Source organism: Coffea arabica, chromosome 6e (genome assembly GCF_036785885.1).
Source record: "Coffea arabica cultivar ET-39 chromosome 6e, Coffea Arabica ET-39 HiFi, whole genome shotgun sequence".
NCBI classification, from domain to species: Eukaryota; Viridiplantae; Streptophyta; class Magnoliopsida; order Gentianales; family Rubiaceae; genus Coffea; species Coffea arabica.
In genome coordinates, this window is record NC_092321.1 from 49,134,312 (window position 1) to 49,278,490 (window position 144,179).

General features: G+C 35.6%; 4 protein-coding genes and 4 long non-coding RNA genes across 19 annotated transcripts; 3 read left to right on the forward strand and 5 right to left on the reverse strand.

Moving 5' to 3' along the window:
* Window positions 1-7,677: 7,677 nt before the first annotated feature.
* LOC140009175 (uncharacterized) lies at window positions 7,678-13,130 on the forward strand. Its single transcript, XR_011816525.1, has 3 exons — window positions 7,678-7,901; window positions 12,016-12,072; window positions 12,927-13,130. It is a non-coding gene; the product is annotated as an uncharacterized lncRNA (long non-coding RNA).
* A 6,513-nt stretch (window positions 13,131-19,643) lies between these two features.
* Window positions 19,644-21,067, reverse strand: LOC113695522 (metacaspase-9-like). Its single transcript, XM_027214649.2, has 2 exons — window positions 20,566-21,067; window positions 19,644-20,464 (listed from the first exon to the last, which is right to left on the reverse strand). Exons 1-2 carry the CDS (start codon window positions 20,912-20,914, stop codon window positions 19,863-19,865), a joined length of 951 nt encoding a protein of 316 aa, XP_027070450.1. The 5' UTR covers window positions 20,915-21,067; the 3' UTR covers window positions 19,644-19,862.
* Window positions 21,068-23,929: 2,862 nt separating this feature from the next.
* Window positions 23,930-27,361, reverse strand: LOC113697506 (uncharacterized). The gene is made up of 3 exons (XM_072055777.1): window positions 26,870-27,361; window positions 26,628-26,752; window positions 23,930-24,397 (listed from the first exon to the last, which is right to left on the reverse strand). Exons 1-3 carry the CDS (start codon window positions 27,291-27,293, stop codon window positions 24,194-24,196), a joined length of 753 nt encoding a protein of 250 aa, XP_071911878.1. The 5' UTR covers window positions 27,294-27,361; the 3' UTR covers window positions 23,930-24,193.
* An 8,468-nt stretch (window positions 27,362-35,829) lies between these two features.
* LOC140009527 (uncharacterized) lies at window positions 35,830-38,538 on the reverse strand. The gene is made up of 2 exons (XR_011816961.1): window positions 38,333-38,538; window positions 35,830-35,995 (listed from the first exon to the last, which is right to left on the reverse strand). It is a non-coding gene; the product is annotated as an uncharacterized lncRNA (long non-coding RNA).
* A 24,866-nt stretch (window positions 38,539-63,404) lies between these two features.
* Window positions 63,405-69,731, forward strand: LOC140009653 (uncharacterized). 3 transcript variants are annotated; one of them, XR_011817126.1, is made up of 3 exons: window positions 63,405-63,949; window positions 68,500-68,555; window positions 69,178-69,731. It is a non-coding gene; the product is annotated as an uncharacterized lncRNA (long non-coding RNA). The 3 variants fall into 3 exon arrangements; XR_011817127.1 differs by lacking the exon at window positions 63,405-63,949 and adding an exon at window positions 65,158-65,789; XR_011817125.1 differs by having other exon boundaries at window positions 68,500-69,731.
* A 2,009-nt stretch (window positions 69,732-71,740) lies between these two features.
* Window positions 71,741-72,256, reverse strand: LOC113696824 (uncharacterized). Its single transcript, XM_027216206.1, has one exon. The coding sequence runs from the start codon at window positions 72,254-72,256 to the stop codon at window positions 71,741-71,743; it is 516 nt and encodes a 171-aa protein (XP_027072007.1).
* Window positions 72,257-78,178: 5,922 nt separating this feature from the next.
* Window positions 78,179-93,085, reverse strand: LOC113697552 (protein ZINC INDUCED FACILITATOR-LIKE 1). 6 transcript variants are annotated; one of them, XR_011817128.1, is made up of 18 exons: window positions 91,902-93,084; window positions 90,070-90,110; window positions 89,495-89,555; window positions 89,316-89,418; window positions 89,098-89,200; window positions 88,012-88,065; window positions 86,695-86,757; window positions 84,478-84,527; window positions 84,241-84,316; window positions 83,471-83,680; window positions 82,358-82,445; window positions 81,730-81,815; window positions 81,519-81,626; window positions 81,110-81,154; window positions 80,928-81,016; window positions 79,709-79,752; window positions 78,611-78,800; window positions 78,179-78,504 (listed from the first exon to the last, which is right to left on the reverse strand). XR_011817128.1 is itself a non-coding variant. In XM_072055779.1 (17 exons), the coding sequence occupies exons 1-17, from the start codon at window positions 92,059-92,061 to the stop codon at window positions 78,667-78,669; spliced, it is 1,515 nt and encodes a 504-aa protein (XP_071911880.1). In that variant the 5' UTR covers window positions 92,062-93,085; the 3' UTR covers window positions 78,607-78,666. The 6 variants fall into 6 exon arrangements, 2 of the variants coding, with proteins under 2 accessions (XP_071911880.1, XP_071911881.1); XR_011817129.1 differs by lacking the exon at window positions 88,012-88,065 and having other exon boundaries at window positions 91,902-93,085; XR_011817131.1 differs by lacking the exon at window positions 90,070-90,110 and having other exon boundaries at window positions 91,902-92,042.
* A 4,390-nt stretch (window positions 93,086-97,475) lies between these two features.
* On the forward strand, window positions 97,476-102,559 carry LOC113697265 (uncharacterized). 5 transcript variants are annotated; one of them, XR_003449823.2, is made up of 5 exons: window positions 97,476-98,505; window positions 98,636-99,333; window positions 99,687-99,868; window positions 102,061-102,173; window positions 102,273-102,559. It is a non-coding gene; the product is annotated as an uncharacterized lncRNA (long non-coding RNA). The 5 variants fall into 5 exon arrangements; XR_003449822.2 differs by having other exon boundaries at window positions 97,487-98,744; window positions 99,240-99,333; XR_003449824.2 differs by having other exon boundaries at window positions 97,489-98,505; window positions 98,636-98,744.
* The last annotated feature ends 41,620 nt before the right edge of the window (window positions 102,560-144,179 follow it).

A 144,179-nucleotide genomic window follows, 5' to 3' on the forward strand; every position in this document is an offset into this window, starting at 1 on the left:
ACATTAGTTCCCCGTCGGAGTACTTACTTCCAGATCATATGGCAAACTAACGGGGGTAATATCAATCCCACACATGAAATCAGGATTAACAAAGGAATGGGTGGCACCGGAGTCTATCAAAATCCTAGCTAAACGGTGGAAGACAGGGATCGTACCTTCCACCACCTCCGCCAAATCAGGGACAGGTCGCTGTTCAAGAGAGTATACCCGTGCAGGCACCTTCGGTTTCGTCCCTTCCATTTTTGACTGCCCAGAAGTAGCCTTCGAAGATTCTGTAGTCCCTCTCGCCTCTCGGGGTTGAACCGGACAACCGGCTATTTGGTGCTCCGCGCTCCCACAGCGTAAGTATTTCTTCTCCTTTCTCCAACAGTTATCCTCCGTGTGGTTTGGCTTCTCACAGAACCCACACGAGCCACGAGAAACAGTGGCTGAGCTCCTTTGTGAGGCACTCCTCTGTTGGCCTCGCCTCGTCTGGCCATCTCTTGGCGGAGTCCCTCTCGCCGTACCCGGAAGTCGTCCTCCCCCAGCTCCCCTTCCAAACTTAGGAGGGTTACCTCTATCCACCTGGGCAGAACTACTTCCCGAAAATCCACGTTTTCTCACTTGAAAATTTCGAACTTGAAGCCTTGCATTCTCAACTCGCAAAGCCTTATCCACTACGTCACTGAAAGTGTTAATCTGGGTCACGGCTAAATCTTTTTGGATTTCCACATTTAACCCCTGAATAAAACGTCGTACCCTTCTTTGTTCAGTCATAAAGAGTTCAGGGGCAAATTTAGCTAATCGGGTAAACTGGCTCTCATATTCGGCCATGGATTGGGTGCCTTGGCGAAGTCGGATGAACTCGTCTTCCTTCTTCTCCTGGACCAATGGCGGAAAATACTTAGCATTGAACTCCCTTACGAAGTTCACTCACGTTCTTGGTGTCTGTTCTCTCTCCCACTTAGTTTGAATAATGTTCCACCAAGAACAGGCAGCTCCTTCCAGTTGAAAGACCGCAAAAGTAACCTGCCTCTCTTCCGAGTAGTGTAGCGCAGCAAAAATGTCTATCATCTTCTCCAACCACTGTTCGACCACGTCTGGATCGGGCCCTCCAAGAAATTTTGGTGGGAAAAATTTTTGAAACCTTTCAAGAGCTCGATCCTCGCTCTCTACATGATTCCCAGGGTTTCCGGGATTCCCGACAGGTGGGTTAGGGTTGTGGCCCTGTTGTTGCACCACATGGGCCAGCAAGTCAGTCATTTGCTGCATAGCGGCAGCTATTTGGACATTGGGATCAACCCTAGGGTCAGGGTTTGGTCCGGACGAGGGTTCCCCAGTGGCCCTTTCAGACGTAGGTTATCTACTCGCATGTCCACACCTCGGCCTCTACGAGTGCCCTCCATGATTTTAAGTCAATCTAAGGTCAAAACATAAGTGGAGTATTAAAGGGCAAGCAACCCTTCACTTAATATAAACATGAACAAATAACCAAAACAAATACCACATAAGGGATTTAAACACATAGAGCACATATGCATATAACACATGATAGTATCAAACAATCGTACAGTAGTTTAGTCAAATATATACAAGGAAAAATCCCATGAAATAAAAGGAGTCCTCCAAAAGACAATATACAAAGTTAGGCCAAAACAGCTCACTAGGAGCTTTTCCTAACTATTCCCCTCGTGGGATCAAAAGTCAGTTCAAAAGATTCTAGCCTAGCTCCCCACTGAGCCCACAGACTCTCTCCCTTGGCTAGAACTAGGGGTACTCCCGCTTCCCCCTCCAGAAGTTCCATCCTCCGAAGCCTCCGCTTGCATATTGGCGCCAATCACTCCTTGGATTAGCGCCTCGCACTTGTTAATAATACCGCCTGAACGGTCCTCACTTCCCTGACCACGTTCGTGAGACGATTATTAACCTCTTGCAACTGCTCCCTAAGAGCATTCGTTCGCTCCTGCTCCAGGGCTACCTCTTCGCGAAGCTCTTCAATCCTATCCGCTTGCATCCTCGTGATGCCTCTTAGCCTAAGTATCTCAGTGTGATCCCTGGCGGCGGCTCGTCTAAGCCTTCTTCGTTCGGCTAGCACCGCCACGACCACATGGTCGACGTAAGAGTAGTTCCGGCAACGGTTACAACGACGAACCCGACTAGCGGTATACCAAAGCATGGTCGGACCTCCCGATCGTTCCTGATAATCAATCACACGAGGGTGTCTTTGAGGCGGTTCACCCCCGCCCTCTCCACTTGCTCCAGCCATAGCCTACAAAATTAGCAAAAGTGTTCATGTCTGAAACAATATAATCACACTTAACGGTGCCTTAACACAATGCTCACAGGTCCTAAGGAATACCAGTCAAACTTGCCTAAGGACATCCTATCCTAGGCTCTGATACCAATTGTGACAGCCCCACCTTCCCCTAAGGCGTACCAAAGGGGTTAGCGAACTGCCTGTCCAGCTCTCGCCAGGACTACTAGGACGGTTATACACAGCTCAACTCGTTCCGGGACACATTAGCGCGCTTAAACAAATCAACCATTATGAAACGGAAAATGACAATCGAAACGGAAAGTGAATAGTGCCTGCCACGTCACAATCCGACCGGGACCCAACCGAATACAAACAAATTCATATAATCCTTGAAAAGGGACATTTACAAACCAAAATAACACATGAATATGATTAAACATGTTTACATACCATATTCGTATATTTATAGATCAAAAGGGAAACATTTAAGTCAAGATATATTTAGGGTTTCCAACCGCTGAGGAACTAAACAAAAATTAGATTAACTCAGCTCATTTCCTTAAACACGGTTCCAAAATGATCCCTGTAAGAAAAACAAAATAACAAGGGGTGAGCTTACGCTCATGAGGTACCAACAAAACACACCAGTAAACACATATTATCACATAGTGATCCCAAAGCTCATAAACAAACAAGTCAATATAAAAGGATACAATTGGCTCTCAAGAGCCACTTTCAACTTGCCGCACTTGATCTCCAACCCGTTGACACTCCGTCAACCTTTGAAGAGAAGTACAACCTGTAGATCACCACTTTACCCCATATCCCTTCCACCAGTCACCCCCTTACCGGGCCCGAACACCTCACAGTAACAGAGAGGGTAATACTTGAGTATACCATAGGGTTGAGGAGTTAACACTCCACTCGACTACAGTGAACCCAAGATCCGTTATCGGTTCGCCCAAACCCTTGCCGGCTCGACCCAAACAACTACCAATGGGGTATGAGCTCAGATAACACAGTTAAATTGGCAGGCATAGCCCCAAGCCATGTCAAATCACACATATATATAATTTCACATTTGACAGTAACAGTAACACAGATAAGAGATCGAGAGCGACAAAGTACACTCTCGTCTCATTCAAGCCATTTAAGTTCACATAACAAGTATAAACAACCATTTAAGCATTTGACCACATAATGGTACACTCACCGAATCAAACAAGCAAGTTTACAAATTTGCTTCAGACATAGGCCCCGGATCACCGGCACGACCTATAATTAAACAAGGAAAAAAAAACACAATTGAGACTCGAGCATAAGTCAAACCATTACAATAAACTACTAGTATAATATATCAAAAAAAAAATAACATGGGGTGATAGTGGTTGTTAGATATGACTAACCCAAAACCCTTTCATTCCACTCAAAACACTCCTAAAGTAACTCATTTCCACTCAAAGCAACCATATACCAAGAGATCACATAGACTTAAAAGTTGGACAGCATATCCCCTACATTTCCTTACTTTTCCATTCCTACAAGCAACACCAATTCATCTCAAATCAACCACATATACATCATAGACTATAACATACACCTTTCGGCACAATAAGCACAACTGAAGCTACACTTATCTGATTGAAACGAATCTTAAGGCGTTTCGAAGCCAAAACATATACCTACATTTCTTATGAAGACCTCCAAAGCCAAATCATGCATTTTCATGGTCAAAAATGGAAATTCCCACGAAAACAGAAATCTGTCCGCAAAACAGGGTTCATGGACAGTCAAGGGTATTTCGGTCATTTCAAATGCTAAGTACTCGGATCGAGCTGAAATTTTACAGGCAACTAGTTAACACCATTTGCTACAACTTTCATGTTTTAACCTAAGCTTGATTCAGCCTCTAACATGCTCAAATAAAATCGGACAGAACAAGCTTGTTTGGAACCCTAAAACTGAAATTTCCGCACAAAACCGAAATTTTCCGCAAACAATCGTAACTAACCTATACAAACTCCATTTCACACCATAACAAACCATCAATCCATGACTAAACAATAATTTATATATTAAAACAGAAAAATCCTCAATAAATAGGAAAATTAGACAACTCAACCATAACTTATGAAATAATCCACAAAATGACATGCTTCACCACTAAAAACCCTTAATTGATCATTATTATCATGAAAGGGAAGATATCTTAACAACTCACCTTTGCAACTCCAAGAAACAAGATAGCTAGAGCTTGTTCTTCACAAATGGCTCCACTAAAGGCCTTAAACTAGCTTATCAACTTACTTTTGTGGAGGAATTTGGAATTTAAACGGTAGGTTTGCAAGATTCAAGCAAGAAAAAAAGGAAAATTGAAGAAGCTTTTCTCTCTTCTTGTCTCCAAGATGCACGGCCAAGAGGGAGGAAATAAAGATGATTTTTGGTCAAAAATTATTTTAGTAAAGGTGAAGAAGACTAGTCAAATTCCAACTTCCAATCACAATGCAACATGTGGCCTTTCAAGCTTATCTCACTTCTTTGTCTTGCAAGACTTAATTACCTAGCTAATCTCTAATTAGCTCATAATACCATGGAATATAATCCCTGTATGCAACTTCCCCCAATTAACCACATTGACCACACTTATCGCACTAGCGGGCCCCACATCCACTGTACACCACCATTAACACAGAAAATAACTTATATGGGAAAAATAATTTAAAAAAAAAATCATATGTTCTCATAAAAATTCCCAGAATATTCATATAAGAAAGAAAATATGGAAATTATGCGCAAAAGACTAAAATAAATGCCTAGAAAATAAGAAAATTTCGGGTTCTCACAAGTTCATTACTGTTCATGAGTGTATCGAGCCTTTTATATATGTATAAGATTTAGTTTGATATTGTAGATTGGTTATTCAAAAATTTATAAACCGGATCACCTTGTTGATCAAAATGGGAGATAATATCGTAAAGATGGTTTTTTTCTCCATCATAAGCTCTAAGTTGAACAAATAGTGATGAAGGATATTGGACGGGAATTTGTATCATGGAAATGGTAAGGAAAACTCTAGATGGATTAGGCTTTAAATGAGAATGATTGAATCTGATAGAGGCAAATCCATCAGGACTCTTAGACATTTCTGAATTTGTGGACTCAAGGGGAATATTGGCTACTTGATGAAGCTTTTTATAATCAGTAACCCAAGCTTCAGGTAATAGCTGGACCAACTCGGCCCTTGAAATCTATTTGGGTACATGAGTACAAGTGGCAGAATGCTTTTCATCCACTTAGATAAGCAAGGCTTCATCACCACTAGTCAATCAAACCTACCACCTATTAACAATGCAACAAAGAAAAACACACACACACACATGCAACTATTACAAACAAACCAAGCAACAAAACAACCAACTTAGACTACTTTATGCATAGCTTCAGGGCTAAAAAGCTAGTATGTACAAAATCCAACAATCCTTATAGACACTAGCTTTAACACATAACGATATCCATCTTTGCTATCTATTTATCTTTTTCCCTTAACTCGAACATAAATGCACCAGTACCTTTTACATCCAAAAAATTGGTGATAGCGATTTTTGAGATTTAATAGTAATATTTCATGTAAAATTCATAAAAATTAAAATAAAAAGAAGAATAAGGAGAAAAAATGCTCTTCAATAAGAAGAGATCCCTTATTTCATGTTGATGAACTGAGGAGTTGGTGGAGGTCATCAAGATAGATTTTTTTGCACCTTCTGTACATAGATTTCTTCGCATCAAACCTGAAGTTGAATGCTGTAGGAGACAAAGTTGCAGAGATGGTGTTGGTGTTTGTCTGTTTTCGGCAAAAAGATGAGACAAAGCTGCAGAGATGAGGTGAGGTGTAGCCACTTGAGTTGAAATCTGAACTTTGAATAATAAAATGAGTAGGGATTTGATTTTTATTTTTCCACTTTATTTCATTTTCTTTTTTCAGCTATTAATCAAAAGTGGGGTGTTGTGGATCCAAATTTCAAGCACAATTATTTATTATGCATGAAAGAATTGCTTTGTACTTTCTTTGATAACCAATTTTATTTTATGAGTGCTTCATGCTAACCAAAATTCTTTATTATTAGTTTATATGATTTTTGTTTTACTTGCTTATTTTTAACTAGTTTTCTTGTCCTATTTCAAAATTTGTTTCCTAAATTACCTTTGATAAAAAGTTCCTCACATACATTCTTATCCAAGTAAAGATTTTCTTAATCATTGTTTTTATTAATAACTTTATATTTGAATTATTTCTTAATTTTTTACTAGCACATTCAAATATTTAAATATCTCTTTTCCCGTATTTATCACTGGTATGAGCACTCTTAGACATAAGATTGATTTAGAGGCCCTCCAAAATTAATCTATATCCTTAGTGTAAAAATATTTAAACAAAAGCAGAAGAAACTTTGGATAAGTTTCAGATATTGCATTATAATGAATTAATACAATATAAAATTTGAAATATCATGATGAGACAAAATAATTTATTAATGATGAAAATGTTCATCAACTGAAATACTTACAGGATTGATGGACTTCGTATAATTGTTGAAGATTTGAATTCTCTGAACTGGAGATGATATGCTTATTGGGTATAATTCTAATATGGTACAATTCTAAAGAAATTGAAGGAAAAAACAATAGATGTTTTTCTATTCTAATAATCCAAAAGTAGTTTGAATTATTACCTAACAATTATTGTCTCGAGAGTCAAGACTTGAGAGATGCCTTGGAGTTTTGGACAGAGATTTTCTTCACTTCTCAAGACCTGTTTTTCTTCTTGACTCCAAGATCCTTTTATAGTAATTAGAATCTCCTACTGCTTATTGCTATTTGATAGCTATTTGATGCTAGCTAACTCATTTCTCCACTTTGACAAGGTATCCAATATTTGCTAGTACTGGCTGACTCATTTTGATAGGGTATCCAATGAATTTCTTACAACAGTCATTTATTATAGTGAATATTTTGATAGGGTATCTTATTATAATGAACATTTTATAGTGAAATAATCCAATAAATGTTCTATTTGTAATGTTCTATTGCAATAGTCTTTCTAAGTTTAGGAAATAATCCAATAAATTTTACTAGTAAAATTAGAATGATTTTATTAAGATTTGACCCAAGCAAAGAAAAAAAAATACAAATTTGATGCTTTCTATCATTTAAAATGCTTACAATAGAATATTTTAAATGACTATTGTAAGAAATTCATCGGATACCTTGTCAAAATGAATCAGTCAGCACTAGCAAATATTGAATACGTTGTCAAAGTGGAGTAATGAATCAGCTAGCATCAGATAGATATGAAATAGTAATAAGCTATAAGAGATTCTAATTACTATAAAATGATTTTAAAGCCAAGAAAAAAGAACACATCCTTAGAAGTGAAGAAAACTTCTGTCCAAGACTCCAAGACATCTCTCTAAGTCTCAACTCTCAAGGCGGCAATTCTTAGGCAATAATTCAAACTACTTTTGGATTATTAGAATAGAAAAACATCTCTTGTTTCTTCCTTCAGTTTCTTTAGAATTGTATCCTATTAGAACTATAGCAGATTAGCATATCATCTCCAGTCTAGAGACTTTAAGTCTTCAACAATAATACGAAGTTCATCAATCTTGTAAGTATCTCAATTGATGAAAATGTTCATCATTAATAATTTATTTTGCTTCATCATAATATCTCTGATTTTATGTTATATTAAATTGTTATAATCCAACATCTAAAACTTGTCCAAAGTTTTTTCTACTTTTATTTAAATCCATTTAGACTGAAGTTATAGATTAATTCTAGAAGGCCTCTGAGTTAATCTTATGTCTAAAAGTACCTGTACCAGTGATAAATAGTGAGAAAGAGACTTTTATGTCTAAGAGACTTAAAATTTTGAAAATGTTAGTAAAGAATCAAAAAAATAATTCAGATATAAACTTATTGATAAAAACAGTGACTGAAAAATTTTTGCTTAGTTAGAAATTACCCCTATTTTTTATTTGGATTGTGATATATGAACCAGCTAAAAACATGGTTGTAGGTAAGGGACTTTTTTTTCGAGCAAAGGTCAAATTTTATTGATAGAGTGTTGTAGCTTGCACAATACAGTAGAAGTTATCTATACATTAGTTATTCACTATTTATGTATAGTATACATTTGCTTTACACTCTCCTACCTACTGTCAAAACATTTCAGGGAAATTGCCCATTCAACAATCAATTTCCAATTTTCATACGTTTTCGGTACACCCCTTCATGAAGCTCCAATATGATGAATAGTGTCAATGGTATGCTATACAATAACCATAGGATATACACTGACATTCTGAAATAGCACCAAGTTTCTGGTTCTCCGCAAGTAGTATACTGAAGTAGCCAGGGCCAATTTATGAAATCTGCACATAAATGAAGATTCCTTCCAATGTTCACTTAACTAGGGTACCTCTTCTGACCATGGATGAGATCCCCTAAACACTGAGCACGTCTTCTGAATCTTGATCCAGACTGCAACTGATATTTTTCAAGTAAAGAATAAGGGTCAATCGCCACATAGCATACATTCACTACTCCCACTTAAGCAACCCCATTTGCTCATTATATCCTTTGTGTAAAGTCTTGGTTTGCACAATAACCACCGAATGAATGAGAACCTAGGAATTTATCCTTTGTACTAGATTATGCCCCAATATTTCAATAGAAGTAGAGACCTAATTGCTTTTAATGCTGACTTTATTGTGTAATTCCCTGTGTTACTTGGAAGCTATACTATAGCATGCCCCATATTTGGGTTAGGAACTAACTCACTAGAAGTAATCTTCTTATTTTAGCATTCAATTTCCTTCCACATGGCCATCTCCAATCCAGTCCCTGAGCACACTTAGCAACAGCATCAATTTTAGTTATGCCAAAGGCCAAAAGAAGCATCTTAGAGAAGTGATGATACAAAGGACTTATGGGGTGCCACTGATCAAACCAGAAATTTGTTGCCAATCCATTCCCTATCACCTACTTGATATAAGGTTGGGCTAGAGGTCTCAATTTGAGGATCATCCTCCAAGCCCAAGAATAGTCCAGTGGAGCCTTTACTCCTCAAATTGAATTATGTTTGAGGTGATATGTGTGTATCCATTTGAACCAAAGATTCTCCTTCTTTATGCAAATATTCCAAATCTGCTTGATCACAAGACAATGGTTCCAAAGTGCTAAACCATGTATACCCAAATCACCTTCCTTTGTTGGCTTACAAATATCCTTCCAGCTAACCTTGCGCCATAATGACTCCTTGTGACAAGTCCGATTTTCAAGATTTTATAATCTATGAGTTTGCCTACGTGGGATTACTTTCAAACTAATTTTGGGTAGGAAAAAAAATAGAGAGTTGAGAACTTTAGTGTTCTTAACTAGAATTAATTGCATGTTTGGACCAACTTGTGGGGTTAATCCATAAACTTAGATTTCTTTTTGAGCATTTCATCTATAGCTGCCTCAAAATTTAGGGACCAAAATTGAATATAAATAAGTAACAATAACGAAGCAAGAAGTGTTTCTTGAACCATCTACAGAGAAATCCAGCATTTGCTTTCTTTTTAAATAAAAAACTTGGGGAGCTCCTAAACTATCATCGTTGTCCATTTTTAGCCCCTGATCTATTTTTTTTATCTCCAACTGACTCCTGAACAATTAAAAGTGTATAATTTAAGGACTTTTGACCATTTTAAACATAAATTCTATCGGAATCCAAGGACATTTTTGTCCGACCATAATCAAAAGTATTGAAAACTTAATTGAAAAACATCAAGAGTAGGAATAGAAGTCTTGAAAAGAGAAAACCCTTCATTTTTCTAAAACTCTTCGTCAGATTTTCTCTACAAAACTTCTAAATTCATTGATTTCATACATAAGTGGTCAAAGTTTCATCGGATTTTTCATGTCCCTCTCAAGTATGAAATCAATGAATTTGGAAATTTTATGGAAAAATTTGATGAAAAGTTTAAGGAAAATTAACAGTTTTTTTTTTCAGAATTTCTACTTACTCTTGCCTTCGATGCTTTTGATTAAGTTCTTGATACTTTCGATTATTGTTAGACAAAAATGCCCATTCGGTTGCATCTGGATTTATGTCTAAAATGACTAGAAGTCCTTAAACTATACACTTTTTATTCTTCAGGAACTAGTTGGAGATAAAAAATAGATCAAATGCTAGTAGTGGACAATGATGGTAGCTCCCCACGTTTTTTACTCTTCTTCAAATGACACATTTTGCTCCTTCACTTCGTTCCACTTTTGCATTTCTTCCAAAATTTTCGGGGGCAAGAAAAGAAAGACACCCAAGAGACTAGAGTAAGGCAAGAGGAGAGCTAAGGAAAAGGAGGAAAGAAAGTAGGAACATGGCGGTATTCTTGACCTTCTTATTGCAGCTGTGACAAGAGGAAAGCTCAGAGATTTGCACCTAGAGTTACGAGAAAAGAATTTTTTCTCTTACTTGTCATGAATTGAGGTCTAAGGTGAGAAGCTTTTCTCTTACTTGTCATGTGAATGTAGTATCTTCTTTATTAGTGTTTATATGCACTTTGTGGTGAGAAACAGGGGATTATTGAGTGGAATAGAGCTGGGGAATTCGTGAAACACCTTTAGAATTGGAAACCCGTGACTGCAGAAGTTATAATCAGCCATATGCAGTTTAAGAAAATCATCTCTAACTTGACGTAGACAACTCAAATTTAATTACCATTTGATGTTTGTAAAACTAGGCACTATAAACCAGTATCAATATGTTGGTCTTGCTCCTCATATATTGAACCCAGTTTATATCCAAAATAACTAAAAATAGTCCTGGAATGGAGCGGCGGGTAGCTTCGGAACCATAAGGAGATGTTCCACATGAGGTGAGAAATTTTCACTAATTTGCCAAGTAATTGGTATACTACCTACATAGGTGTTTTTATACGAGTTTTTGATGGAAACTGTTGGAATTCTAAGTGAAATAGAACTATGAAATTCATGAACAAGACATAGCATTCAGAACCGTAGCCGCAGCGGTTTCAGTCAGCTTTGACCAGTTGTGGAAAATTGGTTATAACATGGTATAAAAAAGTCAGAATTAAGAACCGTCAATTGCATTTGAAAATAAACTGGAAGAGCTTTCCAAGGGTATAAAAATCTAGCTCTGGTTCACTGTCCATAAATGCTAGAAAATTCGAACAACTTAGCTGAAAATAAAACTCTGCACAGGTTATGATAGGAAACTGTATTGACATGTGACTGGATTTAGACCCACTTATGGTCTGAATCGTAGAACGATGTCTCTAGAGATTTGTAGTACCTTGAGTCTAGTTTCTAATGGCACTTATTTTATGGTTTTTTGACAACTATAGCGTGAGTTAGTTTATTTGAGTATTACAATAGCTGCAGCTTTTACAGTCATCCTCGAGCAGTCTTGGGAAATAGGTCATAACTTGGTGTAGAAAAGTTAGAGTTGACCACCATTTGTTGCTTTATAAACTAGATTTATAGAGCTTCTTGTTAGTGTAAATTTTTGGCACTAGTTCTATATATAAAGAATTTGGTGCAGCTCTAAAATCAGCTGAAAATCAACTCTACTTGTAGTTGAATTGCTCATGGTTTAATGGTACTTTGTTTTCAGTTATTTTCAAGTAGGTTTTGATCCTAATCAAGGAATCTAAGCTTGACTTGGGTTTTAGGACTTGTTTTTTGAAATTGAACTCTAATTCATGTTGTGGTAGGTTGTACCTGAGCAAACATAGAGGAATAACAGTAAAAAGAAAAGGAGCAACCGAAGTGTGAGTGTCCCAATACTCAGTTTTTCAAAAATAAAATATTATTATTATACTGCCAAATGCGTGTTTTTGGTGCTGAAATTTCTGTGCATCTGGAATATTGTTCACTTGTTACTAAATTGGTGTTTAAATTTGCTTTATACTCTGGTTGCGATGATTATTGTTTAACATGATACCATTAATGATTGTTACTGTTACTAGGGCCTATGTCAAGTTTAGTTAAAATGCTATGAGTCGGTAATGGACCTGGTCGATTGGTTTTGGCTATCTTAACAAAGCAACCCGTCACATAGGTACATTGGGGCTTCTATACGCTTGGGCCAAGACTGATGTGTGCATTTACTAAAAGTGATACAAACTAACATGCTTGGGCCCTGTTTGGATAGCCATTTTCGGCCAAAAAATTGCGTCATTTTTCGTAATCACATTTTCGTATTATTTTTTTTCCTCACATACATCAAATCGTTACAGTAATTTTTCTACAAAAAATTCAAGAAAATGCAATCCAAACAAGGCCTTAGGAGGTTGTGTTTGGGATCAAGAGTACATGTTGTGATAAGGAGGTTGTGGCTTGTTACTGTTACGTCTACTGGTGTTTAACACCATTATCATGCAAAATACTGAATTGTGTCACTTCTGGTAGATTAGTCTATTCATATATACTAAGTGAATTATGGGTGTTTATTTTTTGGAAAAACTTATTGTAATACTATGCATAGTAGTATTGAGAATACGTACAGATCTTTTTTTTTGGAATATTTATCTTCGAGTTTGAAAATTATTTATGAAACCATGCTCACACACATCATGGCTTACTGAACCTCTAGCTCACTGTCCTTTTAAAATGTTTTCTACAGATTTTGTGTCAGGTATACACCGGAAGTATAGGAGTTTACTTGGGAGTTGGAGCTGTGTAGATAATTTTTGGTGATTAAATGCTTCTGGAGCTGGTAATCCAAGGTATCTAACTGGTAGAGAACCTGTTGGAATTTGAATCAAGGAACAAAAATTTTACTACATGATTTCATCAACTCCAGCACAAAATACTTGACACTTCTGTAGATTGGGCTTTAATCCGGATAAATCTGAAATTCCTCCAAAGTATTTTTGATCAAGTGGAATGACGTTGCAGTGTCTGCTGTCAATATGACAAGATCATCAACAAAAGCCATATGATTAAGTGAGGGACTTTTTATCAAAGTGTAATCTAGGAAACAAATTTCGAAATAGGACAAAAAAACTAGTTAAAAATAAGCAAGAAAATCATATAAAATAATAATAAAGGACTTTTGTTAGCATAAAACACTCATAAAAATTGGTTATCAAAGGAAGTACAAAGCAATTCTCTCATGTGTAATAGATAATCGCACTCGAAACTCGATCAACACCCCTGGTCAAAAGTTCAAAATAAGTCAAAAAGGAAAAACATTTGACCAGAAAAAGAAAAATGAAAAAAATCAAATTTTGACTAGTTATACCAGTTTGAGGTCAACTACGGTCAAAACTCAATTTTGATCGAGGTATTAACATCCAAGTTATGATGAGACTCAGACCCGATGTTTGGCTAGTTTTTGATCCAACTGGTTCGACCTGTGGATCCGGTCCTAGCCTGATACGTTCCTCGGTCAACTTGTTCCGAGACCCGTAGCACGATTCGCCCAAGGATCTTGACGGATTATCAATCGTTTGTATTGGTAGAACCTGGAATCAAGAAGGATGACTCAACTAGATAAAAGGTAGTAGAACAGCGACTCTAATTGAGGTGGTTACTCAAGTAGATAGATTGGTTTGAACAATCAAGGACGATATGCGAGATTGATTAAGAAACCCTTGCCACGCAAGTAAGAGGATTGCTCTCGGTTTGAAGAGACAAACGAAATAGTTTTTATTCTAAAAAATACGTACCCTTAACTAGTACATGATATGCCTTTTTATAGGCTAGAATACTAAGAGCCAAATCCGTTTGGAACACGGATTGGTGGACTACTAAACCTACCTAATTTAGGACATGAGTTTGGGCCACACTTCCTCATAAGTGGGCTGGCTTATTTAACACAAATGACCAATAAAATAACTACTAAACCACGACTAATAATAACAAATAAGCGGCCAAGTCAACGAACGACGTTCGTTTGTAAGGCGTGGGCACGCTTTATAAGGACAAGTCGTCTGCCCACTAACAAATTCTTCTCAGCAAAGTCGTTTGTAAGGCGCGAGCACGCTTTATAAGCTCAAGTTTTTTGCCCACGCTAATTATCAGCTTGGATCAAAGTGTAGATAACTTGATTAACATCCTTCAAGCCTTCAATGTTTCTATAAACACCTTGTTGGTCTTGGACATTCGAACAAGGGTTTGAAGTGACTATTTGAATCTCTGTGCCCTTGCACGTGTAATAGGACCCAGTGGAACTCTCATTGGATCAACATTCCGGCTTGAGTCAAGGTCGCCATCCAGCCCATTATCCGTGCACACATCATAGCCTGAAAACTAGATTGTATCATGGCATCAATGTTTGATTGTACTACATGCTACATTTGCTTATAGATCTTCACACCTCTTCTACCAAGTTCCAATGGGCCCCAAGTTTTTTTTTTTGATATTTCTACTATCTATAGCTCAACAGTCACATTAACCAGTTAAGGGATTAGCTCAACGGTGAAGGAGAGAATCAAGGCTCATGTCAAAAGCAAACAGTTGATTTCTCTAATCCAATTGGGTGTAACCGAAGACATCAAATTGACAACACTAGTTGAAGACGTCAAGGCTCTTGCAAAGTTGTTTCTTATGTGCTTTTGTTGTTTAGATAATACCAACAATATAAATTTATGTACTAAGCTTAGTCTATATGCTTTAAGCATAGTTTGTGATGAGGAATGAATTTATCCTACTTCTTTGCTCCTAAATGCACAATTTGTCTAGAATCTTGTGCCATTGCCCAAATACTATAAAGTTATAGTTTATCAATAAAATCTCTATCATTCCAAAAAAAAAAAAGAAAAAATTGTCTAAAGTATGAGTTTTTTTTCTTTTTGCGCTTCTAGGCATAATTTAGATCGAAATCAGTAAATAATTTATCATTCTTATATAGTTTTATTTACATTTTCAACTATTTATACCTTGGAAAATTACTCTATTAGTCTATTTAGCTTTATTATGTTAAACCAAATAGGTACAAATAAGTTGTACTAAACAGTGGAAATTAAAATGATATATCTCGAGCCATTATTGTTGAATAGAGATTAAATCCTTGCAACTCCTTGTCTTCTTACCTTCTTATTCTCTATACTAACAAAGAAAGTATGTAAATGTGCAGAAAAAGAGATAAGTAGAAGGAGAATTTAGAGTAAGGATCTTTTAACCTATGCCTAATCAAAGTGTGTGTTGTTGATGGAATACCTAAGCTATTTATAGGTTAGAGGCACATACTAAAATCCCTGGGATTTCCTTCCATCAAGGAAATATTGCCATAATTCATAACTGCAAATAACATTTTCTGACTAATTCATTGATTTGATGGATTAATTGATTAAATAAGATATCAATTAACAGAAGATACCAATTGATCATTAACAAATAAGAGATACTAATTAATTATTGAAAAAATGTCTATTTAATCAAGATGTCAATCACTTTAGAATCAATCATATGGATCATAATTGTCTCTAAAAGAGGCAAGTGTACACATGTACCAAGATCAGTGAAGTCTAAAGTCTTTAGGACTCTATCATTCACTTATCTTTTGATTCTATCAATGGATATGTGTCCCAATCACCTATGCCAAAGTTTTAGAGAGTTCTCATTGATAACACTGCATTTAGTACTAGCACCATGCATAGTTCAAAGGCTATATTCATATGTGGGATCTAACTCAAGTTTAAATAACATTCCATCTAAATTGGCAAAACCAATAAATTTATTATTTTTCAAAAGATTCATAGTTAAAAGATGAGAATTGGAATCATATCCAACAATAGATAGTCTAGAAAGAGAGATTAAATTTCTAGAAAAAGATGAAACATAAAAGGTATTTTCAAGATCTAATAGGAAACCGGCCTTTAAAATGAGTCTATAGGTCCCCCACACCTTCAACAATTGAACACATCCAGTTTCCAGGATAGATGTTTTATTCACTTCCCAGCGGCTTCCTTAGATTTAGAAAGCCTTGAATGATTTTGGAAATGTGAATTGTAGAACCACAATCAATCCACCAAATATTATCAGAAATTTTAGTGAAATTAGATTCATAATACACAAAGGTGAGATTACCTTTTTTTTTGAGCCACTTCTTGTATTTGAAACAATCTTTCTTTCAGTGCCATTTCTTTTTACAAAAATTGCATTTGTCTTTATTGCCATCTTTCTTCATAGGAACACTCTTGCGTTTTCCTTTCTTTGCTTTTCCTTTATCATGAGTCACAAGATGAACGCTCTCTAGTGTCCACGTTTCAACCTCTCCTCCTCTTGAACACACATGGTCAAGCGTTCATTAATTGACCATTCTTCTTTATGTGTGTTTATACGAGATCTTAAATGGAGTATATTACTATGGTAGAGAGTTGAGAATGAAATGCACAAGGAATGACAGTAGCAGCAATATCCCTCATTTCCATAATGTGCTTGCGTTTACTCCTACTTTTATCAAGTGTCATGCTTGCAAATTTCTTCAAAAGGGTGCTAGCCAAAGCCTTGTCAAAACTTACACATTATTCATCTATTGCCTGCATGTAAATTTTGATTCAGTCACAATCAGGAATTGAATACCTAATGCTTTGACTGACATGCGACTTAATGAGCATCAAACTTAAGCGATTAGATCGCTCCCACCGCTTATAAGTAGCCTTTTCATTTGATGAACTAGGATCCGTGGGAATGGTGGTTCATTATCACAATCAAGATCCATGTATCCCAAAGTCAGAAGAATCTTGTCCTTCCATTCTGCGTAGTTTTCACTGAATAGCATTGGAATACGAGATGAATCCTAAAAAGAATTAGGGGTAGAAAAAACTGCAACTTTCAAGAATAAACATACATTATTGCTATAAAATTTAAGACATAAAGGTTGAATTAACCAATGTTAACTCAAATAATAAATTCAAACCTTCCTACGGGTAGAGACTACCAAACATGTATTGAATTTATTTTATTTATAATAAGACTGGTAAATTAAAAATTTAAAAATAGAAAATTTCCATACCTGTGGACCTAGGAAAATCTCTCAACACAATGTTAAATTTACCATCTTATTTCAACTAATCTTATTAAAACTACCACTTTCCTGTGGGCTAAGTGATAATTTTAACAAATTAATTGTTTACTTAATTAGTTGTTATTCGTATAATCACTTGACATTCATGTGAATAAATTCTAAGCATCAAGTATATAAGATATTGTGACCACTCTTAAATACAAGATGCAATGATCTTTATGATAACATCTAAATAATTTACAAGTGATAAATGAAAGGTTGAAAGATGTCACAATTTCTACTTTTAAATAACTAGGCGAAGGTGCAACAAATAAACAAACTGTTGATGCCAATTATTGATCACAATTTCAAAGTTGTTAAATAGAACTCATATAAACATAAAGTGCACCAAAGGCAAAGTTCAACCTTTATGCTATTTTAGTATAGATGATCCAAAGTCAAAAGGCATAAGTATACTAACCGTAATTCATGCAAGACATAAACAGTTATGTTGTCATATACAAGCATAACCAAACGAATGTTACATAATGTTTTTGTTGATCAAATGTCATACTAACTATATATGTATGCACTTAATCATATGAATCATACCAAATTGTCTTGATAAATACCCACTATAACCACAAGTGAGAAGTTAATAACTACATATGGATGGCCAAAGTCCAACTACATATATGTTTCTTAGATTGTTACAATACATTGATAACAACAATTAATCATGATGTGTGCCAATACATATTACACCCACAATAAAAAATGTGAGTCTAAGAAACATTTAAATTATTAGCAAGTCATATCGGATTAAACAAACCCGAACGAATTGCATGGCCAAATAAATCATCACAAGAATAATACATATACATGGGATTAGCTGTTGATTCTCAATCATTGAGATAATGGAAACATAAGTCCATGACAAATTGGATTTGATTCATTCTATGAATCTATGCAACTTTTATCAGATTGCTGACAAGCCATGAAGTTACATGTTAAACAACATGGATAGAGGGTGGTTCTGATACTACATATTCAACCAAATAGGTACAAGTTGTACTAAGTAGCGAAAATTTAAATGTTTTACCTCTCGCCATTGTTGTTGAATAGAGATTAAATCCTTACAGGTCCTTACCTTCTTGCCTTCTTCTTCTCTATACTAACAAAGAAAGTACGTAAATGTGTAGAAGAAGAGATAAGTAGAAGAAGAATTTAAAGTAAGGATCTTCTAGTCTACGCTTAACCAGAGTGTGTATTGTTGATGGAATACCATGGGCTATTTATAAGTTATGCTATGGACCCTTACTAGCAAAAACCAAAATTGCTAGTGTTTCTTTCCATCAAGGAATATTGTCATAATTCATAATTGAAAATAATATTTTCTGACTAATTGATTAATTTAATTGATTAATTGATTGAATAAGATATCAATTAGTAGCTACCAATCAATCACTAACAAATGGGAGATACTAATTAATTATTGAAAAAATGTCAATCAATTACTCATAATATCAATCACTTTAGAATCAATCATATGGGTCATAATTGCCTTTTTTCAGAGAGTCAATTCTTACATATTAATGATCCTATTTGGTCCTTGAACTTTCAGAAGTGTTTAATAGGTCTTTAAACAAATGATATGGAGTGCGAGCATTCATAAAATACATACACAACCTGTCGTCCTCGGGGTTTAAATCGTGTACTTAAGTGACCTTAGATGGATGGTTTGGATTCCCTTACTCAATTACGGCGCATATTAGTTTCTTTGGTTTTTCAGTTTGCTAAGTTTTTGCCTACATACATTGTTCAAATGTTTAGTTTGGGAACTAAACTAGCTTCCTTTTCCCACTTTTTCTTTGTGGTTTGAAAAATAAAATGTCCTACTGCACAACAATTCATCCTTCATCCATCATAAACATGTTGCTATGAAGTTGAGTTTGAGAGCATAAGCATCTTCAAATAAAGGTAGAGCCAAGATTTGGAAATGGGGGAGGCGAATTTGAAGATAAAAGAGTCCCACATAAGCTCTTTTACTGTATAAAATCGAAAAGTGAAAGTTAAAATCTTTGTTACTAAAAATGATGGTTGTAAACGTTGATGGAATAAAGGTTGGAGCATTTTTTCTAGGCACAGAGTGAAAGAAGTACAAAGATTACACCTACAGTACAATACTACACATGGAAGTATAAAAATTACACCCACGGTTCAATGTTATACTATATGATTGCAAGAAGAAATTAATATTCTATCAACAAAGTAATAACATGAGGAGCCATAAAAATCAATCAAAGATAAGTTTATCTAGGAGAAAGAATGATCAGATTTTTGAGATATCGTTAAGTTTATTACCACTATAAATTGAGCAAATTGGTATGAAAAAGATTGTCAGTTTCAACTATAATATTATCTAGTATAGTGGAATCGACTTTTTGTTACTGTAAGCCTCCTTTTAGTCAGAATTCTTTTATGGTCTTCCACTAGAAACTTGCAAAAGCACAAGTCAAATTGGTACAAGGATGAAGCAATTTATTTGTAATACATGTCTTCTTTCATTGTCCGGAGACAAGCTGAGAACAAAAAACAGACGGTCACTCAGTTACTTGAGCTTGCAGCAGTTGCAGATTGGGATAAGAAAGTAGCCGCTGCATTTTCATCACTGCAATAAAGACATGGATGTTGCTCAAACTGTTGGTTAGCTAAAACCTTTCTGGCCATGGAAACCACCTCTGTGTTGGTCAGAGGTCCTGAATGCTCCTTAAAAACTTGTTGAACTGCATTACTAAATGCTCCAAAGGCCTCCCCCTTCTCAGAAATTACGTCAGCTGAAGTTTCATCTGCTTGGCATCCACTAAGCAGAATTCCTTCATCCTGCTTCAGTGCCTTATAGAACTCTAGCTCGACATGAGGTAAGCGGAACCTAAGACTTGCATCTGCTCCAAAGACTTCCAACAAATGAGTTCCAATATCAGTGGTGTTTATGTTTGACAAAGATGAGAGATGTGTCAGTACAGATTCATAAGGTATGGCCTTAGGCTTGCTGCAGGAAATAGAAGAATCCCCGTGTAGATGATTATTGGAAGGTCCAATTTGTTCCTTTTCTTTGTCAATGAGGCCTCCACTGTGGCAAGAATCAGAAAGGACAGTGAAAGTTACTCCTTTTGGCAACTTATTCACCAGATGTCTAAAGTCCACATCTGCAGTTTTGGACAAAGTTGACGAATTATTGCATGTACGTATTAGTATTACCAAGCTTCAAGATACTGAAAAAACACAGACCAATAAGGGAACAACTTACTTGTGATCAGATTGAAGTCAATAGGAACAATTGCCTCTTCTTTGGAGAATGGAAGGAATGGCTTGTCAACAAGTGTTCCATGGCCACTATAGTGAAAATATAGGACATCACCAGATTGAGCCTGATCAACGATTCGATTAAGTGCCTTCATGATGTTGGCACCAGTGGGCAAGATGAAACTGCCTGGTTTATCGGTCAAAAGGTTAATGTTTTTTGGCTCAAATCCAAACTTCTTAACGAGCAAATCTCTCATCGCTTGAACATCATTAATGCATCCATGCAATGCATATTTTGTGTTTGGATAGTTGCAGCCTACTAAAACAGCCCACTTATTCTTTCCTTTGTCCATTTTTCTCAGCCAGCTTACTTTGTGTATGCAAAACCTGGGTACTTTTTGTTCTTAAAAATGAAGTGTTATACTTGTTGGATTTGGAAGGCAATATTTATAGACATGGTGCCATTTTGCAATGCAAGAAAGTTAAACAAATGATAATTATAGATCTATTTAGGTTTCTTGCTGAGCTCTAACTTAGCCTGCAAGTGTTTGTCTTTCTTATTCGAGCATCACTTAAATTATACAAGTTTCTTGTTGAATTGTAGCGTACCTTATCCTTGAAGTGATTTAATTTCTCATTTAAGCTCTACTTGGTTATATAGATAATCAAGGTTTTGCCATAACTCTCAATTAGTTTCGCATTAGAGTAGGGATAAAGTGGAAATTCATTATCTATTTCTATTAGCTATGTTGGGATTCCTTCAAGACTTAATAATTGATTAAAATAGGGATACAGAAAGCCAGAAGGTAAAATTCTACATTAGTTTGGGAAAAAAATGTGTGATACTAATACAATTGAAGTTTTGTTTGGATTGTTCACATTTTTGAAGTAACACACGAATTAAACAAAGAATTGAGAGTTAAGAAGTCAAATTCTGCTTCCAATCCGCAAAACCAATTGAAGCCTGTACGCAATGGCTGCACTTTGCGGATAAGCAACTTCTTAGTCATATGCTGTCAGCATATGTCACAGGATACATAAATTTTGTTTAGATTCTTGTAGTCCAATTTTGTGCATCCGGATGATTGGGCGGTTTAACATTGCATTTGTAAACCCCCTCTTCTAGGAGTTGGGGCAAGTGTCAATGTCTTTTCACCCAGTTCTATGCAGTTATCATACTTCTTACGTTACATGGTATACAATTATATTATGTTGTTCTATTCCTTTCTTTCCCACCAGAAGAACCTATTTGCATATTCAATGGGACTTTTTTTTTTTTTTGGTATAAACCACATGTATTCGTGTCTGTTTTACGGTCTCAGATTAATTTTGTTCAAGTCAGGCTGAATCCTTTGCATGGGATACTCTTCCAAAATTATCCTTTTCATTCTCATGAATTTTGAACCTAAAACGTCATGATTAAGGGATAGAAGTCCTTTCACTTGTACCAACATCCTTTGGTTACTCATGGGACATTTAACTACCACCCAAAAAGAAATTCACAAACAAGAGAATGGAGTGCCCATCTGCTGGTTACTAAACAAGAAAGACTTGCTTTACTTGAGGAATTCTTTTATTGGGAGTTGAGTACGCCAGGGGAATGTAACGACTCCGCAATACCTCTCTTCACCCCCACCTAGAAAACAACCAACAATGTTAAAACGGAAAAAAAAAAGGTTCAAATCCATAAACGGCCAGAGATGTCCAAACTTCGAAGTCATGCAACCTGAAGCGAAATATTGGGCGGGATGTTTCAAATGGAACTAATGGCGGGGCGTCTTGAGTTTGCCTGTGTGACTGAGAAAGGCTTCATAAGGAAAAGGTCAATATAGAAGACAATTTACTGGTAAAAAGAATATTGATGGATAGAATGACCATAGCCCATCCTAAGTTGGCAATTTCAGTGGCACCTTAGAGTATAATTATCTTTTTGCAGCTTAGTTTGGAAGTTTAGGAGAGAAAAGAAAGACGAGAGAAATTTTAGAGTCGTGACTTTTTGAGGGAGCAGAGGAGAGAAAGCTTATTAAGCTTGTTTGGGGGTCTAGGAGAGAATCAAAATGATTTGGGACATGCTACATGTACTGATGTACTGCCTAACTTTTTGAGGAGAAGAAGTGGCGGTTATGAGTACTTTAATTGCTCTGCTCACAACTTTCATTTACTTCTCCACAATTTCAACTCTTTCTCCTTTAGGTCACAACGCCATCCACACCCAAATCTTTCCATTCCCCTTCTTCTTTACTTTCCCATTGAAACTCCCAAAGCAACTTTCTTCCCATTCTCTTTCCTGGTTCCCATGTCCACAAACTTCAAACCATGGGACCTTGGTTCAATGGCTAGGGAGAGCCCTTTAAAGCTCTTGCCACCGAATGCATCACACAAGAGGCATAATGCTTCTTATATTTTTAAAAACTTAGAAAGTGCAGTACGATACTTGTTTAGTCTTGTGGTTTACACCTTAACCCTCATATAAGTCTCTTTAGGCTCCGCTCCCTTAGAGTAGGAGTAAGAATAGATTATATAGTTGCCATTATACAAACATCTTTAGACTCCCCCTTTAGAGTAAGAATAAAAGTAAGTTAGATAGTTCCTGTTGCAGAAATAAAAAGAAAAAAACATATATCCACAAACTTCAAAACTACATTAATAATAAAGTGCTCGTGGAACAAACACTAGCACTCATACGTTACAACTTCTTCTGGGACCTCAACCCTGGTGTCAGAGTGAATCCATTCAAATTAACCAAGAAAGACGATAACCTTTGCAAATATATGAGCAAATAATCACTCCCACTTGAGGAGGGGAGAAAAAAAAAGAAAAGCAAATTTTGCAACTATATGTGTAAACTGCAATAGATAACCTAACAACAACTGGTAAACCCTTAAAATGCTGTCAGAAGTTCATGTTCCCAAACCCTCGTATCCCTCGTGCATGCATATGCACAAATATCTAGTACTTGTGCATCAAATGTCACATGTTGAACTGCTGCTAACAAGTATAACTGAGTCTCGTCAAAGTCAGACTTGAGACATACCAAAATAAAACTTGCCTGAAGAAAAGGAAAATAAAAGCCAGAGTAACACCTTAGCAAGTTACATACTTTGTCACTTGAGCCAACAATCTACACCATAAAGAACAAAAAAAGACTACAAAACAGAAATTTTTAGCAGATAGAAAAGATGAATAGCAGGAATGAATCAAAGAAACGAAGGAAACATTCAAACAGGACCAAAGAAAATGCAAAACTTGTAATCCAAAGGTTGAAATTCCAATTCAACTGCAAGAGAACCCCTTAGATTCTAACACAGCAAGCCCCATTACAGATAGTTGCATCAGCTTTTGAATGCATGTACATATACACCCGGACAAACACAAACATTTTTCACATACATGTTACTTTTTGGCATTAAAGTATCCATATTTGTGATTAGCAGATTCACTTAAAAACAAAGTCTACTACAAAAAAGGGACTACAAGGTGAGACAAAAGGTTATCATAACTTTTTCTGCTACTTGTACAAGGCTCCCAGCTAAAAGAGAACTGGAGCAAAGATGAAAACCCTGAGATAGCTGACACTATATATTTAAAAAAAAAAAAACCAACCATGCTACGGAAATAACAAGATCAAAGAACTAAATATCTTTCCATACATTGAAGTCAGAAGTAGAGTCATTGTAATTGATAATATTATCCTGGCACCCCAAGAAGAATGTACTCCTCAGAGCATCCAGGTTTACCAAAGCATGTGCTTTTCCACTTGGACTAGCTGCAACAGCTACCTCATCTGCACCAACTATCACCTCAGCATAGCCTTTGTCAACCAAATTATTTTCCAACTGCAAAAATACATTTGTATGTTGAGATTTACTAATAGAGTGAAGGAAGAAGAAGTGAAGAACAAATGGATAGATGACAGCACCAATCAGATGGCATTACAGGTGTAAAAGAAAGAAATTCAGGATCCAGCAAATTAAGCTGATGAAAGTAACTTGAGCACGCAACCAACAAATTGCATGTTATGCTGCAAATAAGAGCTTGAGAGCAGTTCTCTAGTATGCAACGTTAAGCATGCATGTTATCAGTTTCTCTACCGCCTTGGTGCAAAATGTTAAAGCATATTGGTCAAATCTTAAGTTCCAGATTTGTTTGTGTTGATGTTTTGAAGTGTTTTTCGTTATATATCTATACAAGTCAACTCTAAAAGGGCTTATTTGACAATAAAAGTCAGATGCTATCAATCAGAAGAATAATAAACATATTAAGCGATCAGCCCAAAGACAAGCTCTTTTAGCTGCAGTTCATAGAAAATGTTAAGTGCATGCACTATAAAACTAGGATTTTCAGAAAAAAAGATGATCTCAGTGAACTGAATCTTAGAGTTGACTTGTTTAGTAAACCCAGTAGTCCCAGCTGGGGCATCAGCATGGTTTAGTCTAGTTTCAGATTCAAGCAAAACATAAAGTAAATGTGCGAACTTTAAATATGAATTCAACTAGTCAAGTGAAAATGACAACCCCCCTCAATCTTGGAAAATGTTTAATTTTTGAAGCCAAATCATGTATCCTCGAATGGCAAATGACAAAATCAGTACTCACAGCTTGATTTCAAGTGTGCACTGATTTGTCTTTATGTCTTTACCGCCCCACAGAAAACAATAGTCCTTACCAGTATCTTTATTTGACAAAAAAAAAATTAAAGAAACTCTTAACACCACAGTTGGAAATGACAGTTCTCTGTTGAACATATAATATACCACAGTTGGAATAATGTTACACACAAACATAAATACTGCAGCAAATGCTCGTTGGAGAAACTTGATTGGTGCTAAGGCACAAACAAACTACAGAATTTGTAGGATGTCTTGCTAGGGCACATATTAAACTTCATAAAAGTTAGGCTATCCACTTTGTTCAAAAAAAGTTGATCAGTTCCCCAAATAACTAAATAAAGATCAATAGAGGGAAAAGTAAGATTGGTTTTTAAGTGATTCTCTCCAGCATGCTCCTAATTTCATGTTAACTTGAGCTGCACCACAATGACTGATGCATCAAGACTCCTGTGTTTCCCCTTCTCTATATACTTAGAGCTAGAGGAAAAGCCCAAGTATTAACCTCTACTTTGTAAGTAATCCTTTAAAATACACGAATATAGAGAAAATTATGCCAAGCGGAGTCCGTGAATTTGTGGCTTGAGGAAGGAAGACTAAACAAGAAAAAGAAAAGAAGAAAAAGATTTTTTTTTTGACATATAGTATTCAATCTAATTATGAAGCAATAGAAATAGTTGACCTCCTTGAATCAGAATGCCCAAACTGTGTCATTGGCCCCAAATTACATTCAATTGTTTATGCAAACAGAAACTATTGCTGGCAATTCTATTATGACATATTACATGTCGTCAAAATCAAATGGCAAATTTTCTTCTCCCTTCTGTACTAGTTGAGGCAAGAACAAATTCCAGGGAAAAGACTTTGATCAAATACAAATTAACGGCACCAGAGAAACAATTAAAGCTGCTGCACCTCTTTAGTCATGCAGGCTTTTAGCAACCCATAACCATCTAAGACCCAAAAAATGCATATTATAAATGTTCTAGACATACTTCTGCAACTACCCTCCCATTCAGTCCCACTAGTCTAAGAAATACTACAAAAAGAAGAACAATCCTCTCCAGCATAAACTCTCTGTTAGTATACAAAGCTTTCTATAGTTTCTCTATGAGCATTGACCGCTTAAAATCAATAAGCAGCAAAATTCAAGCTCCAAAAGCTATTCTTTTTTTTTTTTTTTTGCTAAATGGCAGAATTATAGGATATCTACTCTTTTATAGAAAACTAATGACAAATCCCAGCTGATAAAACGCTAAAAAAAAAAGAAGTGAAAGAAACCAGCCTTTTTGGTTATAACTTGAGAGAATTTCCTAACTGATGAATTTCCACAAGCCAAATAATAACTTTCTTGAAATTATTATGCTCAAGGAAAATAGGACAGGTTTTACAATGAAACACACAGTAAGTGAAACACAGTGAATTAGACAAATGATATGAATTAGTAACTTAAAACTCACCCTAAATAAGGTTTTGGCTCCCCAAATAACAAATGTCTCATTGCAAGAATGGTGTCTATGATTCCCCCTTACTCCCCCAGCTCGGATCTCACCAATGTGAACCGAAGCACAATTCGTTGCTCCCCCTGTTTAACAGTAACAGATTCATATTTGTAAAAGTCTCGTACATCGTGCTGCATATATGGCACCTTGAACAAAAAATTGGGGCGGTTTTTGGGAGGGATGGAGAAATATATTCAGACCTGAAATGCCAGCTTGAAGACCGAGAGAAACAGGATCAACAAACCACCCACGTTTATCCTTCACAATAGAGGACGACATAGAGTGAAACCTCACAAGATTGGCGTCCTCATCTTTACCCTTATTGCCCAATTTCAGAGCCCAAGTGTTGAAATCACTCCTAGGATGCTGATGATGCTGGATTCTGAGGGAAACCCATGTGAGAAAAAGGAAAATGGAAAGGAGAAAAGGGAAAGCATGGGGTTTTCTGAGGAAGATTTTGATGGAATTTACTAGTCTAATTGTAGCTGTAGCTGCAGTGGTTTGGGATTGAAATTGGTTGTTGTTATTGTTGGTATCTGAAATTGGAAGCAGGTAATTACTGCCAGAATAAGGTGATGATGAAGATGAAGAAGATGATGTTCTTCTACTTGGAGGATTTGCCATAGAAGCGTTCAGTTGATTTTCGCCATTTTAGGATTCAATTTGGTTACCATTAGTAGTATTATTTTGGCATTTGATTGAACTGGAAGGTTATTTGTTTTTGCAGCTTTGGTAGTTCGCCGGGTTAATTCCACTTTGTCCCCCCAAACTTTGGACGATTATCCACTTAAGTCCCTAAACTTCAAAATGGGACACTTAAGTCCCTAAACTTATAAATACCTCCCACTTAAGGAAAATTGTTAACAAATCCTGAATGCTGTTGGTGGTCGAAGTGTCCCATTTTATAAGGATTTAGGGATTTAAGTGTCCCATTTTATAAGTTCAGGGACTTAAGTGGGAGGTATTTATAAGTTTAGGGACTTAAGTGTCCCATTTTGAAGTTTAGGGACTTAAGTGGATAATCGTCCAAAGTTTGGGGGGACAAAGTGGAATTAACCCGTAGTTCGCCTTTCATTTGGAAAAAAAAAAAAAAAAAGGACTTAAAAGCGGAAAAACGTAAATATTCCTCTTAACTCTTTCTTTTTTTGTCACGACAGTTTGACTTTTGTAAATCCTAAACTTAAACCCACAGGACTATTTCAACACTTGGGCTCTGAAATTGGGCAATAAGGGTTAAGAGGGCTCAAGTGTTGAAAGAGCTCATGCTTCAATTAGACTAGTATAAGAAAGTAGTATAAAAAAGAGCCCAAGTGTTGAAATTGGGCAATAAGGGTTAATTACTTCTCACATATGATAAATTCTCACATTTACTTCTCACTTCTCCATTTTTTATTCATTAATTTGTTTTTTTATACTACTTTCTTTTTTCTTTCCTTTATTTCACTTCTCACATATGACTATTTCTTTTGTTTTTCTATTGATATTACTAATTGATACTTATAATAATGTAATTTTTAAACCATTGGTTGTTAGGTTAAGTGGCAAGGAACTTGATATGTTTTAAGTAAAGTTTCGAGCTCTCTCACTAGGGTTTTCCTCTCCAGGGTTTTATTTTGTTCATGGCAGTTGAGGCTGCCCTCTCACCTAAGGGTTAGGGGTATCCTCTTTCTTCACCTCCTACATTTAAGAAAAAGTCATTCTCTGAATTGTTTGCTAAGAATTCTTCGTTGGCTTCATTGCAAGTTCATGCTACTATGACTACTCATCGGGGGAAGCCGACTGTCGTCTTTAATGCTGCTGATATATCAGCTATTTCTTCTCCTTTTCGTTTTGCCATGGTAGGGAAATTCTCTAAATGTCGGCCTTCAATGCCAAATTTGCGCAAGTTTTTCGTAGCCCTTGATTTGAAAGACTCTGTCTCAGTTGGTCTTTTGGATTTTAGACACGTTCTGATTAAACTCAATAGCGAAGCAGATTTCTTACGTGTTTGGTCTCGAAATATTTGGGACATGATGAAGTGCAATGTGGCATGCAAAATTCAGAGCTGCGTCTTTCGAAGCTGGTGGCTCGGCAGAAATCTAATATGGATCCAGGGATGCCTGATATGGAGTTGTGGGTAAGGAAGGTGAATGAGGTTTCAACAACTCAGGTTCATCAAGTTGTGCAGTCATCCCTTCCGCAGGTTTCACAAGTTTCTACCGCGATGTTTATTGCTGATTAAAGAGGTGTGGGGCTGTCAAGTTCTCCTGGCTTGGATGGTGGATTGAACAAGGAGGTTTTTGGTTTTAAGTCTAATACTAATGTTGATCCGGATGAGGATAAGGCTCTGTTGGTGGGTCAATCTGATGGGTTGGAGAATTTGCATTCTAGTTCCCGAATTGCCACAGATCGTGTTCATGCGCTTTTAGAGCATTATAAGTTGGCAATTACTATGGATTCTGCCGTCATGGTTGCAGAACCTGTTTCTGCTTACTTATTTGTCCAGCCATCATCTCTAAACTTCCCAGAGCCTCGTGTGGTATCTTCAACTGTATCGGCTCTGGTGGATAAGGCGATAGGTTCTACTGCTGGCCTTATTATCCAAAAGCTGGCTGAACGGGTTGTCCAGGAATTTGACATTGATATTGTTAGGGATTTAGGTGTGAGCAACTATTCGGTGGTTGGTGTTAGAGCTTTGGATTCGACCTTGGATCAATTTGTTGGTAATTGTGAACCATCTGAGGAAAAGCTGGTGGAGCAGGTTTGCGTAGAAGTAGCTAATCAACAAAATGAATTGGTGTGGCCAATCTGAATGTGTCTCCCCGTAAGACTGATAATTCCAGGGGTACGTCTTTGGAGGATTTACGACGGTGGTTGGATGGGTTGAAGAATTCGGATGAATGGCACCAGGTTACTAGTCGCCGTTCGAGGAAAAAAGGTGCTTCACCTCCCAAAACTTCTTGGGTTCATACTTAATGATTAAGTCAATTTTTTGGAATGCTAAAGGAGTGGATAACGCTCTTACTATAGTTCATTTGAAGAAATTGAAGCACATGCATAAGATTTCATTACTGGCTTTATGTGAGCCTATGGTGGGTCGAGATCATCTTGATATTGTTAGAAGAAAGCTGGGTTTCCCGTATGCTTTTTCTAATGATGAGGGTAGGATTTGTGTTTTTACGATATTGATTATAGGTGTGTTATTCTTGCCGCATCAGATCAATTCATGGCGTTTGCAGATTACCCATACTTTATTTCACTATTCCTTCTTAGTAGTTTTTGTTCATGCTTCTTGTGATTTTGATGACCGGTAGGTGCTTTGGCAGCAGCTATTAATGTTGAATCAAAAAGGTGATCCAACAAATTTTTCGGAGATTTTAATGTCATTGTTGGTGTGAACGAGAAAAAATGTGGCCGCTTGTTTCGTTTTTGTGAGGCGGAGTCTTTTCTGAACTTTATTGATGCTACTTGCTTGACGGTTTTGGATTTTTGGGGGGCGAACTTTACTTGGTGTAATAATAGGTTAGGTAGGGCTAGAATTTGGAAGTGCTTGGATAGGGTTCTTGTGAATAGGGTTGCAAACGAGCCGAGTCGAGTCGAGTTTTGAGCTAATTGAGCCGAGTCTCGACTAAATTTTACCAAGCTCGAGCTCGAGCTCGATGAGCCAGCAATTTTCAAGCTCGAGCTCGACTCGAATCAAGTCGAGCCGAGCTCGAGCTCGAAAAAATTAAAAAATAATTATTTTATTTTTTAAAAAATAAATAAAATAATATTTTTTTCTTAATAAATACGTAATTTTACTATGAAAATAAAAAATAAAAATATATATATATAATATACGTATTTTTATTATTAAATAAAAATAAAAAAAAATATATATATATATATACTCAAGCTCGCGAGCTAACGAGCTTAATATTCTGAGCTCGAGTTCGAGTTCGAGTTTGACTCGAGTCGGCTCGAGCTTGACTCGAGCGGCTCGATTCGTTTGCAGCCCTACTTGTGAATCAACAGTGGTTGAATTTAAAGGTGAATACTTCAGTGTCTCATTTGAACTGAGTCACTTCGGATCATTCTCCATTGTTAATAACTTGCTCTCTTGCTTCGAACGTAGTCCCTAAGAGCTTTTGTTTTTAGATTTTTGGAAGCACATGGTGACTTTCATAAGGTGTTTAATAAAGCTTGGGATGTGCAATGTGAGGGTCGCCCTATTAAAGTTCTTCTTGCTAAGTTGAAATCTGTTAAGCAGGCATTATGGTTATAGAATAAGGATATTTTTGGGAATGTTACTGATCGCATCCGGGAAGCTAAAGAGTATGTCCAGACATTGGAATGTTCCTTGGAGGCAAATACATCGGAGGAGGTTTAGAACCAACTTATCCAAGTGTGGTGTGATCTTAAGTTGGCTCTTCTGCGGGAGGCAAGCTATTCGCGTCAGAAATTGTGTATTCGATGGATGAAGGAAGGAGATGCTAACACTAGGTTTTTTCATGCCCAAGTTAAGAAAAGGAGGGTGCGCACTTGTATTCATAGAATGAAGGATAATAACAAGGAATGGATTAAAGAGCCATCTAAGATTGAAGAGATGGCAGTTAATTTTTTTCTAGAATTTTAACTTAATTCGATCATTCACAGTTGGATCATTCATTGTTAGAAATCATTTCTTCGGTTATTTCTGATTAGGATAATGTGTCTCTTCAGCGATTTCCCACGGAGAAAGAGGTTGGGGTTATTGAATTCCAAATGAATGGTGAGAGTTGTTCGGGTCCAGACGGCTTTACTAGTTCTTTTTTCACTTCTTGTTGGGATATAGTGAGAGGTGATGTTTATTGGGCTGTATTTCTTTGCTGGAGCTGAGCTACATTGTGGATGTACATCTACATTGCTGGCCTTGATTCCTAAGACCACATGTGCCTCTTCTTTTTCTGATTTCAAACCAATCAGTTTATGTAACTTTGTGAATAAAATTATATCTAAATTATTGATGGTTCGTTTGGAGGGAATTTTACCTAAGATAATTTTGCCTCAGCAGAGTGGATTTGTGAAGGTTAGACTAATTTCTGATAACATCTTATTGGCTTTGGAGATGTGTTCTGTGTTAGGGAAAAAGGTTAGGGAGTCCAATGTTGCTTTAAAGCTGGATTTTCCTAATCAGAAATAACCGAAGAAATCATTTTCCTAATTCAAGTCATGCGAAGGTTCGGTATTGGGGAGATGTGGTTAGACATGATTTGGAGACTTATCTTCTCTTGTCATTTCTCTGTTCTGGTTAATGATAAACCCTTTGGATTTTTTAGGTTCTCTCGAGGCTTGCGTCAAGGGGACCCATTATCTCCGGTATTATTTATTATTGCAGCTGAGGTGTTATCTAGGAGTTTGAATGCATTGTTGGGTAATCCGTACTTTGCTCCGTATTTTGTTGCTCGGGGAAGTTCTACATTAACGCATCTTGCATATGCCGATGATATCATTATCTTTTGCAATGGTGGTAAGCGATCCTTATCATGTGTTCTGGAAGTACTGGATAATTATCAGAGGGTTTCGGGGCAGCTGGTGAATGCAACTAAAACAAGAAGGTCTTAATGGCATGCCGGAGAGTGATTGCTCAAGTAACTGGGTTTTCATTTAGAGAGTTTCTAGTTACTTACTTGGGTTCTCTTTTGTATGCTGGGAGAAGGGTGAAAGCACTGTTTAATGGCTTGCTGGACAAAGTCTCAAACCGCATAAATTCCTGGAAAGGTCAGTGGTTGTCGATGGGTGCTCGTGCTATTCTTATCAAACATGGTTTGTCCTCAACCCCTATTCATATGTTGGCAGTTTTGGAGCCTCCTAGGGGAGTAATTTGTAAGCTGGAACATATTTTTGCAAGGTTTTTCTGGGGTGAATTGGAGTTTGGTTTTAAAAGGCATTAGACTTCTTGGAAAAAATTATGCTTCCCTGTGAAGGAAAGAGGGGCAGGTTTTCGTTCTTTTCAGGAAATCATTGAGGCTTTCTCCTACAAACTATGGTGGATGTTTAGATGTGGGCTATCTCTTTGGGCACAGTTCATGAGGGAAAGGTATGTTGGAGTTTTATATCCCAATCAAGTTAAAGTTTCAACAAAGTTTTCCACTAGTTGTAAACATATGTTTGGGGTTTGCTCTACAATGGAGGTATGGATAAAATAGGAATTGTCTAGGGGAGATGTTGCGTTCTGGTAGGATAATTGGAGTGGACTTGGTCCCTTAGCGTGGGAGTATCCAAATTTGGCTTCATATGCTAGGGTCTCTGAGTTTGTACAAGCTGGACATTGGAATGTTTTAGCTTTAGCTTCTTTTCCCTCAGAAATTTTAGAGGAAGTGAATTCTTCCTTCTTTTTGTTTTGGGACTGATCCGGATGAATTAGTTTGGCCGTTGGAGTCTTCTAGGGATTTCTCATTGAAGTTTGCATATTGGAAATGTAGTTATATTTAGTACTCCTCAATTCCTCTGAAATTGTCCTTTTTTATGTGGAGATTGTTAAATGTACAGCTGCCTGTGGATGATGTGCTTATGAAGTTTCGGGTTCATGAACCCTCTAAATGTCAATGTTGTTCTTCTGCTCAATTAGAAACGGTACAACATGTTTTTTCTACTGGTCAGTTTGCAAATTCGACTTGGGAGTTTTTTGAGAAGTCGCTAGGTATTTCTTCATCATTTGGTGCTATTTAGTCACGATGCTATAAATGTTGGCTATTCCCAGTTAAAGGTAGAGGTACAACGCTGGTTATTGAGGACATTACCATTACTCATTTTATGGTTTTTGTGGACTAGAAATATGTCTCGATTTGAGGGTCACAATATATCAGCTAAACAAGTTCATTATCTGATTTTCAATGAGTTGCGATTGTTGATTCATGTGCAGTTCCCGGATATTGCTATTTTGCCATTTCATTGGGCGGGAGTTCTTGATTCTCTAACTTATGTTTGGAGGTCGTTAACATCTACTTTGGTGAAATGGGTATGTCCTATGGATGGTTTCTTTAATTTAAACACGGATGGTTGTTCTACAATTCGAGGTAGTGGGGGTGGTGGGGTGATTAGAGATTCCTGTGGGAAGTTTATTTTGGCCTTTATAGATTTCTTTTGTCCTTTAGATGCTTTACAAGCTGAGTCGTGTGCGGTTCTTTTGGGCCTCTATTTAGGGCATCAAATTGGCATTACTCATTTAATCATTGAGTCTGACTGTTTAGTTCTTATTAATTGTTTAAGTGGTGGTTGTGGGGTTCTAGCTTCGATTCGTCCAGTCATTCATGCGATTCGGTCTGTTATTCCAAGGAATCATCAGTTCAGTCATTGTTATCGTGAAAGGAATACAATAGCTGATTCGCTCGTTTCTTATGGTAATACGCGTGGTTCTTTCTCGTTGTTTACTACGGTTTCTTCTTTGCCATTTCAAACTAAAAGGTTGTTGTCATTAGACATGAAAAGTTTTTGTAACTTTCATTCTCTATCCGGAGGTAAGGTTTTTGTCCCCCTCTCTTCATTGTAATCTTGGATATTTTTTAATAAAGTGGGGAACCATGCCTACCTGCCTCGCTTGATTGGCGGTTTTTTTAAAAAAAAAAAAGTAAAGTTTCAAGTTCAAATCCTATGGAAAGAAAAAATAATGTCAAGAGAACTACCTCTACTAGCAGTTCAACAATGCTCAATTTCTTGATTATTCTTTGATTACTCTCGATTCTTCGATTCTTTGATTGCTCAGGACATAGGACCCAATGCGGTGTCCCGATTCTTTCATTACTCTTAATTTCTCAATTCTTTGATTACTCAAGACCCAATGTAGTCAATGGACACCAGGAAATTTACACCGAAAACAAAAAATATATATATAGTTTTCGTTTCCTTATAGTTTCATATTTGTTAAAATTTATTTATTTATTTATTAATGTATACTATTATAAAATTCATGGCAAACTGTAGACACCAAATTTTTGTCAATTTTTAATATTTTCTTGAATTTTTTCTATTTATTAAGTTATTTATTTTCTTGCATTTTAAAGTGCATTTTTCTCATTTTTTGCAGGTTTGTTTAAAAGAAAAAGAAAAAAACAACAACAACAACAACAAAAACAAAAAACAAAACAAAAAGAAAATCAAAAAAATCATCATAATCATTTTCCCCACCAAATACACTTAACCCATTTCACACTCAATGGCCATGCTTCTTTCTTTTCATTAGGTGGGAAGACCATCATTTTTTGACAAGAAAAAAAACCAATTCCCCACCTTTTCTCCCATACACATCTCTCGGCTCTCTCCCTCACAGAACAAGAAGAAGAAAAACACTCCACCTTTTTGGGCTGAACTCTCACTCTCTCGGCTCTCTAAACTCAACAAGACAAAGCCACAACAAGAAAAAAAAAAAAACTCTCTCGGCTCTCTCTCTTGTCCCTCAACCGAAAAAAAGAAAAACTCCTCTCTCCCTCTCAGCTCTCCTCTCTCCCAATATTTTTCCAACACATTTTGCACACAACAAGGCAGCAACCGGTTGGATTGGAGCTTGGCAATTTCATCAAAAACTTTGGCAAAGGGACCAAACTCTTCATTGAGGTGTTTCTCTTCCTTTTTTCCAGCTTTTCTTTTTTTAATTAACTAGATTGAATGTATGTGTGGTTACTTTTTTTGTTGCTTTATTTTGCTGGTTTTTGTTGGTGTTGTATTGATGAAAATTTGGGAAATAGCTTGAGCTAGATTAGGGAAAAAGGAAATGTTTCTTGTGAATGCATGTTAATTGTTTGAAAAAGTACCAAAATGAAAAAAGGAATTTTAGGGACTATTTTGCCTTAATGTCATCTTTTGTTGTTGTTTTCTTGTTAACTAAGATAATAGTTGTATTGTTGAAGTTGCAAGGAGTGTTGTAGTATAAATTTTTTATTTTTTGGTGAAGATTTGAGGGTTTAAAAATAAGTAAAACTGGTCTGTCTTTTGCTTTTTGGATACTTTCAGGTCATTTTTTGTAAAAACTAACTCCAGAAATGGAATCTACGCGAAAATTTGAGTGGGAGGTGTATATTGGTGAAATTCGGTGACCGGGTGTGACGCCTCACTTCTCCCAAGGGCGAACCCAAGGGTATTCGCGGGACGCCGGCCCAACTCTCACCAGGACTCAAGGCAATTCAATTCGAACTTAACGATACATACCAAATACTACAAGTCAAAATGAAGAAAAGTCGCTTCCTTAACTAAATATTCAAATCTTACATCATGTTCACAAAAGATACATCAAGTCCCAAAATACAACCATTAAAAGTTGACTAAACATTTACAACCCACATTCCAATCAAAATTATAATCTAGCCGGCTTTTCCAAAATCTTCCAATCCAACCTGTTAAGGAAAACAAACTAATGAGATGAGCCAATACTCAGTGAGGCCAAGAAACACACATGCAAACACATAATCCAAGTAGCCACAAATTACATAGTAAGTAAAGCTATAAAATTCGAATAATTCATTTTTCGAACAGGAAAAATAAACAGAAACAATTCAAGGATACTGTAACTCTCAAGAGTTAAATTCCACGTAGTCGAGTCGAGTCGAAGTCTTGATCACATCTCACGTTGACACTCCGTCAACCAATAAGTATCAAATCCGTAGATACACCACTTTTCTTCGAATCCCGTCACCGTTACACCCCCTTATCGGGCCCGCTTATCAAAGTTTTGATAATACTCGAGTATATCATGGCAATACTGCACGAGTAATGGCGAGCAAGATCTCTCCAATTGATCATGCTCTACGAATATCTCATGGTTGGCTAAGTTTATCGACCAAGTCCATGCTGGCTCGATTCGCAAAGTTAACCAACGAGTTTGGGCGTCCCCCGAATACGAGTACGAATACGAATATAAGTCGATGAGCAACGCTCAAATCAACGATTCCAAATGAAAGACATTCAAAATTTGGCTCAAAATTACTGTTTTAGGCTTGCAAGATAGTTTCGAGGTTGGTTTTTGGCCAACTTTGGAAATTCGGAAAAATTCACACAATGTGAACTAGCATCTGAAATTCGGAACTAAATTAGAGTTACAATCAAAGTTTAAAACACAAAAATCAAAACAAGAATTGGAGTTTTGAGCACCAAGATATAGTAGCTCAGAATTGGTGAAAAAGTGAAACTGTTAAGCAAATTCCAGGTTTAAATCAAGTACTTTGGGACTTTGATTGAGTATCGAAATGGACTCTGAATGGCACCAAATTTGGTAGTATTACACTACCATATAAGGGCCATTCCTCTGTCAAATCTCATGGAAAAATACGTACGGGAAGTCAGTTAACAAAGTCACGAAAGTTTCTAAATTTTCAAGGCAAAACTGCCTTGTGCTACCATTTCCCTTTTCTAAATCATTTGGCTAATGAAATATTTTCAAACATGGTTCATTTGTGTAGACAATGTCTAAGTAATATTCAAGATACATTTTCTTAGGTGATTAACTCCAAGAATTTCGAAATAACAAGTCCCAAGTCAAGATTGGCCATTCGGCTAAGAGAAAAGGAAAAGTTTTCCAGATTCGAAGAGCAATTTCGGAACATCATTTGTATATAAAAATGGTCTTAGAATACCACCAAATTTTGTAAAATTAAACCTCCATATGAGGACTATTCCTCTATCAAATTTCATTTGAAAATTCATACGGGAGGGTAGTTAACTAAACCATCAAAGTTCAAGAAATTTCCCAAGGCAAAACTGTCTTCTAGCTCTTCTTTCCTTTTTAAACATTTTGTCCAATGCAACCAACCCAAATCTGGTTTATTTGTGAAACAAAGTCCAAGGAACATCTAATATAAAGTTTGGTAGATGTTGGACATCAAAGTTTCCAAAACAACAAGTCCCAAATCAAGCTAGGCCATTTAACTAGCCAAAAGAGGATTTTCAAGCAAAAATCCAGGTCTGTAATTTGGCCATAATTCACTCAATTCAACTTGGAATTGAGTGTGGTTGGTGGCGTTGGAAAACACATTCATAAAGCTACAATTTCTCAGAAGAAATCATTTTCAAAATCCATCCACAACTAGCTCATATTTGAGCCTTAAGTTGTAGTTCATGTTCTGCCCTGTAGTGAACCAATGAAACAGAACAGAAATTTTCAAACGAATGGTCTGGCTCACACAAGTGGAACCAGAACGTGCATTTTATACCAACAGAAAGCTGGGAATGTCTAGTTTCCATTGCCGCAAACGGTACTCGATTCCGACATTGGAGTAAAAAGATATAGCCGAAACAAAAACACTGCCTGGGTGAATACTGGAATAGTTTCCAGATTTCTAAGCTTTCGTAAATCCAACATTTGGGTAACCAAATCAAGTTATTTATCAATGGAACTTTTTACACACTCAATATAACATGTAAAAAACATAAACAAGCCATTAGAATATCAAAATTTTGCACCAAAGTGCTCGAACAAAGCAGGGGTAAAATGGTCACTTTTGGTTATTGCTCCACCTTGAGTTTCTATCAACAATCCAACATTAATCCACTAGTTTAGACACTAAATAAACATCATTACCAGCAAAACACCACAAATCAGTCCATACATCCAAGGTGAGAGTTCATAGAGCCCACACAACCAAATTTTCCTCAAAATAATGCTACCCACTAATATGCATGAGTATATATGAGCACAAGAACTTCCATAAACCAAGTTTTCAAGGTTTGATCGTTACCTACTTCACTTGGTGTGCAAAACAGAAATTTTTGGTCCCTCCTTGCTCCAAGAAAACCGTGAAAAGCTCCCCCTTTTTTAACAAGATACAATCTCCAAGTGTTCAACTAGGTGTACTTCAATTTTGGTTTGATTTGGTTGATGATTTGTGCAAGATTTGAAGATGGAAAATTGAAGAGCTCTTGGGTTATTTTTGCAGCTTGAAGACCGGCCAAGAGAGACTAGGAGAGAGAGTGTATTGATCAAATGAAGCTTCCAAGAGAAACTTTAATATGTGGCCCAAGTTGGTGCAAAAGTCAACTCCCCTTCGCGCGCATACGCGCGTGTTTTGTGATCGATTCCTCTCGAGTTTGTTTCACTAGTGCAATAAACCTCTGATACACTTATATTCATATTAATATTATTTACTCTTAGTTGTCCCAAAATAAGGGTCTAAAGTCCCTCAATTAAATCGCGCGTGTGAAAACGCGTACTTCCAATTTAGGCGCGGTAGAGTGAAACTTCCAATAAATTCTTATAACGATCGTACCACTAACTATCATTTGAGTACTTAAACATAAAAATACCTATTTTTAAGACCATGTTGAAAGTCTCCAATTCTCCAAGTTTATTGTACTCCAAAATCGGCTATAGTCTCCAAACGCGTATTCGCTGTTATCACTTAACGAGATTCCAAAAATTAATTTTTGAAACAAGTCACTTTTAAAATATAATGAGGCTATAATTCCATGTAATTAGGTCTAATAAGATTAGAAAATAATATTCGAAGTAAATGGCCAAATAAATATTTAAATGAGCTAGTAATAAGAGTTTAAAAATAGAAAATTCTGCGAGTCTTCACATGAGTCGAGTGTTAATTCCTCAATTAACCTTTCTTAATCAACTATTGATCATTCTTAATTCTTCAATATTAATACACTCCCGATTCAAGTATATCCGCGAAAAACGCGTACTCGTTGTTTCGAACTAAACGAATTTTCAAAAAGTGAATTTTTCCAACAAAACGCTTTAAAAATATAAAAGAGGCGTCGTTCCATATAAATGGATTTTAAATGATCGAAATAAATAATTTGGAGTAAAATGAGTAAATAAATATTTAAGTAAACTACTAATATTCGATAAAATAAAAATTTTTTTTTCGGGTCCTCACACCGGGGAGGTCGCCGGCCGCCACCATGGCCGCCAACTGAAGTGAGCTTCGGATGGCCAGAGGAGAAGAAGAAACGAATGGGAAAGAAAGAAAAGAAAGGAAAGAAAAGAAAAGAAAAAAAAGGAAAAAGGAAAGTGAGTTGGGCTAAGTTTTATTTTTTTTTTGGTGGGCTTGTTTCTTATTTGCGGTTGGGCTAGAAGGTCAGACCCATGCTTTATTTTGGTTGGGTTTGAGTTATAAAAGACGGGCTGGCCTGTGTGTTTGGTCTTGGATTTTCGGCTGGGCTTGGGTAATGTTCGGCCCAAAGAAATAAATGATGGCCCGATGGCCTTTTCTTGCCCAAATCAGAAACCAAAATTTACACTTTTACCCCTGATCTTTGAAATAGTTTACTTTGGCCCAGAACATCTTAAATTTGTTTCACTTAGGTCCTTAAATTAATTGTATTTTGGTCCCTGAATTTTATCTTTTATTTAATTTTGACCCCCTAGACTTTGAACAATTATATTTTTGACCTCAAAAGTTTTTCCATTTTTGCAATTCCGTCCCTAGTGAATTTTGACTCTCTTTATTATGATTGTTTCTTTTCTTTAATAGCTAATTATGTTACTTTTGAATATATTTAATTTGTAATTTTTAGATGTTCTTAAGTTGCTTTAAATTTGATATATTAATGTGAATTTAATATTTTATCATTATTATTATTTTCAATTAAATTGGTGCCATGATTCTTTTGTTCATTTTGAGTATAAATAGGGCAATTTGACTTTCATTTAGTCACCACTTCAAAAGGGAGGTACCCCTATTATTATTTAAATGTCAATTACGTGCTTTTATGTGCTCTTACGTGTTCCTATGTGTTTATGTATTTTTATATGCTTTATTTGTTTGATTTAAATGTTCATTCAAATTTTCTTATATTTGTTTTGTTAATTTTTATAATTATTTGAGAAGCATTCAAATACCTCAAAAATGTAATAGACAGGATAACTAGATTTGTTAAATTATATTTCCCTATTTTAGATTGTAGTTAGACTCCCCGTTGTAATAGATAGGGTTTGCGTGTTTATGTGGTTTATGTGCTATGTGTCTTATCCGCTTTTCTTAGGATTTTTGCATCTAGATATTATGTTTACGTGTTATGTGCTACGTGTTCTTATGTGCTTATTTGTTTTAATTTATGCTTTATTTGTTTTACTATGAATTATTAATGCATGATGTCACCACACTAGTCCAACGCTAGTTGTGGCTTCTCCCTCCGCTTACTTGGTAATCCAACGCTAGTAAAGATTTTTAGAAATGTGCTAATCTAATGCTAGACCCTTTAGATCGTCTTGCATTAAATTCATTTTTGTGTGATATTCATTATATTTTCATGCATATTTTCATTTTTAGGATCTTTTCTCATTTGCATGATATTCCCTATTATATTATCCCATATCCTCTAAATGTATTAATCATATCATTTAGAATTGCATTTCATTTAAGAAATTGTAGAATAAGTTAGTTCATTTGCTTATTCATATTAGGAGAATTATTCTTTGAACATGGATATTGGTGATTATAACTCTTTAGTTTAAATATCCCATCGATCCCAGTATAAGAAAATTATGTCACGAGTTTTGCCTCCCGTACCCATTATGTTGCATTCCTATTATTTGGCCACTTGTATCTAGATATATAATTTAAGTTTCTTTTTTTTTCTTTTTTTTTCTTTTCATGCATGCTCGTGACCCCTTCAAGAAATTATTTTGGTCTTCGCAATCAATGCGATTGGTATCAATTAAACTCTTGAATGGATATTTTGTCCCTTTCGATATTTTTATAAATTTAGATTTGCATTAATATAGGAAACATTCAAATATGATAAATTTAAGGGTTAGATTAGAAAAATTTTGACTAAATCTCGCAACTAACTTAGATTAGGTTGAAAGGGTGCCTTGCGTTTGAGTTAATCGAACCTTAGTCTTCCCTTTCATCAATCGTGATTCCCGAACCTATTTTCTTTTGTTTTTCAAAGACCTGGAATTGTCGAAAAGGGTTTTATTTTATTTTATTTTTGTCAAAAAATATTTTTGAGTGACTTGGTACACCAAAACTCAATACCAAGTAGCGACTCCTCTTTTTTCTTAAAAACCCTTTTAGACTAAATTTTGGATCCAAACTGTCGCATTCTTTAAAGTCCCATTTTAGATCCTTTTTCACTTATTTTTAATAAAATCACATCTTTTGCAAACACTCCATCTTATTTCCATCGCAAAATGGGGCGCGACAATTTGGCGACTCCACTGGGGACGCTAGAGAGTCCAAACATTTGGTTTAGTTGTCTTTCTCTTTTTAACCCTTTTATTTATCATATTTAGATGTTTTAGGTTGCATTTTTCTTTTTTAGGAAGTTTTGCATTTCATACTCGTATTCATTGTAAGGATCGAAGACAACCAAATAGAAGAGATAAACAATGTAAAGATCACAAATATAACAATAAGTAAATAAAAAGGAAAGAATTGCAAACCAATTAACTACCCAACTCCTCTTGAGCTTGTAGATTAATTCAAACAAGTTTCTTCAAGTTGATGAATTACAATCACTCTTGTGTACAAAGGAAGGTTCACCTCCTCCTTACCCTGAATTCCACTCGGTCAAGTTAGAAAATTTTACTATCCCTCAAGATAACCCTCACAAAGTTACACTCATGAAATATTCACTCACAAATGAAAAGTTTACAATGAACCTCATACCACTAAAACTACAAATCTTCCTTGAAGAGTATTTTCTCACTAAAATCACTCTAGATCTTTTGTATCTTCAGTGTGCAAAAGTTATTTGAAGATTCTAACCATACTCTATTTATAGGAGACCAACAAAGTGTTTCATTAATGCTTCCAAGGAATAGAAAGTAGCTGAACAGTCAACTAGCCATTGGAGTATTGGACGTCCGGTACTCCTGTTTTTTGCGTCCGACAGCAGGCAGTGAGTTTGAAAAATTTTCTTCAATTCAATCGGACGTCCGGTGCAAGCTCTTTGTGCGTCCGACAGCAAACAAAGAGATTTGAGAAATCATCTTGTTTCTATCGAACGTCCGGTGGAGACATATTCAGCGTCCGATGGTTTCGTCGACTTTGAAGGATCCTATCGGACGTCCGATGCTTGCGTCCGATCGAGGTCAGTGATCCAGGGGGAATGTCTTATTTCCTTCGGACGTCCGGTGGTGGAGTTCTTCATGCGTCCGAAGTTACGCAATGATTATCGGATGTCCGATCCAAGCGTCCGACAGCTTTCAGCGGTCTTTGTCCCTTTTAATTGCACTTGATTTTTGAATCTGATTTGTTTCACAACTGAAAATATTTCTTGAAGAGATATTAGTATTATCCATTGTTTTGTAAACATTAAAAGTTAGGGACCAAGGTCAACATTCTCCCCCTTTTTGATGATGACAAAACAATGGATGGAAGAAGGAAAAAGATTGAGCATATGAGTATAAGCTCCCCCTCACTAATTGCATCCAAACTTATAATTTCAGAATAACTCTCCCTTACATATAGCATCCATTTCAGAATAACTCCCCCTTACACATAGCATCCATTTCTTCCCCTTTTTGTCATCATAAGATGAGAGTAAAAATCTCATATCGTAATCCAGCAACAATAACAGAGAATCCAATATTCCAAACAAAAATAGAGAAATGATACTAGAATTCAGCAATCACCAACATACCAATATATCACAGAGACTTGATACCAAAAGAAATACCAACATATCACAGAGAGTTTAACAAAGCAAATCATCATTAGATCAGAATTGTTCTTTTTTCTCCCCTTTTGACATCATATAAATTCAATAATATTCAAAAATATCAAGGAAAACTCAATTCAAAGTATCAGAAACATCAAAAGAAAATTACAAAAAAGTATTATGAACAAGAATCTCACCAATTTTACCAATATTTTCTACTTGTTAGAGTTAGCATCATGTCTAACTATCCAAATGCATTTCATGCCTCTTCTCATGTTCTTTCTCACATAACAATCACTATTCATATGACCTTTTTGACAACAAAAATTACACATAATCAAAGGATTATTTACATGAACAGGTTTAATAAATCTTACTTATCTTCTCTTATAAATAGCAAATTCATTTGCACCAGAATTTAACTTCTTCTCATGAGTGCCAAAATGAGCCTTTGATTTATTACCTTGAAAACAGTCTTATTTTTTATGTTGGAGCAATTCATTTAAATTATCCATTCTTCTTTTCAAATCACCTTGTTCCTTTTTGAACATTTCACAAAATTTTGTTTTTCTATCAAACTCAAAGTGTAAAACAGTCTCACTCTTTTTTAAGAAATTACTTTCAGTTCTCAGTTTTTTAATTTCTTGAAAAAGACGTGCATTGTCCTGAAGAAGAAAACTAATTTTATGTTTTAATTCCTTGTTTCTAGCATAAGATTCTTTCAAACTATCATGCAATTTTATAATGAAAGATTCAAGATCATCATCAATTTCATCATCACTTTCAAATTGAGAGTTAGAAGATGTCACATCTTCATCTCCAATGGCCATAAAAGCCAATTGAACAGATTTTTCTTCCTCTTCAACTCCACCTTCTGAGTTGCAGTCATTCCAAGTGATCTGGAAGTTGTTAAACTTTGGTTTTCGTTCAATTTTTTCTTCTTTCTTTTTCTTCATTGGACACTTGCTCGCATAGTGTCCAGGTTGGCCGCACTCGAAGCATTTGTCAGTTTGTTTCTTATTGAACTCTTGCTTCCCTTTGTTTCTTGAGTTGTTGAACTGATTTGGGAATGAATTGCTGATCCTCCTTTTCTGAATCTCCTCTTGTTGAGAATTCTCTTGAAACTTTTCGTGATGAGTGCAATATCACTGTCATCACCTTCCATGTTATCTTCATCTAAGGAGGCTGAATCATCTTCATCTTGTGAGACTTTTAGAGCAATACTCTTTCTCACCTTTGTGTCTTCTTTCTCTTGCACTTTGGACTTAAATTTCAACTCATAAGAGGTTAGAGAATTTACAAGAGATTCAATAGGCATTGAATTCAGATCTCTTGCCTCTTCAATAGCAGTCACTTTATTTTTCCAATCATTAGACAGAGCATTCAAGATTTTTCTATTTTTCTCTCCTAAGGTATATTTCTTTTCTAGAACCTCTAAATGTTTAATAAGATCATTGAATCTACAATACATTTGATCAATATTTTCATGAGGTTCCATTTTAAACGACTCATATTTGGTAACTAAGATAGATTTCTTTTATTCTCTAACATTCTCACTACCTTCATGAATTTCTTTCAGTTTGTCCCAAATTTCTTTAGCTGACTTGCAACCCTTGACTCTAATAGATTCATTTGAGTCTAAAGCACAATATAACACATTCATGACTTTTGCATTTAAGGTGAGATGAGCTCTATCCACAACAGTCAGTTCATTTCTAGTTTTTGGTCTAGATCTATGAGTATTTTCATTTATAAGAGAGGAATCATATGGACCTTCACTAATAATAAACCACAATTCAATATCAATCGATTGCAAAAACATAATCATTCTTTCTTTCCAACTCACATAATTCGATCCATTAAACATAAGTGGTCTAATGACAGAATGTCCTTCAAAAAATATGGCATTATTGGTTGTCATCTTTACTCCTAAGCCGCTTGAGTTTAATCTCTAGGAGACCAAACTCTGATACTAATTGTAAGGATCGAAGACAACCAAGTAGAAGAGATAAACAATGTAAAGATCACAAATATAACAATAAGTAAATAAAAAGGAAAGAATTACAAACCAATTAACTACCCAATTCCTCTTGAGCTTGTAGATTAATTCAAACAAGTTTCTTCAAATTGATGAATTACAATCACTCTTGTGTACAAACGAAGGTTCACCTCCTCTTTACCCCGAACTCCACTCGGTCAAGTTAGGAAGTTTTACTATCCCTCAAGACAACCCTCACAGAGCTACACTCATGAAGTATTCACTTACAAATGAAAAGTTTACAATGATCTCACACCATTAAGACTACAAATCTTCCTTGAAGAGTATTTTCTCACTAAAATCACTCTAAATCTTTTGTATCTTCAGTATGCAAAAGTTATTTGAAGATTCTAACCATACTCTATTTATAGGAGACCAACAAAGTGCTTCATTAATGCTTCCAACGGATAGAAAGTAGCTGAACAGTCAACTAGCCGTTGGAGTATTGGACGTCCGGTACTCCTGTTTTTTGAGTCCGACAGCAAGCAGTGAGTTTGAGAAATTTTCTTCAATTCTATCGGACGTCCAGTGCAAGCTCTTTATGCGTCCGACAGCAAATAAAGAGATTTGAGAAATCATCTTGTTTCTATCGAACGTCCGGTGGAGACATATTCAGCGTCCGATGGTTTCGTCAACTTTGAAGGATCCTATCGGACGTCCGATGCTTGCATCCGATCGAGGTCAGTGATCCAGGGGGAATGTCTTATTTCCTTCGGACGTCCGGTGGTGGAGTTCTTCATGCGTCCGAAGTTACGCAATGATTATCGGACGTCCGATCCAAGCGTCCGACAACTTTCAGCAGTTTTTGTCCCTTTCAATTGCACTTGATTTTTGAATCTGATTTGCTTCACAATTGAAAATATTTCTTTAAGAGATATTAGTATTATCCATTGTTTTGTAAACATCAAAAGTTAGGGACCAAGGTCAACATTCGTTCATCGTTTCTCGTGTATGTGATGAATGGTTTATTTCCTTACTTTTGTTTATTTACTTATTCGTTTTGCACTTTGCATTTGGGGTGGGAAATTTTACCTTAGAGTCTTCATGTGCATTTAACGTTAATCCCTCCCCTCAAAGGAGCACTTCATATGTGCATACGCTATTTATGTACAACCCTACATCTTATTTTTCTTTTTAGTGGTTGTTACACCACTCCTCCCTGTTAGGATTAGAATCGATTCACTTGGACATGTGGCCGCGGCACGACGTGCACATACCAATGTCTGGGGGATCACTCGAGCCACCGACTAAGGGCTTTGGAATTGATAACCCTTCGCCCTTTTGTCTGAAGGTCTGGGAACCTGAAACTTTATCGAATCTAGATGCATTAGTGAGCCCAACCTCATGCATCAATTTAGAAATCACTTAGGATAGAGCCTTCACCTACCCAATTAAGAACACTAGATACGAGAGGAGGGATTCCACCCTTCTTTCTTTGCTTTCTTTATGTTTTATTTTCTTGTTCCAACGTGCTATGTGTTATTTGTTGAACTAACCTCTCCTTGTTTTCTCTTTTTTCTGCACACACAAACCTTAAAAATAAGAGTTCTGACGTGATACTCGTTAAGGACAGACCGCCTTTTGTAAATAGCACGTTTACATTTCAGTCCATTGTATGTATATATATGCATGTCATTTTAGGCTAACCCCAACATCTAAATGGGGCACCCTTAGATCATGTTTCAATTACCGTATTGCATTGCATATTTACTCATTTTAATAAACTGGCAGCATGTATTAACATTAGAGAGAATGCCATATAGAGAATCCCACGTTAGGAACAAGCCATCTTTTGTCTCGGATATATAATCTAAGGAGACTTGCATGTTTATATTTTTGTACCATCCAAAGAAGTAGTGCACAAGGTAAGGTAGGATCTGATCCCTTCCACGATGATGGCATTGAGAATGATGGAACAATTTTTGCGCATTAGAATATGAGTCTTTAATAATCATTTTTTGGCCATTTTGTCAAAACTGGTAAAATTCCTTGCATAAAGGACATTAAATTGAAGAAATTCACAAATAATTTCTCATTGTTGAAATAATAAATATATCGAGGCCAAATCTTGATTTGAAAAGGCTCATAGACTAATGCATTGCAATAAAATTTGTGAGTTTTGAAACTACAAATGGGAGAGCAATCCAGTCGATTTTTTGAATAAATCGTCAATTCTATCCAATCCATTTGACCAGTTTATTTACTTTTAGGACAATCCAACCAATTTTGAATAAATTCTCAATTTCATTCAATCCATTTGATCCATTCATTCGCTTTTAGGATAATTCAGACAATTTTGAATAAATCATCAATTTCATCCAATTCGTTATTCTTCTTTAGGACAATTCAGTCAATTTTTTAATAAATCATCAATTTCATCCAATTCATTTGATCAATTTTATTCACTTTTAGGATAATCCAGTCAATTTTTGAACTAACCATCAATTTCATTCGATCCATTTAACCCGTTTATTCTCTTTTAAAGTTTCGATCTATGGTTCACCGAAGAAACTAGTCGAGACATTTCAATCCTTTCAAAAATAAGTTTTTCACATTAAATTGATTTTTAATATCACTTTATGTGTCAATCAAAGCAATCAATCCATTCGAACTTTGTCCTCATTTTGTTAGGACAAATTGTTTCTTGTCACTCCAATTAGTCAAATTTTTCAAAATTGTCTTTTATTCGAATCTCAATAAGTCGATCGGATCCATCAGATATTGTATGGTGCCTACCCCAGAGGATTGCATTTTTCATGTTAGGCCAACCCTTAGCATAAAAGGGCTCCCTTATAGGACATGCATACCGATTTTATAGTTTTGTTTACTAACTCTGGGTATTTTTCTTTTATTTTTTTCCCTCCTCCACATTTATAAAAGATGTTTTAATAGGGTAAAAAAATATTTTTTCTTATATCTGATAATATTTTTGGTCTATAAGTTTTGAAAATTACAAATGTTACTTGATTTTTGGGCAGATCCTGCAATGTAGAAAAAAAAAGAAAACAAAAAAAATGAAAATGAAAAATCCATTTGAAAATGTTAGTCTAAAGCATCTCAAAAATCTCTTGATTCATTGTTTTTAATACATTTTGTCTGAAAAGATAGAAAGAAAGTGTGTATATATATATACACATATGAAAATGTATTTTTTAAAGATTTTTCTTTTCTCATATGTATTATATTTGAGTAAAAAAAAAAGAAGAAATTTTGAAACATTTGAATAATAAAGTTTTTATTTAGATAATTATTGTTTTATATTCATTCTTTAATTGCTCATTGGGAGATTTCATGATGAATTCTAAGAAATAAGACTAAATTGAGATTTTTCAATCTCTTGTTTAAAAAATTCACGAGTGTATGTCCAATTCTCAAAAATCTTTGTATACACTAAATTTATGGGCTAAACTATTCAATGAGAGTAGTCGAAAACAAAAGGGGTCACTCAAATTTGATAGTTTGTCATGAAAGATCAACCCTGACACTTTTCTTTTTCATTTTTGTCCACTTCTATTGAACCTCCAAAATCAGTCGCATTAGTCGACTAGCTTCAAAGTGAAACAATTTTATCATGAAAATGTCCAGTGTGTCTAACCAGATTAAATTCACATCTGAGTGAAAGCAAAAATGTACATTACTTCTTATTTGTTTTGAAATTTTGGAATGATACTTTAGGCTTTCGTTTCTCTATCTATACAGATTTTATCATTTGTTTTCCCATTTGAGACTCTAAAAAAAATAGAATTTCGTTTCAAATAAAAGCCTCAATGATCGTGACCCTACCTGAAAAATTTTTCAAATGTCAAAAGGGGATGGATTCTCCCAACGGGCTATCCTTTACTTTGGTTGTCATGAGAAATAAGAAAGATGCTTTGGCCATCGTTTCTACCATCTAAATACTTTTTATTCTTTGCATCCTTATTTGAGCTTTAAATTAATGGTTCATTGCAAAAGCACTTATGATTGCACCCCATACCGGGGAAGGAGATTCGAGAATTGAAAAAAATGGCAAAGATGCTCAAAATTTTTGAAAAAGACATCAAATAAAGAAAAAGAGTGAAAGAAAAAAAAGAAGAGAAGAGAAAAATTACAAGTTGGGGGAATTTGACTCTACCATTGATATTTTGATCTTCAATTTTAGAAAGAAAGATGGGTCATCTATACTCTAAAATTAGGGAGTTTTGAATTCTGTCATTGGCATTTGGGATCTCAGCAATTGAAAAAAAAAACAACGAGAAACAAAGAAAAAATGTGAGAAAAAAAAATGATGAATGATGAAATGAAAAAAAAATGTAAAGACATCCAATGCTGAATTCCCTCTAGTGATAAAAAAAAAAGAGAGAGTCAAAATGGGGTCCCGGGGTTTGAGTCCAAAACTGGGGCAATTTTTTGGAAGGAATGCGATCTTAAGTGCATTTTTCTTGAAAATTTTATTTCTTTTAGCTATCGTTGTCAAGCCACATTACAAGCTCATAAAGTCCATTTTTGACTTATCTTTCATGACAATTTGAGGTGAAAATCTTGCCTCTAAGGAACCTACCAATCACTCGTGATTATAAGGCCATAAGTTGTTTCCGTATGTTTAGCTATCGTTTCTATTCATACATTATAAGCCCATAGAGTTTATATGTTGACTGAATTTTCTTAAAAAATAAGGGTGATAAACTATTTGTTTTCATCAAGATGTGATATTGAATGTGTTAGATACAATCTAGGCACAAAACAAGACAAATCCTGACCTATCATTTCTCCCTGAGCCATCTCAAAAGTAGGAATAATATTTGTTTGTTCGATCCTAAAGGATGAACTAATAAGAAAAGTGACCACTCTCTCTAAACACCGATCCTAAAATGAGGAAGAGATCTTTTGCAATTTGGTCTTATTTTGAGAGATTTATCATGGAATATTCTATATGAGTTTGGATATGACATTTAAATTTTTCATTTGAAAAATATAGTTTCTATTCACATTGCATGTGATTAATTTGCAACTAAAATAAACCCAAATTGGGGCAAATTTTTTGTAATATATTTGTGAGATTTTGTCAAATAAATTCACATTGAGGCAAAACTTTATAATACATTTGTAGGGTATGTCCAAGATCAAGTATATTTTTCAAAATTTGATAATTCAACACTTTGCATGAATCTTAATTGTTGTATCATTGCAAAAAAAAAAAGAAGAATTTTGAAAATTTCAAATGCTGTGAAAAATCCTCTTGTGCGAGTGTTTATAGTTGAGATCGAGGAAAAAGTGCAATTCAAAACTTGCAAATTTGGAGGTCAATCACGAATAAAAAAAATGGGGCAATAATACTACCTTGCAAAGTGGAGAATCGGTTATTTGTTCAAAAGGAATACATACTTCGGCAGCCAACTTGAAAAAAAAAAGAGAGAGAAAAGAAAAAAATGAAAAAAGAAAAGAAAAAAAGGAATAAAAAAAAGGAAAAAAAAGAAAAAAAGGGGAATGGAAAAAAAAGAGAAAATAAAAAAATAAAAAAAAAGAAAGAGAAAAGAAAAAGGGGGAATAAAAAAAAAGAAAGAGAAAAAAAAAGGAAGAAGAAAAAAAAAGGAAAAAAGAAGAAAGAAGAAAAGAAAAGGGGGAGTGGAAAAAGATAAAAAAAGAAGAAAAAGAGAGTTTTTCCTTCAATTTTGTAAATGTTTGCTGTTGAATTTTGGGAGCTCACTTGGAGATTATATTGCTAAGTTGGGGCAACACCTTATCCTCTTATGCTGCGAATGTAAGTGGTAATACCTGACAAAATTGGGATCCCGTCCTTGCGTATTTTGACGAAGGCTCAGGTAGGAGAAAATCAAATGGATCAAGGAGCACAATGAATTGCTATCTCCAATGGATGAAAAAGAGGTTGAATGTTATTTGTCATGGACAATACTATCAACAAAGGATGATTCATTGTTTATGACAAGAAAGACAAATTTCGCTTATTTAAAATAAGGGATAAAGTTTTGAACCAAATTCTTTCGATTCAAGAAGAGGTTAAAGAAAAGTTTGCTCCAGCTTGGCAAGGGCCATTTATTGTTCAAAGAGTGCTATCCGGAGGAACGCCCATTCTCACAGAACTAGATGGACAGGTTTTTCCTCTGCCAATCAATTTAGACATGTGTAAGAAATTCTTTATCTGATTATGTGATTTTTCTTTTTGAGATACCATCTAGGGTGGATTAAAGGCGAGCCTTCTTCTTTTCTCTTTGAACATCTTACCCCTGATTTTTCCCTTTGAACCTTCAGAATAACTTAATCATTCGTTTGATAGCCCCCTAAAGATTGCAAACCCCACACCGGGGCAAATTTTATCTCCTATTTGTCATAAAAAAAGAGAAGAAAAAAGAAAAGGAAAAAACATTCAAAAGCCAAATTGGGGCAATTTTTTCAGTTTAATACCCTCATACTGGGGCAAATATTGATAGAACGTGATCTTAGGGTTTTTGAAACCTCTTTGAAGATTTTGCTCTCAAACCTTAACATTTCTTCCACACCCCACCTGACCCCATCATAAAAAATTATGAAATTCCGACCTCCGCCTTAGTAGTATCTCTAATAAAAATCACTTAATCAAATGGCAAATGATGTCAATACACCTTCACCAATTTTGCATAGGAAGGATTGTCGCATTGATGTCATCATTTCTTAAAACACATTTTTGAGTTGATAAAGGTTGTTGACAAGATTTGTTCATTAAGTGAAAACCTGAAAGGATGTCTTCTTAAAAAAAAAAAAAAGAACAAAAAGAAAAATGTAAAAAGAAGAAAAAAAGAGAAAAAAGAAAAGAAAAAGAGGGGTGACTTTAGTGAAAATCCGAAAGGCTAAGGTCATCAATGTAAGGCCTTGGAGCACAAGAGAATCATGAATGAAAAGCATAGTGTTGAAACTTGAAATGGGCATTCATTCAAATATGGTCATTAGAAAGAGTTGATTTGTGATACAAAGTGAAATATGGCTGACTGATGTTAGGAAAATGAGAAGATTCAACACAAGCTAAAGCACAACTCTTGAGGAGCAGTTTTGACATCGAAAGATCAATGCTTGCATGGTTCTCAGGGCCAAAAGGAGTACAAAGAATCACATGGTTTTGATATCATATGATCACTCTTTTTGCTCTTTCGAAAACATGAAAAATGCGGTCTTTGTTAAGCATGATTTACACTGAGGAAAATATCAAAAGGAATGAGCTCCAATTTTGGTAATACATTCCAAATTGATTTTGTGAAAAAAAAAGAAGAAAAGAAAAGAAAGAGAGTCTTTAAAAAGCGAGAGCACAGTGACATATGTATGTACCTCTCAAATCTCTGTAAGGGAGAGTTGTCATTAGTATTCTTCAAATTTAAAACTTCGTCATTTTTTATTTTTTTCAAAAAAAAAATAAAAAAATGTGTGTGTTTCTTTCATTTCTTATAAAGTTTGAAAAAAAAAAGATTACAAATCCACCAACTTGAGCAACAATGTCAAAATGCAAAGCAGATGATTGGTTGTACAAAATTTATTCAAACTGAGTCAATTTTTGAAATGATTTTTCAGGTAAGTATTCAAGAACTTTTTCATGCAATAACGTGTTTTTCTATCACCGTTAGTATCGAGTTCATCTCACTAACGTATGTTGTGTTTTTTTTATCACCGTTAGCATCGGGTGGTCCAACCCACTAACGTGTTTTTCATTCACCGTTAACATCGAGTTTATCTCACTAACGTGTGTTGTGTCTTTTTATCACCGTTAGCATCGGGTCCAACCTACTAACGTGTTTTTCTGTCAACGTTAGTATCGAGTACATCTCATTAACGTGTGTTCTGTTTTTCTTTCACCGTTAGCATCGAGTTTATCTCACTAACGTGTGTTGTGTCTTTTTATCACCGTTAGCATCGGGTCCAACCCATTAACGTGTTTTTCTTTAACCGTTAGCATCGAGTTTATCTCACTAATGTGTGTTATATTTTTCTATCACCGTTAGCATCGCGTCAAACCCACTAACGTATTTTTCTGTCACCGTTAGCATCGAGTTTATCTCATTAACGTGTATTGTGTTTTTGTATCACCGTTAGCATCGGGTGGTCCAACACACTAACATTTTATTGGGTTCGAATCTTATCCCATCAATCTATCTCTCTTCTTGACAATTTAATTTTCTGTTGGTGAGTTTCAGCGTCCACCGCGCACCCTTCTATCTCCCGTTCTTGGCAATTTAATTTCCTGTTGGAGCGTAATCGCGTCCCTCCGAGCATCTTTTTCTAGAAAATCAAATTTAATTTTCTGTTGGTGAGTCTCAGCGTCCACCGCGCACCCTTCTACCTCCCCTTCTTGACAGATCGGAAGATCAAATTTAATTTTCTATTGGTGAGTTTCAGCGTCCACCGCGCACCCTTCTACCTCTCCTTCTTGACAATTTAATTTTCTGTTGATGAGTCTCAGGGTCCACCGCGCACCCTTCTGCCTCCCCTTCTTGACAGATCAGAAGATCAAATTTAATTTTCTGTTGGTGAGTCTCAGCGTCCACCGCGCACCCTTCTATCTCCCCTTCTTGACAGATCGGAAGATCAAATTTAATTTTCTATTGGTGAGTTTCAGCGTCCACCGCGCACCCTTCTACCTCTCCTTCTTGACAACACCGCGCACCTTTCTATCTCCCTTCTTGACAATTTAATTTCTTGTTGTTGAGTTTTAGCGTCCACCACGCACCCTTCTACCTCCCCTTCTTGACAGATCAGAAGATCAAATTTAATTTTCTGTTGGTGAGTCTCAGCGTCCACCGCGCACCCTTCTATCTCCCTTCTTGACAATTTAATCTCTTGTTGGTGAGTCTCAGCATCCACCGCGCACCCTTCTTGACAGATCGGAAGATCAAATTTAATTTTCTGTTGGTGAGTCTCGGCGTCCATCGTGCACCCTTCTATCTCCCTTCTTTGACAATCAAATTTAATTTTCTGTTGGTGAGTCTCAGCGTTCACCGCGCACCCTTCTACCTTCCCTTCTTGACAATTTAATTTCTTGTTGGTGATTCTCAGCGTGCACCGTGCACCCTTCTACCTCCCTTTCTTGACAGATCAGAAGATCAAATTTAATTTTCTGTTGGTGAGTCTCAGCGTCCACCGCGCACCCTTCTATCTCCCTTCTTGACAATTTAATTTCTTGTTGGTGAGTCTCAACATCCACCGCGCACCCTTCTACCCCTTTTTGACAAATAAAAAAAAAATCAAATTTAATTTTACGTTGGTGAGTCTCAGCGTCCACCGCGCGCTCTTCTACCCCTTCTTGGAGCGTAATCGCGTCCCTCCGCGCATCTTTTTCTAGTTATGACAAGCTACTTATCTTGACTGTTTTGATTAACAATTGCGCTTTCTCATTCATTTTGTGTTTCATGTTTAGAAGTTCTGAGAGCTCAGACTTTTTCAACTTTGCAAAGATCACAGATGGTCAATGCACTTGTTTCATTGTGGTTCACTTGTATTCGAACTATGTTTAACCTGATTCCCTTGGCGGAATACGTAGGCAACTCTACATGAGTTCGGTCACGTATCTTGTAATTTCACTATATCTTTTGTTCAATAATTTCAGTCAAATGTTGGTTTGTTTATTTTAACTCAGGTGCAGTTAGAAGAGACAGGTAAGCAATTTGGTGTCTACAGCTTGCCCCTCTTTGTCTAGAGTTTCAAAGAGGGGCAAGCTGTAGACACCAAATTTTTATCAATTTTTAATATTTTCTTGAATTTTTTCTATTTATTAAGTTATTTATTTTCTTGCATTTTAAAGTGCATTTTTCTCATTTTTTGCAGGTTTGTTTAGAAGAAAAAGAAAAAAAAAACAACAACAACAAAAAAGAAAATCAAAAAAATCATCATAATCATTTTCCCCACCAAATACACTTAACCAATTTCACACTCAATGGCTATGCTTCTTTCTTTTCATTAGGTGGGAAGACCATCATTTTTTGACAAGAAAAAAAACCAATTCCCCACCTTTTCTCCCATACACATCTCTCGGCTCTCTCCCTCACAGAACAAGAAGAAGAAAAGCACTCCACCTATTTGGGTTGAACTCTCACTCTCTCGGCTCTCTAAACTCAACAAGACAAAGCCACAACAAGAAAAAAAAAAAAAAAAAAACTCTCTCGGCTCTCTCTCTTGTCCCTTAACCAAAAAAAAAAGAAAAACTCCTCTCTCCCTCTCGGCTCTCCTCTCTCCCAATATTTTTCCAACACATTTTGCACACAACAAGGCAGCAACCGGTTGGATTGGAGCTTGGCAATTTCATCAAAAACTTTGGCAAAGGGACCAAACTCTTCATTGAGGTGTTTCTCTTCCTTTTTTCCAGCTTTTCTTTTTTAATTAACTAGATTGAATGTATGTGTGGTTACTTTTTTTGTTGCTTTATTTTGCTGGTTTTTGTTGGTGTTGTATTGATGAAAATTTGGGAAATAGCTTGAGCTAGATTAGGGAAAAAGGAAATATTTCTTGTGAATGCATGTTAATTGTTTGAAAAAGTGCCAAAATGAAAAAAAGGAATTTTAGGGACTGTTTTGCCTTAATGTCGTCTTTTGTTGTTGTTTTCTTGTTAACTAAGATCATAGTTGTATTGTTGAAGTTGCAAGGAGTGTTGTAGTATAAATTTTTTGTTTTTTGGTAAAGATTTGAGGGTTTAAAAATAAGTAAAATTGGTCAGTATTTTGCTTTTTGGATACTTTCGGGTCGTTTTTTTGTAAAAACTAACTCCGAAAATGGAATCTACGCGAAAATTTGAGTGGAAGGTGTATATTGGTGAAATTCGGTGACCGGGGAGGTCGCCGGCGACCGCCGGTGGCGCCATGGCCGTCAACTGAAGTGAGCTTCGGATGACCAGAGGAGAAGAAGAAACGAATGGGGAAGAAGAAACGAATGGGGAAGAAAGAAAAGAAAGGAAAGAAAAGAAAAAAAAAAGGAAAAAGGAAAGTGAGTTGGGCTAAGTTTTAATTTTTTTTTTGGTGGGCTTGTTTCTTATTTGCGGTTGGGCTAGAAGATCAGACCCATGCTTTATTTTGGTTGGGTTTGAGTTATAAAAGACGGGCTGGCCTGTGTGTTTAGTCTTGGATTTTCGGCTGGGCTTGGGTAATGTTCGGCCCAAAGAAATAAATGATGGCCCGATGGCCTTTTTCTTGCTCAAATCAGAAACCGAAATTTGCACTTTTACCCCTGATCTTTGGAATAGTTTTACTTTGGCCCAGAACATCTTAAATTTGTTTCACTTAGGTCCTTAAATTAATTGTATTTTGGTCCCTGAATTTTATCTTTTATTTAATTTTGACCCCCTATACTTTGAACAATTATATTTTTGACCTCAAAAGTTTTTTCATTTTTGCAATTTCGTCCCTAGTGAATTTTGACTCTCTTTATTATGATTGTTTCTTTTCTTTAATAGCTAATTATGTTACTTTTGAATATATTTAACTTGTAATTTTTAGATGTTCTTAAGTTGCTTTAAATTTGATATATTAATGTGAATTTAGTATTTTATCATTATTATTATTATTTTCAATTAAATTGGTGCCATGATTCCTTTGTTCATTTTGAGTATAAATAGGGCAATTTGACTTCCATTTAGTCACCACTTCAAAAGGGAGGTACCCCTATTATTATTTAAATATCAATTACATGCTTTTATGTGCTCCTACGTGTTCCTATGTGTTTATGTATTTTTGTATGCTTTATTTGTTTGATTTAAATGTTCATTCAAATTTTCTTATATTTGTTTTGTTAATTTTTATAATTATTTGAGAGGCATTTAAATACCTCAAAAATGTAATAGATAGGATAACTAGATTTGTTAAATTATATTTCCCTATTTTAGATTGTAGTTAGACTCCTCGTTGTAATAGATAGGGTTTGCGCGTTTATGTGCTGTGGCGGCCTTACTTCTCCCTAAGGTGAACCAGAGGATTGGCGGGTCACCTGCCTAACTCTCGCTAGGACTCACGCAAGGAAACCGACTAAAGCCCTCCGACGAATAACTTAAACCAAAACAAAGTTCGTCACCCGAACAAGCCAAACCTTTGAACGACCAGAATACCATGGACACATTAACTTCAGAGATAACATTGCCATTGGACGTCTGAACGTTCACTCATAAGTACACCTCCAACCAGATTAACACACAACTATATTTATATATTTCAAACCACAAAGTGAAATCATAAAATTCAAATACATTCATACAAATCAAAACAAAACTTAGGGTTTGCACTTTTCCAGCTTCAAGTGGCAACTCAAGACAAAAGATACATAGTCCGATTCAAAACAACATTCACAAAAACTAAAGGCAGACTTCAAGTCTCTCGAATGCCAAAACCTGTTCAGGAAAACAAATAACGTGAGGTGAGTTAAAGCTCAGTGGTGCCCCAAACATGCAATCATATAAAACAAATAGCAAATAAAAACCCCAAGCTTAAATTCAACAAGTAGGAAAGCGTTTAACAGCACAGAGTAGGATACAGGGCTCTCAGGAGCCATTTTCCACGAACTTGATCAAAATTAATCGCAGTTGACCCTCCGTCAACTCTCACTATCTAAAATCCATGTAGATTCTTTTTTTTTTTTAACACGCTCCAACCAACTTACTCCCACCGGGCCCGTCCTTCACACGAGAGAGTTTGGTATTACTCGAGTATACCTTTTATAGCCTAGTCGAGGGATTCACCCAACGACGTCACACAAGTGGTTATCAAGTCAGGATAAGAGGCCCTCCCACCCTAAGGTGTGGTACATTCCCCTGCCTGGTAGTTGAGTTGACGAGTCCACGCTCTAGTCAACAATTGCAAGATTTTGGTACTTGAGTTAGGATAAGAGGCCCTCCCACCCTCAGGTGTGGTACATTCCCCCACTCAGTACTTAACTAGTGCAAGCAAGGTATTCGAGAAAATATTTCAAGTAATTCACCACTCGAAAGGCTAGTGCGATAAAGTATACACTGCCCTTTTCGATGGATTAGAAAAACTACATTCCAATTATCACATAACAGTCAAGAGAGCACTTTAACAAGATAAAACATAGAACAAGCAAGGACACTCACCAAAAGTGAAGCTCAAAAGTCAAGCTGGAAATCGAAATCCACGTCCTCGCTAAACCCTAAAAGGCCAAGTTTTAAATCTATAAATGTTACTATACAAGTTCTTGATTTATATATAAAAGATTATCTGATATATAACTAGTTTATTTCCTCGAAATAAATCAACAATTCTCTTAAAATTAAAACTAGTAAAAGTGATAAAATATTTCGTATGGTTTCTTTAAAGATACATTTCTTTCTAGAGGTCCAACTAGAACTAATCTACTTCAAATAAGTTTTCTTGCTGAACAAGTTTTATAAACCTTTTCATTTAAAGTTATTGAAATCTCGTGTTTTTGACAGTTTTCCTCTAAAACAACTAGTCAGGGACAATTTTAAGAAAAATTTAGAGTTTGAAAGTTAATGCAATTAATTCCTAAAAGTAATAAAGCTAGTTTAAGCGAAGGAAATAATTAACTAGTTAGCAAGGTTTTAAAAAGTCTCGACACCTGAATTTTAGCATTATCGTACTACACTCAATTTCTATAGCTTGATACTAGGACAAAATATTTCAACAAAGCTTGGTTTAAAAGTACCCGAATTCAAAGAACCAAAACGGATTTCACGATTCATATTCATTTGCACATTATATTCCAATTTGCCAATATAGCAAAAATCACAATTCCAACATCAATTTCACTAGGGTTTCGTCAATCATTAGCCCTAGGTCGCAGCAAGTTCAATTCTAATCAAAATTAAACAAAGGAAGTCTAAGGCGTCAAAACAATTCCAAACCACAAGTCATGGCTTTCCAAGTGCATTTCGGCCAAATCACTTAAACAATTCCACCAAAAATTTAACTCTTGTAAAGATTACTCAAATGGCCAAGAGTTTCATCAATCATTAGCTCTTGGCATCAAACAATCATTTCTTACTTTATTAATTAAACTATCAAAATCAAATTTGACCTTAATATATAAATTTAACATTCTTAATATTAATTTTTCCTTTTTATTTTCAAAACTTATTAACTTTATCATTTTCAAACCATGAAACATACCTATCTTCAAGTTTAACTTGTATACTCATTCAGTCCAATATACTTTCTCAATCCAATATTAATTATGGCTTATAGAAACTCCACTCCCTTTTTCAACTAAACTTTAAGTTATTTGTAAATTAACTTAATCCACAACTTTCACCTCTCACAATTTATAGTTTTTGAATTACTAAGAAAGCCAATTTTAAGCGATTAGAAGTCACTTCATGAATGCGGCTATAACAATTTACTTAAGAGTTTCTAAAATATCAAATAAGTTTTAACTCATTGCCATATGACCTATCTACCTAAATTCAGCAACAAAACTTCAAGTTTTCATCCAATAACTTCATTTTCCAATTGATTAAACTACAGAGTATCAACGAATATTATATGTGGAAGTTCACAGAATTGAAATTTGAAAGAAAAACTGGTCCTACGTTCATTCTCTTCCTCTCGGCTATCTCTCTCTCTCTCTCTAACAGATTGCATCAGCTTTCTTCATTTAATTCCACATGCCAAAGTTGATTATCAAACTACAGAGTACCATCAGCAGGAGCACAAGATTACAGCCAAGGAAATCAGAAGCAACACTGGTTCAACTCCTAATCTCCCTCTCTCGGCATAACTTCAGAATTTTTAGCAGCAATCAACTTAACCCAATTTTTCTCCAACAAACTCTTCAGTTCATGTTCAAATCTTTCATGCATGTTCAAACCAAGCTAATATATAATATATATTACAGTTTAACATAGGAATTCAAGACCAAAAAATCATGAAGACAGTTAAGAATCTGTCATTCTCTTTCTCGGGTAAGCTGGAAAATTTTGCAGTAGAAAACTTCCCTTGGTTTCCATCCAAAATCCAACTTTTCCCCAGATTTTCTTCAACTAAACCTCCCAAACATCAAAGACCCACGTATCACATGCAAAATCTACCATTAGTTTCCATTTTTTTTTAAATAACAACAGGCTGCAGCTCAGCCTGCAAGCTCTCGGTTTCCAACTTCGGTCCAGCTTCTATTTTTCTTCATTAACAGATTTTTCCTTCCGTTAAAACTCGTTATTCCCTCGCTAAGACTAACATGCATTCAATCTACTCTCTGATATCTAGTAAATAAAAGATGATTACAGAATTTCTCTACCTGTTTTCCCTTAAAGCTCAGCAAAAGCAGACTGTTCCTATGCTTAGCTTCCGGTTCCTCAAACTGCAACTACTTCCTTCCTTCCTCTCGGTGATAACTGGTCAGGGATGCACTAGCAACGTTTCCTCCTTCAATCACCCCCTTAGCACTCGATTTAGAGTAGTGGAAGGAGAAAGAAATGGTGAAGCTCTCAGTTTCTCTCTCTCGGTTGCTGCTGTCCAGAGTAGAAATGTAAAGCTCTCTCACGTTGTAACTTCCTATTATTCTCCCTCGGTCGATAACTCCTATGCTGGTCACTCACTTCCTCTCATTTGGTGGGGAACAAACTCTGAGTTCTCCTCTCAATTTTGTTGCTAGTCAGACACTCCACAGCTTTGCTTCACTCGGTTCTCTTTTCCTTTGCTCAGACTACTAGCTGGCTGCATGGTAATTTTGAGATGGAGGAAGACTAATTTGGTCTTTTAACATCTTGTCCGACCTTCCACTTAAGTCCTCATTCGTAAACTACTTCCAAAATTTTACCCCAAATGAAATTTGATAGCCTATTGGTATACTAATCTCGCAAAAATTCAATTATCGAGATTTTAACGTCCTAAATGCAGTTATAAGGGTTTTGACCTAAAACAATTTCGTCTTAATTCTAAGTTCCCGTTGATACTTAACAATTATAAACACTTAAAATTAGCTATCAGAATTCAAAGAATTAATATTAAAACAGTAAAATACTCTACCTCAAGAAATATTAAGTTAACTTGGCAAAAATCAAATAATTCAATATTCTGCACAATTAAACTATTTGTAACCTAAAAATTATTTTTACCTACTTATTTAAGATCAGCTAATAATAACATTTATTAAAAGTCTAAAATGCAAATGCAACAAGTATATATATATTTATATATATATATTTTCAAGGTTCTCACATGTGCTATGTGTGTTATCCGCTTTTCTTAGGATTTTTGTATCTAGATATTATGTTTACGTGTTATGTGCTACGTGCTCTTATGTGTTTATTTGTTTTAATTTATGTTTTATTTGTTTTACTATGAATTATTAATGCATGACGTCACCACACTAGTCCAACGCTAGTTGTGGCTTCTCCCTCCACTTACTTGCTAGTCCAACGCTAGTAAGGATTTTTAAAAATGGGCTAGTCTAATACTAGACCCTTTAGGCCGTCTTGCGTTAGATTCATCTTTGTGTGATATTCATTACATTTTCATGCATATTTTCATTTTTAGGATCTTTTCTCATTTGCATGATATTCCCTATTATATTATCCCCTATCCTCTATATGTATTAATCATATCATTTAGAATTGCATTTCATTTAAGAAATTATAGAATAAGTTAGTTCGTTTGCTTGTTCATATTAGGAGAATTATTCTTTGAACATGGATATGGGTATTTATAACTCTTTAGTTTAAATACCCAATCGATCCCAGTATAAGAAAATTATGTCACGAGTTTTGCCACCCGTACCCATTATGTTGCATTCCTATTCTTTGGCCACTTGTATCTAGATATATAATTTAAGTTTCTTTTTTTTCTTTCTTTTGTTTTCTTTTCATGCATGCTCGTGACTCATTCAAGGAATTATTTTGGCCTTCGCAATCAATGCGATTAGTATCAATTAAACCCTTGAATGGATATTTTGTCTCTTTCGATATTTTTATAAATTTAGATTTGCATTCATATAGGAAACATTCAAATATGATAAATTTAAGGGTTATATTAGGAAAATTTTGACTAAATCTCGCAACTATCTTAGACTAGGTTGAAAGGGTGCCTTAGGTTTGAGTTAATCGAACCTTTGCCTTCCCTTTCATCAATCGTGACTTCCAAACCCATTTTCTCTTGTTTTTCAAAAACCTGGAGTTGTCGAAAAGGGTTTTATTTTATTTTATTTTTGTCAAAAAATATTTTTGGGTGACTTGGTACACCAAAACTCAATACCAAGTGGCGACTCCTCTTTTTTCTTAAAAACCCTTTTAGACTAAATTTTGGATCCAAACTGTCACATTCTTTAAAGTCCCACTCTAGGTCCTTTTTCACTTATTTTTAAATAAAATCACATCTTTTGCAAACACTCCATCTTATTTCCATTGCAAAAATGGGGCGCGACACAAACTATGTAGCAAGAGAAGATATTATGTAATCAAAAGTGTATATAACTAGCAATTTATCTATTTAAATAGATATTAACAAAGTAGAACTTTTAAATTATCTAATATGTAGAAGTATATACCAAATAAACAAAGTAACTAGTACTTTTATTTATTTTTTTATTATGTGTAGTCAATTATACATTATTATGTCATTATGATCTACTTCTTTGTACTTTTGTTACAAATTAATTTAATTCTAAACTCTAGATAAAGTAATTTAAATACTTTATACAATATTCTATCTCATAACTAACATACACTTTGTCATAGCATAACTACCATACACTTTTCCTCCTTTTCTCTCTCTCCAAGTTTTGAATAGTACAAGGACAACTCATCATCCAAATTCTATGCTTTAATACCTACCAAAAATGGATCAAAGGGAGAGAAATGGGACACATAATCCTGCTTTATCCTAATCATCAATTCTAGGTTTTCGAATTTTTAAAAATAATATAGAAGAAAGTAATTTTCACATGAGAAAAAGAAGATTTTTTTCTTTTAAAAGAAGAGGGATGTAGACACCAAATTTTTTTTAAATTTCAAGTGTGCTATTTTTCACTTAAATTACTTGAATGATTATTTTCATTTTTGTTTTGTAGGTTTGTGCGAAAAAAAATTGTGGTTTCACGCACGCGTGCAGTGCAGGCGCGCGATTTCTCCTTCTTCATGCAACGAACTAGCAATAATACAGAATAGGTAGAAATTTGGAACAGATTTTTTGGATGGATTTTTCCTCCTTTTCTTTCTCTCCAAGTTTTGGATAGTACAAGGACAACTCATCATCCAAATTCTATGCTTTAATACCTACCAAAAATGGATCAAAGGGAGGGAAATGGGACACATAATCCTGTTTTATCCTAACCATCAATTCTAGATTTTAGAATTTTTTGGTCCCATAAACTCTCAACAACCAATTCTCCCACTAGGCTGGTCATTTTTTTTTTTTGCTCTCAAGACAATTCCTCCCAGAGAACTCTCAGCTCTCTCTCCCCCAATTCACTCCCTCAAGACACAACACTAACAATCTCTCCAACTTTCCCCTCAACCCCTCACATCTTTCGGCTCTCTCCCTCTCTTTCTCAAGAAAATTGTCCTCCAAAAATTCACAACACACACTACATACCCAACCCCTTAACATCTCCCTCTAACTCTCGGCTTCCCTTTCCCTCTCCCCTTCTCAATTTCACAACAACAATAACAACACACACCATCACAAAACTAATAACAACTCTAAGTCTCTCTCATCTCTCTCGGCTCCCTCAAGTTAAGCACAAAAAGAATGCAAGCAACAAACGGTTAAAGGCTACTACATTTATTGAGGTAATTTTCTAGTTTTTTTATCATATTAAATCCATGTATGGTGTTTAATTTCTCTTGCTTTTGCTGGTTTTGTTGTTGTTATTGTGTTGCTGAAGTTTTGGGATAAGCCATGAATGAGATTAAGGGAAGAGAAATGGGCTTTGTATATGCATATAAAGTGTTTGAAAAAAATGCCAAAATCAGAAACAAATTAGATTGGGTTTTTTTTTGTTAATTTAATGTCATAGTTGTATTGTAGAAATTACAAGGGGTGTTTTGATATAGATTTTATAATTTTTGGTAAAGATTTGATTGATTTTAAAAAAAAAACAAAAATCGGCTATAATTTGCTCTTTTGAACACTTTTCAGTATTTTTTTTTTTTTTTGTAAAAAATAAGGTCGGAAATGAATTCTATGCGAAAAATCGAGTAGAGGAGTGTATTTTGGTAAATTTTTGTAACCGGAGAATTCGCTAGCGATTAGCAATCAGCAATCCGGCAGCGGAGATGCCTCAAGCGTTTGCCGTGGGCGTTTGTCGTGGCCGCCGGTTGCTAGAGCTTCAATCTGCCAGAGAAGAAGAAAGAGAGGGAAGAAGAAGAAAAGAAAGAAGAAAAAAGAAAAAGAAAAGAAAGGAAAAAAAAAAGAGAAAGAGAAAATAAAGGATTGGGCTTTTATTTAATTGTAATTGGGTTTAAGAGTGGGCTGGTATTGTTTTTTAGCTTTGGGTTTTGTCTGGACTTTAGAGCTAGGCCCAATGTTTTTTTAACATTTAAGTTTGTTTAAATTTCTTTGGGTTTGTGTGAGAACCCTGAAAATATATATAAGCCAGAGCATATTTCATTTGCATTTCTTTTATTCCTTAATAATTTCTAGCATTACTTTTACTTGTTTGCAATTAAGTACGTAAAAACAGGTTTATGTGAAAAATAATACAATTTTTCTAATTTATGAAATTTCTTGGTTTTGCTAAACTAAAGTAATATCTTTAGAGTTAGATTAAATTTTTCGCCTTAACATAAAATGTTAGAATACTTAAATTCCTTTATGCAAAATTAATGATACTTGAGCCGATTAATCTTATTACTTTAAAAATAAATTACTTGAAACTCAATGACTATTTTCAATTAGCTGCTAGCGTTATAGGTTTAAAGGAAGTTTTTCACGGTAAGACAAAATCAATGAATTTTAGATAAATATGATACAAGTATGCGAAACATACTCAAGGCATGAAATTACGATAATTAAAGTCTTGCATGACTAGTGTATAATTAGGCGTTCAAATCACACTTGGGGATAATTTTTGGAATTAAGTTAGAATTGAGGAATTAAGTAGAGGTTAGGAAGAAAAGTGAAAAGACTAAAATGCCCATACAACCACAACATTTCCATGCAAAACCAAACAATCCCTCTGACAGCATTACAAGCACCGCACATCCGACCAATAGAAATTTTAACCATCTCAACACGCAATCTCCTACTCAAAACAGCTGCACCATCCCTCTTCCTCTTCATTTCATATTCCAAACCACACTCCACCATTCTACTTAGCTCCGGACCAAGAACAAAGAGGGAGAGAGAGACTTACCTTGTGAGCAGCAAAGTGGAACCGTGAGAGCTGCAATCCGCGAGCTGCAAAATTTTCTGCTTCGGGCCGCAAGCTGAGGGAGAAAACCGTGAGCAAGTCCCACCATTCTGCACTTCCAGTTCTGCACCCTTCACATCCAACCAACCGAAATCAACCCCACCACAACACCACTCCAGCCGCAACTCAGGAACCAGGACCAACAAACCTGCGCTTGAAGCCTAGAGGAAGGAAAGAAAATTTCTAGATTTTCGTGTGTGAGCTAAGTTGTTTCTGAGGTAATTTCTGTGCCAAGTTAAGCTAATTAATGGTAGATGATAGTGATTAGTAGCATGCATGTTGAATTTATGTACTGGATGATGACTTAGAGAAGAAAAAGAAAAAAAAATTCTGTTGTGCGCACCTTTGGGATTTCCGAGAGTTGATTATGAAATGTTGATCTTAAGTTAATAATTTTCGAAAATCTGATCTTGCATGGTTGATTAAATAACTAATCACTAACCAATTAAATTGTTTAAAGCTTTGCATGTTGAGTTAAAACCATCGGATGATGATTTTGGAAAAGAAGATTCTGATTATAAGAAAGAAAACTTTTTGACGAGTGTTAATTGGATAATGCAGCCTTAATCTGGTCTAATTGGTGTAAGCCGAGCTTATTGTGGTGATTAGATAGTTCATAACAAGTTAATTAGGCTCTGCATGTAGTTAATTAATTAGTTTAATCCAGAAAAATAAAATCAAAATGCAACCTGCCACATGCATGTTCATCCGAGCCAAGCTGGAATAATTTTTAGAAAAGTAGATGTTGATGGCTGTTATTCGAACTTGATTCGGTACTGGAAATGTTAAGCCGTTAACTAAGTGTTTACAGGTCAAATTTGAGTAAGTAATACTATGTTTTAACCAAGAAAATAAAATGAAAACAGAAAGTTTCTTCATACATGTTCATCCGTGACTAGCTGGACAGATTTCTGGATTTTTGGGATGTTTGAAGCTGTTATTCGAATTCGATTTTGAACCAGAAATGTTAATTAGCTAGCCAAAGGTTCACATGACGAATTTGAGAATCTAAAACCATGTTTTAGCCAAGGAAAAGTTGGATTTATAAAACCCTAAGTGCTGGAAAAGTATTGATAGCCAAGGGGTATGAACCAGAATTTTCAGGTTGTCTTTGGAAATTTTAATTGGTTTCTGGAAATTTATTTTATTTTTCCCTTGGAATATAGTGGTTTAGTAATACATAAGAGATGTAAATTTTAAGTTGTTTAGCAATGAAGTATTGGATATATTGAAAGATTGAACAAAAAATGTTGATATATAAAGGCTAGAATTTCTTTTGTGATAGCCGAAGGTTGAGTTGGAATCTCAGCTTGGTTTTGAAATTTTTCTTTGAAGCATAATGGTTGGAAATGCCTGGAATATGTAGTTTTAAAGTTCTATAAGATATGTTGATGTGAAACATTTGAATGGTGGTTTGAATTGATCAAAAATGTTGAAGTGTAGACCTAGAAACTTCTCAAGCAAGTTGATAGAGATAGTAAAGGAATTTTCCAGATTTCTTGTGACGAATTTTAGTTCTAAAAATGTTGTTTTGGGCTGAAAATTTCGTATTATTGCACAATACACTCTGTAACTTAACAACCATCCTCTGCATGTCAAGTTAGTGTTAACAAAGGAGTTTTTCACAAGTGAAAAATGAGATTTCAGATTTTCGGATTTTACTGACCAGTCTCAGAAAAATGCTTATATCTTGGTGTAGGAAAATTCGTTTAAGGTGCCGTCAGTGGCATTTGAAACTAGAATCATGGGCCTTTGTTCTGTAGAAATTTCATATTTTTCCTCCATGTGTACTGCTGTCCGTGACTCCTCAAAGTAGGCTGTCCTGCTTGAATGTCCTGTTTCTTCATGAAACTGAATTTTGACTTGGATCGAACATTTAGCTTATTTGTGATTTGAATTCCTGATTGAATTGTGGTTGGAAGTGATTGATGGTTGTCAAGGGCTAATGATTGATGAAGCCCTTGGCCATTTGAATGATTTTATAAATATTAAAGAGTGATGAACTTTAATTGCTGGAATTTCTTGGAGGCCTTACCTTCATTTTGTTTTAGTTAAGATGTGATATGAGCTTGCCAAAACCAAGTGCTAATGATTGACGAAACCTTGGTCATTCGTTTTATTCTTGATCAGAATTGAATCTGTTGAAACCTAGGGCTAATGATTGACGAAGCCCTAGTGAGATTTCTATTTGAAATGTGAGTTGGTTATATTGACAAATCTGAAATATTATGTGCTTGTAAATCGGAATCGTAAGGAATCCATTTTGGTCCTGCGAACTTGAGAAGTTTTTAAGCAAGCTATTTAAATATATCTTCACTCTAGTATGGTACGATAAAACTTAGCACTGAATGTTAAAGTTAGAAATTTCGTGTAGGGATTTTCTAAACCTTGCCAACTCGATATTTCTCCTTTAAGCGTAAACTAGCCTTATTACCTTTAGAAAATGATTTCACTAGTTTTAAAACCCTAAGTCTTGATCTATTTCCTTTTCTTTCCTTAAAACTGTCCCTGGCTAATTGTCTAGAGGAAAATTTCCAAATACAAGATTTTAGTGACTTTAACTAAAAATAGCAGAAAACTTCCTCGGCAAGGAAAATTTATTCTAAATAAAATAGTACTAGCCGCACTTGTATAAAGAAAAATATTTTTAAGGAAAGCCATATAAAACATTTCCTACTTTTACAAAATTTCAATCCTAAGTGGATGGTCGAATTGTTTCAAGAAAATAATACTAGTTACCCTTTTCTAAGGAAAAGTATCTCAAGGAAAACTATAAGAAACATTTTTACTACTTTTGTCAAGTTTCAACCTAAGTAGATTTTTGAAATTTCTTGAGAAAGTAAACTAGCAATATATTAGATAATTCCCTATACGAATAAGTTTAAAATTTGAATAGAAAACTTATAGTTTCAAAATTTGGTATTTTAGGATATTGCGAGGACGCGGAATTCGATTCCCAACTTGACATCTGAACTTCACTCTTGGTGAGTGCCCCTGCTTGTTCCATGCTTACCGGGTTAAAGTGCTTTCTTGACTCAATATGTGATAATTTGCAAAACTAGTTTTTGATCCATCGAAGTGAGCAGTGTGTACTTTATCGCACTAGCCGTTCGAGTGGTGACCTGCGTGAAACATCTTTTCTCATGAATCCGTGAATCTAAATGTAGTTGCGTCGTTGGGTGAATCCCTCGACTTCTGAATCCAACTACGGAAATGTCGCTGGGTGAATCCCTCGACCAATTTCCTGAGGGTATACTCAAGTATACTGCTCCCAAATTTTCTAAGGGTATATCTCGAGTATACTGCTTCCTTAGTCGGTGTTCGGGCCCGGGACAGGGGTACGTACGGTGACGGGTTAGGATTAAAATGAGTGGATCTACATGGACTATAAGTAGTGAGAGTTGACGGAGGGTCAACTACGATGCATGGTGATCAAGCGAGGAAAATGGCTCCTGAGGGCCCCTGTATCCTACCTTGTGCTGTTATACGCTTTCCTAACTGTTCAATTTGGCTAAGTTATTACGCGCTGTTTGATTTACGTGATTGCATGTTTTGGGGCACCACTGAGCTTTAGCTCACCCCACGTTTACTTGTTTTCTTTAACAGGTGCTGGAAATTGAAAGCTTTGAAACTTACTCATGTTTTCCTTTTGGAATGCATTTGAATGCTATGACTTATTTTGTGGGCTGTAATGCGTTAATTTGGATAATGTACTTTTATTTTGGATTACCACTTGAAGCTGGAAAATGTGTAAACCCTAATTCGAGCGTTTGGCTTGTAAGTTTGTATTAGTGATGTATGTAATTATCTATCCGGATTGGTACGACTTTATACCTTGGATTGTAGCATGTGGGACGTTTAAGAGCTTCGATTGGCTATTTTAAAACACCGCTATCTCTGAAGTTAATGTGATTTTAGTGACGGTCTTCTTCGGGAAAATTGTTTTGTAATAGATTAGGTTATTCTTCGAAGGGATTTGGGTTAGAATGCTTGCGTGAGTCCTGGCGAGAGCTAGGCAGGCGGCCCGCCAACCCTTTGGTTCGCCTTAGGAGGAAGTAGGGTCGTCACAGTTTGTTTGTTTTTTTTGTGGATTAGTTTGTGTCTTTATTTTGGGCTAGAGTAGATGGCCCAATATACTAAATAAATGGCCCAATTTCGTTTGTTTTGCCCAAGTCAGAAACCGAATTTTGTAGTTCAGCCCCTAATCTGTTGAGTAATTTTATTGTGGCTCAAAAATTTTAGATTTCTTTCATTTAGATCCTTAATTTAATTGTATTTTGGTCCCTAAGCTTTATAGAATTCTAATTTGACCACAAAAACTTTCTAATTTTTGCAATTTAGTCCCTATTCGTTTTTGGTTTCTCAATTATAATTGCTTCTTTCCTTTAATTGTTAATTGTGTTTCATTTAAGCATTTAATTTGTAAATTTTGTTTGTTTTATGTTTATTCACATTTTCTTTAAAATAATAAGGTGAATTTGGTATATGTTTACATTTTCTTTTAAAATAATAAGCTTTCATTTATTTAATTTTTTTATGTTTATTTGGGAGCATTTAAATGTCAAATTGTAATACATAGGTTTTACCCTTTTGTCCAAAAAAATGTATTTAGATAGGTGATGTAATATATAGTTTTTATTTTTATTTTTTTTCCAAGAAATGTTTTAGTTAGATAAATGTAATAGATATGTTTATTATTTTTCCAAAATTCCCCTTTTAGATTGTAAATAGGGTTTCCAAATGTAATAGTTAGGTTTTATTTGCTTGCATGCTTGTGTGTTTATGTGCTTACATGTTTACTTACTTTTTCTAGGATTGCGCATCTACATATTATGCCTAAGTGCTATATGATCTATGTGCTCTATGTATTTATTTGTTTTAATTATACTCTATATGCTTTGTTTATTTATAATAAGCATATGATATCACCACACTAGTCCAATGCTAGTTGTGGCTTTTCTCCTCGATTTCTCACTAGTCTAATACTAGTGAGAACTTGTAGAAATGGACTAGTCCAATACTAAACCTTTTAAGCCATAAATATGCTAGATTCATACTTTGGTGTGACATTTATTGCATCTCACATAGTTTTTTAATTTTTTGGTTATTTTTATTTACATGATATTTTCTCTGCTATTATTCCCTTACCCTCTATATGTTTGAACTATATCATTTAAAATTGCACCTCATTTTAGGAAATTAGAAGTAAGTTAGTTCATTTGCTTGTCTTCGAATATGGGAAATGGACGAGTATGACTTTTTACCGTTAACACGCTATTATCCCTCTATAAAAAGGAAAATTGAATCACGAATCTTAGTCTCCCGTACCTATTATATTGCATTCCCTCTTCTAGATCATATATATATATATATATATATATATATATATATATATATATATATATATATATATATATATATATATATATATATATATCTATATATTATAATTTCTTTTTTTGAATTTCATTTTTTGCATATTCGTGACTTTTTCAAGGGATTATTTTTTGACTTTACAATTAATATGATTTGTATCAATTACACTTTAAACAGACATCCCGTCCCTCTCGATATTTCCTAGATCTGGATATGCATCCATATAGAAGCATCCAAATATGATAAATTTTGTAGGTTAGATTAAGAAAATTTTTGACTAAATCTTGCAACTAACCTTGGTTAGATTAAAACGGTGCCTTAGATCAAATTTTTATCTTCCCTTTCTTCAACCGTGACTCTCGAACTCTTTTCTCTTATTTTCAAAGATCTGGAGTCGTCTAAAAGGGTTTTAATTATTTTTTATTTAAAATATATTTTGAATGACTTGATACACCCAAATTCGATACTAAGTGTCAACTCTCTTTTTTTTAAAACTCTTTTTAGACTAATATTTTGGACTCAAATCATCGCATTATTTAAAAGCCCCATTTTAGCCAATTTTGTTTATTTTCTAAAATCAAATACTCATTTTTAAATGCCATTTCTTTTATTTCAAAAAAAATAGGGCGCGATAAGCGACAAATGAGAAAGGAGAAAAAGAAACATAAAAATAATTAACATTTTTTTCCAAACGGCAACATCATATTAATCATAAAACAGTACAAAGTCAGAGTCTATCCTCCTTCAAGTTTGCTTGAGCTAGCTCTAGCAGCCATGTTGGGAAGTCACACTTTCATTCAGCAATATCTATCAAATCTATAACAAATTTTGCTAATTGATGACTTATAGAGTTGTTTGACCTTCTTGTGAAGGAGAAACAACATTTATCAAATTTAGTACGCAGGCTCCAAATATCTGCCAGTATAATAGCTATGGTACTATCTTCTTCATACGCATTAATCTTGTCTACCACCAACTTACAATCTGATTCAAACTCCACCTTCCTCCATCCCTCTCTCCTGGGTAGCCCCATCGCCTCCTTGATCACCAAGGCTTCCTCAACTTTTGCATTTGCACAGCTTGTAGTTGGACATGCCCAGGATCTTATCACCCTCCCATGCCTATCTCTTGCCACAATGCCCCATCCAGCTTTACCTCGCTTCATGTTCAGGGCTGCATCCGTATTGATCTTAATCCAATTATCTTGTGGTTTCTCCCAGCCTCTGGTTGCCCCCACCTTTCCTACACTATTACCCTCTTCCACTGTCCCTGCACCCTGGGCCAATTGATACTCATTCCACTCCAGCATTGCCTTATCTACTACTATCCTTGGATCAATGCATTTATTGTTGAATTGCTTGTCATTCCTGGCCTTCCAAATCTCCCATTTACTCTACCCATGGCCCCCCTAAGCTCTTCCCACCAATGCCAAAAACTCTTATTAAACACCTCCAACCCCTCCCAACTCAATGGAGCAGCTTTCCAAATTGCTCTAGCATTACTGCACATGAAAAGCATATGCTCCAATGTCTCTACACTTTCTCCACAGCACCTACACACAGGATCCCCTTTCTCACATTTCTCCCTCATCACTGCATTGGTTGGTAAAATCCCCTGCAAACATTTCCAAATGAAGTGTTTTAACTTGGTCTTCATGTTTAGACCCCAGAGGAAGTTCCAGTTCTGAGACTTCGACCTCGTAATGCTAGTTGACTCTAGATTCCCTTTAAAACATCTGTTCCCCCTTTTCATTTCCTTTACTTATTTATAACCAGACTTTACAGTATAGCCACCTGAACTTGACTTTGCCCAATATTCCTTATCTTATCTCTTGCCCAGACTCAATGGGATCCTTGCTATGCTCAATCTGTTCGGTTCATCAAATTCCTGCAATAGCAGCTCTTGATCCCATTTTCCATCCTTAATCAGCTTACTGACCCTTTGAATTGTACTCTCTGGATTCCTCTTTGATCTTATCCTCCCATCCTCAGTATCAGGTAGCCATCTGTCCTCCCACACCTTAATCTGATCACCATCTCCCACCCTTATTCGCATCCCTTCCTCCAATATCCCTCTGGCACTCAAAAGGCTTTTCCAACACCAAGAGTCACTGCCCTTCTGCCTTACCTCCCATACAGACTTCTCTGGAAAATATCTGGCTTTCATTATTCTGCTCATCAACAAGTTTGGTCTCATCTGGATCCTCCATAGCTGCTTTCCTAGTAATGCTAGGTTAAAATCCTGCAGGTCCCTAAAACCAAGACCCCCCTCTGACTTAGTTTCAGTCATTCTACTCCACCCAATCCAGTGTATCTTCCTTTCATCCTCCCTTTGTCCCCACCAGAACCTAGCCATTTCTAAGCAAATGAGTCTAGTTAAATCCTTTGGTAATCTGCAACATGACATACATAAGCATGGAGAGCTAAAATGACTGACTTAAGCAGAACCTTCTTGCCAGCTTGACTCAGAAGCTTTTCCTTCCATCCTTTCAGCCTGTTGACTGTCCTCTGCCTAACAAAGTCAAATATTTGTCTTTTAGATCTCCCAATGACTAAGGGCAATCCTAAATATTTGCTCTGCTGCACTTGCTGCATTCCTTCCAGTAACTTCAGCACTTCATCCTTCTGTCTTTCTTTTACATTTTTGCTGAAAAATATTGAAGACTTCTCCTTGTTTATGAGCTGTCCTGAAGCTTTCCCATAGATATCCAAAATCCTCATGAGCTGCATTGCATCAGTAGCCTTGGCTCTACAGAATATGAGTGAATCATCTGCAAAGAACAAATGCGACAGACTAGGAGCACCATTAGCAACTTTCATACCAGATAGAGTACCCCTTCTAGTGACCTTCCTTAATAAAGCAGAAAAACCTTCAGCACAAATTAGAAAAAGATATGGAGATAAAGGGTCTCCCTGCCTGAGCCCTCTAGATGGCTTAAAGAACCCCTTCTTTTCCCCATTAATGTTTACAGAATAGGAGACACCAAAAAGACACTCAAGAATCCATTGGATCCATCTGGGACAGAAGCCCATTTTCTGCATAACCTTTGCCAAGAAAACCCACTCTACCGTATTATAAGCCTTAGACATATCCAACTTAACAGCCATATAACCATTTTTTCCAGTTCTTTTGTTTTTCAGGAAGTGAATACATTCATGTGCAATAAGAACATTATCTAAGATCTGCCTGCCAGGAACAAAAGCAGACTGGGAGGGGCTAATGCAACAATCCAGAACAGTTTTGAGTTTGTTAGAAAGCACTTTTGAGATGACTTTATAAAGGACATTACATAAACTGATGGGCCCATACTCAGTAATCTTAGTGGGACAGTCTGTTTTAGGAATAAAACTAATCAGAGTTTCATTGATAGACTTAAGAATATGACCAGAATGGAAAAAGCCACGAATTGCACAAATAACATCCTCTCTGATCACATGCCAAAATTTCTGAAAGAAAATATGAGACATACCATCTGGCCCTGGGGACTTGTTAGGGTGCATGGATTTGACTGCCTGGTAGATTTCCTGTTCTGAGACTGGTCTGGTTAGCATTCTGTTCATGTCAGCAGTTATAGACAGTGGGATTCCTTCCAAAATTTCCTCAAACTCTGTAGGATTATCAGATGCGAATAAGTGCTGAAAATAATCCACCACCTCCTCACATATCTCTCCCTCAGTATTGTACCACTCCCCAGTTTTCTTCTGTAACACCCTCAACTTATTTTGCCTCTTCCTACTCATTACACTTGCATGGAAGAAGCTTGTATTCTTATCACCCTCTGTTAACCACTTGACCCTGGCCTTTTGACTCCAGAATATCTCTTCCCTCTTGTATGCTTCTGCCAATTGCCTCTTAAGCCCCACAATCTTACCTCTACTGTCACTACTCCTACTCCCCTCACTTCCCTGATCTCTTTCTTAATCTGATCTATATGTTGCTTTGAATTCATGTTTAGCTTCCTACTCCATCTCAGAAGGCTAACTCTGACTTGCTTAATTTTATAATGCACCTTAAAAAGCCTAGAACCCTGCTGATCAGTCTCCCAAGCCTCCTTCACCACCTCCCCCACATCCCCTTGCATGAGCCACCTCCTATCAAACATAAATCTCTTCCTCCTTTTCCTTTCTTCTGATGTAGTATCTAGAATCAGAGCACAATGATCAGAAGCCTCAGTTTCAACATGAGTGCACTTCACCTTTCCAACACTGTCACACCATTGCCTTGTTCCCAGAATACTATCAATTCTTTCTTTTACCTCTCCCTCCTTGTCCTAGTTGTTGCACCAGGTCCAAGGAACCCCCTCATAGCCAACATCTATCAACATATTCCTAGTAATGAACCTATTAAACGTCTCAAAACTTGCTTCTGACCTGATCCTACCTCCCCACTTCTCCCCATTGGAGGTAATATCATTCAAGTCTCTCATCAATACCCAACAATCTCCCCGAATCTATTTCCTTCTTTCTATTACCTGCCATTGTTGTTCTCTCACTTTATCATCCGTACTGGCATATGCACATACACACCACCAATCTCCCTTTCCCTCCTGGTCAGCCACTAACAGTTCTATAGTGAAACTAGTAAACAGAATAGTTTTCACCTGTAAATCATTCCTCCACATTACAGCCAAACCCCCAACCAAGCCTACTGGATCTACTACAAACAAATTATCAAACTTCACCCACTGCTTAATACTATTCATGTAACTCTTCTTCTTTTTTGTTTCAGACAGAAAAATCAAAGAAGGGGAATGGACTCTCACAAGTTCCTTGAGTTGGGGAACTGTCAAGGGGCTCCCGCACCTCGACAGTTCCACACCAGAACTCTCATTGGAACTTGGGAGCCCCATTGAGGGAGGGCTCCACCACCTCAATAATCATAATACTATCTTCAACTACCTCCATCAATCTCGCCTTTTTCTTACCCTCACCCTTCTTGTGATCTACCAACTGTCCCCCATTATTGACATCTATCTTTCTTTTCCCTATTTCCAGCTCTTGCAGAGGTTTCCTCCCACTCACCTCCTGCACTAGCCTCTTCCATGTCTTACTGACTTTGTAGTTCCCTGTGCTGGTCTTGACCCCTTTTGACCCATTTTCTGCATATTTCCCCCTTCCTCCCCTTCCCTTCCCCTCCCTACCTTCTCCCACCCTGTCAGCATCTTCATCATCCACCCACATTGCCTCCTTCTCCCCTACCTCCCCCCCGCCCTTCCCCTCCACAGTTACTACATTTTTCTGACCCCCCTCTTCCCCATCTTCCTCAATAACTTCCTTGACTTCCTCCTGTGCATAGCACTCTCCCTTGCTCTCCTCCCTCCCTACCCCATGCTCACCCACTTTTGCCAACCCCTCCTGCTCTAACAACTCCCCCACTGTTCCCCTTTTCATGACCACATTCTGCCCCTCATCCTTGATATTTGGGGATCCAGGATTCCCAGAGAACCTGTGGAATTCTTTAGTATAGGTCAACATAGGGAAGTAAGGAAGACTACCCTCCCTATCCAGATTTGGTTCTCTTTCCCCCTCCTTCTCACATCTCTCCTCTTCCCTCTCATACCTAGCTTTCCTCCTAGGACTCCTAGGAAAGCTGGCCCTTAACCAATTACCATATTGATTCTCTTTGTCCATGTTCATTCTCTTCCTAGCACAATGACGTTCAGAATGTCCTATCAGTCCACAACAGAAGCAGAAATCAGAACACTTCTCGTATTTAAATTTGATTCATCTTGTCCTCCCCACAATTTTCACCATAACTCCTCTTGGTAAGGGCTCTCTCAAATCTAGATCTACTAGGATTTTTAAATGCCTACCATCCTTTCCTCCTCCCTGAGGGATAAGAACCTCTCTAACCCCCTCAAAAATTCCACCTATTTTCCTCCCTGCCTCATTCTTTGCCCAGTGAAGGGGGATATTCCATACCCGAACCCATACAGTAGTCTTACTAAACACCAGCTCCTCCTCCTCCAATCCCTCCTTCCACTCTAACAACACTAAAGGTTGACCATCATATATCCATGGGCCTTTGATTAGCACAAACTCAATATCCTTCCTATTTTCAAACCCAAACTGAAACATATTAGCTCTAATCTCAGTAACTTTTAAATTCCTTACCTGAGGCCACATGTTATTGGCAAAGCTCTTCATACCAGTAAAGTTAGCCTGCTTGTTCCCCCAAACTTTGCCAATCAAGCTCAATCTGCACTCCTCTATACCTTTTTCCAGCTCTTCGTTCTCCAGGCAAACTCCCTCCCGTTCATTTTCCGATAAGGAAAACTTTCGTAAGACCTCCTCAATACGCTCCATAGTCACAAATCCCACCGCCTATATTGCTTCAACTACCAGAACGCGTCTTCCCAGTCCAGCTCAAGGAAGCACCGCCGTCAACCACCGCACCTTGCCTCTGTCCCCCAGCCAGACAGTATAGCTTAGAGATCTGAGAACTAAGCGAAAATCTGGAAAACCGAGACGAAATCAAATGATAACAAACAAACAGAAAAAAGAAGAAAATTAAAAGGAAGCTCAACTCATTCTTCTTGCAACCCAAAAGAACTAACAGTAAATGGCTATTAACTGAAAATGCGCTAGCTATGACAGACGAATGAAATATTCTTAGTAAGGAGGTGATGAAAGAAGGAATGAATCACTGCAGTATTCTTGCAGTTGTTCATAATTGCATCGATCGGAGATTGAGAAGATCAAATAGTTCTTCCCGCTTTCTGTTATTTTGGAGTTCGAAAAGAGAAAGATTTTGAAAAAGTTGTTAGAAGGTGTGGCTCCCACCGAGGGGAGAAATCTCTCTCTAGAATGAGAGAAAAGCTTTCAAAGTGAGAGACTAATGGCTGCAACTAGTTGCAATGGGAATTTCTATGCTATGACACGAGATCAAACTTTAGTGACTATTCGTTTTTAAAAAAATAATTAACATTAAAGAGGCCCTTTTTTTTTTTGATAATATTAAAGAGGCCCTTTTGTGTTTAAAATATCAAGGAAAGGGGCGTACAATGTCTATTTAACGGAGTTTATAAGAATAAAGTGCAACTAGGAGCAAGGTTCAACAGACTTTAGTGATTTTATCCCTGCTCAAAAATATGGTAGAGATTTTGTAATTTTTTTAACTTTAGTGCTTAGCATGACTAGAAATTTAGTTGAAATTTTCAATTATCAATTTTCATAGGTGATTGAAGTATACCAACAGGAGAAGACCTTGACAAGAAATATACATTTCGTAGTTAAGGAAACAAATGTTCAAATTGCTTCAACCATATATTTAGCAAAGAAAACGAAAAGTTTCTGTGCAACATATTTTCATTCTTTATAAGGGACTAATAGCAGTATATATTTGAACATGATAGGCATCACTGTTTTTACAGTCAATGGAAGAACTAAAACGAAACTACGTCAACTCCACTACTGACTGTTCAAGGCACACCATCCAAAATTTTCTTAACCATATTTGAAACTGAACATAGTCTCTGAAACACGTTTTTCCAGCTTCTCTTTGTTCATTTCACCCAACTCAAGCCAATTCGGGTGTATTGTGGCATGGACTTCTTTCCTGGCAAGAAAATGACACAGACGCATGGGTTTCTCCTTTCAAAATTATTCCAGCTAACAAAGTTCAACAGCACTACAGACTTCTTAACAATGTTTAGCCGTCTTACCTAATGCAAAACTATGTTAATGGATGAAAGCCAGTTCCACCAGTCCAAAAATGTGACTATCTGCTCTCTTCTGAAGTCTCATGTTTTCTGTTGGAAACATTATCTTCAGGAAGCACTAGGAATGGTTTGAATGTCATTAGCAAACCAATGACCTCGATCACATTAAGGAGGAAGAAAATCATCTGATCACCTGCATTTAGACATTAATGTCACAATGGAAGAACCCAAAAATAATTGTAGTTAACTTGTGATATCATGCCAGTGCTGGACAACTCAAGACTAAGAACAAAAATAATCAGCTTATTATCCGAAAATCTGGAAACTATGAAAAAGCTGTAAAACATAACTCTTGAGGTTTCCAGAAGCTACTATGCTATACGCTACTATGTTTCTATTTCCCTTGGCACTTTCATTTCCACAATAGCTAAAATTGGAAGCATTTTCATTGAATCAGAATAATTTTAATTCATCGATTGAGAATCATTAGGTAGTAACTCAAAAGGGTTAGTCCAAGCCTAATATAAATGCATTCCATATGATTTGAGTCAAAATCAATCATAATATACTGCAAAACGAGTTCATGAGGCTCCACTATGTAAAGTTTAGAAAAGACCAGGAATAAATAGCCTCACATGCATGTAGGAAGCTCCTCTATGTAGCAACGAGTAATTCTTAGTGCAAGCGTTTGACACAGTTTTCATCTTTTTCATTGGATTTCATACTTTCTTTGACAGACTTAAAACAGAATAATTAGTATTGCCATGGGGATTAAATGATTCTTGTTCTTGGAAACAGATTTTTTAAGCAAGATGGCATGGAATTGGGTACTCCATATTTTTACTACTAATTAAATAAAAACCCATCATTTAATTTCTCCAGTTCTCCTGGCTCACTCATGAGACAAAGAAATTGCACAGATAAAAGAATGGGAAGGTCCATCAGTTATTCTACCAATATGATTTGACTAAATCTCATGCATTAATAAGGAGAAGCATCTGGGATCCATTTACAAAATTGGTTTTTCTACAACATGAAAAAATTATCGCAATAGAAGTCTTCAGATAAGTATTTCAATGTGGCTCAAATTAATCTTCTCACCTGGCAAAACTGAAGCACCCTGACGCTTTTGCGCCCAAGAGAATCTGTAATCACAGTATTTTTAGGGATTCTCTGTGATTCACAGCAGCAAAATGAATTGCCAAAGCACATTATAAACACAAAAGCCATTGAAGACCAGCAGATCATGTGAAAGAAACCTAGAGAGGGGCATGAAAAAGAGGCAGAGTGAGTGGGATGATGGCTTGAAAAATGAACCTCCTCCTCTCCTTCCCCGCTTCTTTGAAACCAAAAACTAAAGAAACATGTAGACTCCTGATTTGTTACTTACCTATACTAACACCAGAATAGTGTCAGACATCTCAGCTAAGCATCAAGTTATTTTTGAAACTTACTCAAAACTATTTTTGGGTTTTCATCTATACGAATGATAGATATATGTCAACCTAAATAGATAGGATGAAGCAAGTCACGGCTTCGTTCTTGTCATCACCATCACCTTAGAATGATAGGCAGTTTACAATTTAAGTACATCTTCATCTCCGCAAAATGAAGGTCGACACCTATTTTTAGGCTTTGCCTAAAGGCTGCAGTAGAATTAAGGCTTGCTGGATTTATGACATAATAAAGTTAAGCATTTCAAACCATGCATTACAAGATTGTAAAAGTGCAGAGACCACTTTATAACCTCTCACAAATTTAGGTTACCCCATCTCATGTTCAAAAAGAAGTATATGATGTGTTTTGCATGGTCCCCAAAAGGTAAAAGTAAATTTATTGGTTTCATAGTCATGGAAGAAATCAACACCTATACAGCCATGTCATCCCGCACTTTAGCAAAATAAATCCATAAAATCAGATCTAATAAACTTAGACAAAGGATAAATGAATTTAGTGCAATAGGAGAAAGGGAGATCTAATGGACTTGGAGAAACTAAAGAAAGGGAGATCTAATGGACTTGGAGTAACTACGTAAGGGTAGATAAAACACCTAAATTGTTCTTGTAAAATTTTTCCATTTGAAGGATAATACGGCTGTACAACGTTAACTGTTTATTAATAAAAAGTGGGGGTTACTCCATGATGATCCTTTCTTTTTTTCAGGCTTATTTATCCACATCAAAGACTAATATTGCATATGGCCGCCACGAAAACTCTGATTTAGGGCATGATTCGCATCATACATCCTCTGAGAACCCCCAGCTATGAAAGCTGCAAAATTGGAATTTAATTCTTGGATTAATTGATTAAGTCAACTTACAAAGAACCCCCAGCTGCTGGACCAATTGCTTTAGAAAGAGACATTGCAGACATCGAAATTCCATTAGCAGCTCCTCTTTGTTCTTGGGACTGTGAATTCAAGTAAGCATCATATTATTTCCAATGACGACAACCATATATTTGAGAACAAATAGTTAAGTACTAGGTCCATGGAAAACATACCACAGCTCTGTTTTGCAGAAGAAATAACCCTGTCGTAATTGACACCTGATTGAACATTGAAGAACAAATGATCATGGGAAACAAAATACAGAGATGCCTAGAAAAGCTGCTGAAGGATCTAGAAAGCACTGTCAGGAATTAAGCAAGGCATGCAATGGAATAAATACATGTAATGCTCTCAGTTACAGAAGATTAACACAGGCAGATTGTTCTTAAAAGTAGTTAAAGTCCAATTGCTTTTTCTTAGGTGTTGAAACAAATTCAAAATGAACAGCATCATTTTGTCAGAAGGATATCAATAAAAGTCTAGACATTTGTTGACATAAGTAAAATCAAAATAGTAAAGCATTTGTTCTTTGGTTTAAGAAATGCACGAACAAGTTTAGGGAGGAACAGAGCTAGAACTTACAGAGAACACGTTCTTCAATACTGAGGCACTATCAAGAACCACTGATAGCCAAAAACCAGATAACATGGCTATGTATGGGTAAGTTGATAGCAGAGGTACAGATAGAACCTACAAATAAAATTAGTAGAACTTAATCCAGGAATGAAAAACAGCTAATAAAAAACTCCAGGTACAGTGCTGATGAAATATCAACACAGGACTTAGGCCATACTGCTCCAATGCGTGAAACCATGATTGTCCCAAGAATCCTCTCAACTACTGGGTACAAGAATAGTTGAAATAGTAGTAAACCAAGTCCTGGTTAAACAAGAAATAATAAATTGTTTTGTTTAGTATAGCTAGCATGGAAAATTGCAACTAAAAAAAGCACATATAGATGAAGAACCAGTACCCCAAACCTTGTTACCAAATCTAATCAGTTCAGAGAGATCAGCTTATTTGAAGCCTAGGCAAATTACAACCTGTATCCCCTTTCTTTTAAATAAAAAAAAACCTTCGCTTACATTCTGAAGCATTTCTTAATTCCAAAATTTGCAGTCCTTAAGATGGTTGCTTAGATTATCTATGCCCTGCTATTGTTGCAAAATAGCACCAGTTAAAGAGGCTCCATACCAGTTGTAAAACACTCAAGAAAACCTATTATCATGTATGAAAGACTATAGGGTAAGCTCCCACAAAGTGTCAGAGCATCTTAGAAGCAGTTCAAGTGAACGTATACTTTGAAAGTTCTGGTTCCTGACAATTAAGTTCGTCTAAGTTCTTAACAACTGGGAAAATTCTTGTCATTGATTAAGATGAAAAAATAAACAGAGGAATAAAAATTAGCTTCATCAATATACCTGTGATAGAAAGAGTTTCACCAACCTCAGAAGTTGTGTAGCTCAATCCTCCAGAATTCCTAGGACTAATAGCCCATAAAGAGAATATCTGATCAAAGGACATAGCAAAGACAACAATTATTCACATTGTCAAATGAAAAGCATCAAAGTCAGTAAATAATAATCTATTTTTCTGTTGTGCATGAAAGTTCTTAGTTCTAAATCTGTTCTTTGTGTCAATGCATAAGGTAAATTATGTAGCATCTCAAAGTTTAGTGTCCCAAGGAAAGTGGGTGCAGTTTCCACACTTGCACCAGTTTTACGTTATGCTGTTCGGATATTGAATAGGTGCTTTGAGTCATTTTTTCCGTTGTCCATAAAATGAATCACAGTAGCAAGGAGAAAGATCTACATAATTTACAGTAAATGCATTTTATATTTTCAAATGGTATAATCCACTTAAAGTAACAGTGCTGAAAATACCTAAACTGAATCCTTGACGGAACAATTAAAATCTAAAAAGTTGAAAATCTCGACCACTCAACATTGTCAAGAATCAGGCACACTTTCCAAAGTCTATTTTACATCCAGAAGAAAATAAAATGAAACATTGGCACGATGCATGTACTAGTATGCAATCCCTACAATAGAATGGGTTAGGAGTATAAATTTTAGACCTCAACTCCTGGCTACAAAATTTTTGGTGCAAAGCTGATAGTCTTAGCTTGAAAAAGTTTTTGCAAACCTAATAAAATAGATTGAAAGATAGTCTATGCCATACTTAATTTTTCTCTCTTCATTATTAATGTTACTATTACTGTTTTGCTATTTCTATGTACGCATTTTAACCCTATGAAAATATCCAAACAATCATTACAACAATTCTGCTTATGCATACTTGCGCCACATATGCATGTATCTTAAGTAGACCCATCTGAACAAAGTAATCTAAGTATGGATATAGGAAAGAAGTACTAATTGAAGCCGGATACTATTTGCCATCATAATAAACCATGTGTCACCTGAACGTGAAACTAAAAGAAATTTGAATTAAGTAAAACACAAATCAAACATAACCAACTTTTATCTTTGAAAGGAGGAGAAAAAATAAAAAGGCTTAGACGGGAAAATCACCTCTGTATAGGCCATGTCATGAAGTTGGAAAACGCAATACGTTATAATAGACGACATTAAAGGCCAATTTTTTAGAAGACTACTCTGAGAAGTAGGAAGACTGTCTCCAGAATTTCCATCTCTCTCTTGCAATGTAGAATCATATGCAGCAGCCTCCACACCATTATACGCAGCATATTCTTTGTTTTGGCAATGGATGTGCAGGGTTTCCTAGAAAGATACAAAAATAAATAATAAAACATCCAATTCATTGTTGTCTTTCACCAAAGATTTGGATATAGTTAGTAGACACAAACTATTCCAATTGATAAAAGTTAAGCATGCATCAAAGTTTCCCCCTATAGTTGCAAGGTCAAAACTAGAAATCAGCAATTGCTTGGCCACACATCAGAATAGCTGACCTTTTCCATCCTCATTTGATTTTCTATACAAAGACATTATCCTCCTTTTACCTGTTAATTGCCTTCCATTGACATTGTTCTCTGAAGCACTTATGCTTTTCAACTCTAAATTTGCACAATTAAATTACCAACATAGAGAAAATGTAACCAAGTACCTATTTCCTTGTCTCAGAAATCCAAAAAAGACAACTAAGTCTAGAAGCAATAGAAGTGGAACGAGCACAAATGAATCAAATGGAAAGCCATATTTTATCTATACCTGATAGTAAGAAACTGGAAACAGAAGAAATTGTAATTGTAAAGAGGAAATGAGAATTTTTTTATATGTGCTACAGTAAAAAAGGGAAAACATAAGACTAGGATACTTACTGGAAGCCAGCAACATACGACTGATACAACTACTGCAAACAATGATATTAGGAGACAGGGCAGAAGATATGGAAACCTGACAGTTAAAAAAATTACTATAATCATAATCAAGCATTTGAACATGTAGAAAGATGAGAAGAAGATAAGCTAATAAAGAACAAAAGAAAATAATGACAAGAACTACTTGAGTCAGATCCTTGGAAGCAATATAGCATAGAAAATCAACAATTTGCTTACCTCCCAAATACTGATTGTTTAGAGAAAATTTCAGGATATTTATCAGCTGGCTGTTATTGCACAACAAAAAAATTGAATAAGCTCAAAAGAAGCTGAAAGATGAGAACATGACAAATGTAAAACCGGTAATACAAAGTTATACCTTACACATAGAAGGAAGAATTGAAAAAGAAAGAACAGAAACCTTTCCCAGGCCAAGAAAAAAAAAAGATAAAGAAATAAGATGGAATCTAGTATGAACTTTTTGTGCATCCTTTTTCTTTTCTCCAATAAATTCTCACTGAAGGATCAGTTCTAGGATTTGCAAACAGAACTTGCAAGGTAAAGTAATATAGTGTTTCCATAGCAATATAAATGAAAAGACAAAAGTTTCTGAAAGAATTTTTCACGAATTGTAAATGATGTAGAAACCAGAGAAAGAAATTTTATTGGAAATTTCTGGAATCAAGGAACAGGTGGTAAGGAACAACTCCTCTAAGTGATATAAGGAAACTGAATTAACATAACCGAAGAAGGAAAAATGCTTCTCTATGACACTGCAATTTAGTGTAGTGTAGCATTGAAAGAACACATTTACTTTGACAATATTGCTTTATTCTAATTTGCAATGGAATCACTTTATTGGTGCAGCAAGTGAGCAAGTTTATCTATCCTAAGATTTAAGATGACCATGCAATTTTGGACTAAGAAAATTGTTAACAGAAAATGTTTCTGTATGAGAATTTATGTGCTACAGTCAGAATGTACAGATGTTCTTGCCCCATGTAGTTCTCATCTCTATGAAAGGAAGCTGACTAAAGTCATTGCAGTCTTTGAACTCTTTTGACAAATGCTAACTGCCTCTTCCTGTTTGCTTAAATAAGTTAATTCCAATCTTAACATTCTCATACCTAGCAAAAAAGGGGTAGCAGATTGCACCCAAGCTGAAGGTAATTCGGATTAATTGACTCAAATAGGTGACATTTCTTTCAGGTTTTTTAGGACTTCAACTGGACAGGGAAGTTTGTCTCTAAAATTTTAAAGCCAATATGGAACATGATAGCATCAATTTTATTTGAACTATTTTTTGTTAATTTTCTGCTTTTGGGTAATTGACATGTGAAACAAGTTTCTCTGAAACTTTATCTGCAGATGTGGCCATTATAACCTAGACAACAAAGAATGCTGCTGATCAGGAAATGCCTAGATAGAAGAATACTATTTCTAGAGTGTTTAAGGTGCATACGAGCTTGCTAGAAGAAGGTTCCCACATTTCTCAAAGAATCTGTCAATGCAAAATTCCTTCATTCATTTCTTTTTATCTGGAAGCCAAAATTGGAATCCTTACGGATGAGATATTAGCAATCTTCGTTCAAGGTATATGCCACACACCACATCCCACATTGAAATATTATGGGAAGATTGATGGTTTATACCATGGGTATTGAGCTATTGATTACTTGACTTTAGCATTTTATTTAGAATTGGAGTCTGACAAAGTTAACTGAGAAGCAAGTACAGGATCTCCTTTTAAGTAAGAAGACCAGAGACTTAACGAAGAGAAAGGAAAACCATGCATACAGAGTGCTCTGATTCGGCAGAGCCGCCTATGTGCTTGTAATTTATGGTTGCATCTATGACATAATTCATGCATTGTCCAGTATAAAAAAAAATCTCAACATAAAGAAGCTTCATTTCCTCTAGTTATTAAACAAGAGATGTGGAAAAAGAGGTTTTAACACAGAGGAAGAAGAATAGGAGGGAAATCCAAGTTGAGTTTTGAGCCATTTTTCAATAGTTTAAGCAAGGGCGGGCTAAATTACAATGTCTGGTTAAGCCTGACATAAACGGTAAAACTATTTTAGGTCATGAACTTCCTAACAGCTGTTGCATCACATGTCACTCTCCTTGATTGCTCAACTTATATTCAGGAAAACCAGTAGAGGTCCATGATGTCCCCCCCACCAAAACAGTTGGCTTCCTTCAAGAAGAATTCTAAAGAGATGTTGTTTTTGTTTTCTTTTTTGCTTTTCCAGCTTATCTCATGAGCAGGAAACAGTCATTTCTGGAAGCACTAGGTGAGTGCATTTTCACATTAGTTTTAACCCCAGACCCCTTTTACTAGAAAAATTCCGATGAATTCTGAGAATGCTGTTTGTTTAAAACTTTAGAAACGTATTTTGGGAAAAAAATTAAATGAGAAATTTCCAAGATAGACCATAAAACTGGAAGCCTTACCTGAGCGAGATAACCACCTATAGCTGGTCCAATCACCAAGCCTACTCCCCACGATGTGCTTATCTACAGCAATAGGATAACTTGTATTTAGAAAGGATTAATTTTTTATGCACTAACAGTGTAGTAATATTTTTATACTAGCAACTTTGGATGTATGTCGCATTTGCATGATTTGAATTCAAAATTTGAATTCATATTATATGGCATGATCTAAACCTGCTAGTGTAAAAAATATATATATATATATATATATATATACACACACACTAAAAGTGTATAAAAAAGTTATCCATTTAGAAAAGGGTTAATTACAGTTCGTCCCCTTGAACTTGACCCTTTATAACACTTTGCCCCCCTAAAATTTTAAATATATACATTTTGCCCCCTTCATTGACTAAGTTAGTCATGATTTCTCCATCCAAAATTTTAACAAAATGACATTAATGCCCTTACATAATAGTTCTAGAATAATGCTATACTTTAAATCGGAATATGAAACATTTTATTGGAAAAAACACAAAGTCATATGATTTAAAAAATAAAAGATGGTATAATACCAAAGAATTGAAAATTTGTATTGTGGAGAAAAAAGAATTTAAAAATTCCTAAAGCATTTGTACAAGTTTTCCATCGCTTATCTTTCTTCCTTTAAATTGTAAACGGATTAGTTTTGATAATTTTCATTTACTTTACAGCTTTCACAAGTTTTCAAGAGTCAATAAGATGCTACTTGGTAATTTTATACCGCATTCATACCTTACTTTGTATTTTATTTGCTTTCTACATTTTAAAAAAACTAAAAATTCTCTAAATACATTTTTCAATATATTTTTTACTTTTAATCATGTTTTTATCTCATAAAACACATTAAAAAGTGCTACAATAAAAAAATATAAGCAAATAATTTTCATTCCAAATGCACTAATTAATTTTATTTTATTTAAAATAAGTATCACTATCGGCATTGAGATAAATACATTGAGTTGTTTAGACTTCTTTTTTGTGAATTATCTAATTCATTTTAGTGCTAAAAGATCAAAATGCATAGTGTAATTGTGTTTAAATGCATTTAGCAACTATTAAAGAAATAGGTATTTATTATGTCACAATTATTATGTGTGTTTAAGAATTAGCCAGGGATATTTTGGTCATGAAAAATATAACTTCATCTTAACCCCATCAAAAAGTTGACCACAAGGGATAAAGTGTATATATTTGGACTTTAGGGGGGGTAAAGTGTAATTAACCCTTTAGAAAATACAAACTAACTTTCACGAAATGTCAAAATAAAAAGAAAAGGGTAGGGAGTTGACTTACAACTGACATCCCCAGTGCTTGATATTCTTTATGACAAATTTCTGAAGCATACGCCTAATATAATTAAGAGGAGAAATTACAAGCCATAAGGTACTAAATTTCCTATATCATTGCCACATGTAGCCATAGATCGCATATCTTAATCCATCTAAGAATCTCAGGAAAATATGCACAGATCAGTTCAGGTTATTACAAACCAAAAGGTTTGTAAAGTTATCATTCCATTTGAACCAGGAAAACTCACTTGTAGTCAAGGCTGTCATAGTACACACAGATAGATCCACAATCAAGTTTTTTTTTGCTATTTTGGTCTAAAGAAATTACTTAAAGGAATCCAAGAATTTGTTATGTACAGGGTCACAATATCCTGTACTAACAATTTCTTTACCTTATATACTATTTCAGGAATCTTTGGCATGAAAAGAGCACAAACTACTTTTGATTGGAGATATCATGTTAAGAAACAGATCCCAAAGAGATGAAACCCATCGAACTACCAGGTGATCTCATTTAAATTGGTTGGAAATCAATTAACTGTAGAAGTAGAAAGTGCAGGGACAGTTATTACACTGTAATGGGAATTGACAAACAAAAACATCATAGCAAATAATTCTGTTTAGATCAGACAGCATCCTAGCGATTTGAATGTTTACTAGGGAATATGCAAGAGAACCAGAAGTTGATAAAAGTAAAATATATGGTCAGTTGGCTTTACATGGAAATCTCTGTCTCTATTTAATAGCAGACACAAATTGATAAATAAATAGTAAAAAATTTGACAAATTTCAAGAAATCATGAAGTGAATCAACCATAAAAAAACCAATAAAGGAACAAAATATATTAACAATCAAACCAAAAATAACAATACAATTAATGTTCCATCTAATACCAGCAAATTTATGTTCTTAAATGGCCATAAAGTTCCACTGTTACACTTTAACAACCAATTGAACAACTGGTAGTCCATAACATAGACATATTCACCCTTCAGCACAAGGACTGCACACCGCAAGCATCACAATCCATAATTGTAATCACAAAGAGTTCTAGTGAAACATATAGAAAAATCAAGTATAAATGCATACCCTCATTGGTCCTAGTACTCCAGACAAACTTCCAAGAAGAAACCTCATTGAAACTGCCATCCAAAAATTCGAACTAAGACCAAAGAGTGTATTGAATATGACCCTGTGATCTTGATAAATTAGAGATACAAAATGAAATGGATAGATTCAAGAAGCAAACCACATCAATAACCCATTTAACTAGAAATTAAGCACGTTGTGAGACCAGAATTCCTTACACTGCAACAGTGCCAATCAGTATAACTGGCTTTCGGCCATACCGATCTGCTACTAATCCCCATAAAAGAGATGTTAAAGCTCTCCCAAACATGAATGAAGATCCTTCAATGAATGAGAATTAGCTCGACAACTTTCAGCATATAGCTAATAAGGGAAAGCAGCAATTAAGACTACTTACCTACATATCCAGCATAATAACCAATATCTTCCTCTGTTTTTGCAATATGAAAATCCCCGATCTGTGTCAAATAACAACCATGTTGTTCAAGATAACCAAATTCAATGATTCCAAATCTGTTATTCAGACACTATGATAAAGCTCTATATTCTGCCCACCCCTCTGTCTCCAACACCCAGAACCCATTGATACACCCCGGAGCCTCATGTTGTACTAGAATAGAAGGTTGAGAACAACCAACCCCACAAGCCTCATGTTATACTAGAACCGAAGGTTGAGAACAAATTACCCCACAAGCCTCATGTTATACTAGAATAGAAGGTTGAGAACATTCAAGATAACTGGTTCTTTGCAAAAGGCAATATTCCTCTAGTTGTTCTGCAGTCTATGATCAATAAACTGCACTAAACAGTCAATTTGTTTTACAGCTTGTTCTTCAGATTTAAAAAAGCTTAAGAAATAGGTAAACAAATCACACCAAATGAAGAGAAAGCAAAAGCAGAGGTACTTTTGAATAGAAAAGACATGTTCAAATATCAGAATGTTACCAGTAATGTTCTCTTGAGGGTACTCACCATAAAATATAGGAAAGGAAAGAGGGATGTTATTGGCAAAGCTGTAAATGGACATGAGAAGACATGGTATAAGAGTGCAAGTTTGTGGAACAAACTTTACATTGCTATATTAATCAAGTAATTTTCTCTGAATTGGAAAAGGTAAAGCATCTATTTGTCATCAGAAGGACAAATTTTAGTTACAAAATACAATCGATTGAAAAAAACAAGTCCAACAAATTAAGACATAGTCAATGATTAAGGGAACCTCCCCAATATTTTTTATGACCCAAGTTTTTAAATCTAGGTTAGTCTCCATTACCCTGTCAAAATTTTATGCCCCGGAAGGGACTCATATACAATGCGAACATATTATATGTGTAATAACTTTAATTCCTAAATTCACTTCAGATTACTTCTAAGTTCAGAATCCCAAGGAACCATTTGTGTTTTCATCGGAAAGGATGAGCTTTTTTAATAATCTAGGTGGCAGATGAAATTACTCGACCTGCTAGGTTTCAAAATTAATTTGCCATCGGCAAGGTGAAGATCAGCTAAAACTTCACTAGGTCATTCGTTGAACCTCAGTAAACATACTAAGAAATTTAAGTTACATGCTTTAGATTCAGAGTATAAAGTTAACTTTTGTAAGACAAATTTATAATGAACTGAAACTGCAAATACACAATGGAGCTATATAATTGTGTCTAAGAGTACATAATTTGAAATAACTGTGGTCACCATATAGCCAAATTTCGATAAGATTTATTATAACAATCTCAACATCTGATATGGTATGAATGTCATCCAAAATAAATGGTATTCTTTTCCTGTTTGACATTGAGGAACGAGAGGAAAGGTCATGCAAATGAACAAGAAAAAGAAATACCAAGAAGTAAGAAAATAAAAAAGAAATCTAACAAAACTATTAGATGGAAAACTATATGAATGAAGTTCACATTACCTTAAATTAGGGGTAAAACTGGCATATTCCCCAAGAAAAAAATAAAAGCATGAACTTGAGCGGAGCAAACTGCGCCAGAAGTTTAAGGAGGGTTTGTGCAATTAAATCTCATTCAAAGTTTCCAATTAACACCATAAAAAGGCTTTGGTCCAGTGTTGCACTCTTTCTTTGAGTTACACCACGTTGGATTTTGTGGTTTACACAATTAGTCATATACAAAACAACACATGCAAGCACTATCACAATAAATGTAGATATTAAGAATTACCTCGGAAAAACACCACAAAAGTTGTAGAAAATAATGCTCCACAATCAATTCAATTTTCAAATAAACCCCATGTGGACTATACCATCTGGGCCATACTGTATCTTGCAATTGCTCAACCAACGGCAACGATTCCAGTACCTACCTTGTTTCAAGGCGACCCTTATCCCTTCACTTAGATTCGGCTCCATAAACACAAGTGTCGAGGGATTGGGGCAGGAATGATTGGGTTTGGTGCAATTGGGTACAATTGTTATTTTTTCCACAATTTGGTATGCTTATAGACCCAGTTATATTTTTATGTAACAAATTGGTATACATGAATAAAATTTATAAGTATAACAAAATTATATAAGCGATACCATGAAAGGAAGTACAATAACCGATCAAGTATACGAAAATCCCAACCGTAACTGCCCTGGTCCTAAACATTAACCAGGATACAACACTTAACCACTTAAATATTACAAACGACCAAACCCCCAAATATGCACACAAAGGCATCGAAGAGAAACTTGAGCTTCTGCCGCGAAATAATAATTACTAACAAAGAAGATCAAAAACCCATAAAAATTGCTATAATTAAATAGAGATATCAGGACGAAACAGAAGAGCTTCGCTAACCCGCACTGAGGGTGACAGTGCCGATGAAGAAAAGGTGCTTTAAAGGGATGCCGACATTGGAGCATTTGAGGCGTTCAATTGCGCAACCTGGACAATTTTCATAGTAATTCGACTGCTTTCCTGCTCCTTTTTCCAGCAACAGTTGAGAATTTTCCGCCATTAACGTATAGATTCCTTCAACTTTCTGATTTTACTCAGTGAAGAAGGAAATATGTAGTCGTTGAGATGGGAAAAAAGTGCTAGCTTCTGCTTTTAATTTTGAATCCCAATACATGTCTTCAATACAACATATGCATCATAACTGTCTTCAACTAACATACCACGTGAAACCACCAGCCCCCACTGAGCCATTTAAGGCTCGGTGGGGTGGGAGGTAGGGTTCAAACTTCAAATTTTGTCTCTTATAAATTGTCATATTAAGTGATCTTTTGAAAGATTCAGCCTGTCTAGTCCGATAATGGTTCTGTCCAGTGTTTTCAGACTCGGACCGAGTCGGTCGGTCCGACCGATTGAACCGGGAACCGGTTAAGCATCCGGTCCGAATCTCTTTAAAAAACTGTCAATCAAAGAATCGGTCCAATCCGGTCAAAACTCGGGTTTGACTGAAACCGCTAGAACTGGAAAGAACCCGATTTTCTTCATTTCTCCGTTTCGATTGTACTCCTTCCTTGCAAGCATCAGGAGTGCGCCTAAAAAATTTCCAACCAAATCTCTCCTCCTCACTTACCTTTGCTGTTAGGCTTGTCTTTTTTCAAGGTTTAGAGAATAGATGCCTTCTTATTCACCTCTAAATCTGTAAATGAGGGCCGCCTAGACAAGATTTGTGATCAAATATATGATACAATGCTTGATGTCTGCCTTGAACTCTTGAGTTAATATTGGCTTTTTCTTTCCTTTTCCATCCTTTGATCTTTGACCAACTCTAAAAGAAACGAAGTAAGTAGTCAGATGAAGAGAAAAAATTCATTCCCTAAATTTTCTAAGCCCGATTTCCTGTGAATTAGTTCTTGAAATATTTGAAATCAAATGGGAGGAAAAATAAAGAATAGAGTAAATAAGGGAAGAGAATAGAGAGGAGGGAAAAAGGAAAATAACAAAAAATAATAGAGTTTCCATGTGTGTTTGATTTGTAAGCGATAAAGAGAAAGAAAAGAGTTACAGTGAGGTGAATGGGAGGAGAAATGAAGAGTATAAAGGATAAGAGGAGCTGTGTGAATGGGAGGAAGAAAAAGAAACTAAGAAAAGTCAAAAGCAAAGGAACAAGGGGCGGCGGCTTACATTCCATTAGGTTTGGTAGTTTCAAAATTTTTTTAATAATATCAATTTGACCCCATATTATTTTAATAAGTATAAAATCAACCTATTATATTTTTTTAAACTACAACTTTACCTAAAAATTTTAAATTTTTTAAGTGCAGTCCTTTTGGACTAAATCAAAACTCATTAGATATGTATATAAAGTTGTAAACCATCAATTTAAAGGGAATTTTTATATATTATTTTAATTATTTATTATTAATATATATTTATGACATCATCCGATTCAACCCCGGTTGAACCCGATCGAACCCATTGACCCATGACCCCTGAACTCGGCCGAGTCGAGACCCGGTCCGAGTTTGAAAACATAGGTTCTGTCCCCATCAGCCCCCCTAAATTCAATTAGGTCTTCCCTTTAGATTAAAATAATGTAAAATATTATAAATAAAGTGACGATCGACAAAACTAACATGTCACGTGAGAGAAAAAACTTAAAAAAAAAGGCTTCATGCCTTGATTTTTTTTAGCATCTTTCAATACTTTGACTTTGACCATGATGTATGGATGGCTTGGAATTGATTATCTTGGTGACTGATGAGTAATTTGTAGGGTAATGGATAGGTATAAAATAGCTATGAGTTGGGTACATCATTAATTACCCGTTTTAATTTGAAAATTTGAACAAATGACACATTTATGGTTTACCAAAGAAAAATTTTATGCCAGTTCGAATAATTATTATGTATGTCTAGTAATTGACCGATGACCAATAAAAAAGTTTCATATCAACATGTAAAGATCATATATACTAATTTAGATACCAAGTGAGATCTACTGATCAATATATAAGACTAAGCGCCAACCGGGGGTATTGCTCACAAGTTTTCGTTGTCATCACATGCCTCCCGCATGATATTCCAACTTTCTCTTGTTCTCCCTGCCCGAAAATTCCCCCTCCCTTCCCTACCCACCCCTTATTTGTCACACCCCAAATCCGGGTCTTTGAATCGGATTTGCAACGTGGCACGCCATATTTATGAGACCTTACTCCTATAAATATAAGGTATCATGATCATAATTTACAAAATTTTACTAAAATTTAAGTCTTATAGATACCAATGAAATACATACATTTCACTAAATTGCATCTACAAAATGTTTTACTCCAACTTCTTAGAATTTAAACATCTATCTATTTATCTTTTTCACTTATCTTCTAAATGTACACGAATTGGCTTTCTTGATTTGCAAGAAAAATAAATAGACGTGGATTGAGCAACGTATGCCCAGCAGATAGTACTTATTCCTCTGTTAAATCATGTAGCTAGATACATACTATATACATTTGCAAATTTGATCACACCATGCCACATGCATATATCAATTAAAAACCTTTGTCATCCCATTTCATATATTACAAAAACATATTTTATTGAAGGTGAGTGGCATATGCATAAGTAGTCTCTATTCGATGTGGCACTTAATCCCGTAGGTTCTAGAGGTGGCCTCTGCCGAACATGACATAGAAATACACATAATATGACATGATCGTATTCATTGAACATATTAGAACATACCTGCAAATTATAAAACATGTCAATCATGTGCTCTCATTTCATAAACATGGTTCATAAACGAGTACATGCAATATTTGGCTTCTAAATACTTAACCTAGAGATTAATCCCTTCCAAGAGAGTGACCAAGAGGTTTCGCGTAAACCCCTTGACATATAACATAACATAAGTCAATCGGCTGAACTCTATACCGACTCCCATAACTAACATAACATAACATACACGAACTATAACCCCTACTGTCTATTTCATGACTGTTTAGAGTTTTTTGTAATATAAAATCATTTCACACGTCACATGCACATTTCCTCCATTTCATGAAAATATGCCACTCATTTCATAAAATATTGCATGGCAAAATATTTCAAATAGCCATACATGATCCATTTTACATATATCAAAATAAAGCATTTAATTGAGAAAATTCATATTTAACGTTTTAGAAAATACAAAGGAATAAGCACCACCTACCTCAAACTGTTTTCTTGAAGATATTCTTAACGCGCCCTTAAACTTGCTTCAAACCTATAACCAATAACATATATACCTGAATTAATTCAATTATCTTATTCTTAAAGTACCTAGTCCTACCTTAAATAACCCTAGAAAACATGTTTGGACATTCTCTAAAAGGCACTTGAATAGTTTCCTAAAAAAAATAGAATGGTTCCCCTTCCTAGAAAATTTCCTAACTTAGACAGTTTCATTTCATTTTTTTTCCTTTTCAGAAAGTTCCTCAATTTGAAAACTTTTCTTTCTTTTTATTTTTAGAAATTTCCTAAATTCATATATTTACAAAGAAACTTTATATTCTAGTATAAACAACCCTACATTAGTTCAAACCGAATTTGAGTTTAGACTAGGCCTCAGAGTTATGTCCATTCAGAGTTTAGACTAGGCCTCAGAGTTATGTCAATTGGTATTTGGATTCACGATTGAATTGGGTACTTAAAAGAGTTTTTGAGTTCATTTAGCTAAAATTGGTTCTTTATGATAACAAGGAACTTTTTAAAATAAATACCTATATTTAGGTCATTACAATAAATCTGGTGTTTCAAAATAATCTAATTTTATGAAAATGACTTGGTCTAATTAATTTAGAAATTTCACTATATTATTATATTTTGTTGGGTTAATTATTAAACACTTTGGATTCAGTTTAACTAATGGGACTAGTTAATTCAAAACTAGTCCAATTTCAAACCTTTTGGGACATAAAGGAATTTTCGAAATATTTTAATTGCTTTATCATCATTATCTTAGAACTTTAAAGGTCATTTTGCCATAATAACATATTTTGAAACTAAATCTGTAATTTAGTATGTCTTTTCCCAGGGAACTAATCACTAACATAACCTTCAATCCCAAACCGTTACCACCATTCAAGTAACCATCTGCACTTGTTTTGCACATTTCTCTAATTATAGCTCATCTTTTTTTTTTTTTTTGTTTCTACAAAATTCTAGCCTAATCAAGATTGTTCCCTATTCTGAAAAATTTCAGTTTCAATAGTCATCTTCATGAATCATCAATATGAAAGCCGTCAACCATGCATATTCATTGGACACAAGATGCTTTCGTCTGATTATACTAAACTTTTTAACATCAGAAACAATACTAATATTGATTGCAAACTCCTAAAAGTGCATAAGAGAAAGTCTCTATATAACAACACAAACATAGATATTTGGCTCTTAAGTTAATTCGTGAATTTGATCAATTCGATTGAAAGAAATAAAAGCTTACTCAGTTTTTTTTTCATAGAAACACAATATTCCATTATGTGTCCTAACACCACATAAAGAAATTTGGCCTAAATTTCAAAGCTTAAGAAATAAATTTGTAAAGAAATTAACAAAAAGGTCAAGTCTAACGTGGTCATTATCCAAGACATCAACCCTGAGTCATCTTCTCACCTTGCATCCCTTGCTCTCTTTATTTCCCTAGACAATGCAAAAAATTTTTGTAGACAATGCAGACACAAAATTCTTCTTATTCTTGGTGATTGCTGGATAAGAAAAGTAAGGGACCATTCATTTTGATAGTGGTTGGTGAGTCACGTAACATTCTCCCCAACTTCCTCCCACTAAACTTCAAACTACTCACTAACCTTAGTAGTTGGGATATGATAAATTAGGAATGCACTAATCATTTAACACAACATTAGTAACTAACTACCACTACACAATATTACTTGTGATAATATATATTTATCTATTATCAAATAATATCTATTTATTTGTTAATTTTGCAATATCTTTGTTAAAAAAATAACCGGGTATTACACTATTCCCTTTCACCAAGGCACGCATATGCTTTTTCATTTTTCCTTCTTCATCTGCTATCTTTGTGGTTCTCTACCTGAAGGGGTGACAAGAATCTTTCCTCATTGGAGTTAGGCATATTACCTAGTGGATTTTGTTCTATGGATTTATGGCTTCATACTTTGCTTAAGATTCCTTCTCTGCCTCTACCTGAAGGGGTGACAAGAATCTTTCCTCATTGGAGTTAGGCATATTACCTAGTGGATTTTGTTCTATGGATTTATGGCTTCATGCTTTGCTTAAGATTCCTTCTCTGCTTAGGAGGGAGGGAGTGTAAGCAAGAGGTCTCGGGTTCGAGTCCTCCAGCTTACACTAAAAAAAAAAAAAGATTCCTTCTCTGCCTAACAATCAGAGGTGAGATTTCTTTTGACCTAGATGAAATTTTCACCTATTTTCTTGCCTTTTGGCGGCTTCCTTCTCTGTACCTCGTTTTCTCCATTCCTCATTCCTATTATATTTTTTGTTTTCCCTTTTATGATCGTGGTCTTTTTTTTTAGGGTTTTTCTCCCACCTATTTATCGCTGACATTGTTCGCGCTATAGTTAGAGTTTCGCTATTTTTGAGTAACTAGGGTTGGATGACGCATATGTTCTTTTCACAAACTTCCACCGCTTCATTTCATGCTTCCTCCTCTCCTCTCTAAAATTTTCATATTACGCAACCACCAGATTTTAGTGAAATCCGCTACTTGAGAATAAGTGTCATGGAGGTTACACTCCTCAAATCCCCTGCTTCATCTCACCTCTCTCCGCTACTCTCTCTTCTTAATTCTCTCAAGTTCTTTCTCACTCTATCTCTCTTTCTTTTAAATTAATCAATAATACCAAGAACAATGCATAGGTTTTTTTAAGATGTGGATCTTCGTTTTATGGGATACTTTTTTTTTCTTTTCTCTTCTTTGGATGAGAATTTTTTTTCATTTTTTTGATGTATTTTATTTATCAGCTTAATCTGATTAAATTGTCATTATTTATTAAATTTCTTATATTTTTTGTAGCTGCTTTCCTATTGGAACTAGGGATGGCAAGCTTGAATTTTTTTATTTTTTTGCCTTTAATAATTTTCTATTTTGGTTGAAGATATTGATTGTAAGCTTGATCAGGTTTTGTAAATTTAGTGTTTTGTGGTTGATGACAAAATTGTGACATTTGATTAGATCGCTAGTTTAAGAAAGCACATAAGAGCAGTACATGTTTAAGATTTGATTCTTTAAATCTAGCGTGTCATTTTTTTTCCTATTTCCATCATCCAGTGTTTGATTCTGGTCAATAAATCCAATTCGACAATGTTTATTCTTGAAGTGGTAGACTTAGAAGAGTAGCAAAAATTTCATTTCATGTATTTTGAGATCTCTCATCTTCTCTTTGCTAGCTATTGGAGCTTTTTGTTGTGGTTGAAATGTTATCCAGCTCAACCCTTCCTGCACTATTGGGGCTAGTGAATAGGTTCTTACAATTATTAGCTATGTTTTTTTTTTGTGGTGAATACTAGATCTTAATCTAATGTCTTCTAGCTCTACTATTGTACTAACAATTTCTGGGTGTTGCTTTCTTATCTCACATCTAATTTCAACAGCCATATTTATTTCCATGGAGATTATGTTTGTTTAATATCATGATTGGAGCTGCTTTCTAGAGCTAAACTTTCTTACTTCAATCATTGCAATTCAAATGAATAGGAAAAGGTAATACATGACACGTGTTAGCTTTATTAATTTGCTTCTGATTTCGTGTTTTTTCTATTTGCATGCTTCCACTTTCTACATCTTTGAAATGGCATGGTTGCATGTAGGCATCTTGGCTAGATTCTTTTACCCATAAATTAGGCTACCATTCTTCATGTTATTGGACGATATCCAACATCATGTTCTAGCCTAATTCCATGACTCTTTCTCTTTGACCTTTTTTAAAATTTATTGTTTCCAATCTTTATTTTTCCCTTAATGGATTTTTTGCTCTTTTTGATACCTGTTTTATTCTTTTTTTTATGTGCTTGTATATCGAGATTGGCTAGGGTAAACACTTGACAAGATTTGTGGCCTTCACATGCACAGTCGCGAGCCTATTTTCTTTCTATCTCTCTCAGGCGAACAAACGATTGTAGTTACTCATGATCATTTAATTCATTTTTAAAGTAGAGGCTGATTTTTTTCTCTAATTTTTTTTTTTGCTGATGACAGAATGGTTATGATAGAATCTAGTAGGGGTATTTTTGCATTTGATTACCTTTACAAAAGAACCCTTCCAAGTTGTTGCAAGATCTCCTCCCCTGATGTTAGTTGAATTTATTATTTTACTATTTTTCTAGATGTATAAGTATACATTCATATTGTTCTGTTTTTCTATTTTTTATTATGATTTTTAGATAAATTGATAAGTTAAAATAAGTTGAAAATAATATATGCAGCTTGGCAGATGGCACCATTTCGTAATAGTGTACTATTTTTCATGACTCTCATAGTATGGCACAATTTAAGAGTGTCACTCGCAACAAGATCTTATGTATCCTTAAGACTCAGGGTATATATAATTATAGAATTAAATTAAATCGACATCATTTTCATTATTGCATTTTATTCTTATTCTTGAAGTTTTTACAATAATATCGGAATTTTTGGGGCTGGCAGAACTTGCACTTGAGATTCTAGAGGATCTATTCCACAAGATCAAGAAAGCAGTCACAATTAGGAAGCATCTGGTGAGGAACAAGAATGACAAGAATTTCAAGTTGAAATTGATTTTGGTGGTAAGCAAGATTCAACTCCATGTTACGACAAGAAAGCAAGAGGCTTCCTCTCAATTGGAAATAGTATGCCCTATCATCCCCTTTCTCCCTGTTGATTTATTTTTAAGCATCATTTGGAGTTCGTCAAATTGGGTTTGTTTTAGTTGATTTACTACCATTATTTGATAATTGTTATTCTTTTGAGTTGTGCATTGTTGTGTGCTTCTGATTCCAGCTTGTTGATTATAACTTAGTCCTAATTGTTTCAAGTGTTGAAATTTTTCAATATTTTCTAAATATCACTCCGGTCATTCTCAATAGAGAAAATGGGTAAAGGTTGTCAGTTTGTAAGTTGGTTTTGTTATGCAATCTTAGCATGTCATTGGAGATTAAACCGCCTTTCATTCCCTATGATGTACATTTTAGAGAGATTTTTCTCATTTTTTTTCTATTGATACAAAAAAGATTGGCCATCATAGGCAGCCATTTATAAATACTTAACGATGATCTCTTGCTTTGTTATGAAATGCTCCCTATTTTGGCATGTCAAACAACTCTTTATATTATAATGTTGGAACTGACCACAACACAGTGAAAAGTTAGAATAGGTGTTTGTCATATGTTTTATTGATTAAAAAAAATTGGTTTATGAATTTGTTGGAGATTACTTACATGTGTTTTCTAAAATTGAATAGAAACCATTTTTTCACTTTTGAATTGAGAATGTAATAATCATATGTTGGTAGAGCATGTCATACTTGACAATATTTTGAATATCATTTTGGGAACGAAAGCATTATGACTTTTTGTCTGACCTGCTTTCTTGGTCTTTTTTTTACCTCTCTTCTACTAAGAGTTCGTTGGCTGCTATAACTACTATGGTTATTTATTAAGTTATTAGCATTATTGCCACTGGTTTTCAATTTATTCTTTTTAAATTGATCTAATTCTCATGAAACTCTCACTTGGAGCGAAATTGTTTGCGTTTTCTCTTTTTCAATTTTAGGTAGTTATTATTCTATCTTCGCTTATGGTAGCTAACAAGTTATCTAATAACAGTTCCTCTGCTCTTTCAAGTTGTCAACTTTTGTACTTGAGGTAGTTGTCTTTTTGGGGATTGAAAGTTTGCCTTTTTAGCTGATAGAGGCTTTGTTTGGTTATTTTGCTTCTATATTGGAAGACAGTGAAAAAGAGGCACTTTTTGTTACTATAAGTCTAATTTAAAATTTTCATTGTTGTCTTTGATAAGATTAATAACTTCAATGGTAAAAGATTATAAAGGTAATGAAATTTATGCATCTCTTATTGAAGTCTTTTGTCTCATGTTACTTGAAAAAATGGTAATCTTGCTAATGTCGAGACTAGGAAAAAGTGACATTATTAAATTTCGTGAATTGCAAAAAGAAATGCCCAGAAAGGAGAATGCATATGTTTCAAACATTTGACTGCTAGAATTGGACCTGATGTTGTATTTTATATATTGAAGTAAAAGAAGATAATTTCTTTGCTATATGCATTCTCTATATGTGTATAGTTTGTGTTCATTTTGTGGTAGTTTTGGAACTGGTAATATCTATTTTGTCTCTTCTTTGTATAGATTATTACTCGGATTAATACCAATGGGAGATATACTATAGTCTTGTGTGAATTGATCACTGGCAGAACATATTAAGTAAAGTACTTCCTATTAAGATTGTCTAATTTTGACAACTGTTTTTAAGCACTTTCTTGTTTTAGATAGTTTTCATTCCTCTTATTAGTAATTAAGTTTGATCAGGAGCGAATTCTTTTACCATGTTCCAAATAGCTTACATAAAGTGATGTTGGAAAATTTGTTGAAAATTTGCATACACGAGAAAACAAAAATAGCAATATAAGGTTTCATAAAAATTTATACAAAAAGGCTTCTAGGGTGTTATTCTAGTAAAAATTGGGTGAATAGTAGTTAGATATCATAATAAGAGGGTGTGATGCGCATTACATAAGAGTAATGGCATGTATATCTATGCAAACAAGTTCGAAGGAGAAAGGAAAACTTTTTGTTCAGATAACTATATTGACAAAAATGACATGATATTTTTAAAGAATAAAGGAAGTTTTGTATATGACATATTTACTTTTGAATTTGATCGAAAGATTGTTCTAATGCGCTGGACATTACACATTCCAATAATCCCTCATAACTCATCAATTTCACAAGGAAACTTATTTTGCCCCTACTTCACCTTTCCCTTTAAAAAATATACATGTTCTCATGTACAATTTTCGTATTGCAGGGTTTGATAATAACCAACTAGATTTGCATTTAGTCATGCCATCAATTAGTCGATTTTTCTCACATGATCTGATGGCATTAGATACTTTCTACCAAATGTTTTCCTCCAACACGGTATGTATATGTATGCTTAAATATTTTTCAATATTTGGCTTCTTTTTGTTTTGTATTGATCAGTATTATAAGCTATTTGTTTGGCAAAAAATTATGCAGTTTGCTGATCGAGATTAAGTGAATCCAGGATACCATCTATGGTCCTCACGAGCCGAAATAGGATATACAATTTTGGAATGACAAACAATAAATTTTACCAAAACTGGAATGCCTTTGTTATTGATCATGACCTTGGAGAAGGAGAGACCCTTTTCTTTATGTCTCAATCTTGTAATTCACTTGCTGTTTTGGTCTTTAGAATGAATGGACTTGAAATCATGTATCCATGGCATCATAAGTTCCACATTTAGTTTATTTATTGCTATAACATGTACAATTTTCTTTAATTACTGTTACTTGTATTTCCACTTATTACATTTAATAACGTTAATTTTCTTATTAATTTTTAAATTATATACACACTACATATGCTTTATGGTTATCCATGATAAATTGTCACCGGGCAATAAGCTCTCCATGTCTCCTAGTATCATTACATGTGCATATGGAGCCAAGTGGGACTTTTGTAGACTAATTTCTTTGATTATTGGTCAAAAAAAGAAAAATTTGCATATTATTGCTAGTCAAGGTGGTTTTGCAATTATATGTTCCCGAATTTGAGAAGCATAGGGAGCCAAAATTTAGCTTTGATGAGGCAGTAGGACCATCACTAACTCGTGTCAAGATGCTTGAGAGCCTTTTCAATTCAATCCATGATGTTCAAGACTCCATTAGAATAGATGAAGTCGTGGAGGCGATAGAGCGCCAGCTATGTGGTTTTCGGGTTTTTGATTTCTTTTATTTTGCTTGATTTTTTCTTGTTTAGTTGGTTAGTTAGTCATTATTATGAATAAATATGGCCAGCTATGTGAGCTATTTGAGCCATTTAAAAGTAGTTAGAGAAATAAGTGACTAAATTTTCATCCAAATTGGATTAGTTTTAGGAGTTTAGATTTTAGCTATAAATAGATCTCTTCTATTCCATTGTAAGACAATTATGAGATGAATAAAAATTGAGAGTTTTCTCTTTTCTTGTTCCTTGGGTACGTCACTTGATACAAAGTGAGTCGAATCTCTTTTGTTCAAGTTTTGACTTATCAATTCAAGACCATGTTGAATTGTGGCACCATTCTACCAATACATCTTAGTTCGCTATCTTATTGAGTAGTGGGTCGTGATTAAATTCAAGGTTCATAACTTAACAGGTTAAAGGGGTCGAGATTTTTTCATCTTTTGTATCCATAACCTGGTCAAAATAGATCTTTTCGCTGCCTGATCAACTTGGTTCTTCAAGACAGGTCCTTGTTGAGTCGAGTTCGCATCAATTGGTATCAGAGTTTCGGCTCTTGATTTAGGTTAATATCCTTTTTTCTTGTTTTTCCTATTTATTTTTCTACCATAACCTTAGCCGCCTTTTGATTTAAAAAATAAAAAAAATTTTTGATTCTTGTTTTTTTGATTTTATCGCTTGAGTCTAACCTACACCATTGATTGATCAAGATTGAAATTTTTTGGTGTGATTAAGTTCTTGGAAACAGGTTTTTCAAGGGTTTAACTCCCATTAAATTTCTTCCAAGTGAAGTCATGACCCTCTATTGAGTCGTCAAAAAAAAAAATCGATACTATTCACGGTACTGTAGTGAGTACTGTTCATCGCTACTATAGCGATTACTGTCAACCCGAATAAAATAAATTTCATATTATATTTTTGTGTTTGTTTCTTCGTTTTTGGTATCCATTCATGGTTAAGTGGTAAAAGAGTCATTAGGGTTTCAATTCCTAGTCTACTTAGGATTAGTAAGTCCGTGACTTTCCTTTTCCCGTTGTGCGCACCTTTTCTTTGTTGTCCAATTCGTAGCATTTTTTAGAGTCCATTAAAGTTATTATTTCCAATCCTTAATTACATGGGAAAAAGAGAAATTTTCAGAAATTCTAGTTTCCAATTCCAGCCATAAGGAAATCTGCCAAACCGCAAGTTTCTTTTGGCCAAATCTCGATTTAAGGACAAATCGCTTTCAAGAGAAGGGGAATGATACGAGCAGTAGGACCATCACTAACTCGTGTCAAGATGCTTGAGAGCCTTTTCAATCCAATCCATGATATTCAAGACTCCATTAGAATACATGAAGTCGTGGAAGCGATAGAGCGCCAGTTATGTGATTTTTGAATTTTTGATTTCTTTTGTTTTGTTTGATTTTTTCTTGTTTAGTTGGTTAGTTAGTCATTATTATGAATAAATATAGCCGACTATATGAGTTATTTGAGCCATTTAAAAGTAGTTAGGGAAATAAGTGACTAAATCTTTATCTAAATTGGATTAGTCTTAGTAGTTTAGATTTTATCTATAAATAGGTCTTTTCTATTCCATTGTAAAACAATTATGAGATGAATAAAAATTGAGAGTTTTCTCTTTTCTTGTTCCTTGGGAACGTCTCTTGATACAAAGTGAGTCGAATCTCCTTTGTTCAAGTTTTGACTTATCAATTCAAGACCATGTTGAATTGTGGCGCCATTCTACCAATACATCTTGGTTCGCTATCTTGTTGAGTTATGGGTTGCGATTAAATTCAAGGTTCATAATTTCGCGGGTTAAAGGGTCGAGGTTTTTCCATCTTTTGTATCCATAACTTGGTCAGAATAGATCCTTCCGCTGCCTGATCAACTTGGTTCTTCAAGATAGGTTCTTGTTGGATCGAGTTCGCATCATTTTGTTAAAATAAAAATGCCCAAATATGATTGTAAAGTTTCTTAGGCGCACTTTAATGAGTATAGATATGCACATTATGACTAACTAAAAATATGTGCAAGACCTAACAAACAAAAGACATAAATCTTCTGTGCAGAAGTGCCCAAATTAAATGTAAAATTACTCAAATATGCGCACTTCAATGAAAAAAAAGAAAATCCTCTTTAATGGATGCAAAAATGAATGAAAATTTTGATATACTAATAACTTAAGTTGATTCACAATTGTAGAAAGAATTACTTGTGCTTGTACATAAAGTACCGTGGTTTGTGTATAAAGTACTGATCTTATATGTGAGAAATGTTTATCTAGCCTCAAGAACTAAAGGGAGGGAGGGGTAGCCGTCCCCCAAGGATCCCATCCAATCACTATTGCTGTGTTCCTTGGACATTTTTCTTAGTTAACATACTCAATTTAATGTGGTTGTACATGCTACGTGAGGCAAACTCCACTGATTAGTGTGTGCTTTACATCAATTAGGCAAACCATATTGTTAGAGCAATTATCTTCTTGTTAGAGCACATTTTACTCAAATGCTAAGATTATTCTCAATAAATCAACATTATATATGTTCATTGATTTTTTTAGGATTCATTCTACATAAATTACTCCACTTTTCTTTATCTAATTAAGTATTTTCTGTTTGGGACTCTCACTTTACTTCCTATTATTATCATTTCTCTCCTTCTCACTCACACACTAATATATCTATTATTTTATAATTAAATAATGTAGTTTTTGCCTTAATCCTTTCTTGTATCTTTTTGGTTCTATGTGTTCTTGCTTTTTTATTCAATTCTAAAACTTTTATTATTCACTTATTTATTTTTCACAAATAGAACTTCATTTAACTCCAACAAATTTCAGTTTAAAATAATTACTATTATGATATCATTGTAACTCAATACTTTACCATAAAATTATTTTCACATGCAACATGCATTTTTCCTTTGAATTCTACTTGTTTATCATGCCTTTAAGCAACTAATTTTATTAAAGCTTTTCCATCTTTTCCTCTTTTATACTTGTTATATAAGTTTTGATTTTGATCTTTTGTCAAATATTCATATTTATGACATAAGATTTTATTCTATTAAAGTATTCATATTCTCTAATAATTAGATGAAAGTAAGTTTAAATTACATTACAGTGTATATCCCTTGAATATTGAAGAGAAAGTAGGCTATTTTCTGGATTATTTTAATTTTAAACTATTATTTGTTTTGACTTAATTATGTTGTGTTTGAAAAAAGAACATTTTGAGTAAAATTATGAAAATAGAAAAATATAGGAGGATGTAGAATTAGTATACAAGAAATTATTAAATTTAAGACCAATTTAGTAAATCATGAATATAATTGATGAATTAATATGAGAGAGAGAGAGAGAGAGAGAGAGAGAGAGAGAGAGAGAGAGAGAGAGAAGAATGTAAGTGAATCAGTAGGAAAAAACTTTCATTTGAAGAGATAAGAAGATGAGTAATTAGTATTTAATAGATCTAAAAAAATTATGAAGAATATATAGAGTTGACTGATTGAGAGTAAGTTTGGCATTTAAGAAAAATTTGCTATGACAGGAGCATTATTATTCTGGAAATATAGCTAGCCTATCAAGAATATAGTCTATATTAAAAAATTCCTAGTTTTGGAGCTTGGATCATGAACTCAAGCATGTTAATTAGGTGAAAGTTAATCCTCTTCATAAATATCTCTATGACTATGCAACTCCTAATGCCCTACTTTATAGGGTTACTACAATCCAAAGATGGAGACTAACTTTAAACAAAAACAAAATAAATGGAAAACAAAAAGAAATGCAATCTCAATAAAAAAAAATGTACCACATTAAATTAGAAAAAGTATGGGTATTAGTCAAAGTAACAATATTTGTTGCCTATATAAGTTACTTACGACATAATACCAAATTTGTAGTTTGTTTTCAACTATGAATTCTCTCCAATTATCCAAACTCTGTTCTTCCAAGGAAAGTTTTTTTTTCATTTTAGATTTTTTTGAAAAATTTTATGAACAATTATTCCTTTTTATTAGTAAGAGTTACAACTATCAGTTGTTCCATGTCGATAACCTAAAGGAAATTGCAACTTTATATTTTCTTTTTTAGTAGGGGAAGGGTTGGATTTAAGGAATGGGGAGAGAAAAGGAATTTGAATTCAAAACCTCTAAGTTTTGAGGGATTTGTAACTTTCATTATGTTGCCATTCATATTGGTTTTTAGCTTTTTATTCATATGCTTTTGTTAGACTTCCTTTTGTTTTGGAGGTAATTTAGTAGCTGCTATTGGATTATTTATCAAAATTTCTTGACTTCCTAATGAATTTAGTTCGTGATATTTTATTTTAGACTTTATCTATTATGATAAAAAAAAAAGGTTGGATGCTTGACATTATCTTGTAATTTGAACTTTGCTATTCCTCTTTTTTCGTCCCTCCCCCCCCCCCCCCCAAAATATAATCCCGGTTCCGTCCTTGATTGTTGTTAACCCATAGTGTTTTTTTACTGTGAAGTTCAAGATTTGAATTTTGAATTTGGCAGTTGGAGGTGGGAAAGGTGTGAGGCAGGGCAGGAAGGTTAAGAGAGAGAGAGAGAGAGAGAGAGAGAGAGAGAGAGAGAGAGAGATGTTAATCTAGCCTTGTGTCCAATTTAAATCATGCTATTATTTATGCTACATTAAATAATTATAATTTTGTAAACCTCATTTTTCACTTCCTAATAAATCATAATTACAATTAAAGTACACTTGCTATCTATTAGAGTTCACATTACAATTTATTAAAGTGCGTAAGAGTAACTTTACGAAGAAAGTTGGGCATTTTTGTACACAATGTCTAGGTTCTTATATTACTTGTGCGCAATTTTACTCATTGAAGTGCACTTTAGGGTATTGCGTGGAGCGGCACATAGACTACCATGGCGAGAAACTCAAAATCAGTGCGAAAAATATTCACTTGAGTTCGAAAGAGTGAGACGATATTGCTCTATCTTTTGCTGTAATTTAATTTCTCATTCTAGATTTCTTTTTCTTTTTGCATATTTTTGGTTTAATTATTGTCGCTTTGCTTGATAGATATAGTGTCTATTGCTTCTCTTTGTAAGAAACTTATGTTTTTGCATTTGTTTTTTTAGCTAAATAAAGGATATGCGATTTATTCTCCGGAAAAAGGATACATGGTTTGAAGAAGAAATAGTGAGGAACAAGAAGATAGACTAGTTTGGCTATAATAAATTTGGCATCAACACTGATTTGCAGGTTATGGTACCGTGATGATGGAGGTGATTGGTGGGTTGCAGTAGTGCAGGAGGCTAGTAAAGAAGACAATTTCATAATTTGACTATGAACATTATGTGTATTTTACAGGATAAGTAGTGCAGAATTTTGCATTTATGAATTTAGTAAAACTTATATCCTCTTTATGAATTTTCTTTCCTCCTTTTACCGTATCCAAAATTTTTACAATCAAATTAGTCCAGCACTTGCATCCGCCCAAACCAAGGAAAATGTGGACCCACCGCTAATTTTCAGTGGGTCCTATGGACACCAAATTTTTGTCAAATTTTAATATTTTATTGAATTTTATCCATTTAATGAGTCATTTATTTCATACGTCATAATATGTATCTTTCTCATTTTTGTATGTTTGTCTTAAAAAAAAGAGGGAAAAAAGGAAAAAAAAACACTCTCTAATCATTTTTTTTCCCAACTAATACACTATTCACCCCACCACTACACTCAACCTCCCCAATTCCTTCTTTATCTCAAAACAAAACATCAACTCCCTCCAACGCACACAACTATCTTTCGGCTCCCTTTCTCACTTTCACTTTCAACACAAGCACACATATCACTCCATTCTTTTTTCTTTCTTTTTTCATTTATTGGCTCTCACATGTACTAGTTCTTAAAGAAAAGAAAGGTGAGGAACGGAAGTAAACAAAGGAAACAAATGAACAATTAAGGCTTGGAAATTTTATCAAAAAACTTCAACCAATGGACTACCACATTCATTGAGGTATTTTCTAGTTTTTTAAATCATATTAAATCCATGTTTTGTTATTTAATTTTCTCTTGCTTTTGCTGGTTTCTTTTGTTGTTGTGCTGTTGAAATTTTGGGAGGGGTCACAAACAAGATTAAGAAAGAAATTCCATGTGTTTGAAAAAATGCCAAAGTGAAAAAACAAAATTAAAGAATTGAATTTTTTAAAATGGATGATTTTAGCCAATTCAGGGTTTGAAAATTCTTTGTTAGTCCAAGTTCTTGAGATTTTTTGAAACAAAAAATGGACAAAATGGGTTCCCTCAAGTAGGGTGCTGTTTGGCTTAGATTAACTCACATCTACATGGTTTTCTTGTTACATTATAATAGTATTCGGATTATATATTTCATAAGGAGTGTTTTTGTATAATTTTTATGAATTTTAGTGATGATTAGAGTGATTTTGGAAAATAAAAATTGGACTGTTTTTGTCAATTTCAGCATGATTCATTATTTTTTTTGGTAAAAAATAAGCCCGAAAATGGATTCTACATGAAAAATTAAGTGGGGAGGTGTATTTTGGTGAATTTTGTGATCGGAGAGGTCGTTGGAGAATGGCTGCCGACGTCCACCATGGTCACATGGCAGGAAGCTTGGTCTGGCTAGAGGAGAGGAAGAAGAAGAAGAAATAAAAAAAGAGAAAAAAAGGCAAAGAAAGAAAGGAAAGAGAAAAAAAAAAAGAAATTGGGTTGGAATTTATTTTTGGTTGGGCTTGTGTTTTATTTCTGATTGGGCTTGGTATTTGATTTTAGGAATGAAATTAAATACACGTGTTATTTGTAAATTACTTGGACTTTTTAACTAAGCCCATTTGTTTTATGTTCTCTCTGTCCCATTGAACATGTCCCAAAACATTTGTCATATTGAAAAAATCAAAACATCTTTTAGTTTCTCTTTCTTATATAATTCTTTTTTCTAATCATATGATACTATCATTCAAATTTAAAATTTGAATTTGTAGAGGTAAAATTGGAAAAAGAAGTAAAAACATCACAATTAAACCATTATTCTTAAAAAGTTGAATTTCCGAAACAGGACTAAATAATTGAGATAGAGGGAGTATAAGACAATCTGCATTTTTCTTTGGATTATTTGGTGTTGTGTGACAGCCCCACCTTACCTTAAGGCGAACCAAAGGGTTCGGCGGACCGCCTGCCAAACTCTCGCCGGGATTCAGTCATTCACCTCAAGGAATTGAAGATAAAATTTACAAAACAAGCGAATAACGATCCCAAACTTAAAACATAAACTTATATACATTCCTATCTCCAAAGGAATTACAAAATTCAAATATACAAAGGTTTCCAATTCCTCATACATCCAACCCTTGCCAAGTGCTAGGCGAGAACCATTACAAAAAAATCAAAAGAACTAGACTAAGCTAGTCTATACAAAGCGCTCGTCCTTGCTCGCGTCCCCTGTTAAGGAAAACAAAACTAACAGAATGAGCTAAAAGCTCAGTGAGGTTCCAAACACATAAACAAACAATAAGTTGAAACCATAGATAGCAAGTAATTCAAGAAACATGACAATATAAAGCAATAATAACATTCATTAAAAGGATACGTGCTCACATGGAGCCATTCATTCATTCTCCTTTCATTTCCTTATTCCTCCAATCATTTGAAAATGCATTTTGATAAATAAAACCCTTCGTTTACATTGACATTCGTTCATTCATTTCATTTCACCCCCTCCTGGACGTTGGTCAAGCTCCACCAGACTACAAGGTAATACTCGAGTATACCAAACGTTCACCCAGGGTCACTAAATCGCCCGATCGAATCCGTTTCTGGCTCGAGTCGATCAATAACGAATGGCAGGGTCCACTTCAGCCAAGAGGCTTATATTCATGCACAACTTACATTTAATCACTTAAACATTGAAAATTGCACATTTCATTTAGGTCGAGTGCGATAAAGTACACATTCGCCTAGCAAAATTTATTTGTAACAAACATTTATCATTTAATCAAATATCCACAACAAATCATATAGTTCATGAAAACATAACAAACAAAGAATACTCACCTATTTACGTAAAATAACGTCCAAAATATCCTTCCGGATAACACCCTCAATCACCCAAGAATCCTAATATAATCAAAAGAACACATTATGTTTCAACCATCAAAGATGTAAGTGATTCAAAGAAAATTCGAATACGTCCTAGTACAAAGTATAAATATGGTTTTGGTAGTGAAAAGAGTACATTTAAACCAAAGGACATAAGTAAAATTTTTGTAAAACTTATGCTCACTTGTAAAACTTTAAAATCGCTATTTGAGTCGAAGTGGCAAAGAAAACGTATTTCTATTAGTCGTAAATTTCATTTTTCCAAGGGTACAAGTTTCAGCCGAATTCTAACTTATATACCTCGATAAAAGAAGACATAAATACCCTAGATGGTTTATGTGGTATTCGCTTTCAAGCTTTACTCAAGTCGCAAGTATATCGACCTAGTTCTCGAGCGTAAATTTGGGCAGCACGCCCTTTGTATTTACCTATTTTCCAGCTATTTATGTTTTCATTCTTTTCCTCAATCAATCCCAAGGTCATACACAAAATCATCTCATTTCAATAGCCATTCCATAGGCTCCAAGTCATACAAGTACAAAATCAAGCTAGGAGCATGTGCGGAAATGAAGGTTGAGTCAAGAAACAAAAGACAGATTTGACGTTGTTTTGTGTAACGGACACAACCGAGGCTACGCTTATCGGATTGAGGTACAATTTATACCGTTTCGAAACTAAGACAGAGGGATACAATTTTGATGAAGACCACCTAGTCTAGTTCGTAGTGTATCTAGGTCAAAATTTTGAGTTACTAAACCAGAAGCACACAAACGGGTCAGTTAACCGTGCTATGTTTAAACAACAATAACTCAGGCTACCGAAGCCCAAACGAAGTGATTCTAGGGGCGTTGGAAAGCTAAGACATAGCACTACAACTTTTGTGTTTTGACTAAATGCTAGTTCGGTATGTATCAAGGTGAAAAGACACGATCAGATTGATAAAATGTCAAAACTGTCCATTGGACTAAACCTATGGTAGTCAGGGGTATTTTTATCTTTTCACAGGCTATGTTGCTCGGATTGAGCTGAAAATTTACAGGCACTATAAAACATCATTCTCTATAACTTTCATGTTTTATACTAAGCCTAATTCGGCTTCTAACATGATAAACTAGAACGGGGCAGAACAGGGTGCATACTAACTTCAATTCTGGAAATTTGCTACAATCAAGATATAAATCTCATTTTTAGTTTGAAACCATCACTACCACCTCTTATACCAACATATATACATCATACAACATCCACACAACAAGTATGAGGAGGGTATCATTCAAACCCTAACTCAATTGCATCATTCCAATCATCCAAAATCACTTGATATAAGCATTATTATAACCACAAATTGTGAGAACCCTCACTTTAAAACATAATTTTCCCAAATTATTTGCCTTATTCTAGCCTTATCCTAGGATTTAAATCATATATTATATGCCCTTACATTATATTCTCTAGGTGTTACAATAATTTTCATGCATTACACTTCATTCCTTTTTACTTGAAGTAAAACATTTTTCTTGAGTTGATTTTAATTAATGCACCACTTGCATTTGTCCAAGTGTTCTTTTATTAGTGGTAGAGACTTTATGTGAGAGATTAGGTGTGTTAAACAAGTATTGGTACAATTGGAAAGGTTAATATACCATTAGTCAAAGATTAATAAAGGATTGGACCAAGATGGAGCCAAGTGGCAAAACTCTAGCCATGGATTTTGTTTGACCATAAGTTAGAAGATTATTTAAGCTAGCTTTAGCCATTTTTTTTCTCCCTCATAGTTGACTTTCTTGAAACTTGGAGAAGAAGGGAGAAACTCCATTTTTACCTTGCTCTTAACCCTAGTAAATCTTGAGAGACAAATCAAAGAGAAAGATCTTGAGTTAGGGTGAAACTTTCCTCCAACCCTAAGTGCTTGATTCAAGCTTGAAGCTTCACTTTGGTGGATTGATTTGGTGGTTCAAGCGCACTACAAGAGAGGTATATGTTCTTTAAATCTTGGTTTTATGATGATAGATCATGCACTTGAAGTGTTAATGGCAAAATACAAGTTGTTTGGTTGAGATTTGAGGTTGATCTCTTGAATTAAACAAGTAGTAGTTAAGCTTCTTAGTATGCACACCAAGTGTTTGATGAAATGTTTGGATCTTGTTCATGTTTGTTTATGAGGTATTATTATGTTTTCAACCTCTTTTGAGTTAGATATACCACTTGATATGTTATTTTAAGAGAAATCATGCAAGAATGAAGGTTGAACAAATATTGGAAGTTGTGGGCTATTTGTTTTTTTCTTGGCTGGCCGATTCTTGAAGGAGGGGTCTTCCCTCGATTTTGTTGTTCATTTATACCCTAATCAAGCTTAATAAACTAGGTTAACTATTGGTTAAGCCTATGAGTGAGTTGAAATGGAATTGAAGCAAGTAAAGTGACGATTTTGAACCATTAGTAGACTGTTTTGAATTCTTGTAATTATGAGACTATTGTGGTTGTCTTAAATCATGTTTGTGTGTTGCATTTTGAACTCCATTGACCCTAGGTGACTTGAATCCTTGTATATGATCACTTGAGGAGTGATTTGGATAAATTTGGACCAAAACAAACGAAATTAGCATCTAGAACTAGAGTAGTTTGGAATGCGGTCAATGCTGATCCAGGGTTGGAAAAACAGCCACCTTGTCGAAGTTACTGTTGTCGATAGGGGATTAACCACAGTGTGATTTTGGTACCGTTGGAAAGCCCTTCGAGTCTAGTTTCCAACGCCACCGACGGCACCTAATTCCGACTTTTTTACAGTGAGTTATGACCGTTTTCCTAAGACTGCCAGGGCAAGACTGTTTAACCCGAGAAGAAACTCTTAAGCGTGAATGAAACTTTTCTTTTGCCGAACTTTCATGCACTTATTAAACTTGTTTTCTCATGAACTTTTACTATGGTTTGGACCTTATTTGTATGATGGATTAAGTAGTTTAGACTACTCACTTGGTCAATTAATGAGCCTACAATTGAGTGGGAAATGAATCTAATTTGTTAACGATTTCACTCGTTGCCCTAGGATTGGGAAACAAAGGTGGTCGTAACTGAGATACTTGACGTTTGACTACTGCATTGCTTGACAGGTGAGTGTTCCACTATCTGCTACCTGTTATGTGAAATATCTGAATATCTGAAATACTTGATTTATGACTGTTGGAGCCAAATACTGTTTTGATAAAATGGAGGCGAGCGTGTACTTTATCGCACTCGACCTCCCTTGATTTCCAATGAGGCTCTGTGTACTGTTATTATGAGATGTGATTTCTCTATATAGGACTGTGTTTAAGTTGTTTGGGTGATATCCCATCAACTACTGCTACTGTTTGGGTACCTAACCTCTTAGGTGAGTCGGTTGTATCGAGCCAGCAAGGGCTTGGTCGAGAAGGCCGATAAACCTTGGGGACTGATGTTTGGAGGTCCTTGGTGAAGTATAACCGTTGTGCTTGCTTGTTGTGTTGTCCAGCACCACCAATGGTAAAATCCTCGACTTGATCCTGTTTCTTTGGAATCTTGAATTCTTGGTATACTCGAGTATTACCAAACTATTGTTTATGGAGTGCAGGCTCAGTAGGGGGTTGATTGGTGGATGGAGACTGGTGAAAGTGGTGTTCTACGGACCCTTTTATACTGTGCATACAAGTGTTGACGGAGTGTCAACAGGAGGCAGTTATGATCAAGCTCAAGTGGATCTTTGGCTTTTGAAAGCCACCCGTATTCTTGAATTGAACTGTGATTAAACTGTTATTCTAGTGTACGGTGTTTATGTGATTATTTTGTGACCTTATGTGACTATGTGTTTACTTGTTTTACTTGGAACCTCACTTGGTTTTAGCTCACCCCATTCCCTTTATTTTCCTTAACAGATCGGGGATGGATTGATCAAGAGCTTTGTTAGCTTTATTTTATTTTGAACTTGTATTTTGAGATTGTATCCTTTTGTTTAAGGAGACCTTACTCTTGACCTCCGTAAGCTTGAATCTATAAGTTTAACTTATGTTATGTAAGTTATGTGTGGAGTGATAAGTTGACATTTAATTATGTGTATGCTAAGTTTTTAGATTGTTGGTGTAGTGTTTATGTTTAATTGGGGTTACACTCCCGTGAATGGAAGATATCTCATCCGCTTCATTTGAGTTATTAGTACTTTGATCGACTGAGTCCCGGCGAGAACTGGGCAGGCAGTCCGCTGATACCCTAGGGTTCGCCTTAGGGAGAGGTGGGGCTGTCACAGTTGGTATTAGAGCTTAGGCTTCAGATCTTTATAGTGTATCCTAAATTTAAAAGTTTAGGATGTCAACCTGTGGGATTTGGTTTGAAAGTTGGGTGACCGCTGGTAGGGATAAAAATTTGAACCTAGGTTTGAATTGGCCTGAGTGAATTAGAAATTTTTGGCTTGAGGATTATATTAAACTATTTTCCCTCAAGAGTACTTAAGTTTCCTCTACACTTTTGTAGGATGAACGGGACGGATCTAGTGGCCTTAGCAATAGACCGGTTGGTGAGCCGTCCCGTGGGGACTTACTGATGATTAAGTATCAAATCTGACCCAGAGGAGCTAGAGCCTAATAGAGCCCATCTAACCGCTACAGGCGGTGTGAGTGTCTGCATATTTATACCTATCCTAATGAAGTAGTGTTAGCCGTTGTGAAGGAGTGGAAGGTGTTTGCAAGGAACAATTCTAGGCTTGAAGCTGAAGTGAATCAACTGAAGGAAACTATTAAAACGCAAACTAATCGGATTAAGGGGCTTGAGTATGATGTGGTCGAGGGCCGAGAAAGGGTTGATGACCTTTGTGCATAGTTTGGAGAAGCTCATAGCGCATGGTTAAGAGGGCCATGAAAGTGAGGAATAGAGTTGAATCAATTCTAAATATTTGTGATGACTTACTTTGAGATGTGAGCGATGAGGCTTTCTACATTGGAGGCGAGGCAGGAGTTGAACCTGCCCAGGTTGAGGGGTCAGCTAGTCCCGCAATGGGCTAAGCCTTAGGGGTGGGCGCGGGTCGAGTACCCGCCCCATTCACCATTTGGCTGACCCGACCCGCACCTTGCGGGTCAGCCATTTTCTGACCCTTACCCGCCCCGTATATCAGCGGGTACCCTATAACGGGTACCCACTGAGATAGGGTCGGATCAGCGGGTACTCGCCCCGCCCCGTTTATCATTTAATTTTTTTTAAAAAAATAATTTATACCAATTTAATTTTATATTTTACACATTCATCTAAGATTTAATAATTTTTTTTTTCTAAAAAAAGGTTTCCCACCAAGAAACAAGCATACAAAGAGAATATAAGATAAAGGAAAAAAATTAAAAGAATTCAAAATCAATAAAAGTTTGAAATAAATAGCACAATTTTTAATATATATATTCCACATTAATTAAACTTTTTTCTAGAAAATATAAGATCATGACCTTTACAAATGAATCTTGTAAATAAACTATAGTCTCTCATATTTGTAATGTAATTTGTTCAATAAAATTACTTACTTAGTTCTAACTTATTATTTTATAGTGTGTGTATAAAAATAAAAAAAATATATATATATATATGCGGGGCAGATCGGGTACCCGCGGGTTTTTAATTATGTGACCCTAACCCGCCCCGCATCTTAGCGGATACCCGACCCTCTTTTGACCCGATCAAATAATAAAAATCGGATATCCTAATTTTCGGATCGGATCGGATCGGATATGACGGGTTTTCGGGTTAGCGGATAATTTTGCCCACCCCTACTAAGCCTTTACTTCTAGACTACTATTTTGGGGTGATTTTGACTATTGTACATAGAGAGGATAGGGGATGTGGTAACTCGATAGTTGTACTGCTTTCTTTTGGCCACTTACATAAGATTTTTACTTGATATGACTGTATGGCTGTATTTGTATTTTTGAGGCTCATACTTGATACTTTTGGTCTTGGTATTTTGTAAACAACTGCTATGAGCCTTTGAATGTATAATACTTTGACTGTGACTGTGACTGTGACTTTGACGGTGACTGTGACTTTGATTTTGACTTTGACCTTGACTTTGACTTTATTTCGACATTGGCATTTAACTGCTTTGCATTTTCACTCACTTATCATGACTCCGATTTTATTTTATTTGACTTTCAAAAATGAATAACTATCTGACATGTACCAACACTTACTTACCCGTTAGTTATAATACTTGGCCTGTGACGCCCCCACTTCTCCCTAAGGCGAACCAAAGGGTATCTGCGGGATGCCTGCCCAACTCTCGCCAGGACTCACGCAAAACATTCAAGCTTATAACTAATCTAATAGTCACAAGTACAAAAACATAAACACAGTAATGCGGAAGCGTTCAAGTTAACCATGGTCATCTATTATCCAACTCGTACATCGGGTGTTCAAAATACAACTTTAAACCCAAATTCATCTCATGCCCAAATGCTACATTCCAAATACAAAAGTACAACCCAAAACCAAGAGGCATAGACAAAATGATGATAGAAACCCTAAACAAAAGTACATCAAGAGGGTTTCTCCAATACGTCCCCGGATCCAGTCCTGTTAAGGAAAACAAATCTACAGGGTGAGCAAAACGCTCGTGAGGCCAAGAACACACATGCAAGCACATTGCTCAATTAACAATCTCAATTTACAAGTCAAGCAATAATATTGCAATAATTAACAATTCGAGCAGGAAAAGTAAACAGAAACAATTCAAGGATATAGTAGCTCTCAGGAGCTGAGTTCCACTTGCACGAGCAATAACCTCCACGAATTGACACTCCGTCAATCGGGTAGGTTTAGTCCGTAGAACTCCACTTAACCTGTCCCCTTTCACCTTACATACCCCTGTATCGGGCCCGCCTGTCATTAGTTTGTGGCGATACTATTCGAGTATGCCAAGCAAGACCTCTCATTAGGTCAAGCTTATATATCTCATGGTTCGCCAAGTTTCCCGACCAAGCCCATGCCGGCTCGAGTCCAAGGTCGGCCAATGAGATTTGGGAGTCCCCCATGTGCACTTGTGTGTCGAGGAGATTCACTCCAACGACGTATGCAGCAAGCATACCAATACATTTCATTCATTCAATGCATTTCAATCATTCATTCAATGCATTTCAATAATTAAAATTTCATTTCTAATGAGAACGAGTGTGGTAAAGTACACACTCGACTCTACTTTCAAGATTTCCAATCATTAATGACAATTAAACATGTAACAAGTTTACATACACCTGACACTCACCAAATATTAGGTATGAGTAAGGTCAAGGGAAGTTCAAGCGTCCACCGGGGAATCCTCTTGAAGGTCCTCGTGTGTGCCTGAGCAAATAATAGTGAATTTATCATTCACATCCTAAATATCGAGGAATAATTCGTTCACTAGCATTAATCGAGGGAATTCCGTGAAAATAAACCCCAATTACTCGTAAATCGAGGTTCGAGTGGGGTTTGATAACGTTCAAAAGTATTTAAGTCTTTATCTAGGAAATCGGGGATAAAACGTTTAGATAATATCAAAAGAATAAAGGGTTCTTGAAAAACTCTATTTCCTTGAAATTGGAAAATTTCAGTTTTATTATGAATCTTTGAAAAATCGTAACTCACTCGGCACAAGTCGAGAATTAGAAAACTTTATACCGTTGGAAATCTCTTAGAAAGTAATATAAGTTCCTAGAAGACACTTTTCCATGAATCGAAGTGGAAAGTGCTCAAAAATGAGCTTGAAGGTACAGACTCGATTTACAAGGCAGAATTAAGTTGGATTTCGGCCAACTTTGAAAATTCGGCACGATTCACACGTTGCAAACCGGCCTCTGAAATTTGTAACTCAATTAGAGTTGCAAGTGAGGTTTATAGCAAAGCAAGCGGATCAAGAATCGGAGTTTCGAGTACCGAGATACGGTAGCTCAAAGTTGGGGGAATTCAAGACTGGAGAAGAATTTCCAGATTTGAACCTCCAACACTAGAAATTTAATTAGGTATCGAAACGAACTTGGATTGGTATCAAAATTGGCAGTATTTTACTCCTATATGAAAGGTATCTCTCTATCAAATTTCAGGGAAAAATACCTTCGGGAAGGTAGTTAACTAATCATCCAAAGTTCTGGAAAATTTCTAAGGCAATCTGCCTTTTGACTTTCATTTCCCAATTCAAATCGTTTAACCAAGAAAGCTATCCAACCATGGTTCATTTGTGAAATAAAGGTCTAAGATACATCCATGATACCTTTGGTAATGGTTTAGCATCAAAAATTTCAATTAATAAGATCACTCCCGGGTTTTGTCCCAAATCAGTCCAAATGTTACGTTTTTCCAAAACAGGGCAGTCCTCTTGTTTTGGTCACAACTCAGTCAATTTAGCTCGGAATTGAGCATGGTTTATGGCGTTGGAAAATAGATTCATAGGACTAAAAGTTCACAGAAGGAAATGTTCTGATATTTGGCAAGAAACCAGCTCGAAATTGAGCCTCAAGTTGCTGCCTCGACAAATCATTCCAGCAGATCCGAGAGACAGGACAGCTATCTTAAAACGAATGGTTCGGCTCCTACACATGGAATCAGAATACTCATTTTATACCGTTGGAAAGGTATGGATGTCTAGTTTCGAATACCACTGACGGCACTCAATTTCGATATCAGAGGACAAAGTTATGGTCAAAATGCTACCGCTGGACAGGGTTATCCGAAAATAGTTTTCCAGCTTGCCTAGTTCACGAATAAATTCATTTGCCCATCTAAACGTTAATGTTTTCCAATGAAAATTTTTACACATCTAACATAACATATAAACATCAGGTTTAGGCCAATAAATCACCAAAAATTGGCCTTATCATGGCCGAACAAAACAGGGGCAGTTTCGGAAATTTCTTGTCATGACCTCAACTTTGAGTTTCCAACAATAATACTCCATAAATCCATCATTTTAACCACTAAACTACCATTAAATCCAACATTAAACCTCTAATTAGCAACAACCCAAGTGTGGGAATTCATAGAGCCCACTTTCAAATTTTCCAACAATACCAAGCCATCCATACACATGCAATAGCTTAAAGATGTATTTCTACCATCATAATCCAAGTTTAAGGTGTAGGATGATGTTTTACCTCCTTAGTGCTTTAGATCAGAAATTTTCGGTCCTCAAGAGGCTCCAAGAAACCGTGAATTGCTGCCCTTTAGTTAGCTAGATCCAACCTCCAAGTAGTTTGCTAGATGGTCTTCAAGTTTGGTGAAGATTGATTGAAGTTTTGTGGTTGATTTGGTGAAGAAAATTTTGAAATAATGGAGTGAGAGAGAGAGGTGGGCTGGTCGGCACTTTGGGAGAGAAGAGAGAGTGAAATATGATCAATTCTAGCTTCCAAGGGAAGATTAAAATGAGTGGTGAAAATTCACTCCAAAGTCAACCCTCATTAGGGCTCGTTTGGTGCGTTTAGGGCTCGATTTCTCTCGTGTTTGGTTCACTAGTGCACTAAACCTCTAATGTACTTATGTTCATATAAATATTATTCACTCTTAATTGTCTCGAAATAAGGGTCTAAAGTCCCTCAAATAAAGCCGCGCGTGTGAAAACACGTACCGTCAATTTTGGCGCTATAACGCGAAACCTCCGAGAAATTCTTATAACGATAATACTATTAACTATCACTTAAGTACTTAAATCTAAAATTACCTATTTTAAAACCATTGTACATGTCCCAAATTTTCGGGCTAATTGTACTCCTAATTGGCAAAATTCTCCAAACGTATTTTCACCTTTTCCCTAAACAAGCTCCTAAGAAAAATAATTTTTGAAACGAGACACTTTAAAAATATAACGAAATTATATTGTCATGTATTTAGGTCTAATGAGACTAGAAAATATTCCTCGTGGTAAAAATCCAATTAAATAATTTATTAAGCCATAAATTAGGCTTAAAAAAAATAATAGTTTTTACGAGTCCTCACATGGCCTCTAGACCAGTGAGTAATAATGAAAACTAGATAACAACGTGGTTGGGGCCATGGGCGTAGATCTAGGCAGGTCTAGGACTAAGAGGAGGAATAAGGCTCTGTAGCCAATTAGAACCAGGGATCCGAAGGTGGAGAAGGGGACCAGGTAGCTACAGCTATCAATCATACAACTAATTTACTAGCCTATTTGGTTAACCAGCAAGGTCAAGTACCTGGCAACCACCAAAGGGACCATGAAGATAGGGCCCTGAAATGGTTCCAAAAGTTCGCACCTCCTAAATTTCTTGGAGGACCAGATCCCAAAACTGCCGAGAACTGGTTTGAATGAATAGAAGATATTTTTGCTGTTTCGCGTGGTCTCTGCGCTGAGTGAGCTTGGGATCAAGTGGTGTTCTTGGGCGTAAGCTATAAATCAAGACTGTTATAAGCATAAACCCTTTATCAGGGTACTTGGGAGAAATAGATATGTACGTTGGGTAGGAATCTCTAATTTGGGTGATTTACTCTTGGGACCGGCCGGCTCGAATTGTGAATTATCTTATTGTGGATTCTTGTACTTGAGTATCAAAAAGTGAAGAGCACTAGAATAAGGGTCTGTATCTTGATTGCACTTGAGATAAATTTTAATGGCAAAAGTCAAGGCGTGGAAGATTCTAACACTTGACCTAGTTAATGGACTGATTGAGGGAATGGATCTCGGAAGTTATCATGGGCTAATCTAGAAATAGTCTGTTAGGGTTTCTATAGACGGTAGCTAGATTGTAGCGTACGTTAAAAAATTTGCACTGAAGACCTATTTCCTTCTCCTATGACTGTGAAGACTTGATAAGTGTTTAATTCGAATGTGAGGTGGTTTGATTGCAACTATATGGATATTTCTACCCCTCTTGTGATATTCTTTCCTATACTTCCTTGACACCTATCCACTAATGTCTAAGTATGGACTTGACTCGATTATTATCGTGGTGAGATTCTGAGTTTTGGAATTATGCATAGGGATTTGGAAAAAGAATTGGGTTCTATACCTATATGCAAGAGCTTGAGATAAGATGTGGAACTTTCGACATACAAAGTACGCTTTAGGGATTCATTATGTATATAAGTGGCAATGGTACTCCTTGTGTTAAGACTCCAAAATAGGAATAAGTGACACAGTATTTTCAAGTATTGTCCTACTTGTGTTCTATTTTCTCGTCTATCTCATTTGAGAATAGCTAAGTTTAATTCCTCGTGGCTAGATTGGAAATGAATGAACTTAAAAGTTATATGACTAGAGCTTCCATGAAACCAGTCGTAATTAGAGTTGCCTGGCAAGCTATCATTGAGTTAAGTAAATCGGCAAGGTGACAAATGTGACTGATCTGCAAAAGAAAATAGAGATTATTTGAAAGGAAGTAGAGTTCCAAAAGAGAGTAACTGAGCACTGGGAAGGACGAAGGAAACAAGAATACTTGGAAAAGATTGAACTACGACACCAGAACATAGAATTGAAAAGAAATATGAAGGGATTCTAGAAGGAGTACGCAATAAGTTTGAATTAGTGCATTTGCCTAGTCGAATAGCATCTCAAGACATCCCTTGTCAAGTTAGCCATTAGTGAGTGGTTGGGCAGTATTGGATCCTTGCCCATAAGTCTATTGCTATAACTTAGTTTTTAAGTTAAGTGAAGATTTTCGTTTGTTGTTCCAAAGGAATAAACTATTTAACGTATAGTGTATGGGTTTGAGAGCTAGCAAGAATAGTAGTCAAGTTTTAACTCTTCTTTTATCAAGATTAAAGTTTGTGTCACATTCTTCACCTCGACTAAATCAAAAAGTTGACCAAATTGTTTTCATTTTCCTCTTGCTTGGCCGAACAAATGGAGAAGAAAAACCCAAGAGAGACTTTCAACTCTAACTTCAAATTTGTACTTGAATCTTGAATTTCAACCAACTAATTTGCAAACTACTCTATAGAAATGATAACTAAGGTAGATTTCAAGGTGTTGGTGGGGCGATTTTGGAGGAAGAAGCTATAAGTTTTCATCTTTCTTGAGGTTACAGGGTAACTTTGGCAATAAACTTTCCTCTACTTTAAATATATGCAAACTGGTGGTTTAGGGTTCAATTTCGGTTGTTTTATGAGAAAATATCATGGTTTGAAGTTGTGTTGTGAAATTTTCAGTTTTATCGTACTTTTCTGTCCACACATGATACTTAAGTGTTGGCCATGGTTTGGTAGCTTTGCTATGTGAAATATCTAGCTTTTATATGTTAGTTTGACTTGCCTAAAGAAACTTCCAGCTTGTGAGTAGGAATTTCAGCTTAGGGTTTCATTTTCTAACTTGAATAGGTGACAGTTATATGCTTGATGTAGTGAGTTGTTCGCTTGATATTTATATGCTTGAGTTGAAGCTATTTCATGGGATGAATGAAGCCTTGAATGGGCTGGAAAAAGTTAGTAAACACAAAGGAAGTGCCGCTGAAAATTTTTTCCGCAGGGAACCTTGGAAAGTTTTACGAAATCTATTATATCTTGATGTAGAAAAGTCAAAATTGAGTTTCATTTATTATGTTTGAAACTAGGTTCAGAGTATCAGTATTGTTCTCAATTCCCATGAATATCTACAATTTTTCAAAGTTGACTGAAATTGTATACCTGTTCTGTCTGTTACTGGGTGAAGCAGCAACTTTAGGTTGGAATTTGACTGACTTGTGGATTGGATCTTAAAATGGTACCTTCTATAAAGTTGTAACAATTTGAATCTATATTCCGACGGTATAAAGTTTATAAATTTTGGACATAAGAATCTCGAGATATGATTTCAAATGAGATCACGCAAAACTAGAAAATTTCTATTTTCCTAGGATTATTCCTATTTACATTTCCAACTTTAAGATTGAAGTTGGTAAACTATTTTGAGGTTGGTTTATGAGTGGATTGAGGCTTAAATAAAAGGAAAATGAGTTTTTCAAATCATTTTAGGTCAGACAGTTTATAACTTTGCATTTTGAACGTCTTTTCTACTTTCTCCAAACGTTTGGCTATAAGTGATACTTTCCTGCTCTAAATGACTTTTGCAACATTGATTAGTAAGGACATGAGGATTATTCCATGATTGGAACAACCTAGTATTATATTTTGATAAGTTATATAAGTATGAAACTGGTAAATTGATACATGTTCTAAATAAAGATTTGGAGCCTCAATTCCTACATAATATGGCTTTGTATTGCTGGTCTTTTACTAAAGCATGTGCTCACAGGACACGAGAGAGTTAAAAAGGATATTCACCGAAAATATTTTGAACTACTCAGTAATCAAGCTGAGAATTTCGAGGGCGAAATTCTTTAAGGGGGAGAGAGTGTGAGAACCCTCACTTTAAAACACAATTTTCCCAAATTATTTGCCATATCCTAGCCTTATCCTAGGATTTAAATCATATATTATATGCCCTTACATTATATTCTCTAGGTGTTACAATAATTTTCATGCATTACACTTCATTCCTTTTTACTTGAAGTAAAACATTTTTCTTGAGTTGATTTTAATTAATGCACCACTTGCATTTGTCCAAGTGTTCTTTTATTAGTGGTAGAGACTTTATGTGAGAGATTAGGTATGTTAAACAAGTATTGGTACAATTGGAAAGGTTAATATACCATTAGTCAAAGATTAATAAAGGATTGGACCAAGATGGAGCCAAGTGGCAAAACCCTAGCCATGGATTTTGTTTGACCATAAGTTAGAAGATTATTTAAGCTAGCTTTTGCCTTTTTTTTTCTCCCTCATAGCCGACTTTCTTGAAGCTTGGAGACGAAGGGAGAAACTCCATTTTTACCTTGCTCTTAACCCAAGTAAATCTTGAGAGAAAAATCAAAGAGAAAGATCTTGAGTTAGGGTGAAACTTTCCTCCAAACCTAAGTGCTTGATTCAAGTTTGAAGCTTCACTTTGGTAGATTGATTTAGTGGTTCAAGCTCACTACAAGAGAGGTATATGTTCTTTAAATCTTGGTTTTACGATGATAGATCATGCACTTGAAGTGTTAATGGCAAAATACAAGTTGTTTGGTTGAGATTTGAGGTTGATCTCTTGAATTAAACAAGTAGTAGTTAAGCTTCTTAGTATGCACACCAAGCGTTTGATGAAATGTTTGGATCTTGTTCATGTTTGTTTATGAGGTATTATTATGTTTTAAACCTCTTTTGAGTTAGATCTACCACTTGATATGTTATTTTAAGAGAAATCATGCAAGAATGAAGGTTGAACAAATATTGGAAGTTGTGGGCTGTTTATTTTTTTCTTGGCTGGCCGATTCTTGAAGGAGGGGTTTTACCTCGATTTTGTTGTTCATTTATGCCCTAATCAAGCCTAATAAACTAGGTTAACTATTGGTTAAGCCTATGAGTGAGTTGGAATGGAATTGAAGCAAGTAAAGTGACGATTTTGAACCATTAGTAGACTGTTTTGAATTCTTGTAATTATGAGACTATTGTGGTTGTCTTAAATCATGTTTGTGTGTTGCATTTTGAACTCCATTGATCCTAGGTGACTTGAATCCTTGTATATGATCACTTGAGGAGTGATTTGGGTAAATTTGGACCAAAACAAACAAAATTAGCATCTAGAATTAGAGTAGTTTGGAATGCGGTCAATGTTGATCCAGGGTTGGAAAAATAGCCACCTTGTCTGAGTTACTGTTGTCGATAGGGGACGAACCATGCTGTGAGTTTGGTACCGTTGGAAAGCGCTTCGAATCTAGTCTCCAATGCCACCGACGGCACCTAATTCCGACTTTTCTACAGTGAGTTATGACCGTTTTCCTAAGACTGCCAGGGCAAGACTGTTTAACCCGAGAAGAAACTCTTAAGCGTGAATGAAACTTTTCTTTTGCCGAACTTTCATGCACTTATTAAACTTATTTTCTCATGAACTTTTACCATGGTTTGGACCTTATTTGTATGATGGATTAAGTAGCTTAGACTACTCACTTGGTCAATTAATGAGCCTACAATTGAGTGGAAAATGAACCTAATTTGTTAACGATTTCACTCGTTGCCCTAGGATTGGGAAACAAAGGTGGTCGTAACTGAGATACTTGACGTTTGACTACTACATTGCTTGACAGGTGAGTGTTCCACTACCTGCTACCTGTTATGTGAAATATCTGAATATCTGAAATACTTGATTTATGACTGTTGGAGCCAAATACTGTTTTGATAAAATGGAGGCGAGCGTGTACTTTATCGCACTCGACCTCCTTTGATTTTCAATGAGGCTCTGTGTACTGTTATTATGAGATGTGATTTCTCTATATATGACTGTGTTTAAGTTGTTTGGGTGATATCCCATCAACTACTGCTACTGTTTGGGTACCCAACCTCTTAGGTGAATCGGTTGTATCGAGCCAGCAAGGACTTGGTCGAGAAGGCCGATAAACCTTGGGGACTGATGTTTGGAGGTCCCTGGTGAAGTATAGCCGTTGTGCTTGCTTGTTGTGTTGCCCAGCACCACCAGTGGTAAAATCCTCGACTTGATCCTGTTTCTTTGGAATCTTGAATTCCTGGTATACTCGAGTATTACCAAACTATTGTTTATGGAGTGCGGGCCCGGTAGGGGGTTGATTGGTGGATGGAGACTGGTGAAAGTGGTGTTCTACGGACCCTTTTATACTGTGCATACAAGTGTTGACTGAGTGTCAACAGGAGGCAATTATGATCAAGCTCAAGTGGATCTTTGGCTTTTGAAAGTCACCCGTATCCTTGAATTGAACTGTGATTAAATTGTTATTCTAGTGTACGGTGTTTATGTGATTATTTTGTGACCTTATGTGACTATGTGTTTACTTGTTTTACTTGGAACCTCACTGGGCTTTAACTCACCCCATTCCCTTTGTTTTTCTTAACAGATCGGGGATGGATTGATCAAGAGCTTTCTTAGCTTTATTTTGTTTTGAACTTGTATTTTGAGATTGTAACCTTTTGTTTAAGGAGACCTTACTCTTGATCTCCGTAAGCTTGAATCTATAAGTTCAACTTATATTATGTAAGTTATGTGTGGAGTAATAAGTTGACATTTAATTATGTGTATGCTAAGTTTTTAGATTGTTGGTATAGTGTTTATGTTTAATTGGGGTTACGCTCCCGTGAATGGAAGATATCTCATCCGCTTCATTTGAGTTATTAGTACTTTGATCGACTGAGTCCCGGCGAGAGTTGGGCAGGCAGTCCGCTGATACCCTAGGGTTCGCCCTAGGGAGAGGTGGGGCTGTCACACAAATACAAGCTACTAAGCAACTCCAACATGATTAAAGGACAAAGAAAAGTGTGGGCAGCCATATTACCTCAAAACAAAGTTTGCTAGAGTTATTCTCCACTTTCCCTTGAAATTTTTTGGTTCCTTAAGCTTCTCAAGCTCCCAAACTAGTGATTAATCGGATTAGATTTCTTATTTCCTCACTTAAGTGGATCAAACTCAAGATGGATTGTGGTTTCTTTCTCTTGGCTTTTCTTCCTCTCTCTCTCTCGGCTGGTGTACTGAAAATGAGGGGTAAATTGAGTAGTTTTTAGTGATAAAGATGGTAGAAATTCATTAGTCAACAAACCAATAGATGGCCGCCACTTGTTGCTTTAAGCTTAACCTTCACATTTTGTCCTTTTTCCTTGTTTTTTTTATCAAATATTTCGGCCAAGCTTAGCTGAAAAATGGGGTGATATTTTACACTCATATCAATGGTATTGTATGGTAGGAAAGTGGTGGTCAAGTGGTGTGTTCAATCGGTAGTGAACGGTACCCATCGGTCCGAACCGTTTTTTCTTAAATCGCGTATACTAGGGTTTAAACTTATAATTCACTAACTTATTATTATCACCTCTAATCCTACACTTAATATCATCTAAAACTCACTTTTAATCACCACATTTATCACACTAGCGGGTCTCACATCGATAATGCGTTTCAAATTTAACGTACACTAACTCATACTAGGAAAATGAATTTAAAACTGTACTTGCTTGTAAAAATGCATAGAAATTTTAATATTTCCAAGGAAAGTATAAAATGTAGGCAAAGAAATAAAATAATACTGAGAAAATGAGAAAATTTTTGGGTTCTCACACTCTCTCCCCCTTAAGAAATTTCGTCTTCGAAATTTTTACCTTCAAATGGCTCAAGAGCTTGTTGGTTGTCTAAGGCATATACCCTTGCCGATACTTTTGTTCGGTTCTCTCTTTCATTCGCCTGTTTTGATTTAGTGCCCTCCAGTTGCTGAGTACTACTTTCACGTGACTGTTTTCTCGGACAGTTGCTAACCTGGTGGTCACCATTTCCGCAAATCAAACACTTCCGCCCTTTCCTCCAACAATCACTCTCAGTGTGATTGGCCTTTCCACAGGAGCCACAAGTCAAGGAAGAAGCCACTTGTTGGCTTTTTTGAGAAATCTCCCCATGGCCTACTTGACTTCCTTTTGTAGATCGTTCATCTAACGCCCCTAATGTCCATGGTGGGCGGGATAAAAAGTTCACTTTCTGCACTTTAGAAGGTGCTATCGATTCACTTGGTTCCTCAGTCACACTACCAGGTGCACCCCTTTTTCGAGTTTGGGAGGCTTTTATCTGTGCTTTCGCAGCCTCAATTCTTTGGGCTTTCTCAAGGGCTTCCGTGAAAGTATTAACCTGAACCGCCGCTAGAGCTTCTTGAATTTCTAAATTCAATCCCTGTACAAACCGTCTCACCTTTCTCTATTCCGTGGCCACCAATTCAGAAGCAAACTTGGATAGTTTTGTAAATTTCATTTCATATTCGGCCACACTTTGGGTTCCCTGACGTAACCCAATAAACTCATGCTCTCTCCTTTCTTGGACTAAAGGTGGGAGATACTTCTCGTTAAATTCGCTTACAAAGTTCGTCCATGTCCACGCAGTCTGTTCTCTTTCCCACTTTGCCCTAATAACATTCCACCACGCTCGGGCCGGTCCTTCAAATTGGAACACCGCAAAGTTCACTTGTCTTTTCTCAGTGTAGTTCAAAGCTGTGAAAATGTTAATCATGGCCTCTAACCACTGTTCAGCTACATCCGGATCAGGCCTTCCAAGGAATTTCGGGGATAGGAACTTTTGAAACCTCTCAAGAGCCCGATCCTCTCCTATCTCGGGATTTCGGGGTTGATTCACCGGTATTTGACCTTGTTGGTCTACCAGTCGTGCTAAGATATTTGTCATTTGTTGTATCGCCGTCGCCGTTTGATCTCCGGTCTCAACCCTCGGTCCCTGTTCTTGCTCAGCCATCGTTTCTCTTCCTCCTCTTGGTTCTGGAGCTCGCTTAGTTCCACGCCCACGGCCACGTCCACGACCACGTCTCCCTTCCATACCCTTTGTCGTTTGTCTCTCTCTCTTCTTTTTTTTCCAAAAGTTGATTTCATATGTAATCAAAATAATCGACTAAAATAACAAGATATAACACAGCAATTTCACCTCAAATTCACAAAGAGACATATTCAGGATGGAACATATCATATACACGTAGAGACATATCAAGTTAAGCAAGATCAAGTGCAGCAAGTACTACACTTAGAGGTATTAACATACCACAAGCAAAATGCAAGGGCAAAACGAGGAAAAACACGACACGTCGTCCCACACTCAGTTCTAATAACCCCCGTTCGTTCTCTCACGTTACTTTCTATCCAAACGAGACGTCCGTTGACCTCAGGTACTCATTCTAGCCAGACATTAGCCTGTTCAAGTTTCCCAAAAATGAAAGTCTCAAGTACTTAGTATCGCCCTCAACTCTGGAGTACTCGGGTACGAGAATTCGAAATAAGATGATTCACATCTCGAACTGGCCAGTCCCAAGAGTAAATGAAATACAATCGAGATTCCTACCTGACGTACCTACATATTGTCCTCAACTACCATGATAACGATTTAAGGCCTATAACAATTCATGATTCATAGCTTATGCTCAAAAGAGCACTTGGTCCTTCACACTTATTCACCACTTGGCCCAATCTCACTCCGCGCAGAGACCACGCGAAGTGGCTCTGATACCACCTGTGACAGCCCCACCTTACCCTAAGGCGAACCAAAGGGTTCGGCGGACCGCCTGCCCAACTCTCGCCTGGACTCAGTCATTCACCTCAAGAAATTGAAGATAAAATTTACAAAACAAGCGAATAATGATCCCAAACTTAAAACATAAACTTATATACATTCCTATCTCCAAAGGAATTACAAAATTCAAATATACAAAGGTTCCTAATTCCTCATACATCCAACCCTTGCCAAGTGCTAGGTGAGAACCATTACAAAAGAATCAAAAGAACTAGACTAAACTAGTCTATACAAAGCGCTCGTCCTTGCTCGCGTCCCCTGTTAAGGAAAACAAAACTAACGGAATGAATTAAAAGTTCAGTGAGGTTCCAAACACATAAACAAACAATAAGTTCAAACCATAGATAGCAAATAATTCAAGAAACATGACAATATAAAGCAATAATAACATTCATTAAAAGGATACGTGCTCACTTGGAGCCATTCATTCATTCTCCTTTCATTTCCTTATTCCTCCAATCATTTGAAAATGCATTTTGATAAATAAAACCCTTCGTTTACATTGACATTCGTTCATTCATTTCATTTCACCCCCTCCTGGACGTTGGCCAGGCTCCACCAGACTACAAGGTAATATTCGAGTATACCAAACGTTCACCCGGGGTCACTAAATCGCCCGACCGAGTCCGCTTCTGGCTCGAGTCAATCAGTAACGAAGGGCAGGGCCCAATTCAGCCAAGAGGCTTACATTCATGCACAACTAACATTTAATCACTTAAACATTGAAAATTTCACATTTCATTTAGGTCGAAAGCTATAAAGTACACACTCGCCTAGCAAAATTCATTTGTAACAAACATTTATCATTTAATCAAATATCCACAACAAATCATATAGTTCATGAAAACATAACAAACAAAGAATACTCACCTATTTACGCAAAATAACGTCCAAAATATCCTTCCGGATAACACCCTCAATCACCCAGGAATCTTAATATAATCAAAAGAACACATTATGTTTCAACCATCAAAGATGTAAGTGATTCAAAAAAAATTTGAATACGTCCTAGTACAAAGTATAAATATAGTTTTGGTAGTAAAAAGAGTATATTTAAACCAAAGGACATAAGTAAAATTTTTGTAAAACTTATGCTCACTTGTAAAACTTTAAAATCGCTATTTGAGTCGAAGTGGCAAAGAAAACGTATTTCTATTAGTCGTAAATTTTATTTTTCCAAGGGTACAAGTTTCAGCCGAATTCTAACTTATATACCTCGATAAAAGAAGATATAAATACCCTAGATGGTTTACGTGGTATTCGTTCTCAAGTTTTACTCAAGTCGCAAGTATATCGACCTAGTTCTCGAGCATAAATTTGGGCAGCACGCCCTTTGTATTTACCTATTTTCCAGCAATTTATGGTTTCATTCTTTTCCTCAATCAATCCCAAGGTCATACACAAAATCATCTCATTTCAATAGCCATTCCATAGGCTCCAAGTCATACAAGTACAAAATCAAGCTAGGAGCATGTGCGGAAATGAAGGTTGAGTCAAGAAACAATAGACAGATTTGATGTTGTTTTACGTAACGGACACAACCGAGGCTACGCTTATCGGATTGAGGTGCAATTTATACCGTTTCGAAGCTAAGACAGAGGGCTACAATTTTGATGAAGACCACCTAGTCTAGTTCGTAGTGTATCTAGGTCAAAATTTCGAATTACTAAACTAGAAGCGCACAAACGGGTCAGTTAACCGTGCTATGTTTAATCAACAATAACTCAGGCTACCGAAGTCCAAACGAGGTGATTCTAGGGGCGTTGAAAATCTAAGACATAGCACTACAATTTTTGTGTTTTGGCTAAATGCTAGTAGGCCTGTCAATCGGGCCTAATGAGCCGGACTTTTATGAGCTCAAGTTCAGCTCATTTAATTTGAATCATTTTCGGGTTTCGGGTTATGAGTTTCGAGTTCGTAAATGTGAAGCTCATACTCAACTCACATAATATTCGGATTGTGAGCCTTAATCGGGTTTAGCCCAAACTTACTTATTACTCCTTAATTTTCTTAATATAATTATTATAACTATTAAGTTGTAAAACTAATTTAACATTTACAAGACTATAATATTAAAACTAAACATGAACAAATAAAAGTTCTTAAAACGTATATAAACCAAAAATTTTTCAACAATATTTATATTTAATCCATTCAAAATGCATGAAAAATAGTAATAAAACATGCGATCATAAGCCAATACATCTTTAAAAGTTGAAACTTTTTTTATAATCTTGTGATTTAAATCCAAAGATGCTTGATGATTTTTGTGTTTGTAGACCAAAAAAAAATCAACCAATATTATGCCAATACAAAAATTTACTCAACCAATAAGAAAAATTAGAGATTTAGTTATGCATTACCAATATTGGCTCTCAAGAAAGTTCATGAAAGAGTTTTTAGATGTATTTTTGTGTTTTGTAATTTATGTATATATTTAGTATTTATTAATAATATATTTGGATATATAATTGTACATAATATCAAAATATAAATAATATATATAGGTAATTAAAGGGCCGGGCCTATATCGGGTTTGAGCCTAATAAGGCCCAAGCTCGGCTCACATTTAATTCGGGTCTAATTTTTAGGCTCAGGCTCAGACCGGCTCACTAAATAATCGGGCTCATCGGGCTTTTTGTCGGGCCGAGCGAGCCGAGCTCGGGTTGGCCCAGCCCCATTGAAAGTCCTAAATGCTAGTTCAGTATGTATCAAGGTGAAAAGACACGATCAGATTGATGAAATGTCAAAACTGTCCATTGGACTAAACCTATGGTAGTCAGGGGTATTTTTATCTTTTCATAGGTTACGTTGCTCGGATTGAACTGAAAATTTACAGGCACCTATAAAACATTATTCTCTAAAACTTTCATGTTTTATACTAAGCCTAATTCGGCTTCTAACATGATGAACTAGAACCGGGCAGAACAGGGTGCATACTAACTTCAATTCTGGAAATTTGCTACAATCAAGATATATATCTCATTTTTAGCTTGAAACCATCACTACCACCTCTTATACCAACATATATACATCATACACCATCCATACAATAAGTATGAGGAGGTTATCATTCAAACCCTAAGTCAATTGCATCATTCCAATCATCCAAAATCACTTGATATAAGCATTATTATAACCACAAATACAAGCTACTAAGCAACTACAACATGATTAAAGGACAAAGAAAAGTGTGGGCAGCCATATTACCTCAAAACAAAGCTTGCTAGAGTTATCCTCCACTTCCCCTTGAAATTTTTTGGTTCCTTAAGCTTCCCAAGCTCCCAAACTAGTGATTAATCGGTTTGGATTTCTTGTTTTCTCACTTAAGTGGATCAAACTCAAGATGGATTGTGGTTTCTTTCTCTTGGCTTTTCTTCCTCTCTCTCTTGGCTGGTGTACTGAAAATGAGGGGTAAATTGAGTAGTTTTTAGTGATAAAGATGGTGGAAATTCATTAGTCAACAAACCAATAGATGGCCGCCACTTGTTGCTTTAAACTTAACCTTCACATTTTGTCCTTTTTCCTTGTTTTTTTTGGTCAAATATTTCGGCCAAGCTTAGCTGAAAAATGGGGTGATATTTTGCACTCATATCAATGGTATTGTATGGTAGGAAAGTGGTGTGTTCAATCAGTAGTGAACGGTACTCATCGGTTCGAACCGTTTTTTCTTAAATCGCGTATACTAGGGTTTTAACTTATAATTCACTAACTTATTATTATCACCTCTAATCCCACACTTAATATCATCTAAAACTCACTTTTAATCACCACATTTATTGCACTAGCCGGTCCCACATCGATAATACGTTTCAAATTTAACGTACACTAACTCATACTAGGAAAATGAATTTAAAACTGTACTTGCTTGTAAAAATGCATAGAAATTTTAATATTTCCAAGGAAAGTATAAAATGTAAGCAATGAAATAAAATAATGTTGAGAAAATGTGAAAATTTTTGGATTCTCACATGCTTCCCAAATTATTTAAAAGGGTTCAACTTATTTTGTTTGTGTTTTTCTCAAATCAGAAACAATTTTTACAATTTATTCCCTAATCTTTTGAGTAATTTTATTATAGCCCAAAATATTTTGATTGTTTTCATTCTAACCTTAATTTAATTATATTTTGGCCCCTAAACTTTATCTTTATTTAATTTTAACCCCTAATCTTTTGAAAAATTATATTTTTGATCCTAAGAATTTTTAATTTATGAAATTTAGTCCCTAATGGCTTTTTAATTTCTCTATTGTGATTGTTTCTTTTCATTAATTGCTAATTATGTTACTCATGAGTGCATTTAACTAGTAATTTTTGGATTTTTAAAGTTTTTTTATGTGTTTGACATGAGAATGAGAATTTAGTGCATTTTTTATGTTCTGCTTTTGAATATTTCCAATTAAATTGGTGTCGTGGCCCTTTTGTTAATTTTAAGCATGAATAGAGCAATCTTCTCTCATTATAGTCCATTCCTTCAAAAGTGAGGTATTCCTATTATCCTTCAAAATTTCGATAATGTACTCCTATGTGCTTTTATGTGCTCCTATGTATTTACATGTATTTGTATGTTTTCTTTTATTTATTTATTTTAAATTTCTATTCAATTTTGTTGTGTGTTTAGTTTAAATTTTGTAATTATTTGGGGGTACTTAAATACCTCAAGATATAATAGATATGTAATATTTTTTTCTTCTTTTTGTAAAAATTGGAATTAGATAGATGAATATAATAGATAAGAGTAGATAGATTTGTTTTATTATATTTTCCCATTTTAAATTGTAATTAGGTCCCTAAATGTAATAGATGTGTTTGATAGATTTATTTTCTTATACTTCGCCTTTAAATTGTAGTTAGGTTCTCTATTGTAATAGATAGGTTTTGTGTGTATATATGTCTTACGTGCTTATATGTGTTGCCCGCTTTTCTTAGGATTGTGCATCTATATATTATGTTTATGTGTTATGTGCTCTATATGCTCTTATGTGTTTATTTGCTTTAATTCATGTTTTATTTGTTTTATTATGTGTTATGAACGTATAACGTCACTGCACTAGTGTAATGCTAATTGTGGTCCTTGCTCACGTCTTTACTAGTCCAATGCTAGTGAGAATTTTTAGAGATGGGTTAGTCCAATGCTAGACCTTTAGGTCATCTACGTGTTAGATTCATTTTTTTAATGTATCATTCATTGCATTTTCATGCATTTTTCTTATTGTAGGTAATTTTCTCATTTGTATGATATTTTTCCTTATATTATTTCTTTATTCCTACATATATAAACCATATCATTTAGATTTATATTTCATTTAAAAAATTAGAAGATAAGTCAGCTCATCTGTCTGTTTAGGTTAGAAGAGTCACCCTTCGAGTATTGAAAATGAGCAATTATATCTCTTTAGTTTCAACACCCTTTTATAAGAAGGAAAATTGTATCACGAGTTTTCGTTTCCTGTACCTATTATGTTGCATTCCAATATGTTTGGTCATGTATACTTCTATATATACATTATAAATTTTATTTCTTCGAATCTCATCTTTGCATGCTCATGACCTTTCAAAGGATTATTCTTGACCTTCGTAATTAATGCGATTAGTATTAATTAGACTTTGAAGGGATATTTTGTCCCTCTCGATATATTCTTTAAAATTAGTATTGAATCCATATAAGAACATCCAAATGCGATGAGTTTAAGGGTTAGATTAGGAAAATTTTTTACTAAACCTAGCAACTATCTTATACTAGGTTGAAAGGGTGCTTTAAATTTGAGTCAATCGAACTTTTGCTTTCCCTTTTTTAAATCGTGACTTCTGAACTCATTTTCTCTTGTTTTTAAAGACCTGAATTGTCAAAAGGGGTTTTATTTCATTTTATTTTGTTAAAAACATTTTTGAGTGACTTGGTACGCATAATTCAATATCAAGTAGCGACTCCCTTTTTCTAAAACCCTTTTAGGCTAAATTTTGGGTTCAAACTATCACATTTTTAAAGTCCATTTTAGACCTTTTCACCTATTTTTTAATTGAAAATACATTTTTTATAAAAATTTTTTGTTGTAAAAAATGGGGCGCGACAATTTGGCGGCTCTATTGGAGATTACTAGTGAATCCGAACACTTGATTTAGTCGTCTTTTCTTTTTCTAACCCTTTCGCATATCATATTTGGATATCTTGGGTTGCATTTTTCTTTTTAGGATCTTTTGCATTTCACACTCATATTCATTCTCATTCTTTGTGTCTGTGATGAATGGTTTGTTTACTTGTGTTTACTTACTCGCATCGCACTTTGCATTTGGGGGTGGGAAGCAATGTTACTCTAAAACCTTCATGCATGTTTAATAATACTTAATCCTTTCCCTCAAATGAGCACTTTATATGTGCATACGCTATTCCTTTTTAACCCTTCATTTTTTTCTCTTTTAGTGGCTATCATACCACTCTTTCCAATTAGGATTAGAATTGATCCACCTGGACATGTGGCTGTGGCACAACGTGTATGTAAAAGTGTTTGGGGAATCACTCGAGCCACCGACCGGAGGTCTTGGGATTGATGATCATTTGCCTTTTGGTTAGAAGGTTTGGGGATGTGACGACCCCACTTCTCCCAAGGGCGAACCCAAGGGTATCGGCGGGCCGCCTGCCTAGCTCGCGTCAGGACTCAAAACTTAAAACAATAAAAGCCAGAAAATTCAAAAGAGTTCTAGATACAAACCCAAAAGAGTTATATTCACATCTTCAAAAGTCTCGAGTCAAACCACTCTAATATACTACAATCACAACCAGCAGAAGATAGACCCTAAGAAGGGTCCTTATACAAACCACCAAAACAAAAACAAACATTCTAACTATTCAACTATTACAAGCCAATCTAACTATACTAGTATACGAGCCAAAAGTCCCCGCGTCGGCCCCTGCAAAGGAAAACAAAAGGAATGGGGTAAGTTATATGCTTAGTAAGTAAACAGGGGCGAAAGCATAAATTTCACATAACAGTTACACAATAAGAGTAAAGCAAAAGCAGAAAAGTAACATCACATAATAAGGATACAGGTGGCTCCAAAGCCAACTCATATGCCATGCGTGATCTCCTGCCGACACTCCGTCGACTGCAAATAATAGTCCGTAGAACTTCACTTGTACACCCACCGACACCTTATCACCCTCACTGGCCAGTCACCTCACAAACTTGCCCGGGCGAACGAAATCACAAACTTGAGCTTGAGTCACAAGCTCGGGTCACAAACTTGGTCACTTTCTCGGTGAACCGGATTCACAAAATTGGTTCATAACATGAACCTACAAACTTGGTGACCTCAGACTAAGTTGGACTGCCTTCGACCAAGTCCTTACCGGCTCGAATAGTCCAACCAGGTCAAGAGTTCGCCCCAAACTCACAAACTTCACAAAATTATTCAAAAATCACAAACTTTGCAAACTTCACAAACTTTATTCGAAAGTCACCCCGAGCCACAAGCTCAAGGGTTTTGGTTCCAAAAGGTTCATATACATATGCCAAGTATAATTATACATTCAAATTAGGGTTTAGGTCGAGTGCGATAAAGTACACCCTCGCCTAAGTGCCCTTTTCACATATCTCAAACACATAGCAAAGAAAACACACCAAACTGGCCTGAATACTTACTCAAAATACCAAAAGCAGTACAAGAACAAAATCGCTTCACGCGTTTTCGCTAGTAGTGGGCCCCACCGACTCCGCCTAGCTCACCACGGTCTGAAATAGAAGATTTTATCACATAATATCACAAACGACTACTAACAGATCCAAAACAAACAAAACGGCAAAATGACACGCGCGCACGTAAATATGACGGACGGAAACGGAGACGGCCGTTAGCGGAAACGGCAGATTTGACACTCGTTTCTAGTTTACTCATAAGTTGAGCTACGAATATCGGATTAAGGCGTATGAGACGCCATATCGAAGCTTAAAGGATGAACAACAACTGTTATGAAGACATCCAGAACTGAAACTGGAGGCTTTAGTCCCAAATGAACCAAACACAATCACTTACGAAATCTGGCCAATGCACAAATGGTCAGTTTTGAGTGCAAACTGTTTTCTATGCTACACATGGTCAAAAGAGCTGAAAATTAGCAGTTAGATAGTTCATTCCAAATGGAACAACTTTCATGAAGGTCGGCAATCCAAATTCGGAACGGAAATTGGTCATCAGGACCAAAACAGATTTCTGGTCATTTTCACGGGCAGGCCTTGTTTGCTCGGCTATATCTCAGGTTTTATAAATCCGATTCATGAAATTCCAAGGGCGTTAGAAAGCTCTGATATAGGGCTATAAGTTTGGTGTTTTGGTCGGAAGCCCAAACAGCTTGTAACTCAGTCAAATGTGAAGCCAAAGTTCCAGCCATAAACTTTCCAAAAACGTACCAGAATCACAAACCGTATTTGACCTCAATATGCGGTAATGGCACCAAATTCACTACGGTTATCGGATGGGGGTGTAAGACCCACCGTTTCGAAGCTATGAAACAGGGCTACAACAATGTAGAAGGCCACTCAGTCCAAATCCTAGCACAACTAGGTCAAATATGCAAAATACGAAACCAGAATTACCAAAACAGGTTTGCAAGACACACAAAACTGTAATACGTCAATCTCAGCCTACACAGGTCCAAATGCCGAAATTCAAAAGGCATAAGTTAGCTAAGACATCCAGCTACATTTCCTCAGAAGACACCAACTTCAAAATCCAAACCAATTCCAGTCAAAACAGGCAATTACTATCGCAGTTCGGACATTCTGTTCACCAAAAACAGCAACAGTAAAAACGGCATAACTCACTCTATACTACTCCAAATGCCCTGAAATTTTGCAGAAACTTCAACCTCATCAATACCTACAACTTTCATGTTTTGAGCCAAGGCCAATTCGGCCTCTATCTAGGACCAAAAATTTCGGACAGAATGTAGCTTCAAGAACCCTAATTTTCCAGAATTTCTTCCAAACCCAAAATTGGTTGCAATTTTCTATCATATGCACCTACTAGAGCCAAAGCCCCTTATTACCAACCAACAAAAACAATCACACCATCAAGATCATATGAAACCAGAAAATTCCTCAAAAAATAAAAAACTCAACCAAATCACTTCAAACCAAGAAATAATCCACAAATTTCAGCACTCTAATCACTACTAATCATATCTTAAGCATCAATAGGTGTAGGTGGAAGTTTAAGCTTCACTTACCAAGAAACAAGAGAGAGAGAGATGTTGGCCACCTTAGACCTTCAAACAAACTTCACTACAACACTTACTAGCACTAGAAGAAAGGTTTTTATGGAGTAGAATCTAATCTAGGCTTTTGTTTGTGGGAGATTGAAGCAAATGGAGCTTGAAAGTTGAAGAAATGCACTTCCTTCTTGAGCTAGGGAGATCCGGCCACCAAGAGAAGAAAATGGTGATTTTTGTGCATTTTTTTGATATTTAATCCTTTGGTCAAAAAAGTCAAGAAAGTGAATAGTGTTTCTTAGAGTCCAATCAATGAGAAGGTGACACTTGTCACCTCATTAAATGCATTCCTATCCTTTCTTTCTTCTCTCACATCAATCATTTCACACACTCTACTTGTCTATTAACACCCGATAAATTTTACACAGTATCCGGAATTTAACCTAATTGGCCGAATTTTTCTGAACTTTTCGCACTAGTGGGTCCCACGTCCAAAATCCGTTCTTCTTTTCTCAAAATCTAACCGATACTAGAAAAATCATTATAAAAACTATTTTTGCTCATAAACTTTATCTGGAAAATTTTCTAATCAAGAAAATGTAGAAAAAAAACGGGTTTTCAATCTTAACCGGAACTTAGGGTTTAAATCTTAATTCCTACTTAGGATTTTCGAAATACTCCCAAAACCAAACGTTACCGCCAAATTAATGAATATATCAACGTAGTACGAACTGGGGCCTCACAGGGGACTTGAAATCTTATCGAGTCTAGATGCATTAGTAAACCCTAACTTCATGCAGTCATTTAGAAATCACCTAGAATAGAATCTATCTTACCCTATTAGGGATACTAGATATGAGGGGAGAGATTCTATCTGTCTTTCTTTTCTTTACCTTATATTCTTGTATCATTTTGTTGATTCAATATGTTTTGTGTTATTTATCAAATGAACTAACATTGTTTTCTTCTCTTATCTTGCATTCATAAGTTTTAGAAATAAGAGTTCTAGTATGGTGCTCATTTAGAAAAAAATAGCTTTTAAAATAGGTTATTACATGTTTAAAACTGTACCTTTATTGCATATCATTTTAGGCTTACTCGAGCATTTGAATGGGGCACCTTTAGATCATGCTTCAATTGTATGTTGAATATTTACTCGCCCTAATAAACTATCATCATGCATTAGCTATAGAGGGAATGTCACTTAGGGTATTCTGCATTAGGAATAAACTATCCTTTTTTTAATCCAATGAAACTTGTATATTTATATTTGTAAGGTCCAAAGACAACCTAAGAGGGGGGGTGAATTAGGTTGATTAAAATCTTAATCAAATTTATGCACTTTTTCTTTAATAAAAATTTACCTTCTTTTCTAGTAATGATCAACCAAGTAGATTAGAAGAAGAGAACAATGTTGATTAGAAAAACAAGTATAGATAAGCAATGAGAATTTTATTAAACAAAAAGAATAAGATAGAATATCAAACCGATTGTCTACCAAGCTTTCCTCAAACTTGAAGACCAATCACTAGGTTGAGCAACTTCTCTTTGATGAAAGATGATCAACTAGATGTACAATGGAGGGAGCACTTCCTCCTTGCCCTAAGCCTCACTTAGTCAAGCTAAGAAGTTTTACAACCACTCAGATAACCCTCAACAAAGCTACACTAATGAAACTTTCAACCACAAGAGAAATACTCACAAGAAATTCACACCACTTGGAGAACAAATCTAGCTTTGGAGACTATTTTCTAGCTAAAATATCTCTTGAGATCTTGTAAACCAAGTGTGCAAAAGTCCCTTCTTCGTTCAGAATCGTTTGTATTTGAAGGGGACCAAAAATGGGTTTCATTAATGCTTCCAACGGATAGAAGGCAGATGAAGAGTCAACTAGCCGTTGGGGCTGTCGAACGTCCGACAGCTTAGTCATCGTCCGATCCCATCATCCGTAAATCAGTCAAGTTGTTGTTCGGACGTCCGATGGGATTTTATCGTCCGAGCTTCTGTGTCCGAACGTCGTCCAGAGAGTTATCAAAGCTTTGTGAAATTTTTAGGACGTCCGATGAGATTGATGTGCGTCTGAAGCATGCGTCCGATCCTTCAGGACGTCCGATGCTTCCTTACGAGCGTCCGACAGAGTTTCCTTCTTGATCTTCTTCATCCTTTCGGACGTCCGACAGATTCCTTCGGACGTCCGACATGAGTGTCCTGTTTTTGCTTTTTCTTTTAGTTGATTTTCATTTCTTGACATATTCGTACCTGATTCTTTGATAGGCAAAAAACACTTATATTTGAAGAGAGTTAGATAAACATTTCAAGATACTTTGTGATCATCAAAACCAAGAATAACATTCTCCCCCTTTTTGATGATGACAAAACAATGGTTTGAAATGAGATTTGATGATTGCAATATAAGCTCCCCCTTTCTCAATTGACAAAAACTCCCCCTTACTTAGTGGATCATAGAGCAAAAATTTGAAAAACTCCCCCTCACTTGGCTACCCAACCGAATTAATCAATTATCCAAAAACATAACAATTAAGCAGCCAACATCCAACATTTTACCAATTCAATCTCAATTAAATCATCAATCAATCCAATCCAGTGCTCTCCCCCTTTTTGTCATCACAAAAGGCCAATCAATCACATATATCACGGAGAACTAATAACAAAAATATTCATCACATCCACACATTCATCATTCAAAATACTTAAATATCCATCCACATATCCATAACCGTTACAGCCATAATCATTCATCAAAAAGTACTAAACGAACACAACATAAACATAAGCATTACATCTACATATCCATTGTTGAACACCACAAACACTAGAAACACATGAAATAGTCAAACAAGATGCAAATGACCCTATGTGATCCTAAATGGTGAACTAGGTGGATCCAGGTGTCCTTCGAGAAAGCTGATATTGGGAGAGGTCCTCCTCTTAAGTTTCTTCATCATCTTCAGCAGCTTCTTCAACTGGTGCCTTGCCTTTATCTGATGTGGAAGGACCATGAGGAGTCACGGGAGTTAATGAGCTCGGGTCTGGAATTGATGAACTTGGATCAGTGGGGCGTGGCTCTTTACCATGGGAAACTTCCTCAACCACAGGTGGGGAAAAAAGAAGGTTCTTTTTGTCTAGGTAGGCTGTTTGTTGCTCAGAGGACATGGTGAGCATTAGACCATGTTTCAGAAGAAGAACATGCTGTTTGAGTTCACGAAGGAGCTCAATCACTTCATCATTGGAGGAGGAAGATGCCTTAGTGGCAGACTTCATCATTAGGCTGTTTGTTGCTCAGAGGACATGGTGAGCATTAGACCATGTTTCAGAAGAAGAACATGCTGTTTGAGTTCACGAAGGAGATCAATCACTTCATCATTGGAGGAGGAAGATGCCTTAGTGGCAGACTTCCTGGGATGAATGGAAGTGAGTGCAACAGATGGAGTGTGTAGTGGATCATGTGCAGCATTAAACCTAGGTTCACTAGATGATGCCCCCTTATAAGCCCATAGATTATCCTTAAAGACAAGATTTTTCCTTTCAAAATATCCTTTGGTAAAGGCATAAGAAGATGCTTCTTTGGGACAAACACCTAGAATTGGTACTCTGTAAAACTCAAAAATCTTTTGAAGAAATTTTCCATAAGATAATTTTCTACGAGAATCAGTGGCATAGCGAAGTAAAAACTTGCACATGACAAAACCAAAATCAATACGAATCTTTTCTCGAAAACAGTAAAAGAGATACAATTCCATTTTGTTTGCATCTGTTCTATGGCCATCAGTAGGCACAAGCAGGTTTGAAATGATTGAAAAGGTAATTAGATTCACAGGGGCAAGATCATTCAGTTTAGCATCAGCAGGGGCAGAAAAACTTCTTTTAAAATAAGTCAACATCTTAGCCCCATCAAAATGATTATCAGCAGTAGGATGCTCTTCATAGGAAAAGAAATTTACAATTTTACTCTTGCATCCAGGTTCAATAGTAGTTTTTAAAATATCATTCACAATTTCAGAATCAAAGACTAAGTCTACCCCATTAACCCTGGACATAATCTCAGTTTGATCAGTGTCTTTCCTAAGATTGGCAAAGAATTGAAACAGTATTTCAGGCAAAGAATTGAAACATTAGGCGTAGAAATGAGATGTGACCATTTCTGGAAAGCAAACAGACTCAGAATGGATTCTAAACCTATTTGGCGAAATTCAGAAGAATTTACGATGCGTTGAGGGATGACACCTTTCTGGGATATCCAGGAGTGTTTGTCTTTTGCAGCATCATCAAAGAATGTAGGGACTGTGGTTGATTTTGGAGGCGGTTGAGATGAGGTTCCCTGTCCAGATTCAGGCTGAGGGGTAAGTTGTGTAGGCCGTGACATTTGACCCTTTACAGCTCCCCTCTTGATGCGTTTGGATGATCGTTTGACCGTAGGAACATCATCATCCTCATCCCTGAGTGGATGCTTGCGTCCGGCAGTGACCTTCCCTCCTCTTAGATTCACCATTGTGCGAAATGTGTGGAATGAAGGATGCAAATGATGCACACAGTAGTATGGAAGTGAATCACACGGAAATTTTGGGACAAAAAGGCCTTGAAGAAGATTGGACAGAGCAGTTATGAGAAAATAGGGTTTTGAGGGAAATTTGGGAATTTGCGAAATGTTATGCGATTTGGTGAAATGATCAGGAGAAACGAATCGTAATCGATCAGGAAAAGTTTTGGTTGAGTCAATTTGGGAATGAGAGCTTCAGAATGGTACGAATTTGAGAGTGAGAAACGAGAGAGTTTTCGTCCAAGAGGAAATTGAAGAAGAAGAGTTTGAAGCAAATGAGGAA

Bases quoted from the DNA above. Each gene is read 5' to 3' on its own strand.
- LOC113696824 (XM_027216206.1), bottom strand. From the start codon at position 72,256: ATGCTGGAGTGGAATGAGTATCAATTGGCCCAGGGTGCAGGGACAGTG.
- LOC113697552 (XM_072055779.1), bottom strand. From the start codon at position 92,061: ATGGCGGAAAATTCTCAACTGTTGCTGGAAAAAGGAGCAGGAAAGCAG. The intron at 83,681-84,240 runs GTAAGTATCCTA...GTATCTTTCTAG, and splicing joins TCGTATGTTGCTGGCTTCCA to GAAACCCTGCACATCCATTG. The intron at 81,816-82,357 runs GTATATTGATGA...TTGTTTAACCAG, and splicing joins TGAAACTCTTTCTATCACAG to GACTTGGTTTACTACTATTT.
- LOC113695522 (XM_027214649.2), bottom strand. From the start codon at position 20,914: ATGGACAAAGGAAAGAATAAGTGGGCTGTTTTAGTAGGCTGCAACTAT. The intron at 20,465-20,565 runs GTAAGTTGTTCC...CCAAAACTGCAG, and splicing joins TGACTTCAATCTGATCACAA to ATGTGGACTTTAGACATCTG.
- LOC113697506 (XM_072055777.1), bottom strand. From the start codon at position 27,293: ATGGCAAATCCTCCAAGTAGAAGAACATCATCTTCTTCATCTTCATCA. The intron at 26,753-26,869 runs GTCTGAATATAT...ACTGTTAAACAG, and splicing joins TCTTCAAGCTGGCATTTCAG to GGGGAGCAACGAATTGTGCT. The intron at 24,398-26,627 runs GTGAGTTTTAAG...GTATTTTTGCAG, and splicing joins GAGCCAAAACCTTATTTAGG to TTGGAAAATAATTTGGTTGA.